Source organism: Rutilus rutilus, assembly GCF_951802725.1.
Source record: "Rutilus rutilus genome assembly, chromosome: 12".
Lineage (NCBI taxonomy): Eukaryota > Metazoa > Chordata > Actinopteri > Cypriniformes > Leuciscidae > Rutilus > Rutilus rutilus.
The window spans coordinates 18,200,210-18,344,388 of NC_140217.1; the positions used below are offsets into that span (position 1 = coordinate 18,200,210).

Consider the following 144,179-nt stretch of genomic DNA (forward strand, 5'->3'; position numbering starts at 1 on the left):
CTCTCTCTTCTCATCTTCTGCACTTAGTAAATCAGACACCAACTCTTGAACGGTTTCGTAATTTTCTCCACTTGCGAGGATTTTGCTTTGAACGGTTTGCTTCACCACAGGATTGTTCTCTTGTTCTCTCACAAATTCTCTCGAGTTGCTGTCTCCATTAGTCAATAGCTGTTCAAATAGTCTTGGAAATCTTGCTTGAATCTGATGAACAAACTCTTGGCCCTTTTCTTGCAGCAGGTATTCACATCTTGGAAACCACTTAGCATGTTCTACCCATGGATCATCACCAGACTCCCAACATCTGAGTCCACCATCACAACAAAAGCACTTCACGTCATCATTACGACCAACATAGTAAAAACCAGCCTTAGCCAATTGGTCTGGTCGAACAGCTATTCTTGAGGGCCAGTTGACAAATGTGAGCAACCTTTCTTCACACTGTTGCATTGCCGAGTTAGATACATTGGAAAGGCCGCCACCAGATAAAGGTACATTATCTGCATGGTCACCTCGTACGAAGCGGCAGTGGGGGTAATGCCTCTGGTGCTCTGATACTGCCCGATCTCCCGGTTCCCAGTTGCTAAGCTGGCCTCCACAACTGAAGCAAGCCACTCTGTCGCCCTGGCCAAGGTAGTAAGGTAAGGTAAGGTAAGGTAAACTTTATTATCCCCGAGGGGCAATTTTGATTACAGGCAGCAGTAACAAATAAATTAATCAATCAAACAACAACAATAAACACAACCACAAAAGAACATAATTTAAATACAAATTTACAAGGTACTGTTAACAATGGTGATAACAGTCGGGATATATGACCTTTTAAATCTATTTGTTCTGCATCGCGGCAGACTATATCTGCGCCCGGATGGCAGCAGCATAAATTCATCCCACAAGGGATGACTATGGTCAGCCAGGATGGCTCTCGCCTTCTTCAAAGATCTGACCTTGTACAGGTCATGTAGGTCATTTAAGGGTGTGCCAACAATTTTACTGCATACCCTTACAATACCTTGCATGCGATTTTTCTGTTTAATAGAAAGTGACCCGTACCAACAGATAAAGGAAAAAGTGAGAACTGATTCAATGAAACAAGAATAAAACATTTCCATAAAAACAGTGTCAACATTAAAACTACGAAGCTTACGAAGAAAGTGCATACGCTGATGTGCTTTTTTACACACAGCATCAACCTGGGGCTCAAAGCACATTTTACTGTCGATTACAGTCCCAAGATATTTATACTGCTGCACTAATTCAACTGGCTGGTTGTCCATCACAACAGGGGTAATGACAGTGGGATTTCTACTAAAGTCGATACACATCTCTTTAGTTTTTTCCACATTAATGTTTAAAAAGGAGGATTTACACCAATCCATAAAATCATTCACTACAGGACCGTGTTCGGGATCATCACTACTGAGGAGGGACACAATGACAGAATCATCCGCAAATTTAATAATATGGCGCCGTTCATGATGGCTTTGGCATTCATTTGTATATAAAACAAACAAGAGAGGAGAGAGGACACAGCCCTGGGGGGACCCAGTAGAAGAAAAAAGTGCATCTGATAAGACACTGTTCACTCTCACCCTTTGTGACCTAACTGTTAAAAAATCCATTAGCCAGCAGATCAGTCCATTATCAATGTTGTACGTGTTTTTCAACCTTTCTGCTAAAACATGTGGCTGAATACAGTTAAAAGCAGAGGAGAAGTCAATAAATAGTAGACGGGCAAGGGACTTGGCCCCCTCAAGATGTTTAAAAACCATGTTTAAAAGTGTCCCTATTGCGTCGTCCACACCTCTGCCCGACCTATAGGCGAACTGAAGAGAATCTAACTTATCCTGTACAGTGTCCAAAAGTGCATCCTTCACTAGCCTTTCAAAAGCTTTCATGACAAGAGATGTAAGTGCCACTGGTCTATAGTCATTGAGTGTCTTAGGTGTATGAATCTTAGGCACAGGAACAATTATTGCGTCCTTCCAAAGTGAAGGGACCCTATGCAGCTGTAGTGACAACTGAAAAATAAAGCAGAAGATGTCTGCCAGCTGGACAGCACAGTTCTTTAGAACACGACCCCCGATCCCATCAGGACCTGGACTCTTCCTTTCTTTTACACCACGAAAGAGTTTCAAGACCATGAATTTATCAATGGGCACAATAATATTCTCAGGATTTAAGTCCACATTTTTAAAAACAGACATCTCCTCACTAAAATCATGGTTATTAAACCGATTATAAAAAACATTCAATTCATTAGAAAAGTCCAGATCGGTTTTTCCATTCTGAATAATGGAAAGCTTTTTGGGCTGCAACCCCATTATGGTTTTCACGCCCTCCCATGCAGGACGTGAATTTCCAGTACGCAACAAATCTTCTACCTTTTCTTTATATACGCGCCTGGCAAGCTTAAGTTCCCTCTTCAACTGTTTAGATAATATCCTGTACTGTGTCATGTCCCCCTGATTAAAACTAATGTTCCTCTGATTAATTATGTTTTTCACTGATTTGGAGACCCAGGGTTTATTATTTGGATAAATGAGGATGGATTTTTGGGAGATGATCATTTCCTCACAAAAGGATATATAGGCAGACACAGTTTCTGTCAGTTCGTCTAAATCCGAACAAGCCTTTTTAAACACATCCCAATCAGTGTCATAGAAACAATCCTGAAGACAATGAACTGACTTTTCTGTCCATACCGGAACCAATCTTTGTTCCGCCTTGTGCCTCTTCAGGACCGATTTATACATCGGAACTAAATAAACAACATTATGGTCAGATGTTCCAAGAGGGGCTCTAGAAAGAGATTTATAAGCCCCCTTAACCGTCCCAAAGCAAAGGTCCAGACACTTTGAGTGACGAGTCGGACAAGTGACATACTGATAAAAATTACAAAGAGACTTCCCCGGTTTACAGAGATTAAAATCACCCATAATTAGGATCGGTGCGTCCGGCGCAATCCCCTGTAGCCGCTGCACAGATCTAGTCATGACTTGAGTGGCCCTATCAATGTTAGCCTTCGGGTGAATATAAACAAGAGTCACAAATAATTGAGAGAATTCCCTTGGTAGATAAAAGGGACGTAAAGATACAGAGAGGAGTTCAATGTCCGGCGTACACAGTGACTCTCTGATGACTACTGTACTGCACCAGTTATTGTTTACGTACAGACACAATCCCCCGCCAAGTGACTTACCGGTCACTGCAGGATCTCTGTCCAAACGGTATGGAACTCCGAAGCCATCGATCTCCAGATCGGATTGTAAGTCGTGCTCCTTAAGCCATGTTTCAGTGAAGGCGAGAAGACAGGCACCGCTATACTCCGCCAGGAACTTGACGTTTGCCTGAAGCTCGTCAACTTTATTCCTGAGTGACTGGACATTAGCAAGGATAACTGTGGGAAGGGGGATCCGCCTGTGTCCTTGTCTCCTGAGCCTCTGGCGTACACCGCCGCGTCTCCCTCTTTTCCTTGCTGTCGGCCTCGTCCGATGCGCCCTGTTCATGTTCACTTCGTAAGGGTCCGGCAACCGGAGGATCTCTGCGGGGATAACTGCAGAAGAATCCACGGTGCCCACACTGGTGCCGCGCAAAAACAAAAGGAATTCCCGACCATACTGGAGAGGCTTTCCATCCACGAGAAATCCACATAAAAAGTGACATAACAGCGTTGACAAAAAAAGGAGGCCAGTCAAATTCAAGTGAGTCATTTTGCCTCTGTTCATTTGCAGAACGATAACGTAGAGTAGACGGACAAGTTCGGACTACACACCACTCTCACACACTGCTGCTGCGTGTCGCCATTACCAGCGCCATCATCAACCTCTCTAGTAGAAACCACTTTTGGCAAGCTCAGCTGGAGTTACTGTAGCAAGAGTCCAATTCTGAAAGGTGTCAAGGCGTTCCTGTTCCCGACGCATGCCAGGATTGTGACAAGTTGGAGGTCGCTGGTGAGACATATCCTCAACTCCACGGGAGGAAATGGGACTGGAGAGGGCCAGGTTGCTGAATGCCGTGTTTAAGTAACCCACCTGCTCCTCCATTTGGCCTGAAATGGATGCCGTGGTGGTCGATGTTACGGCTGTCGCAGGGTTGGAAAGCTGTAGGATGGCTACGTTGCGAAGTGGATGAAAAGGCAGAGTAGGAGGACGACAGGAGGTTTGCGGTGGCGGGTAAAAATGTGACCACAGGGCGTGTCCACTCAAGCCCTTGTCTCTGCTGGACATCCCATGACTAGTGTCTAGTCGTCCATGACAGAACATATAAGCGGGCAAATTAGTTGTATCATTTGAAAAATCACCACACAATTTCAGGTATTCACATCTTGGAAATGGTTGCCACCTCGGGAATACAGTAAATCAAATGCAGAAAACAAATATTGAAATATTAAATGATTCTAAATATTATTCTAAATATTATTATTATTATTAATTATACTATTATAATACTATTTTTATGAGCTCAGACATTTTTTTAATTCAGAAATTTTTATTTCAACATTATACTTTCGAGTATACATTGAAGTAGTGAAGAAAATGATAGATCGGCATTACGTACATAAAGTAAAACAATAATGACATTTACAGATGGTCTAACCAGAATAGAAAATCTCTGCAGGCTATCATGTCTTGCTCTAGGGTATAGTTGACCAGACTTTCAACTAATTCACCAACGTCAGTTTTTGCAAATTTTGACACCAGTGACACACAGAGATCCGTTACAAATGTCCATATAGCGAGTATCTCTGTGATTTCGAATTCGTCACAACATGCACGCAACACATCCAGAACTTTTCTGAGGATTACGCCGTTCGACTCTTTGCCGTTAAAAAACATGGGTGTTACATCAGTCCATGACTTTGTCAGGCCTCTTACGACATCCATTTCATTTTTGAGATTTGTCACACGTTTGGTATCCTGCGCACAATCGTTTTTCATACCACACGCAGCATCGATGATCCTGTGCATCAAGCCAACCATTTGGCCTCTAAAATGATCTTTAAACATAGAGTCTAGCAAAGCTCTTAAAGGACACTCTTTGCCTGTGGCGCACTCACACGCCGGATGATACTTGTGCCCCACATCGCCAGAACTCAATGCGAACTCGTTCTCCATCCGTTTTTGCGTCGCCATTTTTTCAGCTTTTCGAATACTATTCGATGATGAAAGATGCTTTTCGAAGAGTCCCTTATTCGATGATGAAAGATGCTTTTCGTTCCTGGAATGTTCCTGGAATCTCCTGAGTGAGTCCTTGCGGCACAGTCGTCCAGGGTTTGTGTGTGGAAGTTTGTGGTTTTGGGTCAGAAGCTTGAGTCGAAGAAGCGTAGTTTGCATCAGGTTCAGGCAAACAGGAATGTTGAAGCGGGCTTTGATCAATGAGATGATGCAGTAGCGCAGCAGTCCGAGGCTAGTAGAGCTAGACTAGAGCTAGAGCGTGCGATGTCCTGAAATATTTATCAGGACAACTGACAGAGCTCACCCCGCCCCGCTGGAGGGGCTGAATAGGGATGTCGTCATCGCTTAAAACACACCTCTTCACTGAGGCCTATGGGCTTTAGCTCCCCTGACTTCACACCTCTCTCTTCTTTATCCCCCTTCTCTTGTTGTTTGTTAAGCGTCCTTGGGTTCTGTGAAAGACGCTATATAAATGAAAGTTATTATTATTATTATTAAACAGCTGTATAGGATTAAAGGCATATGCATATGACGGAAGTGCAGCGATGGAGCGCGTGAACACGAGCAGTGTGAGAGGATTCCTGAGATCTTGCGACGAACTGACTGAGATGATTCGCTGTTTAATACAGAAGAAACTCATCAAGAAGTACTTGAGCAGGTATAAAAACCTATTTTATGTGTGGATTAAAGAATAGAATAAAAATAGACATTTAATGAAGACACATATAGCATTGTACAATGTATTTCTGAGCACCAGACACTCTCTTTTTAATCATTATCAACATATTTTTTTATAAAAAATAACTATAAAAGAGTTCCAAATGACACTTATTTTTGAGCCCCACACTTTTAGGCCTTTTTTTAAGCCAACTTTGTCTAGCCTTAATTTACTGAAGGCTATGGATGTTAGGTAAATATGTTTATTAAATTAATTCACAATATGTACACATTCATTATTAATCTTATGCCTAATATGATGAAAAAGGCTGTTATTTGTTTCATCTCCTCTCACATTAAATCATATGTATTATATAGGCCTATTTTAAGTTCAAAATGGTGAAATTAGAAAAAAAGTTGATTAGTTTGCCTTGATTATTTCTGTCGTTGTTTAACATTTCTCAAAACATTTCTGTCAAATATGAAATGTTTAGTTTAGCTACTTGCACCTTATCTCGCACTTTATGACCATTATCAGCTAGAACTCGCTCTCAGCGGCTCCTGTGTATGAATGTGTCTGCAGGTGTATCTGACCCTAACAACTAATGACCAACTTTATTTTTGCTATTGTACATACATTTTATTCTTCTAACTGTTTGTCTTTGGTTAACACAGCTGGAGAAGAACAACAGGAAGGTTGGAAGACACAGTAGAGGAACTACAGAATAAATATGGAGAGAAAACAGCATTAAAAAGGATCAAGTCCATAGTGAAAAAAATCAGAAAAAAGAATATCAAACGTAGGAAAAGATTTATAATTTACTTTATTAGTAGTCAATATGTTTCTCAATCTTCAATAAGCTTTACTATAATGTTTACATGGTTTTGGTTGTGTATTTAATTGTTAATTTTTTTTAACAGATGGTGACTTTCAAACGCTGAGCGTTCAAACACATTCTGGAAACATGGCAAATCAACAGCCTAACAACCTTCCACAACGACAGCATAATATTTCTACATCATTCGGACAGCCATTCATTCAGAACCCTAATCAGGTTAACTTAACAATTGACCAGAAGATTGGGGGGACAATAGTTACTACAATCATGGTAGGACAAACAATATATGGTGATGTTAACATCTGATCATTTAAGAAACAGTTGCTTAGGTAAGAAATGATTTGTGTATGTTATATATATTTATGTATGAGTACATTTTTTGTTTTTCATGTTTTTCATACATTCCTATATGAACATGTTTGACCACGCTCTGAGACTATATACTTTTTGCAAACTGTACAAAAACAAAAAGAAACGAGTTCAATTACAGACATTCAAAAACTAAAACTGATCACTATAGTGGCTTTTCTGTATTTGTTTTAAATGGCTCATGATGATGAAGAATTAGAATTAGAATTTACTTTTGGTGCAATTTTATCTGCAGGTTTCACCAAAGTGTGGAACTTTGTTTAACAGCTTCAAGTTTTGATGAAAATGCATCTCTTGGTGCAATAGTTTAAGTGTAACTTTGTTACTCATACTTTGTGTGATTCGTAGATAGAGGGAAAGTTGCCCTAAACAAAGTATCAATGTAGTTCTCCAACAGAAAGACTATCACTTAAATTCTTCATCGTCATTTATTTCTATAAACACTGACGGCTCTCAAAGAAACGTCTTCACCTAAAACACATACAGTCCAACATACAAAATGTGAACCAGTGTCGTCTGAACAAGATGACTAAATCTAGTGGAGTAATAAAACCATCATTGTTTTTATGGTTTAGTGATTTGGTCTTTTGAATCTTAAAGATAAAGAATAAGATTATGTTTTAAAGTTAGTCCATAGATTGTGGAACTTTGCATCACTATGGTGTGTAAAAATAGATTTAAGCACAAATATTTACACACATACTAAGTAGGAGAATATCTTACTGTATTGTGAACATTCCATTATCTGTTTATTTTGGGTCAGAGAACATCCTTAGCTCATACATCTCTTTACTTTTGTGCTGGATGTTAAAGTGTTAGTTAAAAAGATAAAGGTATTAGTTAATAACAAACAAACAAAAAACTTTAAATCAACATGAAGCCATAACAGTTTAAAAATGACTTCCATAATATTTTCTTTTAGTAAAGCTATGTCTGGATCAGCCAACACAAAGTTGTGCATTGTGAGTGAGACCTCGCAAAGATTACACCGATATTAGATTTCTCGAACATTGCATGGTTGCACTATGCCTGAAACTATGCCGAAAACTGTCAAAAAATCATCTGGTATCATGGTTTAGTTGAATTTTAAAACACTGTTTTTTCTTTTTTTTTCTTAAAAATTATCTTGTTTAATCGTGTATTCAGTCCATATTTATCAGGTTGATATTTGTAGAAATAAGCAAAATACATTTATAAAGCAAAAAGAACCAGTTAATGGCCTTGTGTCAGAACACAACAGGTCTTTTTATTGTAACTTTGAAAAGTGTAATACAGTATTTGATTTTTACACATGCAGTGTTTTCGCCAACTGACCTACCCCTGAAGTTATGACTTCTGAAGGCCTCTCATGTACAGATTCGCTCGGTTGAAAAATGCGGTAACACTTTATATTACGACCCGCAAACAACTGCGTAAGTAAACCGAAACTACGGTGTACGTTTCTGTAATTATAGTGTACTTCCGTGTAGGTATAAGGGAACAATATGTTAAGTTTTGGGTAATAAAGGGGTAACAAGCAGATATACAACCTGCAAAGAACTTCGTAAGTAAACCGAAATTACGGTGTATGTTTCTGTAATTATAGTGTACCTCCGTGTAGGTATAAGGGAACAATATGTTAAGTTTTGGGTAATAAAGGTGTACAACCAGATATACAAGCAAATTATTTATAATGTAATTGTTTTAAAACTAACAGGTACCTATTCTGTTAATATATTCCAGGCAAAAATTGTACGTCTGTTGTATATAAACGTTTTTATCACATTTCTGGAAAAATATGTTCTTGTGCAATGTAGTTACAGGGTAATTTTGACATCTGTGGGTTGTAAATTAAATATATATATATATATATATATATATATATATATGGCTGTATGTAAACATAGTATGATAAAAATTTAATCTGAAACAATTTTATAAACAGCTGATTTCGAAAAACATTGGCAATGCTATTTATTGGCTTGTCTTACTAAACTACTTAATGTTTAGCCCAAATTTTTTTTTTTATGCTATGACTTTAATTTAGAACATACCATGTAGTACTTAGTACTTACCTTATCACATTGTATTGCAATGACACTTAAATGTCAGGGCAAATATACTGTGTAATTAAAAGGTTTTTTTTAATTTTTTTTATAAGAGTAGCCTACCTTTCTCTGTAATTACTGTGCAAATAGTGTTGTTTCGTATTGTTACATAGTAAGTAGTGTTTGTTACCCGTTTCAACTGTGAATTTACAGGGTAAGTGTAACTCCTGCGGGCTGTAAATTAAAGTGGCGCTTGTTACCCCCTTGTTCTGTGTATTTACAGGGTAAGTGTAACTCCTGCGGGCTGTAAATTAAAGTGGAGCTTGTTACCCCCTTGTTCTGTGTAGTTACAGGGTAAGTGTAACTCCTGCGGGCTGTAAATTAAAGTGGAGCTTGTTACCCCCTTGTTCTGTGTAGTTACAGGGTAAGTGCAGTAAATATACAATAAAGGATCCAATTTAATTTCTGACTTTTATTTTACAAAAACATTTCAAAACACTTTTTCATCTTAATAAAACATTGTCTTTTCTACAGTATACTCAAACAACAAAGTAACACATTATACCTCCCCCCCTCCCTTTATTTGCTTCTCTTGCTTTTCTTCTTCTTTCTTTTCTTGCTCTTCTTTTTCTTAACTTCCACTGGGGACTCTGAAGTTGAGGAGTTGATGGAGTCCCATTGGTCTTGCTGCACTGCAAAAATATGAATATATATACATGCTCTTAGCAAGCTACACCTTCAATTTTAAGTTGTCGAACAATCCTCCACTCTAAAACATTTTGTGCCACCTGATATTACTGTAGTAACTGTCATTTTGAAGAAAATACATTTTGGTGAAGTTTGAGGCAGATCATGGGGGGGTTGTGATATTTTATAGTGATAATGACTGTAGTGCAGCAGAAAATGTTTTTTTAAAAAGGCATAGTTGTTCTGACAGCAACAAAAAAACAAAAAAGCATGAAACACAAACATGAGCTGTGGCACTATAGTAACAGTATATCTCTGTGCCATTGCAGATGGGACAGCAGACTTCATCTTTTCAGTTTCCTTTTTCAAAAAATCACACTCATCTTTGAGCAAGGTGATCTCTGCTTTAAGAGTGATAATCTTATCTTTGAAAGAAAGAAAGAAAGAAAGAAAGAAAGAAAGAAAGAAAGAAAGAAAGAAAGAAAGAAAGAAAGAAAGAAAGAAAGAAAGAAAGAAAGAAAGAAAGGTTAGACGTTTAAATTTTACTCCTGCCCTACTCCAGGGCTTATACTTGTGACCACTTTCCTATTTTTTAAAACATCAAATTGAAGAACTAAACATCACTGGTACTGTACATTATAAATGCACTTGTTAAAGGATTAGTTCACCCCAAAATGAAAATTTACAACAGACTTCATTGGTCACCATCGTTAAGTCCAAATCAATGCAGTTTCAAGTCTTTTAAGTGTTTAAACGGGCTGTACGCGATCACAGAAGAATAGGTTGTTATCTAGCGAAACGATAGGTCATTTAAAAAAAAGAAATATATAATTTATAGACTTTTTACCTTCAATAGTTCGGATTGAGCTGATCAACAAACGGACAGGGAACTACGTCATCGCGTTGAAAGGTCACGCCTGCGCCGGCAATACTATTTGAACTACTATTCATATTCATCAGAATGTTATTCATATACTATTCATATTCATATTCACTGAATACTATTTCTATATATATAATCGCAAACAATACTATTTGAATTATCCTCCTACGGTCGCATTGTAAACAGTGGGGCGGTACTTCGGCCGGCGCAGGCGTGACCTTTCAACGTGATGACGTAGTTCCCTGTCCGTTTGTTGATCAGCTCAATCCGAACTATTGAACTATTGAACTATTGCCACAGCCCTCAGGTTTGTGTTTCATGCTTTTTTTTTTTTTTTTTTTGCTGTCAGAACAACTATGCCTTTTTAAAAAACATTTTCTGCTGCACTACAGTCATTATCACTATAAAATATCACAACCCCCCCATGATCTGACTCAAACTTCACCAAAATGTGTTTTCTTCAAAATTACAGTTACTACAGTAATATCAGGTGGCACAAAATGTTTAGAGTGGAGGATTGTTCGACAACTTAAAATTGAAGGTGTAGCTTGCTAAGAGCATGTATATACTGTATATTCATATTTTTGCAGTGCAGCAAGACCAATGGGACTCCATCAACTCCTCAACTTCAGAGTCCCCAGTGGAAGTTAAGAAAAAGAAGAGCAAGAAAAGAAAGAAGAAGAAAAGCAAGGGACGCAAATAGGGGGGGGGGGGGGGTATAATGTGTTACTTTGTTGTTTGAGTATACTGTAGAAAAGATAATGTTTTATTAAGATGAAAAAGTGTTTTGACATTTTTTTGTAAAATAAAAGTCAGAAATTAAATTGGATCCTTTATTGTATATTTACTGCACTTACCCTGTAACTACACAGAACAAGGGGGTAACAAGCTCCACTTTAATTTACAGCCCGCAGGAGTTACACTTACCCTGTAACTACACAGAACAAGGGGGTAACAAGCTCCACTTTAATTTACAGCCCGCAGGAGTTACACTTACCCTGTAACTACACAGAACAAGGGGGTAACAAGCTCCACTTTAATTTACAGCCCGCAGGAGTTACACTTACCCTGTAACTACACAGAACAAGGGGGTAACAAGCTCCACTTTAATTTACAGCCCGCAGGAGTTACACTTACCCTGTAACTACACAGTTGAAATGGGTAACAAACACTACTTACTATGTAACAATACGAAACAACACTATTTGCACAGTAATTACAGAGAAAGGTACTCTTATTAAAAATAATAATAATAATAATAATAATAATTACACAGTATATTTGCCCTGACATTTAAGTGTCATTGCAATACAATGTGATAAGGTAAGTAGTAGTACTAAGTACTACATGGTACGTTTTAAATTAAAAACATAGCAAAAACTATTTTTTTTTGGCTTAACGTTAAGTAGTTTAGTAAGAAAAACCAATAAATAGCATTGCCAAAAAGTTTAATTTACAACCCACAGATGTCAAAATTACCCTGTAACTACATTGCACAAGAACATATTTTGCCAGAAATGTGATAAAAACTTTTATATACAACAGACGTACAATTTTTGCCTGGAATATATTAACAGAATAGGTACCTGTTAGTTTTAAAATAATTACATTATAAATAATTTGCTTGTATATCTGGTTGTACACCTTTATTACCCAAAACTTAACATATTGTTCCCTTATACCTACACGGAGGTACACTATAATTACAGAAACATACACCGTAATTTCGGTTTACTTACGAAGTTCTTTGCAGGTTGTATATCTGCTTGTTACCCCTTTATTACCCAAAACTTAACATATTGTTCCCTTATACCTACACGGAAGTACACTATAATTACAGAAACGTACACCATAGTTTCGGTTTACTTACGCAGTTGTTTGCGGGTCGTAATCTAAAGTGTTACCAAAAATGCTATTTTATTAGCTAAAATCATTGTCTTTATTCATAAATATGTCCTCATGGGTGTAAAATGACCTCTGCCAATGATCTGACTTATCCTTGTAAGCGAAACATTTCTTATCTTTATTTACATGGGGCGGGTAAGTCCATGGAAGCTTCCATGTCGTTCCGCCATCTTGAAAAACTATAATGGCAGAGAGGGACAAAAAGCACTAGCCTACCTCAACACGTTTCATCAACGCGTGTTCGTTCAGAGCCGGCTGCCTGAAACCAGCTAAAGTGCAAGGATCAGTGAAAGGCGCTTGTCACTACCCCGGAAAATTTGAAAGGCTGCAGTGCACGGGACAATATAATGCAGGATCATACTTATGCAGAGCCACAGGTGAAGGAATCCTCGTGGCCAAAAAGCAAAAATGTAATTTATCGGGATGTAAATAAATATCGGGATAGCTTTTCCCAGGTGGAAAGAGCTAATGAAGGAGAAAGACTTTGAAAGGGAAGTTGCCTGCTTTCTTCTCGACAGGTAAGTCAAAATGACGGTCTAAATGACAAGCTTTTTTCATTGCTTGGTTGTGTAAAATATTTTTCAGGCAGCATAACAGTAGATCATGTATAGTTAAACTCGATGAAGTGCTATTGGGAGACATGTTGTCATAGCTTCTTGGCACATAATGGTTACCGCAGTTGCAACACGCATTTGAAAAGCGAAGCGCTAGAGAGCACTATTCGTTAAAATGCAAAATACAATTTCACCGCTAGATGGGAGAAATTCTTTTGGGAGAACTAACTTGTAGGGTCTTTAACCAAAAAGTCTCCAAAATCAAGGAGGTCAAACGACATGCTTCCTGCTATAGTATCATCAGCTCTCCCCAAAGTCTATTCATACGGCCACCAGACAGATTTTAAACGCCGGATTTAAACTTCTACATATATTTTGAGTTAATAACCGATAGTATATTCTCAGTAAAGGGTTTCACCCTGTGTGTTTCCACACTGATTAAGGATAGTTTGGGAGTTACGAGTAAAAATGATCTTATACATCTTATACGTGTAATAGATCATAGCTACCAGTAAGATCATGATTTGAATTAAGACGAGTAAAATTAAATATTCGCCAACTTGACTTATGCCGTGTCATGGACCACAGAGGCACATCGCGTCTCTGAAATTGTGTGGTGATTTTCCAAATGATACAAACTTAGTGTAAATAAGAGCAATGTAGAGTCCTCGGATTTCTTAAAAACAACACAACAACAAAACATTGTGACAAACTTTGACAACATGTATGGACAAAGATCTAAGACGCCTAAGCATACTTTTTTGCTTTATTTATTTATTTCATTTTTGAAAAATGTACAAATGTAGTTTTCTGTGATGGTCATGTTTAGGTGTACAGGATCGAATATGCAGTTACGGTACAAAAATCATTATGGCTATGGAAAGCCCCCACCATAAAAATTGAAACCCCAGCATGGACAAAAAATGCTGATTGAATCTTTTCATATAAATGAGATTTAAGACGACTAAGTACAGTTTTTCAACCATCTAAAGATTTTGAACAGACATTGTTTAATAACAATTATACTTTAGGGTCACCGTTAAACAAAATCATTACAGTAATCTTCTAAAAGGTAAATAGAAGATGCGTATGTATTCAAACTTTAAAGATTTCATTTAAACAGTCTTTTAATTTTAAAAGATCATATTTAAACTTTTACGATTATGCTTTGAAATAAATTTAGTACGAACAAAACTTTGGCTCTGGAAAGGCGTTAGCAGACTAACATTACATACGCTGTGACATGATGCACATATAGAGATTAGTTCATTTTTTAGAACCGTGTGTGTGCGCGCGTGCAATACAACTTAGAAATGATATTAAATTATTTATTTATTTTATAGTTTTCTGTGATGGTCGTGTTTAGGTGTACATGATCGAATATGCGGTTACGGTACAAAAATCATCATGGCTATGGAAAGCCATCAAAATTGAAACTCCACACTCCAAATTATGATTGAATCTTTTCATATAAATGAGATTTAAGACGACTAAGTACAGTTTTTGAACAGACATTGTTTAATTACCGTTACACAAAATCATTACAGTAATCTTCTAAAAGGTAAATAGAAGATGCGTATGTATTCAAACTTTAAAGATTTTATTTAAACAGTCTTTTGTTTTTAAAAGATTTCATTTAAACTTTTAAGGTTATACTTCTTATAAATAAACTCAGCACCTGATATCCTGATCGCTGAATTTGTGTGACTCTCTGACACACACACCCACACACACAAACACACCGTTTGGCTGGTGCTTTTTGAAAGCTCCGCAGGTCAAACGCTGGTGTAAAGAGAGGCCAGAGGGCCCTGATTTCTAAACATGTAAGATGATTTTTATTTTTGTTTATTTAAAACTAAAACAATTGGATCAATAAGATATTTATATTATAAACATTTAATTTATACACTTTTAAAGAATGTTTTTCAACTTTAGTTAGTCTGATATACACAACATGATTAGGAAAACCCCTTTCTCACTGTGCTCTGGAGGAGCAGCACGTTTCAGATGTCAGAGGTCAAATATTACACACACTATATCTTCTGGCTCAGATACAGCCGGTGCTGAGAGAAGGAGAGAGAGAGAGAGAACCACTATGTGATTTTATATTGAACGCATTTTTGTGAACCCATTCATAAACTTGTTTAACTCTCTAAACATTTTACTGATTGTAATTGTGTGACATTGTTTGACAGTGCCTTGATGTTATCTGGAATACGATGTGCTCTGGCTTTTACTTTGAGAAGCATTATGGTCGGTCAAGGTCAAACAGGTGGTGTAAAGAGAGGCCAGAGGGCCCTGATTTCTAAACATGTAAGATGATTTTTTATTTTCATACATTGCGTTGTTTCATGAGCTGTATGTTTTTTCTTCAACTCTATAAACATTTAACTCATTGCAATTTTTTTTTTTTGTGAATCCATTTGATTTAAACTGAAATGCTTGGTTCAGTGGATAGTTCTACATTTTATTTAAACTTTTGGTGTGAGGTTTTAGTAAGAACTTTATAAACATTTAATTTATATTGTTTTAAAAGAACTGAATGGCTTTTCAACATTTGTGTGTGTGAGATAAACTTCCACAGTTTTTCCCTTATCAGTTTTCACAGTACAACCCGGATAAGCTAAGGGATATGTAGGGAGGAGAATCCTGTGATACCAACTTCCAAAACACACATTAACTGTCATGTTCAAAAGGCATCAAAACCCAAAACTAGCTGTCGTGACATAATTATTATAACTGTGTCTTCAAACGATTACCACTAACTGTCATGTTCAAAAGGCATCAATAGGCTTCAAACAATCAGATACCATGACGTATTGTTTAATCACAGCGTCTTCAAAACCTTCTGTCCATATCAAAAGGCATCAAACTAGCTGTCATAGCCATGATGTAATTATTAAAACACTTTCTGTCAATATCAAAAGGCATCAAAAGACTTCAAAACCCGAAACTAACTGTCAAACTGTCAATCAAAAGTCATACTAACTGTCAACCTGTCAATCAAAAATCAAAACTAGCTGTCAACCTGTCAATCAAAAATCAAAACTAGCTGTCAAAAAGACTTCAAAAGCCCTTTGATCTCCTTTGATCTCATCTCATCTTCTTTGATCCCTTTGATCCTATGCCAAAAGGGGCGGGGCATGTCACCGGAAGGGGCGGGGCACCTGTCAATCAATCATTTTTTGACAGGTGCTGTATCATATCAACTACTCTCAGCAACCCCAAACGCAGACACCAACGACAACGCACAGCGTAAAGTGAGGGACAAAGGAAGTGCTAGTAACTTTTCCTCCCTTGCCAGCGCGGGAAAGCCCATTTGCAACGGTTCGCAAAGAATCACCCTGGTGAAGATGGAACGTCCATGGGGCAACGAGATGATCAACACATCTGGAGGAAGATGTGGACCAACTAATGGTTTAAGCTTAGCATAATAATTAATTGTGTGTTATGTTAATTGATGTTTTTATTCAGTTCAAACAAACTGTGCGACTGAGAATTGATATAGAACTCATGATTTGAACAATTACTAATTAATAGGTACATTCAGGTACTCGTAAATTAGGAAGAGGAAAATGTCTTAATTCTGTAGAGTATAGGGACTCTAAATAGGTACATTACTGTAAAGATAAAAATAATCTAAGGACTATTTTTGAAGAAACTTTGAAGGTTTTAGAACCCTAATTCAGATATCATAGATGCTAAAAAAAATGTAATAGCTGTAATAGTTGTTCTCTAATAAGAGAGGATAAGTTACTTTGCCGGACTAGGTCCGAATAGATAATTGGGTAAACTTCTATAGCGATTAATTAATGACTACATTAAATTTTTTTTTTAGGTGTTTCCATTTGTTAAAATAGCAAAAGAAAATTTTTCAAAAGGAGATTGATTTTTGGAAACATATTTAATTTCTGGATTATTATTAGTTAAAGAAGTTACCAGTGTGATTATTGAAATGTTCCTTTCATGTATTGTCTAATGTCTGTATTTGATATCTGAGAGGTGACTGCAGGTCTGGTCTATCTAGGAATACAGTAACAGTGCTTGCTAATTTAGCCAGGCTTCCATAAATGAAATATGGACTTGTTTTGTTGAGAAAGGTCTTCAACGAATTAAAAATAATTATGTAGGGGGCACAAAGTTAAAACCTAGACCAAGAACAATGTAACTCAAACATGTCAAATTTAAACTGAAATGAATCTAAACAGTTAAGACATTTCAGTGAAATAGAATATTTGCTCATAAAGCAAAATTCTAAAAAGCTTTCTTAATTCAAAATGAAATTACAGATTTAATGATCTGGATCAATGGATCCATTATGAACTATTCCGCATTGCCAACAAATAGAGGCAGGACATATTATGTCCATCGGTTAATTCTGGAAAATAGGATTTTAGGATAGATAATAAAAGATTAAATGACATATCAGCAGCTAAAGCTATTCTCATGGCAACAGCTGGGTGAGAGTTAATTTTAAAATTAATGACATTGTTTGAAACAAGATAATACAATTATTGATATTTGTGTTAAGGATAAAAATGAAAGTATTTTAGAACTTTTTGGTTAGATTTTATTACACAGATCCTTAAATAGATCTGACTAAGTAAAACAATCGCCTACTTGGAATAAAAGCTAGCAAAATAAGGTTAAGAAAAATGGTTAATCAGCAGTATCAGCCTGTTAAAGGCCTAATAGATCAATGTGATTCGAAATTTAGCAAAGGATAATGAAACTTGATTCAAAGTTAAAAGGCAATGTACTATGGTATGATTAGTTTTTTCTGAAAATAGAATTAGATTTCTTGAAGATAGAATGTTGGGAAGAAGATGAAGTTGAGGTTAAAGTGCCTGAAGATGAGGTATACGAGAACGAGAGTGAACATGAGTTTGACTAAGAAACTAAGAAAATTTACTTGTTGTAAATTACTATGATTATGGAGAAGTAAATGTCAAATTTTGTGTTCTTTGAATTAACAAGGAGTGGAATGTTATAGAAATTTAACATTTAGATGTGTTCTTTTACATTTAGATGTGTTCTTTTACTCTTAGATGTGTTTTTACTTTTAGAAGTGTACAACTTGTATTAACATCTTTTACTTTATTTTTACTCATAAGCATTTAAAGAAATATAATCATATAAGCTTGCAGGAACAAAATGTTTTGGGTAGCAAAGAGACTATGAGTACTCAAGTGATCTTTTGTACTTCAAATGTCCTATTGTTGTACTTCAAGTGTGAAAAGTATGTGCGCAGCTTTGATAGAAATAGAGATAAGCAAAATGTGTGAAAGAGCTGCAGCTAAAAACAGGAACTTGTAGTAGACGTGATATTGTTCTGTCTAGATATAATTTATGTTAGACCAGAGATCTCGAACGAAAGATGTTGCCTTTTAAGGTAACTAAGGCGATCTTTTGACAGAACCAGGATGTGTTTTGTGTATATAAGCTGGGCAAAAAGGAGAAGTCGGGGCCTTCTCATATCAGATGCGCTCTGTATGTGAATGTCAATTTCTTGCAAGAAATAAAGCTGATCTTTGTTAACCTTTGAGATATCCTACTGTCTTACAATTATTGATTTAAAGTTGAGAAAAGAATTTCCACAACACTATACATACTCATAGACTCCTTCTGATGCTTCATCAGCCATATAGATGTCCATATCTGACCTTTTGAACTTATTTCTGGTCAAAGTGTCCTCAAAATTTTTTAAACTATATAAAATTATAGAGTGCTTCTGATGATAAATCAGCTATACAGAGGTCCCCTTTTGACATATTGAATATATTTATGGCCAATGAGTCCTCGATCTTGGACTTTCTATACATACTCATAGACTCCTTCTAATGCTAAATAAGCCATGTAGATATCCATATCTGACCTTTGGAACTTATTTCTGATCAAAGGGTCCTCAAAAGCTTTTAAACTATATAAAGTTATTGAGTCTTTCTGATGATAAATCAGCTATTCAGAGGTCCCCTTTTGACATACTGAACATGTTTCTGGCCATAGAGTCCTCGATTTTGGGCTTTCTATACATACTCATAGACTCCTTCTGATGCTTCATAAGCTAAATAGATGTCCATATCTGACCTTTTGAACTTATTTCTGGTCAAAGTGTCCTCAAAATTTTTCAAAATATATAAAATTATAGAAGTGCTTCTGATGAGAAATCAGATATACAGAGGTCCCCTTTTGACATACTGAATATATTTATTGCCAAAGAGTCCTCAATCTTGGACTTTCTATACATACTCATAGACTCCTTCTAATGCTACATAAGCCATATAGATATCCATATCTGACCTTTTGAACTTATTTTTGATCAAAGGGTCCTCAAAAGTTTTTAAACTATATAAAGTTATTGACTCTTTCTGATGATAAATCAGCTATTCCGAGGTCCCCTTTTGACCTACTGAACATATTTCTGGCCAAAGAGTCCTAAAAGTTTAACACTATATATTCAGATTGATATCTTCGGATGTTTTATCATCCTTACAAAAGTCCATATTTGACATAATGAATTTTTTTCTGGCCAAGGAGTACTCGAAACTTGACCTTTCCATTTATACTCGTTGACTCTTTCTGATGTTACGTCAGCCATACAGAAGTCCATTTTTGACCCAAGGAACATGTTTCTGCCCAAAGAGTCCTCGATCTTGGGCTTTCTATACATACTCATAGACTCCTTCTGATGCTTCATAAGCCATATAGATGTCCATATCTGACCTTTTGAACTTATTTCTGGTTAAAGTGTCCTCAATATTTTTCAAACTATATAAAATTATAGACTGCTTCTGATGATAAATCAGCTATTCAGAGTATGAATAGAAAGTTGAAGGTTAGAAATATGTTCAATATGTCAAATCTGAACTACTGTATGGATGAAGAAACAGCATTAGGAGTCGATGAGTATGTATAGAATGTTCAAGATCGAGGACTCTTTTACTAGAGATATGTTCAAGTATGTCAAATATGGACTTTTGTCTGGCTGATGAATCATCATAAGGAGTCAATGAACATGTATAGAAAGTTCAAAATCAAGGTCTCTTTTACCAGAAATGTTTTCAGTAGGTAAATTATGGACTACTCTCTGGCTGATGAAACGCTAAAAGGAGTCAATGAGCATGTATAGAAAGTTCAAGTACATTGACTCGTTGGGCAGAAAAAAATTAATTGTCATTATGGACAATTGTCTGGCCGATGTACTATCTAAAAGAGTCTAGAGGTATGAATAGAAAGTTCAAGATCAAGGACTCTTCAGTCAGAAATATATTCAGGAGGTCAATTATTGACTATTGTCTGCTTGATGAAACATCGGAAGGAGTCAATGAGCATGTATAGAAAGTTCAATTTCACAGACTCTTTGGCCAGAAATGTGTTCAATAGTCAATATCTACAATTGTCTGGCCTATGTACTATTTTAAAGAATTTATAAGTATGAATAGAAAGTTCAAGATCGAGGACTCTTCGGTCAGAAATATGTTCATGTCGTCAAATCAGAACTACTGCATGGCTGATGAAACACCAGAAAGAGTCTATGAGTATGTTTAAAATGTTCAAGATCGAGGACTCTTTTGCCAGAAATATGTTCAGTATGTCAAATATGGACTGCTGTCTAGCTGATGAAACATCAGAAAGAGTCTATGAGTATGTTTAAAAAGTTCAAGATCGAGGACTCTTTTGCCAGAAATATGTTCAGTAGGTCAAATATGGACTGCTGTCTGGCTGATGAAACATCAGAAGTCAACATATATGAATAGAAAGTTCAAATTTAAAGACTCTTCAGGTAGAAATATGTTCAGTAGGTCAATCATGGACAATTGTCTGTCTGATGAATCATCATAAGGAGTCAATGAGCATGCATAGAAAGTTCAAGTACATAGACTCGTTGGCCAGAAAAAAAATTCAATAGTCACTATGGACAATTGTCTGGCCGATGTTCATTAGGTCAAATATGGACTATTGTCTGCTTGTGAAACATCAGAAGGAGTCAATGAGCATGTATAGAAAGTTCAAGATCAAGGACTCTTTTGCAAGAAATATATTCAGTAGGTCAAATATGGACTGCAGTCTGGCTGATGAAACATCAGAAGTCAATGATTATGAAGAGACAGTTCAAGTTCATAGACTCTTCAGGCAGCAATATGTTCAGTAGGTCAGTTATAGACAATTGTCTGGCTGATGAATAATACAATGCAAGAAGTGAATAGCCAATGTTATTCTTCAATGCACAACGTTAGATCGTTTGTGCAATGCAATGCAACAACACATATGTTATCTCTTTAATGAACATGGGAATGACTTAGTTCTGGTGTGCAATGCAATGCAAGAAGTGCATAGCCTATATATTATTCTTCAATGCACAACGTTATATCGTCTGTTCAATGTAATGCAGCAAGACATTTGTTATATCTTTAATAAACATGGGAATGAGTTAGTTCTGGTGTGCAATGCAATGCAAGAAGTGCATAGCCTATACGTTATTCTTCAATGCACAACGTTAGATCGTTTGTGCAATGAAATGCAATAACATTCGTTATCTCTTTTTAATGAACATGGGAAGGAGTTATTTCTGGTGTGCAATGCAATGCAATGCAAAAAGGGCATAGCCTATGTTTTTCTTCAATGCACAACGTTAGATCGTTTGTGCAATGCAATGCAATGCCGCAAATCTTAAGTTATCTCTTTAATTAACATGGGAAGGAGTTATTTCTGGTGTGCAATGTAATGCAAAACGAAAATTGCATAGCCTATATGTTATTCTTTTATGCACAACATCGTTTGTGCAATGCAATGCAAGAAGTGCATAGCCTATATGTTATTCTTCATTGCACAACGTTATATCGTCTGTTCAATGCAATGCAACAACACATTTGTTATCTCTTTAATAAACATGGGAATGAGTTAGTTCTGGTGTGCAATGCAATGCAATGCAAGAAGTGCATAGCCTATATGTTATTCTTCAATGCACAACCTTATATCGTCTGTTCAATGCAATGCAACAAGACATTTGTTATCTCTTTAATAAACATGGGAATGAGTTAGTTCTGGTGTGCAATGCAATGCAAGAAGTGCATAGCCTATATGTTATTCATTAATGATGCACAACGTTAGACCGTTTGTGCAATGCATTGCAACAAAACATATATTATCTTTTTAATGAACATGGGAATGAGTTAGTTCTGGTGTGCAATCCTTCAATGCACAAAGTTAGATCGTTTGTGCAATGCAATGCAATAACATTCGTTATCTCTTTAATGAACTTGGGAAGGAGTTAGTTCTGGTGTGCAATGCAATGCAATGCAAGAAGTGCATAGCCTATATGTTATTCTTTAATGATGCATAACGTTAGATCGTTTGTGCAATGCAATGCAATGCAATTAACATTCGTTATCTCTTTAATGAGCATGGGAATGACTTAGTTCTGGTGTGCAATGCAATGCAATGCAATGCATAGCCTATGTTTTTTCTTCAATGCACAAAGTTAGATCGTTTGTCCAATGCAATGCAACAACACTATCTCTTTAATGAACATGGGAAGGAGTTAGATCTGGTGTGCAATGCAATGCAAGAAGTGCATAGCCTATGTTATTCTTCAATGCACAACTTTAGATCGTTTGTGCAATGCAATTCAACAACACATATGTTATCCCATTAATGAACATGGGAATGACTTAGTTCTGGTGTGCAATGCAATGCTATGCAAGAAGTGCATAGCCTATATGTTATTCTTCAATGCACAACGTTATATCGTCTTTTCAATGCAATACAACACATTTGTTATCTCTTTTATGAACATGGGAACGAGTTAGTTCTGGTGTGCCATGCAATGCAAGAAGTACATAGCCTATATGTTATTCTTCAATGCACAACTTTAGATCGTTAGTGCAATGCAATGCTATAACACACTTTATTTCTTTAATGAACATGGAATTGAGTAAGTTCTGATGTGCAATGCAATGCAATGCAAGAAGTGCATAGCCTATATGTTATTCTTTAATGATGCACAACGTTAGATCGTTTGTGCAATGCAATGCAACAAGACATATGTTATATTTTTATGAACATGGGAATGAGTTAGTTCTGGTGCGCAATGCAATGCAATGCAAGAAGTGCATAGCCAATGTTATTCTTCAATGCACAGTCTAACACCTTCCCATGTTCATTAAAGAGATAATATACGTGTTGCATTGCATGTGCATTTCATTGCATGTGCATGTGCATGTGCATTGCAATGCATTTCTTGCATTGCACAAACGATCTCTTTAATGAACATGGGAAGGTGTTAGATCTGGTGTGCAATGCAAGAAATGCATAGCCTATATGTTATTCTTCAATGTACAACGTTAGATCGTTAGATCGTTTGTGCAATGCATTGCAACAAAACATATGTTATCTCTTTAATGAACATGGGAAAGGAGTTAGTTCTGGTGTGCAATGCAATGCAATGCAAGTGAATAGCCTATGGTTATTCTTCAATGCGCAACGTTAGATCGTTTGTGCAATGCAATGCAATGCAATAACATTCGTTATCTCTTTAATGAACATGTGATTGAATTAGTTCTGTTGTGCAATGCAATTCAATGCAAGAAGTGCATAGCCTATATTTTTCTTCAATGAACAACAATAGATCGTTTGTCCAATGTAATGCAACAACATGTATATTATCTCTTTAAAGAACATGGGAAGGAGTTAGATCTGGTGTGCAATGCAATGCAAGAAGTGCATAGCCTATAATAATAATAATACATTTTATTTGTATTGCACTTTACACGTGAAGAACACATCTCAAAGTGCTACAGGTGCATAGTTAAAACACTGAACATAAAAACAGTCAAAAACAGCAAGAAACAAAATTATATTAAGAAAATGCAATACAAAATAAGTGAGTCTTTAAATTATTTTTAAAAACCTCTATAGATTGTGGCGCCCTTAGGTGGTTGGGGAGGGCATTCCACAGTCGAGGCGCAGCCACCCTGAAGGCCCTATCTCCCATAGTGCGGAGTTTGGACTTGGGAACCTGGAGTTGGTGGGTGTCAGAGGAACGGAGATGTCGGGTTGTGTTTTGCCTATTAATGAGTTCTTGGAGGTACACTGGTGCGCTGCCATAGACACACTGATAGGTCAGGAGACAGATCTTATACTCAATCCTGAACCTAACAGGAAGCCAGTGAAGTTTATGGAGGATTGGTGTGATGTGCTCAGATTTACGCACCCTCATCAGGACCCTGGCAGCGCAGTTCTGAATGTACTGCAGTCTCTGCAGGCTCCTGCCAGGGATCCCGATGAGGAGTGCATTGCAGTAGTCGAGCCTGGAGGAGACAAAGGCATGAACCAGCTTCTCTGCATCGGGAAGGGAGAGGGAGGGAATGCAGTCTTACAGATAAATTGGATATGAGTGTTAAATGATAGGTGGGGGTCAAATCGAACCCCCAGGTTTGTTATAGAGGATGTGAGAGAAATGTCATGGCCAGCAAATGAGTAAACGGTCAGAGGGGGGGATCGGAGTTGATGTGGGGTCCCAATGAGGAGACCTTCAGTTTTGGAGCTGTTTAGCTGAAGGAAGTTGTCAGTCATCCATGCCTTTGTCTCCTCCAGGCAGGCAGTTAGAGTGGGGAGTGATGATGTGGGGGATGTGGGGTCCAACCTGACATAGAGCTGAGTATCATCAGCATAGCAGTGGAAAGCAACTCCATGCCTGCTGATGATGTGGCCCAGAGGGAGCATATAAATGGAGAAAAGGGTGGGGCCAAGGACCGAACCCTGAGGCACTCCACATGTGACTGTGTGGGGTCTCGACCTGGCTCCCCCCAGGGCCACATACTCAACTCTATCAGTCAGGTAGGACTGAAACCACTGAAATGCTGTGTGAGAGATGCCGATGAAGTGTTGCAGACGGTGGAGGAGGATGGCGTGGTCAACAGTGTCGAAGGCGGCTGAGAGGTCCAAGAGCAGGAGGAGTGATGGAGAGCCCTGGTCAGCAGCCACAAGCAGATCGTTTGTGACCCTGACCAGGGCTGTCTCAGTACTATGGGCAGAGCGGAAACCAGACTGGAATTTTTCATAGAGACTGTGTGAGTGAAGGTGGTTGTGGATTTGGGTGACAATGACTTTTTCAATGATTTTGGAAAGAAATGGAAGGTTAGAAATGGGCCGGTAATTTGATAAAACATCAGGATCGAGAGAGGGTTTCTTAAGCCGAGGGTTGATAAGTGCAATTTTCAGAGAAATTGGAAGATGGCCAGATTGCAGGGAAGAGTTTATAATGGTGGTGATGAGAGGGCTTAAGAAAGTCATATTTGATTTGATCAAAGCAGTGGGAAGGGGGTCCAGTGAACACGTTGAGGGTCTCATGCTGTGTATGAGAGTCTCAACCTGTCTGTGTGTGGGAAGAAAGAAATGTGACAAAGTTGGTGCTGAGGTTAGGGGAATGGATGGAATGACATTGCTGGGTGTTAGGTTAGAACGGATGGTAGTTATTTTTGTGGTGAAAGAATCAAGGAATTTATTGCACTGGTCGTCTGTACTGTTATTTTGCCTCAGGGTTGGTGGACTGAGAAGATGATTTATTGTTTTAAAGAGCTGTTTTGAATTTCCTGGATTGTTGTTAATGATATTGGAATAGTATTGTGACCGTGCCTGACCCTGACTGAGTATGTTATTCTTCAATGCACAACGTTAGATCGTTTGTGCAATGCAATGCAACAACACGTATATTATCTCTTTAATGAACATGGGAAGGAGTTAGATCTGGTGTGCAATGCAAGAAGCGCATAGCCTATGTATTCTTCAATGCACAACGTTAGATCGTTTGTGCAATGCAATCCAATGCAATAACATTCGTTATCTCTTTAATGAACATGGGAATGAGTTAGTTCTGGTGTGCAATGCAATGCAATGCAAGAAGTGCATAGCCTATGTTTTTCTTCAATGCACAATGTTAGATCGTTTGTGCAATGCAATGCAATAACATTCGTTATCTCTTTAATGAACAGGGGAATGAATTAATTCTGGTGTGCAATGCAATGCAATGCAAGAAGTATGCAATTTTATTCTTCAATGCACATAGTTAGATCGTTTGTGCAATGCAATTTAACAACACATATGTTATCTCTTTAATGAAAATGGGAATGACTTAGTTCTGGTGTGCAATGCAATGCAATGCAATGCAATGCAAGAAGTGCATAGCCTATATGTTATTCTTCAATGCACAACGTTATCGTCTGTTCAATGCAATGCAACAACACATTTGTTATCTCTTTAATAAACATGGGAATGAGTTAGATCGTTTGTGCAATGAAATGCAACAAGACATATGTTATATTTTTATGAACATGTGAATGAATTAGTTCTGGTGTGCAATGCAAGAAATGGATAGCCTATATGTTATTCTTCAATGCACAACGTCAGATCGTTTGTGCAATGCATTGCAACAAAACATATGTTATCTCTTTAATGAACATGGTATTGAGTTAGTTCTGGTGTGCAATGCAATGCAAGAAGTGTATAGCCTATAAGTTATTCTTCAATGCACAACGTTAGATCGTTTGTGCAATGCAATGAAGCAATACATATTATCTCTTTATTGAACATGGGAACGAGTTATGTTCTGGTGTTTAATGCAATGCAATGCACGAAATGCATAGCCAATATGTTATTCTTCAATGCACAACGTTAGATAGTTTGTGCAATGCATTGCAACAAAACATATGTTATATCTTTAATGAACATGGGATTGAGTTAGTTCTGGTGTGCAATGCAATGCAATGCAATGCAAGAAGTGCATAGCCTATAAGTTATTCTTCAATGCACAACGTTAGATCGTTTGTGCAATGCAATGAAGCAACACATAAGTTATCTCTTTAATGAACATGGGAAGGAGTTAGTTCTGGTGTGCAATGCAATGCAAGAAGTGCATAGCCTATGTTATTCTTCAATGCACACCGTTAGATCGTTTGTGCAATGCAATGCAACAACACATTTATGATCTCTTTAATTAACATGGTAAGGAGTTAGTTCTGGTGTGAAATGTAATGCAATGCGAAAAGTGCATAGCCTATATGTTGTTCTTTTATGCACAACATTAGATCGTTTGTGCAATGCATTGCAACAAAACATATGTTATCTCTTTAATGAATATTGGATTGAGTTAGATCGTTTGTGCAATGCAATGCAATAACATTCGTTATCTCTTTAATGAACATGGGAAGGAGTTAGTTCTGGTGTTTAATGCAATACAATGCAAGAAGGGCATAGCCTATGTTATTTTTCAATGCACAACTTTAGATCTTTTGTGCACAACACATATGTTATCTCTTTAATGAACATGGGAATGACAGTTCTGGTGTGCAATGCAATGCAAGAAGTGCAAGAAGCCTATATGTTATTCTTCAATGCACAACGTTAGATCGTTTGTGCAATGCCATTCAACAACACACGTTATCTCTTTAATGGACATGGGAATGGATTAGTTCTGGTATGCAATGCAATGCAAGAAGTGCATAGCCTATATGTTATTCTTCAATGCACAACGTTATATTGTCTGTTCAATGCAATGCAACAAGACATTTGTTATCTCTTTAATAAACATGGGAATGAGTTAGTTCTGGTGTGCAATTCTTCAATGCAAGAAGTGCACTGATCAATCCACATTTTTAAGCCAGCTTAAGTCATGTCCTTCTCATATAACGCCAAGGACCGCACAAATGGGCTTCCTTTGTGAAATATAGCAGACCACCGTTTTAAATAAACAGTTTAAAAAAGGTGGTCTGCTATTTTTCACAAAGTCAGATAGATAGATAGATGTTTAAATGTGTTAGGCCTATATACATTTTGAAATAAATATAAAATATTGTTTTAGGCAGTATGGCAAGCCATGGCAAAAAGCAGGATAACTTGTGTGCTGTAGCCTACTTGAAAGGAAAACAAATGAGTTTGTGTAGTTGAATCATATTTTTTTTTCTAGTTGGCTACATCTTAAAATATAGAGCTCATGACATAAAAGTTCCAGATGGACAAACATTAAATGCAAAAACCAGTGTGAATAACAGTATCTTAAAATAAACTAGAAGAGTGGATACACAGATATGGCCTATTTATGAATGAAATTCATGCATTTATTTGTCATTTAAACTCATGCAAACAGGGAAAGAGTAGAAAACACTTATTATCCTGTCGCCCCCTCTAGTGGACAGCATTAAGTATTACGGCCTTCATTGCTCAGATAACGCGTCAATGGATTTTTTGGGAAATTAAGTCTGACCAGATAGAAAAGATATAAGCGAGTCAGACCAGTCTGAAGGTCTGAGCTGAATTTGGTGAAGCATTAAAGTTCTAGGCGGAGTCAATTTCTCATAATAATAATAATAATAATAATAATGTTTAAATATATGCTGGCTTTCTTAAGCCAACATAATAAAGAAGACTCAGAGAAACATCGACCAATTCAGTATGTAATAAAATTGTATTCGTTTTATAATAAAACTAATAACATTTTAAAGGTATGCCGACATGATTTTAATTGATCCCAAACCTGGTAATTTTGACAGTATTAATGTACGTTCACTGACTCTAGCTTCTCTCTTTTCTGTCTCTTTCTTTTCATGTGAACTTTGAATTTCTGCTTCAAATATTGTGCGTAGTTAACAGTGAGTTTTCAGACATTATTTTATTAAAGTGCATTTGTCAGTGCCGCACTTGTAGCCTACTGACTCTTATTCTGCCTGACAGAAAGAAAAGCTCGTAGCTTACTGAAGGCGGAGCGGTTTGACCAATCAGATGAAAGGCGTTTCAGCGCCGCCCACGTGTGCAAATGAAAATTCGAACCCAACAACCGATTTGTAAACCACAAACGAAAAATGAAAAATCGAGCCAAAATCTAATTTTTCGTTCTTTAAACTAAACTAAAAAACGAATAAACGAGCTGGTTTTCATTTCTCGTTATTCCATTCCAAACAGGAAATCAAATGATCAGAAAGTACACAGGTCCAGGGTCCGTGTACTTTTTGATCATTTCATTAGGGCCCGAGCACCGATGGTGTGAGGACCCTCTTGGAATTGCTCTGTTTATTAGGGCCCAAGCCCTGAAAGGGCGAAGGCCCTATTGTTTTCGGTAGGATTATTTATTAGGGCCCAAGCCCTGAAAGGGCGAAGGCCCTATTGTTTTCGGTAGGATTATTATTATTAGGGCCCAAGCCCTGAAAGGGTGCAGAGCCCTATTGTTCTTCTAAGGATTATTAGGGCCCAAGCCCTGAAAGGGCGAAGGCCCTATTGTTTCCGGTAGGATTATTTATTATTATTAGGGCCCAAGCCCTGAAAGGGCGAAGGCCCTATTGTTTTCGGTAGGATTATTTATTATTATTAGGGCCCAAGCCCTGAAAGGGCGAAGGCCCTATTGTTTTCGGTAGGATTATTATTATTAGGGCCCAAGCCCTGAAAGGGCGAAAACTCTTGAAACTTTGCACACGGGTCAGAACCCGCGGCCATTAGGGCCGGGCTGAAGCTGGGACACAGGCGTGGCAGGGAGGCTCGACAGCGCCCCCTGGAACGGGGTCCGAAAACTTGGTCCATAAATCAAACACGCTTGCATGTAATAATATGAAACTCGGTACACATATAGATCTCATCGGGCCAAACAACTTTCGTACTTCTACTTTTTACGCCAGCCCAACAGGAAGTCGGCTATTATGGGTTGTTTGGAAACGCATGCTGTGGAATTTAATGTACTCCTCCTAGGGAATTCATCCATTCGCCTCCAAACTCAGTCAGCATGAAGTCAAGACATTGAGGATGCTAAATTGCGGACGGATTTTTGATATCTCGAACGGTTTGGCTGTGGCGAGGACACGAATTTATGGCGAATAATGGAAACAGGAAGTGTGTTATAACTTCTGCATACATTAACTGATCTTGATTAAACTTCAGCAGTGTGTTCGTTGTAAGAGGCCGATCACATGGATGTGACTATTGTGAGTCAAAGTTATAGCGCCACCAACTGGCAGCAGGAAGTGTGTCCCTTTCAAAATGCTTTTGACAAAAGTGGGGGGGTTAGTTTTACCCACATTTACAAAAATCAGTACGTACATTGGTCTCATCGAGCCGGACAACTTTCTAATATACAGTTATTAGCTTCGACCAATAGGAAGTCAGATATTTTGGTTTGAATGTGGATTTATTTGCAAATTCAGCCTCTGCTTTTTACCCACTCCTGCTAAGTGTTTTTTTTTTTTATTCACACCAAACTTTTTTTACACGATGAAAATACATTAAAGATGCTAAATTGTGAACGGATATTAAATATTTCAAACGGTTTTGACATGGCGAGGGATTAAAATAATGTCAAAAAAGGAATCAGAAAATATCTCATATCTTCTTAAAATTTAATTATACACCATTTATTTTTATATAAAATTATACAAATATCAGAACTAAACCGAAACAGAACTAGTTTTGGGTTTATTCAGTTTTTTTCAATTCAAGAATTATGTACAAGTTTAAAATCAGCCAGAATGCGCTATTTAGTAAAAAAAAAGTCATACATAGGGCTATACTGCCCTCTTGTGTTCAAAATCAGGTAGGCCCACTGTATATTGTATTTATATATAAATATATTAGCGATGTGACTGAGAATTTTTTCCCACTGGTTAATCGATATGTGACACCGCGGTGGGGGCTTTTAAATCGCTAACTTAAAGGGATACTCCACTTTAAATTGAAAATTCTGTCATCATATACTCACCCTCATGTTGTTTCAATCCTTTATGAATTTCTTTCTTCTCCTGAACAGAAAGGAAGATATTTAGAAGAATGTCAGTAACCGGACAGTTTCTGGTCTCATTGACTTCCATAGTATACATTTTTTCCTACTATGGAAGTCAATGGGATCAGAAACTGTCTGGTTACTGACATTCTTCTAAATATCTTCCTTTCTGCTCAGCAGAAGAAAGAAATTCATAAAGGATTAAAACAACATGAGGGTGAGTATATGATGACAGAATTTTCATTTTAAAGTGGCGCACACACACACACACACACTGTGCATTCCAGCATTGCAATCTTGACATCGCAGCCGGTTCATTACAGCCGTAATAAAATATAATAATAAATATAAATAGTCAACCTATTTGCAGCAAATGATAGTAGATTTTAGATCAATATATTTGTTTTAATTACAATTTTAATTAACACTAACTTTATTCTCATCTGAATTATAAATAATTTATTTCTGTATAAAATAATACTACCATTAAAAAATACATTTGATTGTCTTTTTTAATCAATGGAGAATGTGTGACTTAAAAATAAACAGATTAGTGCTCGGTTTGAGGACAAGAAATGAAAACCAATGCAATATGATGAATGTCCAAAAACGTTCGCTCTTCTCTGCCCATTCCTCGCCTCGCCATATATATATATATATATATATATTTATATTTATTTATTTTTTGTTACATATATATAATGTATATATATTTTTTTTTTTGTTACATTTTTATATATATATATAAATATAGCTGCGAGCAGCGATGGAGGGCCCAAGCCGGTGACACCGCCACCCCGGTGGCTTTAGTGTAACTAAAGGCACCAGGGTGGCGATGCCACCGGCTTGGGCCCGCCATCGCTGCTCGCAGCTATATTTATTATTATTATTATTATTATTATTATTTTGTCAACCTTTCGGGCACTTTTGGGGCTCTTAACATGCTCGAAAACTCTTGAAATTTTGCACACACGTCAGAACCCGCGGCCATCAGGTCCGGACTGAAGCTGGTACCCGGGCGTGATAGGGGGGCTCGACAGCGCCCCCTGGAACGGGATCCGAACACGTGTCCATAAATCAAACACGCTTGCATGTAATAATATGAAACTCGGTACACATATAGATCTCATCCGGCCGAACAACTTTCGTGCTCTAAGTTTTACGCCAGCCAAACAGGAAGTTGGCTATTTAGCGTTGTTTGGAAACGCATGCTGTGGAATTTAATGTACTCCTCCTAGGGAATTCATCGATTCGCCTCCAAACTCGGTGTGCATGAAGTCAAGACATTGAGGATGCTAAATTGCGGACGGATTTTTGATATCTCGAATGGTTTGGCCGTGGCGAGGAAACAAATTTATGGCGAAAAAATGAAACAGGAAGTGTGTTATAACTTCTGCATACATTAACTGATCTTGATGAAACTTCAGCAGTGTGTTCGTTGTAAGAGGCCGATCGCACAGATGTGACTATTGTGAGTCAAAGTTATAGCGCCACCAACAGGCAGCAGGAAGTACATCACTTTCAAAATGCTTTGAAATCAGTGTCTTATTTTTACCCGATTTGCTTCAAACTTTATGTGTACAATGTAGACACACGGCAGATGTAAACCTGTGAAAGGATTATTGATATCTTAGATACTGTTACCGTGGCAACGCATCAAACTTTAATATTCTTTTTTGATGCTTTTGAGACTCTTAACATACTTGAAATTGCATGAAACTCAACAGACACATCACATTTATTAGCCAGTAGACATGTGCAAAGTTTCAGAAACGGGCATGGTGGAATGGCTCAGTAGCGCCACCTTTAGTCAAAAATGGGGGCTTAGTTTTTCCTAGAATCACAAAACTTGGTATGTGTATTGTTCTCATCAAGACGGACAACTTTCTAATTTACATGAACCATCTCCGACCAACAGGAAGAGAGATATTTTGGTTTGAATGTGGATTTTCTGAAGAATTTTCTCTCCCTCTCTCTGTGTCTGTGTGTGTGTGAGGGGAGGGGGGGATTTGACTATTGCTTTTATATTGTTAATCAAGGTTTCAGGGGCTTTTGGGGTCCTTAACGTGCTCAAAAACTCTTGAAACTTTGCACACAGGTCAGAACCCAGGGCCATCAGGGCCGGGCTGAAGCTGGTACCTGGGCGTGGCTGGGGGGCTCAACAGCGCCCCCTTGAACGGGGTTCTAAAACTTGATCCATATATCAAACACGCTCGCATGAATTAATATGAAACTCGGTACACATATAGATCTCATCGGGCCGAACAACTTTACCCCGGTCAAGTTTTACGCCAGCCCAACAGGAAGTCGGCTATTATGGGTTGTTTGGAAAACGCTTGCTGTGGAATGTGAAATACTCCTCCTAGAAAATTCACCGTGTCCCCTTCAAACTCGGTGTGCATGTAGTCAAGACTTTGAGGATGCTAAATTGCGGACGGATTTTTGATATCTCGAACGGTTTGGCTGTGGCGAGGAATCGAATTTATGGCGAGAAAAGAGAAACACGGAAGTGGAATAACTTCTGCATACATTAACTGATCTTGATGAAACTTCAGCAGTGTGTTCGTGGTAAGAGGCCGATCAGATGGATGTAGCTATTATGAGTCAAAGTTATAGCGCCACCAACTGGCAGCAGGAAGTGTGTCACTTTCAACATGCTTTAGACAAAAGTGGGGGGGTTAGTTTTAACTACAGTAAAGAAAAAATAGTTTTTATATTGTTCTCATCAAGCCGGACAACTTTCTAATTTACATTCAATAGCTCTGGCCATCAGGAAGTCAGATATTTTGGTCTGAATGTGAATTTTTTTGCAAAATCAGCCTCTGAATTTTTAGCCACTCCTCTTAAACTATTTATTTTATTCGTACCAAACTTTTTCAACATGATGAAACTACATTAAATATGCTAAGTTGTGAATGGATAATAAATATCTCAAACGGTTTTGCTATGGCGAGGGATTAAAGTAAAAATCTTCTAAAAATGTAATTATATACCATTTATTTCTATATAAAAGTATAGAAATATCACAACTAAACCCATTTTATTCTGTTTTTGCAATTCAAGAAGAATGAAAAAGTTAAAAACAGGCTATTTAGTGCTATTTGGTTCAACAAAAAAGCAAACATAGGGCTATACTGCCCTCTTGTGTCCAAAAGGACATCAAAATAGTATATAAAACTTTTTACCAGGTAGGCCAATATTGTATTTAAATATACATTTATTAGGTATGTGTCTGAGAATATTTTCCCACCGGTTAATCGACGTGTGACACGAGTGGGTGCTTTTAAATCGCTAATATAATAGTGAAAGAAAAATAATGATAATGTTGCACACACAAATCACACACATGTGGGAAAGAATGATGCTTTTAAACAACACTAAACCGCCATTAGGTGTCGCCAGGCATCCATCTTAATAAGCGAGTCATTGATTCATTCGTTCAAACGATTCGTTCGAATGAGTCGATCATGATTAAGACAGATGTTTATGGATTGATCATTCAATCTTTGAGTCAACCGATTCGTTAAAAATGCTGAATCGTTCAGTTATGAGAAAACACGTGATGCGTGATGGTTCTGCCGTGATCTTTGTTTAACTATTTTCGCTGCTGAAACAGAACAAAAACAGTCAACATTGCATCTAAAATGTAAGTGACTTAATTGTAACTGTTTATTAACCTGTTGTATGAAATCTAGGGGTGGGAGAAAAAATTGATTCTTAGATGCATCGCGATGCGGACGTGGACGATTCTGAATCGATTCACAAATGTCAAAAAATCGATTCTCTAAAAAAATATTTTTCTAATAACGTAATATTGACGGAAGGCAAAAGGCGGAACTCTAAGCGGACGTGCGTGCAGTCTGTGGCGCGCACATAACAGAGAAGTTTCTTCTGCTCACCAAGGCTGCATTTATTTGATTAAAAATACAAACAAAAACAGTAATATTGTAAAATAGTATTCCAATTTAAAACAGCTGCTTTCTATTTTAATATATTTTAAACTGTTATTTATTCCTGTGATCAAAGCTGAGTTTTCAGCATCATTACTCCAGTCGTCACTGTCACATGATCCTTCAGAAATTATTCTAATATGATGATTGATACTCAAGAAACATTCATTATTATTTTAAATGTCGAAAACAGTTGTGTACAGTCTTTGATGAATAGAAAGTTCAAAAGAACAGCATTTATCTGAAATCTAAAGCTTTTGTAACGTTAAACACTACCGCTCAAAAGTTTGTGGTTAGTAATAATTAAAATTTTATTTTGGGGGGAAAGAAATAAAATAAATCAGTACTTTTATTTATGAAGGATGAGTTAAACCGATCAACAGTTACAGTAAAGACATTTATAATGTTAAAAATATATATATTTGAAATATATGCTGTTCTTTTGAACTTTACATTCATCAAAGCATTTTGAAAAAAAAAAAATCTGTACACAACTGTTTTCAACATTGAAAATAATAATGAATATTTATTGAGCATCAATCATCATATTAGTATGATTTCTGAAGGATCATGTGACACTGAAGACTGGAGTAATGATGCTGAAAACTCAACTTTGATCACAGAAATGAATTACTATGTAAAATATTTTAAAATTGAAAACAGCTGTTTTAAATTGGAATAATATTTCACAATATTACTGTTTTTGTTTGTATTTTTAATCAATAAATGCAGCCTTGGTGAGCAGAAGAGACTTCTCCTAAAAACATTAAAAATCTTACTGACCCCAAACTTTTGAACAATAATATATATATATATATATATATATACATATATATATATATATATATATATGTATGTATGTGTGTGTATGTATGTATGTATGTGTATATATATATATATATAAATATAAATATAGCTGCGAGCAGCGATGGAGGGCCAAAGCCGGCGGTACCGCCACCCCGATGCCTTTAGGTAACTAAAGGCACCGGGGTTGCGGTGCCACCGGCTTGGGCCCGTAATCGCTGCTCGCAGCTATATTTATTATTATTTTGTCAACCTTTCGGGCACTTTTGGGGCTCTTAACATGCTCGAAAACTCTTGAAATTTTGCACACACGTCAGAACCCACGGCCATCAGGGCCGGACTGAAGCTAGTACCCGGGCGTGGCAGGGGGGCTCGACAGCGCCCCCTGGAATGGTGTCCGAAAACTTGGTCCATAAATCAAACATGCTTGCATATAATAATATGAAACTCAGTACACATATAGATCTCATCGGGCCGAACAAGTTTCGTCCTCTAAGTTTTACGCTAGCTTTACGCTAGTCCAACAGGAAGTCGGCTATTATGGGTTGTTTGGAAACGCATGCTGTGGAATTTGAAATACTCCTCCTAGAAAATTCGTCCAATCACAACCAAACTCGGTCAGCATGAAGTCAAGACATTGAGGATGCTAAATTGCGGACGGATTTTTGATATCTCAAACGGTTTGGTCGTGGCGAGGAAACGAATTTATGGCGGATAAGGGACACAGGAAGTGTGTTATAACTTCTGCATACATTAACTGATCTTGATGAAACTTCCGCAGTGTGTTCGTTGTAAGAGGCCGATCACATGGATGTGACTATTGTGAGTCAAAGTTATAGCGCCACCAACTGGCAGCAGGAAGTGTGTCACTTTCAAAATGCTTTGAAATCACTCTCTTATTTTTACCCGATTTGCTTCAAACTTTATGTGTATAATGTAGACACACGGCAGATGTAGACCTGTGAAAGGTTTATTGATATCTTAAATACTGTTGCCGTGGCAACGCATCAAACTTTAATATTCTTTTCAGATGCTTTTGAGACTCTTAACATACTTGAAATTGGATGAAACTCGACAGACACATCACATTTATTAGCCAGTAGACATGTGCAAAGTTTCAGAAACGGGCGTGGTGAGGGGCTCAGTAGCGCCACCTTTAGTCAAAAATGGGGGCTTAGTTTTAAGTAGAGTCACAAAAATCGTTATGTATATTGTTCTCATTAAGCCGGACAACTTTCTAATTTATAGTCATAAGCTGTGAACAACAGGAAGTGAGATATTTTGGTTTGAATGTGATTTTTTGAAGAATTCTCTCCCTCTCTCTCTCTGCCTCTGCGTCTCTGTGTGTGTGAGGGGTGGGGGGATTTGTCTTTTGAGTGAGATTTGTTTAAAATTCCTGTTTTTCAAGGTTTCAGGGGCTTTTGGGGCCTTTAACGTGCTCGAAAACTCTTGAAACTTTGCACACAGGTCAGAAACCGCGGCCATCAGGGCCGGGCTGAAGCTGGTACCCGGGCGTGGCAGGGGGGCTCAACAGCGCCCCCTGGAACGGGATCCGAACACTTGTCCATAAATCAAACACACTTGCATGTAATGATATGAAACTCGGTACACATATAGATCTCATCGGGCCGAACAACTTTCGTGCTCTAAGTTTTACGCCAGCCCAACAGGAAGTCGGCAATTATGGGTTGTTTGGAGAACGCTTGCTGTGGAATTTGAAACACTTCTCCTAGAGAATTAATTAAATCGCCACCAAACTCGGTGTGCATGAAGTCAAGACATTGAGGATGCTAAATTGCGGACGGATTTTTGATATCTCAAACGGTTTGGCCATGGCGAGGATACGAATTTATGGCGAGAAAAGAGAAACACGAAGTGTTATAACTTCTGCACACATTAACTGATCTTGATGAAACTTCAGCAGTGTGTTCGTGGTAAGAGGCCGATCAGATGGATGTGACTATTGTGAGTCAAAGTTATAGCGCCACCAACTGGCAGCAGGAAGTGTGTCACTTTCAAAATGTTTTTGACAAAAGTGGGGGGGTTAGTTTTACCCACAATTACAAAAATCAGTACGTATATTGGTCTCATCGAGCCGGACAACTTTCTAATTGACAGTTATTAGCTCTGACCAACAGGAAGTCAGATATTTTGGTTTGAATGTGGATTTATTTGCAAATTCAGCCTCTGCATTTTTACCCACTCCTGCTAAGTGGTTTATTTTATTCGTACCAAACTTTTTCAACATGATGAAATTACATTAAATATGCTAAATTGTGAATGGATAATAAATATCTCAAACGGTTTTGCTATGGCGAGGGATTAAAGTAATGTCCAAAAAGGAAACACTAAAAATCTTCTAAAAATGTAATTATATACCATTTATTTCTATATAAAAGTATACAAATATCACAACTAAACCCATTTTATTCTGTTTTTGCAATTCAAGAAGAATGAAAAAGTTAAAAACAGGCTATTTAGTGCTATTTGGTTCAACAAAAAAGCAAACATAGGGCTATACTGCCCTCTTGTGTCCAAAAGGACATCAAAATAGTATATAAAACTTTTTACCAGGTAGGCCAATATTGTATTTAAATATACATTTATTAGGTATGTGTCTGAGGATATTTTCCCACCGGTTAATCGACGTGTGACATGAGCGGGGGCTTTTAAATCGCTAATATAATAGTGAAAGAAAAATAATGATAATGTTGCACACACAAATCACACACACGTGGGAAAGAATGATGCTTTTAAACAACACTAAACCGCCATTAGGTGTCGCCAGGCATCCATCTTAATAAGCGAGTCATTGATTCATTCGTTCAAACGATTCGTTCGAATGAGTCGATCATGATTAAGACAGATGTTTATGGATTGATCATTCAATCTTTGAGTCAACCGATTCGTTAAAAATGCTGAATCGTTCAGTTATGAGAAAACACGTGATGCGTGATGGTTCTGCTGTGATCTTTGTTTAACTATTTTCGCTGCTGAAACAAAACAAAAACAGTCAACATTGCATCTAAAATGTAAGTGACTTAATTGTAACTGTTTATTAACCTGTTGTATGAAATCTAGGGGTGGGAGAAAAAATTGATTTATAGATGCATCGCGATGCGGACGTGGACGATTCTGAATCGATTCACAAATGTCAAAAAATCGATTCTCTAAAAAAATATTTTTCTAATAACGTAATATTGACGGAACGCAAAAGGCGGAACTCTAAGCGGACGTGCGTGCAGTCTGTGGCGCGCACATAACAGAGAAGTTTCTTCTGCTCACCAAGGCTGCATTTATTTGATTAAAAATACAAACAAAAACAGTAATATTGTAAAATATTATTCCAATTTAAAACAGCGCACTTTCTATTTTAATATATTTTAAACTGTTATTTATTCCTGTGATCAAAGCTGAGTTTTCAGCATCATTACTCCAGTCGTCACTGTCACATGATCCTTCAGAAATTATTCTAATATGATGATTGATGCTCAAGAAACATTCATTATTATTTTAAATGTCGAAAACAGTTGTGTACAGTCTTTGATGAATAGAAAGTTCAAAAGAACAGCATTTATCTGAAATCTAAAGCTTTTGTAACGTTAAACACTACTGCTCAAAAGTTTGGGGTTAGTAATAATTAAAATTTTATTTTTGGGGGAAAGAAATAAAATAAATCAGTACTTTTATTTATGAAGGATGAGTTAAACTGATCAACAGTTACAGTAAAGACATTTATAATGTTAAAAAAAATTATATTTGAAATATATGCTGTTCTTTTGAACTTTACATTCATCAAAGCATTTTGAAAAAAAAAATCTGTACACAACTGTTTTCAACATTGAAAATAATAATGAATATTTATTGAGCATCAATCATCATATTAGTATGATTTCTGAAGGATCATGTGACTGAAGACTGGACTAATGATGCTGAAAACTCAACTTTGATCACAGAAATTAATTACTATGTAAAATATTTTAAAATTGAAAACAGCTGTTTTAAATTGGAATAATATTTCACAATATTACTGTTTTTGTTTGTATTTTTAATCAAATAAATGCAGCCTTGGTGAGCAGAAGAGACTTCTCCTAAAAACATTAAAAATCTTACTGACCCCAAACTTTTGAACGGTAATATATATATATATATATATATGTATGTGTGTGTGTGTGTGTGTGTGTATATATATATATATATATATATATATAAATATAGCTGCGAGCAGCGATTACGGGCCAAAGCCGGCGGTACCGCCACCCCGGTGCCTTTAGGTAACTAAAGGCACCGGGGTTGCGGTGCCACCGGCTTGGGCCCGTAATCGCTGCTCGCAGCTATATTTATTATTATTATTAGGGCCCAAGCCCAAAGGGCGAAGGCCCTATTGTTTTCGTTAGGATTATTAGGGCCCAAGCCCTGAAAGGGCGCAGAGCCCTATTGTTCTTCTAAGGATTATTTAGGGCCCAAGCCCTGAAAGGGCGAAGGCCCTATTGTTTTCGGTAGGATTATTATTATTATTTTTCTTACGACTATTTAGGCATTTTTGGGGCCCTTAACATGCTCAAAAACTCTTGAAACTTTGCACACGAGTCAGAACCCGCGGCCATCAGGGCCGGGCTGAAGCTGGTACCCGGGCGTGGCAGGGGGGCTCGACAGCGCCCCCTGGAACAGGGTCCGAAAACTTGGTCCATAAATCAAACACGCTTGCATGTAATAATATGAAACTCGGTACACATATAGATCTCATCGGGCCGCACAACTTTCATGCTCTAAGTTTTACGCCAGCCCAACAGGAAGTCGACTATTTAGGGTTGTTTGGAAACGCATGCTTAGGAATTTGAAACACTTCTCTTAGGGAATTCACCCGGTCAGCACCAAACTCTGTGTGCATGAAGTCAAGACATTGAGGATGAAAAATTGCCAGGGGATTTTTGATATCTCGAACGGTTTGGCTGTGGCGAGGAAACAAATTGATGGCGAATAATGGGACACAGGAAGTGTATTATAACTTCTGCATACATTGACGGATCTTGATAAAACTTCAGCAGTGTGTTCGTGGTCAGAGGCTGATCACATTGATGTGACTATTGTGAGTCAAAATTATAGCGCCACCTACTGGCAGCAAGAAGTGTGTCACTTTCAAAATGCTTTGAAATCACCCTCTTATTTTTACCCGATTTGCTTCAAACTTTATCTGTATAATGTAAACACACGGCAGATGTAGACCTGTGAAAGGATTATTGATATCTTAGATACTGTTGCCGTGGCAACGCATCAAACTTTAATTTTCTTTTTGGATGCTTTTGAGACTCTTAAGATGCTTGAAATTGGATGAAACTCGACAGACACATCACATTTATTAGCCCGTAGACATGTGCAAAGTTTCAGAAACGGGCGTGGTGAGGGGCTCAGTAGCGCCACCTTTAGTCATAAATGGGGCGGTTAGTTTTATCAACAGCAACAAAACTTGGTATGTGTATTGTTCTCATCAAGACGGACAACTTTCTAATTGACATTAACCATCTCCGACCAACAGGAAGAGAGATATTTTGGTTTGAATGTGGATTTTCTGAATAATTTTCTCTCCCTCTCTCTGTGTCTGTGTGTGTGTGAGGGGAGGGGGGGGATTTGACTATTGCTTTTATATTGTTAATCAAGGTTTCAGGGGCTTTTGGGGTCCTTAACATGCTCAAAAACTCTTGAAACTTTGCACACAGGTCAGAACCCACGGCCATCAGGGCCGGGCTGAAGCTGGTACCCGGGCGTGGCTGGGGGGTTCAACAGCGCCCCCTTGAACGGGGTTCTAAAACTTGATCCATATATCAAACACGCTCGCATGAATTAATATGAAACTCGGTACACATATAGATCTCATCGGGCCGAACAACTTTACCCTGGTCAAGTTTTACGCCAGCCCAACAGGAAGTCGGCTATTATGGGTTGTTTGGAAAACGCTTGCTGTGGAATGTGAAATACTCCTCCTAGAAAATTCACCGTGTCCCCTTCAAACTCGGTGTGCATGTAGTCAAGACTTTGAGGATGCTAAATTGCGGACAGATTTTTGATATCTCGAACGGTTTGGCTGTGGCGAGGAATCGAATTTATGGCGAGAAAAGAGAAACACGGAAGTGGAATAACTTCTGCATACATTAACTGATCTTGATGAAACTTCAGCAGTGTGTTCGTGGTAAGAGGCCGATCAGATGGATGTAGCTATTGTGAGTCAAAGTTATAGCGCCACCAACTGGCAGCAGGAAGTGTGTCACTTTCAACATGCTTTTGACAAAAGTGGGGGGGTTACTTTTAACTACAGTAAAGAAAAAATAGTTTGTATATTGTTCTCATCAAGCCGGACAACTTTCTAATTTACATTCAATAGCTCTGGCCATCAGGAAGTCAGATATTTTGGTCTGAATGTGAATTTTTTTGCAAAATCAGCCTCTGAATTTTTAGCCACTCCTCTTAAACTATTTATTTTATTCGTACCAAACTTTTTCAACATGATGAAACTACATTAAATATGCTAAATTGTGAATGGATAATAAATATCTCAAACGGTTTTGCTATGGCGAGGGATTAAAGTAAAAATCTTCTAAAAATGTAATTATATACCATTTATTTCTATATAAAAGTATACAAATATCACAACTAAACCCATTTTATTCTGTTTTTGCAATTCAAGAAGAATGAAAAAGTTAAAAACAGGCTATTTAGTGCTATTTGGTTCAACAAAAAAGCAAACATAGGGCTATACTGCCCTCTTGTGTCCAAAAGGACATCAAAATAGTATATAAAACTTTTTACCAGGTAGGCCAATATTGTATTTAAATATACATTTATTAGGTATGTGTCTGAGGATATTTTCCCACCGGTTAATCGACGTGTGACACGAGTGGGTGCTTTTAAATCGCTAATATAATAGTGAAAGAAAAATAATGATAATGTTGCACACACAAATCACACACATGTGGGAAAGAATGATGCTTTTAAACAACACTAAACCGCCATTAGGTGTCGCCAGGCATCCATCTTAATAAGCGAGTCATTGATTCATTCGTTCAAACGATTCGTTCGAATGAGTCGATCATGATTAAGACAGATGTTTATGGATTGATCATTCAATCTTTGAGTCAACCGATTCGTTAAAAATGCTGAATCGTTCAGTTATGAGAAAACACGTGATGCGTGATGGTTCTGCCGTGATCTTTGTTTAACTATTTTCGCTGCTGAAACAGAACAAAAACAGTCAACATTGCATCTAAAATGTAAGTGACTTAATTGTAACTGTTTATTAACCTGTTGTATGAAATCTAGGGGTGGGAGAAAAAATTGATTCTTAGATGCATCGCGATGCGGACGTGGACGATTCTGAATCGATTCACAAATGTCAAAAAATCGATTCTCTAAAAAAATATTTTTCTAATAACGTAATATTGACGGAAGGCAAAAGGCGGAACTCTAAGCGGACGTGCGTGCAGTCTGTGGCGCGCACATAACAGAGAAGTTTCTTCTGCTCACCAAGGCTGCATTTATTTGATTAAAAATACAAACAAAAACAGTAATATTGTAAAATAGTATTCCAATTTAAAACAGCTGCTTTCTATTTTAATATATTTTAAACTGTTATTTATTCCTGTGATCAAAGCTGAGTTTTCAGCATCATTACTCCAGTCGTCACTGTCACATGATCCTTCAGAAATTATTCTAATATGATGATTGATACTCAAGAAACATTCATTATTATTTTAAATGTCGAAAACAGTTGTGTACAGTCTTTGATGAATAGAAAGTTCAAAAGAACAGCATTTATCTGAAATCTAAAGCTTTTGTAACGTTAAACACTACCGCTCAAAAGTTTGTGGTTAGTAATAATTAAAATTTTATTTTTGGGGGAAAGAAATAAAATAAATCAGTACTTTTATTTATGAAGGATGAGTTAAACTGATCAACAGTTACAGTAAAGACATTTATAATGTTAAAAATATATATATTTGAAATATATGCTGTTCTTTTGAGCTTTACATTCATCAAAGCATTTTGAAAAAAAAAAATCTGTACACAACTGTTTTCAACATTGAAAATAATAATTAATATTTATTGAGCATCAATCATCATATTAGTATGATTTCTGAAGGATCATGTGACACTGAAGACTGGAGTAATGATGCTGAAAACTCAACTTTGATCACAGAAATGAATTACTATGTAAAATATTTTAAAATTGAAAACAGCTGTTTTAAATTGGAATAATATTTCACAATATTACTGTTTTTGTTTGTATTTTTAATCAATAAATGCAGCCTTGGTGAGCAGAAGAGACTTCTCCTAAAAACATAAAAAATCTTACTGACCCCAAACTTTTGAACAATAATATATATATATATATATATATATATACACATATATATGTATGTGTGTGTATGTATGTATGTATATATATATATATATATATATATATAAATATAGCTGCGAGCAGCGATGGAGGGCCAAAGCCGGCGGTACCGCCACCCTGGTGCCTTTAGGTAACTAAAGGCACCGGGGTTGCGGTGCCACCGGCTTGGGCCCGTAATCGCTGCTCGCAGCTATATTTATTATTATTTTTTTTTCAACCTTTCGGGCACTTTTGGGGCCCTTAACGTGCTCGAAAACTCTTGAAACTTTGCACACGGGTCAGAACCCGCGGCCATTAGGGCCGGGCTGAAGCTGGGACACGGGCGTGGCAGGGAGGCTCGACAGCGCCCCCTGGAACGGGGTCCGAAAACTTGGTCCATAAATCAAACACGCTTGCATGTAATAATATGAAACTCGGTACACATATAGATCTCATCGGGCCAAACAACTTTCGTACTTCTACTTTTTACGCCAGCCCAACAGGAAGTCGGCTATTATGGGTTGTTTGGAAACGCATGCTGTGGAATTTAATGTACTCCTCCTAGGGAATTCATCCATTCGCCTCCAAACTCAGTCAGCATGAAGTCAAGACATTGAGGATGCTAAATTGCAGACGGATTTTTGATATCTCGAACGGTTTGGCTGTGGCGAGGACACGAATTTATGGCGAATAATGGAAACAGGAAGTGTGTTATAACTTCTGCATACATTAACTGATCTTGATTAAACTTCAGCAGTGTGTTCGTTGTAAGAGGCCGATCACATGGATGTGACTATTGTGAGTCAAAGTTATAGCGCCACCAACTGGCAGCAGGAAGTGTGTCCCTTTCAAAATGCTTTGAAATCACCCTCTTATTTTTACCCGATTTGCTTCAAACTTTATGTGTATAATTTAAACACACGGCAGATGTAGACCTGTGAAAGGATTTTTGATATCTTTAATACTGTTGCCATGGCAACGCTTCAAACTTTAATATTCTTTTTTGATGCTTTTGAGACTCTTAACATACTTGAAATTGGATGAAACTCGACAGACACATCACATTTATTAGCCAGTAGACATGTGCAAAGTTTCAGAAACGGGCGTGGTGAGGGGCTCAGTAGCGCCACCTTTAGTCATAAGTGGGGGGGTTAGTTTTATCAACAGCAACAAAACTTGGTATGTGTATTGTTCTCATCATGACGGACAACTTTCTAATTTACATGAACTATCTCTGACCAACAGGAAGAGAGATATTTTGGTTTGAATGTGGATTTTCTGAAGAATTTTCTCTCCCTCTCTCTGTGTCTCTGTGTGTGTGAGGGGAGGGGGGGATTTGACTATTGCTTTTATATTGTTAATCAAGGTTTCAGGGGCTTTTGGGGTCCTTAACGTGCTCAAAAACTCTTGTAACTTTGCACACAAGTCAGAACCCACGGCCATCAGGGACGGGCTGAAGCTGGGACCCGGGCGTGGCAGGGGGGCTCAACAGCGCCCCCTTGAACGGGGTTCTAAAACTTGGTCCATAGATCAAACACGCTTGCATTAATTAATATGAAACTCGGTACACATATAGATCTCATCGGGCCGAACAACTTTCCCCTGGTAAAGTTTTACGCCAGCCCAACAGGAAGTCGGCTATTATGGGTTGTTTGGAAAACGCTTGCTGTGGAATGTGAAATACTCCTCCTAGAAAATTCACCGTGTCCCCTCCAAACTCGGTGTGCATGAAGTCAAGACTTTGAGGATGCTAAATTGCGGACGGATTTTTGATATCTCGAACGGTTTGGCCGTGGCGAGGAATCGAATTTATGGCGAGAAAAGAGAAACACGAAGTGGAATAACTTCTGCATGCATTAACTGATCTTGATGAAACTTCAGCAGTGTGTTCGTGGTAAGAGGCCGATCAGATGGATGTAACTATTGTGAGTCAAAGTTATAGCGCCACCAACTGGCAGCAGGAAGTGTGTCACTTTCAAAATGCTTTTGACAAAAGTGGGGGGGTTAGTTTTACCCACAGTTACAAAAATCAGTACGTACATTGGTCTCATCAAGCCGGACAACTTTCTAATATACAGTTATTAGCTTCGACCAATAGGAAGTCAGATATTTTGGTTTGAATGTGGATTTATTTGCAAATTCAGCCTCTGCTTTTTACCCACTCCTGCTAAGTGTTTGTTTTTTTATTCACACCAAACTTTTTTAACACGATGAAAATACATTAAAGATGCTAAATTGTGAACGGATATTAAATATTTCAAACGGTTTTGACATGGCGAGGGATTCAAATAATGTCAAAAAAGGAATCAGAAAACATCTCATATCTTCTTAAAATTTAATTATACACCATTTATTTTTATAGAAAATTATACAAATATCAGAACTAAACCGAAACAGAACTAGTTTTGGGTTTATTCAGTTTTTTTCAATTCAAGAATTATGTACAAGTTTAAAATCAGCCAGAATGCGCTATTTAGTAAAAAAAAAAAAGTCATACATAGGGCTATACTGCCCTCTTGTGTTCAAAATCAGGTAGGCCCATTGTATATTGTGTTTATATATAAATATAATAGCGATGTGACTGAGAATTTTTTTTTCGATGTGTGACACCGCGGCGGGGGCTTTTAAATCGCTAACTTAAAGGGATACTCCACTTTAAATTGAAAATTCTGTCATCATATACTCACCCTCATGTTGTTTCAATCCTTTATTAATTTCTTTCTTCTGCTGAACAGAAAGGAAGATATTTAGAAGAATGTCAGTAACCAGACAGTTTCTGGTCTCATTGACTTCCATAGTATACATTTTTTTCCTACTATGGAAGTCAATGGGATCAGAAACTGTCTGGTTACTGACATTCTCCTAAATATCTTCCTTTCTGTTCAGCAGAAGAAAGAAATTCATAAAGGATTAAAACAACATGAGGGTGAGTATATGATGACAGAATTTTCATTTTAAAGTGGAGTATCCCTTTAAAAGCGAAAGTGAAATACGGTCGTCCAGTAGCAATGAACTAAAAAACATTCACTCTGTTCTGCTCGTTCCTCGCTGTAGACGCGTTATTGCCCATGCAGCCGTGAGCATTTTAGTTTCATTTAAAAAATAGCGCCATTTCGGGGGTGGGATTGCTTGAATGTTTTTTTACAAAAGCACAATGTTGTGTTTTATTGCGAGTGTACATAAATATAAGTAAACACAGTGCAGTTTAAACAATGTCCTGTATGAACAAACCGACGGAGTAGCCTATGTTTTTTTGTTTCCACTGTTCGATCGTGCCCACGCCTCACACACACACACACACACACACACACACACACACACACACTGTGCATTCCAGCATTGCAATCTTGACATCGCAGCCGGTTCATTACAGCCGTAATAAAATATAATAATAAATATAAATAGTCAACCTATTTGCAGCAAATGATAGTAGATTTTAGATCAATATATTTGTTTTCCTTACAATTTTAATTAACACTAACTTTATTCTCATCTGAATTATAAATAATTTATTTCTGTATAAAATAATACTACCATTAAAAAATACATTTGATTGTCTTTTTTAATCAATGGAGAATGTGTGACTTAAAAATAAACAGATTAGTGCTCGGTTTGAGGACAAGAAATGAAAACCAATGCAATATGATGAATGTCCAAAAACGTTCGCTCTTCTCTGCCCGTTCCTCGCCTCGCCATATATATATATATATATATATATATATATATATATATATATTTTTTTGTTACATATATATAATGTATATATATATATTTTTTTTTTTGTTACATTTTTATATATATGTATATATATATATAAATATAGCTGCGAGCAGCGATGGAGGGCCCAAGCCGGTGACACCGCCACCCCGGTGGCTTTAGTGTAACTAAAGGCACCAGGGTGGCGGTGCCACCGGCTTGGGCCCGCAATCGCTGCTCGCAGCTATATTTAGGGCCCGAGCACCGATGGTGTGAGGACCCTCTTGGAATTGCTCTGTTTATTAGGGCCCAAGCCCTGAAAGGGCGAAGGCCCTATTGTTTTCGTTAGGATTATTATTATTATTATTAGGGCCCAAGCCCTGAAAGGGCGCAGAGCCCTATTGTTCTTCTAAGGATTATTTATTATTATTTTTTTTTCAACCTTTCGGGCACTTTTGGGGCCCTTAACGTGCTCGAAAACTCTTGAAACTTTGCACACAGGTCAGAACCCGCAGCCATTAGGGCCGGGCTGAAGCTGGGACACTGGCGTGGCAGGGAGGCTCGACAGCGCCCCCTGGAACGGGGTCCGAAAACTTGGTCCATAAATCAAACACGCTTGCATGTAATAATATGAAACTTGGTACACATATAGATCTCATCGGGCCAAACAACTTTCGTACTTTTACTTTTTACGCCAGCCCAACAGGAAGTCGGCTATTATGGGTTGTTTGGAAACGCATGCTGTGGAATTTAATGTACTCCTCCTAGGGAATTCATCCATTCGCCTCCAAACTCAGTCAGCATGAAGTCAAGACATTGAGGATGCTAAATTGCGGACGGATTTTTGATATCTCGAACGGTTTGGCTGTGGCGAGGACACGAATTTATGGCGAATAATGGAAACAGGAAGTGTGTTATAACTTCTGCATACATTAACTGATCTTGATTAAACTTCAGCAGTGTGTTCGTTGTAAGAGGTCGATCACATGGATGTGACTATTGTGAGTCAAAGTTATAGCGCCACCAACTGGCAACAGGAAGTGTGTCCCTTTCAAAATGCTTTGAAATCACCCTCTTATTTTTACCCGATTTGCTTCAAACTTTATGTGTATAATGTAAACACACGGCAGATGTAGACCTGTGAAAGGATTTTTGATATCTTTAATACTGTTGCCATGGCAATGCTTCAAACTTTAATATTCTTTTTTGATGCTTTTGAGACTCTTAACATACTTGAAATTGGATGAAACTCGACAGACACATCACATTTATTAGCCAGTAGACATGTGCAAAGTTTCAGAAACGGGCGTGGTGAGGGGCTCAGTAGCGCAACCTTTAGTCATAAGTGGGGGGGTAAGTTTTATCAACAGCAACAAAACTTGGTATGTGTATTGTTCTCATCAAGACGGACAACTTTCTAATTTACATGAACTATCTCTGACCAACAGGAAGAGAGATATTTTGGTTTGAATGTGGATATTCTGAAGAATTTTCTCTCCCTCTCTCTGTGTCTCTGTGTGTGTGAGGGGAGGGGGGGATTTGACTATTGCTTTTACATTGTTAATCAAGGTTTCAGGGGCTTTTGGGGTCCTTAAAGGTGCATTGCGCAACTTTTCATGTTAAAAATACCCGTTTTCTAACCCATACATGCTTAAACAATTGCCTGATGGGCTGACTGAGCCCTTCTCTGATCACTGCGATTGCCTCTATAATCCTGTACAGTAAAATAAATAAGAGGGATTCGGGTCGGAATCTGAGACTGGGCGTGACGTCATGCGCGTTCACGGCACGCTCATATGTCTGGCAGGTTTGTGTATGCGCCGACGCCGCCATTCTCCGTAGAAAATGGATTCTAGACCGGCTTGTAGTTCATTTCAAACACCAACGCAAACTCCACGTAAGATAAAAAAAAAAAGAGAACTTTTGTCTAGTGCAACCAAAAGGTCCAAATTGGAGTCAGACAGGCGTCGGGGTAAGACGAGAGTAAACATAGGGAAGGCTTTCAACAAATGGAGAGATCTCCGGTCTGCTCTAGGGCTCAAACGGGATCCTCAGTTGGCTTTTTTCTTGATAAAAAGGTAAGATATATCCCATTCTCTAATGTCTGATACGGCCAATAATGACAATAAATGACGATCCATAAAATGTGTAATGCTTTAGCGTAAGCTAGATAAATGTACAATCGGAATAGGTTTTACTAACTTACCATTGTCAGTGATCAGGTTCAGAATGATTGTGATATAAAATGCTGATATATAAGTTAGATACTTAGACACAAATTTTGAGCAAATTACTGCTTAATTACGATGTATTGCTATTGGAATATGCTACTTAGCTGATCAATAAAACAGGCTAAACCCCCGCAAATCTTCGGCGGATTAGCCTGTTTGGCTTTTATGGTAACGTCATAGTGCCACTTGATTGTTTATTACCTTGAGACATTTGGGTGTACTTTGTTGACCGACTGTGTATGGTATGGTATCATGATTACAATTTTGAGCTTTTACAAAGTTATAACTTATATTGTTCATGAACGTGTTTCCATAATAATATTCATAAGTGGATACAGTAAACACATAACACAGTTCAACATGGAGATAGATGGGAATAAAAAACGAAGTTTTCTACTACCCCCATTTTTTCCCTCACACATAAGTGTGTTATTTACTCAATTGCCTTTCCTTTCACATATTTTAAATTACTTGCAGATTTAAAACTTTATTACCTCTGAAGACATTATGATTGTAAACAAAAGATTTGTGCGGCTGATGCTCCTTGGGTTATGACCAGCTCGAGCTCGTGCAAGCGTGCGTGTGCGTGTGGTCCGTGAGCGTGCACACCTCTGGTTGCAGTTTCGCTTGCCGCCAGAGGGGGCGTAGTTCTGCGAAAACTCAGACTCCTGACGCAATGCACCTTTAACGTGCTCAAAAACTCTTGTAACTTTGCACACAAGTCAGAACCCCCTGCCATCAGGGACGGGCTGAAGCTGGTACCCGGGCGTGGCAGGGGGGCTCAACAGCGCCCCCTTGAACGGGGGTCCCAAAACTTGGTCCATAGATCAAACACGCTTGCATTAATTAATATGAAACTCGGTACACATATAGATCTCATCGGGCCGAACAACTTTCCCCTGGTCAAGTTTTACGCCAGCCCAACAGGAAGTCGGCTATTATGGGTTGTTTGGAAAACGCTTGCTGTGGAATGCGAAGTACTCCTCCTAGAGAATTCATCCAATCCCCACCAAACTCGGTGTGCATGAAGTCAAGACATTGAGGATTCTAAATTGCGGACGGATTTTTGATATCTCGAACGGTTTGGCCGTGGCGAGGAAACGAATTTATGGCGAGAAAAGAGAAACACGAAGTGGTATAACTTCTGCATACATTAACTGATCTTGATGAAACTTCACCAGTGTGTTCGTGGTAAGAGGCCGATCAGATGGATGTAACTATTGTGAGTCAAAGTTATAGCGCCACCAACTGGCAGCAGGAAGTGTGTCACTTTCAAAATGCTTTTGACAAAAGTGGGGGGGTTAGTTTTACCCACAGTTACAAAAATCAGTACGTACATTGGTCTCATCGAGCCGGACAACTTTCTAATATACAGTTATTAGCTTCGACCAATAGGAAGTCAGATATTTTGGTTTGAATGTGGATTTATTTGCAAATTCAGCCTCTGCTTTTTACCCACTCCTGCTAAGTGTTTTTTTTTTTATTCACACCAAACTTTTTTTACACGATGAAAATACATTAAAGATGCTAAATTGTGAACGGATATTAAATATTTCAAACGGTTTCGACATGGCGAGGGATTAAAATAATGTCAAAAAAGGAATCAGAAAACATCTCATATCGTCTTAAAATTTAATTATACACCATTTATTTTTATATAAAATTATACAAATATCAGAACTAAACCGAAACAGAACTAGTTTTGGGTTTATTCAGTTTTTTTTCAATTCAAGAATTATGTACAAGTTTAAAATCAGCCAGAATGCGCTATTTAGTAAAAAAAAAAGTCATACATAGGGCTATACTGCCCTCTTGTGTTCAAAATCAGGTAGGCCCATTGTATATTGTATTTATATATAAATATATTAGCGATGTGACTGAGAATTTGTTCCCACTGGTTAATCGATATGTGACACCGCGGTGGGGGCTTTTAAATCGCTAACTTAAAGGGATACTCCACTTTAAACTGAAAATTCTGTCATCATATACTCACCCTCATGTTGTTTCAATCCTTTATGAATTTCTTTCTTCTGCTGAACAGAAAGGAAGATATTTAGAAGAATGTCAGTAACCGGACAGTTTCTAGTCTCATTGACTTCCATAGTATACATTTTTTCCTACTATGGAAGTCAATGGGATCAGAAACTGTCTGGTTACTGACATTCTTCTAAATATCTTCCTTTCTGTTCAGCAGAAGAAAGAAATTCATAAAGGATTAAAACAACATGAGGGTGAGAATATGGTGAGCGAAAGTGAAATACGGACGTCCAGTAGGAATGAACTAAAAAACATTCACTCTGTTCTGCTCATTCCTCGCTGTAGACGTGTTATTGCCCATGCAGCCGTGAGCATTTTAGTTTCATTTAAAAAATAGCGCCATTTCGGGGGTGGGATTGCTTGAATGTTTTTTTACAAAAGCACAATGTTGTGTTTTATTGCGAGTGTACATAAATATAAGTAAACACATTGCAGTTTAAATGATGTCCTGTATGAACAAACCGACGGAGTAGCCTATGTTTTTATGTTTCCACTGTTTGATCGCGCCCACGCCTCACACACACACACACACTGTGCATTCCAGCATTGCAATCTTGACATCGCAGCCGGTTCATTACAGCCGTAATAAAATATAATAATAAATATAAATAGTCAACCTATTTGCAGCAAATGATAGTAGATTTTAGATCAATATATTTGTTTTAATTACAATTTTAATTAACACTAACTTTATTCTCATCTGAATTATAAATAATTTATTTCTGTATAAAATAATACTACCATTAAAAAATACATTTGATTGTCTTTTTTAATCAATGGAGAATGTGTGACTTAAAAATAAACAGATTAGTGCTCGGTTTGAGGACAAGAAATGAAAACCAATGCAATATGATGAATGTCCAAAAACGTTCGCTCTTCTCTGCCCATTCCTCGCCTCGCCATATATATATTTATATATATTTATATTTCTTTATTTTTTGTTACATATATATAATGTATATATATATATTTTTTTTTTGTTACATTTATATATATATATATATATATAAATATAGCTGCGAGCAGCGATAGAGGGCCCAAGCCGGTGACACCGCCACCCCGGTGGCTTTAGTGTAACTAAAGGCACCAGGGTGGCGGTGCCACCGGCTTGGGCCCGCCATCGCTGCTCGCAGCTATATTTATTATTATTATTATTGTTCTTCAAGGGTTCGGGGGCTTTTGGGGCCTTTAACGTGCTCAAAAACTCATGAAACTTTGCACGCAGGTCAGAACCCGCGGCCATTAGGGCCGGGCTGAAGCTGGTACCCGGGCGTGGCAGGGGGGCTCAACAGCGCCCCCTAGAACACAATCTTAAATCTTGGACACATACAAGAACGTATTAGTATGAAACTCGGTACACATATAGATCTCATCGGGCCGAACAACTTTCGCACTCTAAGTTATTAGCTTTGCCCAACAGGAAGTCAGCTATTATGGGTTGTTTGAAAAACGCATGCTGTGGAATTTAATGTACTCCTCCTAGGGAATTGATCCGATCCACACCAAATTCGGTCAGCATGAAGTCAAGACATTGAGGATGCTAAATTGCGGACGGATTTTTGATATCTCGAACGGTTTGGCCGTGGCGATGAAACGAATTTATAGCGAGAAAAGATAAACAGGAAGTGTGTTATAACTTCTGCATACATTAACTGATCTTGATGAAACTTCCGCAGTGTGTTCGTTGTAAGAGGCCGATCACATGGATGTGACTATTGTGAGTCAAAGTTATAGCGCCACCAACTGGCAGCAGGAAGTGTGTCACTTTCAAAATGCTTTGAAATCACCCTCTTATTTTTACCCGATTTGCTTCAGACTTTAGGTGTACAATGTAGACACACGGCAGATGTAGACCTGTGTAAGGATTATTTATATCTTAGATACTGTTGCCGTGGCAACGCATCAAACTTTAATATTCTTTTTTGATGCTTTTGAGACTCTTAACATACTTGAAATTGCATGAAACTCGACAGACACATCACATTTATTAGCCAGTAGACATGTGCAAAGTTTCAGAAACGGGCGTGGTGAGGGGCTCAGTAGCGCCACCTTTAGTCAAAAATGGGGGCTTAGTTTTACATAGAGTCACTAAACTCGCTATGTATATTGTTCTCATTAAACCGGACAACTTTCTAATTCACACTTATTAGCTGAGAGCAACAGGAAGTCAGATATTTTGGTTTGAATGTGATTTTTTGGAGAATTTTCTCTCTCTCTCTCTCTGTCTCTGTGTGTGTGAGGGGTGGGAGGGAATTTCCAATTGATTTCAGTGTGTTTCAAGGTTTCAGGGGCTTTTGGGGCCCTTAACGTGCTCGAAAACTCTTGAAACTTTGCACACAGGTCAGAACCTGCGGCCATCAGGGCCGGGCTGAAGCTGGTACCCGGGCGTGGCAGCGGGGCTCAACAGCGCCCCCTGGAACGGGATCCGAACACTTGTCCATAAATCAAACACACTTGCATGTAATGATATGAAACTCGGTACACATATAGATCTCATCGGGCCGAACAACTTTCGTGCTCTAAGTTTTACGCCAGCCAAACAGGAAGTTGGCTATTTAGCGTTGTTTGGAAACGCATGCTGTGGAATTTAATGTACTCCTCCTAGGGAATTCATCGATTCGCCTCCAAACTCGGTGTGCATGAAGTTAAGACATTGAGGATGCTAAATTGCGGACGGATTTTTGATATCTCGAACGGTTTGGCCGTGGCGAGGAAACAAATTTATGGCGAAAAAATGAAACAGGAAGTGTGTTATAACTTCTGCATACATTAACTCATCTTGATGAAACTTCAGCAGTGTGTTCGTTGTAAGAGGCCGATCGCACAGATGTGACTATTGTGAGTCAAAGTTATAGTGCCACCAACAGGCAGCAGGAAGTACATCACTTTCAAAATGCTTTGAAATCAGTGTCTTATTTTTACCCGATTTGCTTCAAACTTTAAGTGTACAATGTAGACACACGGCAGATGTAAACCTGTGAAAGGATTATTGATATCTTAGATACTGTTGCCGTGGCAACGCATCAAACTTTAATATTCTTTTTTGATGCTTTTGAGACTCTTAACATACTTGAAATTGCATGAAACTCAACAGACACATCACATTTATTAGCCAGTAGACATGTGCAAAGTTTCAGAAACGGGGGTGGTGGAATGGCTCAGTAGCGCCACCTTTAGTCAAAAATGGGGGTTTAGTTTTTCCTAGAATCACAAAACTTGGTATGTGTATTGTTCTCATCAAGACGGACAACTTTCTAATTTACATGAACCATCTCTGACCAACAGGAAGAGAGATATTTTGGTTTGAATGTGGATTTTCTGAAGAATTTTCTCTCCCTCTCTCTGTGTCTGTGTGTGTGTGAGGGGAGGGGGGGATTTGACTATTGCTTTTAAATTGTTAATCAAGGTTTCAGGGGCTTTTGGGGTCCTTAACGTGCTCAAAAACTCTTGAAACTTTGCACACAGGTCAGAACCCACGGCCATCAGGGCCGGGCTGAAGCTGGTACCCGGGCGTGGCTGGGGGGCTCAACAGCGCCCCCTTGAACGGGGTTCTAAAACTTGATCCATATATCAAACACGCTCGCATGAATTAATATGAAACTCGGTACACATATAGATCTCATCGGGCTGAACAACTTTACCCCGGTCAAGTTTTACGCCAGCCCAACAGGAAGTCGGCTATTATGGGTTGTTTGGAAAACGCTTGCTGTGGAATGTGAAATACTCCTCCTAGAAAATTCACCGTGTCCCCTTCAAACTCGGTGGGCATGTAGTCAAGACTTTGAGGATGCTAAATTGCGGACGGATTTTTGATATCTCGAACGGTTTGGCTGTGGCGAGGAATCGAATTTATGGCGAGAAAAGAGAAACACGGAAGTGGAATAACTTCTGCATACATTAACTGATCTTGATGAAACTTCAGCAGTGTGTTCGTGGTAAGAGGCCGATCAGATGGATGTAGCTATTGTGAGTCAAAGTTATAGCGCCACCAACTGGCAGCAGGAAGTGTGTCACTTTCAACATGCTTTTGACAAAAGTGGGGGGGTTACTTTTAACTACAGTAAAGAAAAAATAGTTTGTATATTGTTCTCATCAAGCCGGACAACTTTCTAATTTACATTCAATAGCTCTGGCCATCAGGAAGTCAGATATTTTGGTCTGAATGTGAATTTTTTTGCAAAATCAGCCTCTGAATTTTTAGCCACTCCTCTTAAACTATTTATTTTATTCGTACCAAACTTTTTCAACATGATGAAACTACATTAAATATGCTAAATTGTGAATGGATAATAAATATCTCAAACGGTTTTGCTATGGCGAGGGATTAAAGTAAAAATCTTCTAAAAATGTAATTATATACCATTTATTTCTATATAAAAGTATACAAATATCACAACTAAACCCATTTTATTCTGTTTTTGCAATTCAAGAAGAATGAAAAAGTTAAAAACAGGCTATTTAGTGCTATTTGGTTCAACAAAAAAGCAAACATAGGGCTATACTGCCCTCTTGTGTCCAAAAGGACATCAAAATAGTATATAAAACTTTTTACCAGATAGGCCAATATTGTATTTAAATATACATTTATTAGGTATGTGTCTGAGGATATTTTCCCACCGGTTAATCGACGTGTGACACGAGTGGGTGCTTTTAAATCGCTAATATAATAGTGAAAGAAAAATAATGATAATGTTGCACACACAAATCACACACATGTGGGAAAGAATGATGCTTTTAAACAACACTAAACCGCCATTAGGTGTCGCCAGGCATCCATCTTAATAAGCGAGTCATTGATTCATTCGTTCAAACGATTCGTTCGAATGAGTCGATCATGATTAAGACAGATGTTTATGGATTGATCATTCAATCTTTGAGTTAACCGATTCGTTAAAAATGCTGAATCGTTCAGTTATGAGAAAACACGTGATGCGTGATGGTTCTGCCGTGATCTTTGTTTAACTATTTTCGCTGCTGAAACAGAACAAAAACAGTCAACATTGCATCTAAAATGTAAGTGACTTAATTGTAACTGTTTATTAACCTGTTGTATGAAATCTAGGGGTGGGAGAAAAAATTGATTCTTAGATGCATCGCGATGCGGACGTGGACGATTCTGAATCGATTCACAAATGTCAAAAAATCGATTCTCTAAAAAAATATTTTTCTAATAACGTAATATTGACGGAAGGCAAAAGGCGGAACTCTAAGCGGACGTGCGTGCAGTCTGTGGCGCGCACATAACAGAGAAGTTTCTTCTGCTCACCAAGGCTGCATTTATTTGATTAATAATTATAATAATTATTCCTGTGATCAAAGCTGAGTTTTCAGCATCATTACTCCAGTCGTCACTGTCACTGTTACATGTATGGTGTTCCTGAGTTCTGTTTTTGTTCCGTTTCCCCCTGTCTTCTGTGTATTTTTGGTCTAGTCCTTGTTTCCATGGTTTTTGTAATTAGTTCATCCGTGTCACCTGTTCTGCCCTCGTTAGTCTAGTCAGCTGTGTCTTGTTTCCCTGATCCGTTCTCTTGTGTATTTAAGCCCTGTGTGTTTCAGTCTCCAGTGTCGGTTCTCGTTTATGTAACGTTAATGTATAGTGTGTGTTCTGCCCGTTGTTCCTGTGTTTTGAGATCTTTTGAATTAAACTCCTTGTATTGAAGAGCTCTGTCGTCTTCACCTTCCTCCTGCACTACACTACCGTAACAGAAGAACCGACCCAAAATATAACGACGATCATGGATCCAGCAGTGAAGATCCTCCTACTTGCCCAGGAGGATCAGTCCCTCGAGGCCCACACACAGAGGTATCTGGACTTACAACCTCATGTTCATTATGATGACATCAGCCTCTGTGTGTTCTTCCGGGCAGGTCTCAACGCTGAGACCGAAGCACGCCTGCCCGGAGATGGGCCTCGAGGGAACTTTATGGAGTTTGTGGACTGGGTACTATGGCACAATGGGTGTCCCTTCACCGTGTGCCCGCCAGAGCCAGAGCCCGTCGCCTGCCCGCCAGAGCCAGAGCCCGTCGCCTGCCCGCCAGAGCCAGAGCCCGTCGCCTGCCCGCCAGAGCCAGAGCCCGTCGCCTGCCCGCCAGAGCCAGAGCCCGTCGCCTGCCCGCCAGAGCCAGAGCCCGTCGCCTGCCCGCCAGAGCCAGAGCCCGTCGCCTGCCCGCCAGAGCCAGAGCCCGTCGCCTGCCAGCCAGAGCCTGTCGCCTGCCTGCAGGAGTCTATGAACGTCGAGACAGAGCCTTCATCTCCGCTGGTCCCGTCCAGCATAGTGCTTCCATCTCCGCTGGTCCCGTCCAGCATAGTGACTTCCTCTCCGCTGGTCCCGTCCAGCATAGTGCTTCCATCTCCGCTGGTCCCGTCCAGCATAGTGACTTCCTCTCCGCTGGTCCCGTCCAGCATAGTGCATTCTTCTCCGCTGGTCCCGTCCAGCACAGTGCCTTCATCTCCGCTGGTCCCGTCCAGCATAGGGCATTCTTCTCCGCTGGTCCCGTCCAGCACAGTGTCTTCATCTCCGCTGGTCCCGTCCAGCACAAAGCCTTCTCCGTTGGTCCCGTCCAGCACAGTGTCTTCATCTCCGCTGGTCCCGTCCAGCACAAAGCCTTCTCTGTTGGTCCCGTCCAGCACAGATCCTTCACCGCTGGTCCCGTCCAGCATAGAGACGTCTTCACCGCTGGTCCCGTCCAGCACAAAGCCTTCACCGCTGGTCCCGTCCAGCACAGATCCTTCACCGCTGGTCCCGTCCAGCATAGAGACTTCTTCGCCGCTGTTACTGCACAGCTCCGAGCCCTCTTCGCCGCTGTTCCTGCACAGCTCCGAGCCCTCTTCGCCGCTGTTACTGCGCAGCTCCGAGCCCTCTTCGCCGCTGTTACTGCACAGCTCCGAGCCCTCTTCGCCGCTGTTACTGCACAGCTCCGAGCCCTCTTCGCCGCTGTTACTGCACAGCTCCGAGCCCTCTTCGCCGCTGTTACTGCACAGTTCCGAGCCCTCTTCGCCGCTGTTCCTGCACAGCTCCGAGCCCTCTTCGCCGCTGTTACTGCGCAGCTCCGAGCCCTCTTCGCCGCTGTTCCTGCACAGCTCAGAGCCCTCATCGTTGCCCTGCACCGAGCCCTCTTTGACACCCGGGACTTTGCCCAAGTATTTTTTTGGGGGGGGCCATATACCTCTGTCCTGGCATTCTGAAAAAGATTCCCCGCCATGGCCGCCCGAGGGGGTTTCCCCGCCATGGCCGCCCGAAGGGGTTTCCCCGCCGTGGTCACACCCACAGCCTGCTCCGCCATGTCCACGCCCACAGCCTGCTCCACGCCCACAGCCTGCTCCACGCCCACAGCCTGCTCCACGCCCACAGCCTGCTCCACGCCCACAGCCTGCTCCACGCCCACAGCCTGCTCCACGCCCACAGTCTGCTCCACGCCCACAGCCTGCTCCGCCCTGGAGGCTTCCCACTGTGTCTCCCTTGCCTGGTCTCCCCTGTCAGCCTCCAGGGCGCCCACCCTCCCACCCCTTTGGATGTTATAGGCGCGAGGACGCGCCTTTGGGGAAGGGGGGAGTAATGTTACATGTATGGTGTTCCTGAGTTCTGTTTTTGTTCCGTTTCCCCCTGTCTTCTGTGTATTTTTGGTCTAGTCCTTGTTTCCATGGTTTTTGTAATTAGTTCATCCGTGTCACCTGTTCTGCCCTCGTTAGTCTAGTCAGCTGTGTCTTGTTTCCCTGATCCGTTCTCTTGTGTATTTAAGCCCTGTGTGTTTCAGTCTCCAGTGTCGGTTCTCGTTTATGTAACGTTAATGTATAGTGTGTGTTCTGCCCGTTGTTCCTGTGTTTTGAGATCTTTTGAATTAAACTCCTTGTATTGAAGAGCTCTGTCGTCTTCACCTTCCTCCTGCACTACACTACCGTAACAGTCACATGATCCTTCAGAAATTATTCTAATATGATGATTGATACTCAAGAAACATTCATTATTATTTTAAATGTCGAAAACAGTTGTGTACAGTCTTTGATGAATAGAAAGTTCAAAAGAACAGCATTTATCTGAAATCTAAAGCTTTTGTAACGTTAAACACTACCGCTCAAAAGTTTGTGGTTAGTAATAATTAAAATTTATTTTTGGGGGAAAGAAATAAAATAAATCAGTACTTTTATTTATGAAGGATGAGTTAAACTGATCAACAGTTACAGTAAAGACATTTATAATGTTAAAAATATATATATTTGAAATATATGCTGTTCTTTTGAACTTTACATTCATCAAAGCATTTTGAAAAAAAAAAGATCTGTACACAACTGTTTTCAACATTGAAAATAATAATGAATATTTATTGAGCATCAATCATCATATTAGTATGATTTCTGAAGGATCATGTGACACTGAAGACTGGAGTAATGATGCTGAAAACTCAACTTTGATCACAGAAATTAATTACTATGTAAAATACTTTAAAATTGAAAACAGCTGTTTTAAATTGGAATAATATTTCACAATATTACTGTTTTTGTTTGTATTTTTAATCAATAAATGCAGCCTTGGTGAGCAGAAGAGACTTCTCCTAAAAACATAAAAAATCTTACTGACCCCAAACTTTTGAACAATAATAATATATATATATATATATATATATATATATATATATATATATATATATATATATATATATATATATATATATATATATATATATATACATATATATGTATGTGTGTGTATGTATGTATGTATGTATGTATGTATATATGAAGAGTTCAGATGCAAAAACCTCTAAATGCCATCTGAAATTTCCTCCTAGAATGATCATTTTTATGAAGCTCGTATATTTAAGTTCAGTAATTTCACTTAAATGGCAATGAAAATGACCTATTAATTGCCATTTAAGTGAAATTATTGAAATTAAATATACGAGCTTGATAAAAATGATCATTCTAGAAGAAAATTTCAGATGGCATTTAGAGGTTTTTGCATCTGAACTCTTCATATATATATATATATATATATATATATATATATATAAATATAGCTGCAAGCAGCGATGGAGGGCCAAAGCCGGCGGTACCGCCACCCCGGTGCCTTTAGGTAACTAAAGGCACCGGGGTTGCGGTGCCACCGGCTTGGGCCCGTAATCGCTGCTCGCAGCTATATTTATTATTATTATTATTATTTTGTCAACCTTTCGGGCACTTTTGGGGCCCTTAACATGCTCGAAAACTCTTGAAACTTTGCACACAGGTCAGAACTCGCGGCCATCAGGGCCGGGCTGAAGCTGGTACCCGGGCGTGGCAGGGGGGCTCGACAGCGCCCCCTGGAACGGGATCCGAACACGTGTCCATAAATCAAACACGCTTGCATGTAATAATATGAAACTCGGTACACATGTAGATCTCATCGGGCCGAACAACTTTCGTGCTCTAAGTTTTACGCCAGCCCAACAGGAAGTCGGCTATTATGGGTTGTTTGGAAACGCATGGTCTGGTATTTGAAACACTTCTCCTAGGGAATTCACCCGATCGCCACTAAACTCGGTGGGAATGAAGTCAAGACATTGAGGATGCTAAATTGCGGACGGATTTTTGATATCTCAAACGGTTTGGCCGTGGCGAGGAAACGAATTTATGGCGAATAATGGAAACAGGAAGTGTGTTATAACTTCTGCATACATTAACTGATCTTGATGGATGTGACTATTGTGATTCAAAGTTATAGCGCCACCAACTGGCAGCAGGAAGTGTGTCACTTTCAACATGCTTTTGACAAAAGTGGGGGGGTTAGTTTTAACTCCAGTAAAAAAAACTCAGTTCATATATTGATCTCATCGACCCGGACAACTTTCTAATTTAAAGTCATTAGCTCTGACCATCAGGAAGTCAGATATTTTGGTCTGAATGTGGATTTTTTTGCAAAATCAGCCTCTGAATTTTTAGCCACCTTTATCTAAGTGGTTATTTTATTCCCACCAAACTTTTTCAACATGATAAAAATATATTAATGATGCTAAATTGTGAACGGATAATAAATATCTCAAACGGTTTTGCTATGGCGAGGGATTAAAGTAATGTCAAAAAAGTAAACACTAAAAGGCTCATATATTCTAAAAATGTAATTATACACCATTTATTACTATATAAAAGTATACAAATATCAGAACTTAACTCATTTTATTCTTTTTTTTCAATTTAAGAATGAAGTTTAAGTTTAAAAAATGCCAGAATGGTTGTTTAGTCTAAACAATAAATAAATAAAGTCAAACATAGTGCTATACTGCCCTCTTGTGTTCAAAATCAGGTAGGCCTATTATATCTATATAAAAATATACTAGGTATGTGACGGTGAGAATATTTTACCACCGGTTAACTGACGTGTGACAATGCTGGGGGCTTTTTAATCGCTAACTTAAAAACGAAAGTAAAATATGTTCGTCCGCACGGACATTGATAATGGTGCGGAGCAGAGCGAGCGTTTTCAATAAATTCCTATGGAAGGAGGAATGACCTAAGAAACGTTGACTGTAACGATCACCAGCTGGAGTGCCCTTGAGAGCCACCAGAGGGCACTCCACATAAGACTCTCCTATTCACTCACAAACTACAATTCCCATAACTCACTGCCTGGACTCATCATCACTCATCACTGATCACATTCACCTGTACCTCATTCACTGATTGTATTCACCTGTCTCATCCTGTTAGTCTGTCTATTTATACCATGTTCATTCATTCACTCACTGCGAAGTCTTGTTGTACTGTCAGTCTGCATTTCCGAGCGTTTATTCCGTGTTTGTTTTCTGTTTTGACCCTGGACTGTTTATTGGACTCTGTTTATTGCCGCCTGCCTTGACCACTGCCCGTTTACTGGTTTACGAATTTGGATTACCCTTATTTAATAAAGCTGCATTTGGATCGATCTTCTTGTCTCTGAGCATTCATGACAGAAGACTTCGCCACACCCAGATCCAGCAGCTATGAGCTCCAGAAATCCAGCAGTACGGATCTCGCCTGATCTCCCCAGCATGAGCCGGGAGTTCGCTGGACAGATCGCGGCCTTGGCCCTGGATAGCCTCGATCTGTTCCAGTACACCTGGGGGTTTGTTCCTCTCGCTGCCTCTTGCTCTCTGGGTGATGAAGCAATTAAGTTGTGTTACCGGCTGGGGGCTAAGGAGGTTGACCCGAGGGAGCTCCCCGATCTCTCCGGTCTGGATTGGAGAGAGGCACTCTCCAGATGTCTGGAGAGCTTCCTTCCGTGGCACGCCATGTCACCGTCTGCACTTCACGCCAGTCCAGCCGAGCCCGCAACTCACGCCAAATCTGCCGAAGCCAAGGCAGTATGCGTCATGCCCGCCGCCCCTGAGACTGAGAGCGTCATGTCCGCCGCGCCTGAGACAGCAAGCGACATGCCCGCCAAGCTAGAGCCTTCACCGCTGGTCCCGTCCAGCACAGAGCTCTCTTCACCGCTGGTCCCGTCCAGCACAGAGCCCTCTTCACCGCTGGTCCCGTCCAGCACAGAGCCCTCTTCACCGCTGGTCCCGTCCAGCACAGAGCCCTCTTCACCGCTGGTCCCGTCCAGCACAGAGCCCTCTTCACCGCTGGTCCCGTCCAGCACAGAGCCCTCTTCGCCGCTGGTCTCGTCCAGCCCAGAGCCCTTTTCGCCGTTGGTCCTGTCCAGCTCAGAGCCCTCTTCACCGCTGGTCCTGTCCAGTTCAAAGCCCTCGCTGACGCTGGTCGCGTCAAGCTCAGAGCGCGCTGATCCTGATCCAGAGACTGAGCTTCACGTCGCTTCTGCCGATCCAGAGACTGAGCTTCACGTCGCTTCTGCCGATCCAGAGACTGAGCTTCACGTCGCTTCTGCCGATCCAGAGACTGAGCTTCACGTCACGTCCGCCCGTCAAGAGTCTCGTCCCGCCGAGACTGAATCTGTTCCTGAGCCTGAATCTGTTCCTTTTTCTACACCTGTGTCTTCGGACAAGATGGCCGAATCCACGCCTGTGTCTTCGGACAAGATGGCCGAATCCACGCCTGTGTCTTCGGACAAGATGGCCGACTCCACGCCTGTGTCTTCGGACAAGATGGCCGACTCCACGCCTGTGTCTTCGGACAAGATGGCCGACTCCACACCTGTGTCTTCGGACAAGATGGCCACCGCCGAGCCAGTGTCTCAGGACAAGATGGTCTCCGCCGAACCAGTGTCTCGGGACAAGATGGTCTCCGTCGAGCCAGTGTCCTCAGCAGAGTTACCCTCAGCAGAGATGGCTGCCGACATGCCTTTCCCTGAGCCGGTGTCTGTTCCAGATCCAGAGCCGGAGCCAGTGTCTGTGTCTGTTCCAGTTCCTGAGTCGGAGCCAGTGTCTGTGTCTGTTCCTGAGCCAGAGCCAGTGGTGCCAGTTCCAGTGCCAGTTCCGGTGGTACCAGTTCCAGTGCCAGTTCCGGTGGTGCCAGTTCCAGTTCCCGAGCCGTTGGTGTCTGTTCCAGTTCCTCCGCCGTGGCCGCCCGAGGGGTCTTCACCGCCGTGGCCGCCCGAGGGGTCTTCACCGCCGTGGCCGCCCGAGGGGTCTTCACCGCCGTGGCCGCCCGAGGGAAAGTCTCCGCCCAGGCCGCCTGAAGGTTCGTCTCCGCCCTGGCCGCCTGAAGGTTCGTCTCCGCCCTGGCCGCCTGAAGGGTCGTCTCCTCCTTGGCCGCCTGAATGGTCGTCTCCGCCCTGGCCGCCTGAAGGTTCGTCTCCTCCCTGGCCGCCTGAAGGGTTGTCTCCCCCCTGGTCGCCTGCACACCCTGCTCCGCCCTGGTCGCCTGCACACCCTGCTCCACCCTGGTCACCTGCACACCCTGCTCCACCCTGGTCACCTGCACAGCCTGATCCGCCCTGGCCTCCCATCCTGCTGCAGTATCCAGGTCCTCTGCCGCTCCACGGGCCTGGCCCTCCATCCCGCCCCCGGGTCCGCCTCCGCTCCACCTCCCTCCTGGACAGTTTAGGAGCGTCTGGAATCCGCTCCTTAAAGGGGGGGCTATGTAACGATCACCAGCTGGAGTGCCCTTGAGAGCCACCAGAGGGCACTCCACATAAGACTCTCCTATTCACTCACAAACTACAATTCCCATAACTCACTGCCTGGACTCATCATCACTCATCACTGATCACATTCACCTGTACCTCATTCACTGATTGTATTCACCTGTCTCATCCTGTTAGTCTGTCTATTTATACCATGTTCATTCATTCACTCACTGCGAAGTCTTGTTGTACTGTCAGTCTGCATTTCCGAGCGTTTATTCCGTGTTTGTTTTCTGTTTTGACCCTGGACTGTTTATTGGACTCTGTTTATTGCCGCCTGCCTTGACCACTGCCCGTTTACTGGTTTACGAATTTGGATTACCCTTATTTAATAAAGCTGCATTTGGATCGATCTTCTTGTCTCTGAGCATTCATGACATTGACTCTGTTCTGCTCGTTCCTCGCTGAGGACGCGCACCATTATGAATGCCTGTGCAGCCGTGAGCATTTTAGTTTCATTTTCGGGGCGGATTGCTTGAATGTATTTAAAAAAAGCACAATGTTGTGTTTTATTGCTACTGTACAAAAATATAAGTTAACACTTTGCAGTTTGAATGATGTTCTGAACAAAATGACAGAGTATGTTTTTATGTGTCCACTGTTCAATCGCGCCCTCGTTTTAGTGATTCCCAAGTTATTTTTTCATTTAAGTTTTTTTCATTGTTCTAATCAGGTCAGGCAAGTAAAATGATCTGTCTTATCCCTTACATTTTTATATAATTATATAAATATATAATACACTACTGTTCAAAAATTTGGCGTCAGTAAGATTTTTAAGCTAAGTTTCTTCTGCTCACCAAGGCTGCATTTGTTTGATTAAAAATACAAACAAAAACAGTAATATTGTAAAATAGTATTCCAATTTAAAACAGCTGCTTTCTATTTTAATATATTTTAAACTGTTATTTATTCCTGTGATCAAAGCTGAGTTTTCAGCATCATTATTCCAGTCGTCACTGTCACATGATCCTTCAGAAATTATTCTAATATGATGATTGATGCTCAAGAAACATTCATTATTATTTTAAATGTCGAAAACAGTTATGTACAGTCTTTGATGAATAGAAAGTTCAAAAGAACAGCATTTATCTGAAATCTAAAGCTTTTGTAACATTAAACACTACCGTTCAGAAGTATTTTTGGGGGAAAGAAATAATACTTTTATTCATCGAGAATGAGTTAAACTGATAAAAAGTTACAGTACAGACATTTATAATGTTAAAAAAAATTATATTTGAAATAAATGCTGTTCTTTTGAACTTTACATTCATCAACGCATTTTGAAAAAAAATCTGTACACAACTGTTTTCAACATTGAAAATAATAATTAATATTTATTGACCATCAATCATCATATTAGAATGGTTTCTGAAGGATCATGGGACACTGAAGACGGGAGTAATGATGCTGAAAACTCAGCTTTGATCACATAAATTAATTACAGTGTAAAATATTTTAAAATAGAAAACAGCTGTTTTAAATTGGAATAATATTTCACAATATTACTGTTTTTGTTTGTATTTTTAATCAAATAAATGCAGCCTTGGTGAGCAGAAGAGACTTCTCCTAAAAACATTAAAAATCTTCCTTACCCCAAACTTTTGAACGGTATATATATATATATATATATATATATATATATGTTTGTATAATATATATATATTTATATATATATATTTATATATATATATATAAATATAGCTGCGAGCAGCGATGGAGGGCCAAAGCCGGCGGTACCGCCACCCCGGTGCCTTTAGGTAACTAAAGGCACCGGGGTTGCGGTGCCACCGGCTTGGGCCCGTAATCGCTGCTCGCAGCTATATTTATTATTATTATTGTTCAAGGGTTCGGGGGCTTTTGGGGCCTTTAACGTGCTCAAAAACTCATGAAATTTTGCACACAGGTCAGAAGCTGCGGCCATTAGGGCCGGGCTGAAGATGGTACCAGGGCGTGGCAGGGGGGCTCGACAGCGCCCCCTTGAATGGGGTCCGAGTGCGGTCCGAAAACTTGGTCCATATACCAAACACTCTTGCATGAATTAATATGAAACTCGGTACACATATAGATCTTATTGGGCTGAACAACTTTCGTGCTCTAAGTTTTACGCCAGCCCAACAGGAAGTCGGCTATTATGGGTTGTTTGGAAAACGCATGCTGTGGAATTTGATGTACTCCTCCTAGGAAATTCAACCATTCGCCTCAAAACTCGGTGTGCATGAAGTCAAGACATTGAGGATGATAAATTGCGGACGGATTTTTGATATCTCGAACAGTTTGGCCAAGGCGAGGAAACGAATTTATGGCGAATAATGGGACACAGGAAGTGTATTATAACTTCTGCATACATTGACTGATCTTGATAAAACTTCAGCAGTGTGTTCGTGGTCAGAGGCCGATCACATTGATGTGACTATTGTGAGTCAAAGTTATAGCGCCACCAACTGGCAGCAGGAAGTGTGTCCCTTTCAAAATGCTTTGAAATCACCCTCTTATTTTTACCCGATTTGCTTCAAACTTTATGTGTATAATGTAAACACACGGCAGATGTAGACCTGTGAAAGGATTTTAGATATCTTTAATACTGTTGCCATGGCAACGCATCAAACTTTAATATTCTTTTTTGATGCTTTTGAGACTCTTAACATACTTGAAATTGGATGAAACTCGACAGACACATCACATTTATTAGCCCGTAGACATGTGGAAAGTTTCAGAAACGGGCGTGGTGAGGGGCTCAGTAGCGCCACCTTTAGTCATAAATGGGGCGGTTAGTTTTATCAACAGCAACAAAACTTGGTATGTGTATTGTTCTCATCAAGACGGACAACTTTCTAATTGACATTAACCATCTCCGACCAACAGGAAGAGAGATATTTTGGTTTGAATGTGGATTTTCTGAAGAATTTTCTCTCCCTCTCTCTGTGTCTGTGTGTGTGTGAGGGGAGGGGGGGGATTTGACTATTGCTTTTATATTGTTAATCAAGGTTTCAGGGGCTTTTGGGGTCCTTAACGTGCTCAAAAACTCTTGAAACTTTGCACACAGGTCAGAACCCACGGCCATCAGGGCCGGGCTGAAGCTGGTACCCGGGCGTGGCTGGGGGGCTCAACAGCGCCCCCTTGAACGGGGTTCTAAAACTTGGTCCATATATCAAACACGCTTGCATGAATTAATATGAAACTTGGTACACATATAGATCTCATCGTGTCGAACAACTTTACCCTGGTCAAGTTTTACGCCAGCCCAACAGGAAGTCGGCTATTATGGGTTGTTTGGAAAACGCTTGCTGTGGAATGTGAAATACTCCTCCTAGAAAATTCACTGTGTCCCCTCCAAACTCGGTGTGCATGTAGTCAAGACTTTGAGGATGCTAAATTGCGGACGGATTTTTGATATCTCGAACGGTTTGGCTGTGGCGAGGAATCGAATTTATGGCGAGAAAAGAGAAACACGGAAGTGGAATAACTTCTGCATACATTAACTGATCTTGATGAAACTTCAGCAGTGTGTTCGTGGTAAGAGGCCGATCAGATGGATGTAGCTATTGTGAGTCAAAGTTATAGCGCCACCAACTGGCAGCAGGAAGTGTGTCACTTTCAACATGCTTTTGACAAAAGTGGGGGGGTTAGTTTTAACTACAGTAAAATAAAAATAGTTTGTATATTGTTCTCATCAAGCCGGACAACTTTCTAATTTACATTTATTAGCTCTGGCCATCAGGAAGTCAGATATTTTGGTCTGAATGTGGATTTTTTTGCAAAATCAGCCTCTGAATTTTTAGCCACTCCTCTTAAACTATTTATTTTATTCCCACCAAACTTTTTCGACATGATGAAACTACATTAAATATGCTAAATTGTGAATGGATAATAAATATCTCAAACGGTTTTGCTATGGCGAGGGATTAAAGTAATGTCCAAAAAGGAAACACTAAAAATCTTCAAAAAATGTAATTATATACCATTTATTTCTATATAAAAGTATACAAATATCACAACTAAACCCATTTTATTCTGTTTTTGCAATTCAAGAAGAATGAAAAAGTTAAAAACAGGCTATTTAGTGCTATTTGGTTCAACAAAAAAGCAAACATAGGGCTATACTGCCCTCTTGTGTCCAAACGGACATCAAAATAGTATATAAAACTTTTTACTAGGTAGGCCTATTGTATTTAAATATACATTTATTAGGTATATGACTGTGAGGATATTTTCCCATCGGTTAATCGACGTGTGACACGAGCGGGTGCTTTTAAATCGCTAATATAAAAGTGAAAGTAAAAAAACGGACGTCCGCACGGACATTGATAATGGTGCACGTTGGAAAGAATGATACTTTTAAACATAACACTAAACCGCCATTAGGTGTCGCCAGGCGACCATCTTAATGAGCGAGTCATTGATTCATTCGTTCAAATGATTCGTTCCAGTGACTGAGTCATTCATGATTGAGACAGATGTTTATGGATTGACCATTGAATCTTTGAGTCAAGCGATTCGTTTCAAAATGCTGAATCATTCAGTAATGAGAAAACAAGTTGCTGTGAGATGCGCGATGGTTCTGCTGTGATCTTTGTTTAACTATTTTTGCTGCTGAAACAGAACAAAAACAGTCAATATTGCATCTAAAATGTAAGTGACTTAATTGTAACTGTTTATTAACCTGTTGTATGAAATCAATGTCACAGTTTCAATCGTGATTGTATTCAGGAAATAGTTGCCTACTCGTCAAGTGAGGTTGCTTAACTCTATCATATGTTATAAAATATATAAAAACTCCATATTTGTAATTTTTATAGTCAGTATGTTGTTAACTGGGTTGCTTTTTTGTGTGCTGCGCTCATTTGTTTACAATTCTCCTGGAGAAGCAGCATGAGCCTCAGCAGTGCAACCTTGTTACCATTGATCAGTAATACATTTATTATTAACTGATGATTGCAACTTAAAATGAATGTAATGAAATTAGAATAATCTCTCGTTTTAGTGATTCCCAAGTTATTTTTTTGTTATTGACGTTCTAATCAGGCTATACTCTGGTCGGGCAAGTAAAATTCTCTTTCAGGTAGGCCTATTGTATTTATATATAAATATATTAGGGATGTGACTGTGATACAATTTTCCCACCGGTTAATCGACGTGTGACACCGCTGAGCGCTTTTAAATCGCTAACTATAGTATACTATATACTAGTAAAATACAGACGTCCGCACAGACATTGATAATGGTGCGGAGTAGAGCGAGCATTTTCAATTTATTCCTATGGATGTAGGAATTAACTAAAACATTTTATTTATGTTTTTGTGTCCACTGTTCAACCGCAACCGCGTCAGACACACACACACATTCCAGAATTGCAATCTTGACATCGCAGCCTGTTCATTATAGCCCTAATACAATATAATAATAAAAATAGTCAACCTAACATAAACGAATTACACTGCTCTGTTTAAATAGTCAGTACTACAATCTGTACCATTCACAGTAAGCAGAGCTCCACTGTGATGTTTCCAAGGACATTTTTGCGCGTGTGAAGAGGATGATTTTTTCCTTCGATATTGGAACACGAGTGAAGTACAAAGCCTATAATAAAGAATAGTTTAGCATCCAAATACATCGCAACTATTGAAACATTTTGATTCTAATGAGAGGGTTACGTGAGACCAACACTGCTTACTTTCGTTTTTATTTTTACATTAAATTTAATGGATTTGTTGTGGAATATTTTGGGTGTATCATAAAATCAGAATAAGGTAAGACAAGTAAAATTTTCTGTCTTATATTTATATATATACATATATATATATATATATATATATATATATATATATATGTGTGTGTGTGTGTGTGTGTGTGTGTGTGTGTGTGTATATATATATATATATATATATATATATATAGATAGATAGATAGATAGATAGATAGATAGATATAGATAGATATATATTTATATATATATATATATATATATATATATATATATATATATACACACATATATATATATATGTGTGTGTGTGTATATATATATATATATATGTATATATATATATATATATATAAATATAGCTGCGAGCAGCGATGGAGGGCCAAAGCCGTCCCCGGTGCCTTTAGGTAACTAAAGGCACCTGGGTGGCGGTGCCACCGGCTTGGGCCCGCAATCGCTGCTCGCAGCTATATTTATTATTAGGGCCCGAGCACTGATGGTGTGAGGACCCTCTTGGAATTGCTCTGTTTATTATTATTATTAGGGCCCAAGCCCTGAAAGGGCGAAGGCCCTATTGTTTTCGGTAGGATTATTATTAGGGCCCAAGCCCTGAAAGGGCGAAGGCCCTATTGTTTTCGTTAGGATTATTATTATTATTATTATTATTATTATTATTGTTCAAGGGTTCGGGGGCTTTTGGGGCCTTTAACGTGCTCAAAAACTCATGAAACTTTGCACACAGGTCAGAAGCTGCGGCCATTAGGGCCGGGCTGAAGATGGTACCTGGGCGTGGCAGGGGGGCTCGACAGCGCCCCCTTGAATGGGGTCCGAGTGCAGTCCGAAAACTTGGTCCATATACCAAACACACTTGCATGAATTAATATGAAACTCGGTACACATATAGATCTTATTGGGCTGAACAACTTTCGTGCTCTAAGTTTTACGCCAGCCCAACAGGAAGTCGGCTATTATGGGTTGTTTGGAAAACGCATGCTGTGGAATTTGATGTACTCCTCCTAGGAAATTCATCCATTCGCCTCAAAACTCGGTGTGCATGAAGTCAAGACAGTGAGGATGATAAATTGCGGACGGATTTTTGATATCTCAAACGGTTTGGCCAAGGCGAGGAAACGAATTTATGGCGAATAATGGGACACAGGAAGTGTATTATAACTTCTGCATACATTGACTGATCTTGATAAAACTTCAGCAGTGTGTTCGTGGTCAGAGGCCGATCACATTGATGTGACTATTGTGAGTCAAAGTTATAGCGCCACCAACTGGCAGCAGGAAGTGTGTCACTTTCAAAATGCTTTGAAATCACCCTCTTATTTTTACCCGATTTGCTTCAAACTTTATGTGTATAATGTAAACACACGGCAGATGTAGACCTGTGAAAGGATTTTTGATATCTTTAATACTGTTGCCATGGCAACGCTTCAAACTTTAATATTCTTTTTTGATGCTTTTGAGACTCTTAACATACTTGAAATTGGATGAAACTCGACAGACACATCACATTTATTAGCCCTTAGACATGTGCAAAGTTTCAGAAACGGGCGTGGTGAGGGGCTCAGTAGCGCCACCTTTAGTCATAAATGGGGCGGTTAGTTTTATCAACAGCAACAAAACTTGGTATGTGTATTGTTCTCATCAAGACGGACAACTTTCTAATTGACATTAACCATCTCCGACCAACAGGAAGAGAGATATTTTGTTTTGAATGTGGATTTTCTGAAGAATTTTCTCTCCCTCTCTCTGTGTCTGTGTGTGTGTGAGGGGAGGGGGGGGGATTTGACTATTGCTTTTATATTGTTAATCAACGTTTCAGGGGCTTTTGGGGTCCTTAACGTGCTCAAAAACTCTTGAAACTTTGCACACAAGTCAGAACCCCCTGCCATCAGGGACGGGCTGAAGCTGGTACCTGGGCGTGGCAGGGGGGCTCAACAGCGCCCCCTTGAATTGGGTCCCAAAACTTGGTCCATAGATCAAACACGCTTGCATTAATTAATATGAAACTCGGTACACATATAGATCTCATCGTGCCGAACAACTTTCCCCCGGTCAAGTTTTACGCCAGCCCAACAGGAAGTCGGCTATTATGGGTTGTTTGGAAAACGCTTGCTGTGGAATGCGAAGTACTCCTCCTAGAGAATTCATCCAATCCCCACCAAACTCGGTGTGCATGAAGTCAAGACATTGAGGATTCTAAAATGCGGACGGATTTTTGATATCTCGAACGGTTTGGCCGTGGCGAGGAAACGAACTTATGGCGAGAAAAGAGAAACACGAAGTGGTATAACTTCTGCATACATTAACTGATCTTGATGAAACTTCACCAGTGTGTTCGTGGTAAGAGGCCGATCAGATGGATGTAACTATTGTGAGTCAAAGTTATAGCGCCACCAACTGGCAGCAGGAAGTGTGTCACTTTCAAAATGCTTTTGACAAAAGTGGGGGGGTAGTTTTACCCACAGTTACAAAAATCAGTACGTACATTGGTCTCATCGAGCCGGACAACTTTCTAATATACAGTTATTAGCTTCGACCAATAGGAAGTCAGATATTTTGGTTTGAATGTGGATTTATTTGCAAATTCAGCCTCTGCTTTTTACCCACTCCTGCTAAGTGTTTTTTTTTTATTCACACAAAACTTTTTTAACACGATGAAAATACATTAAAGATGCTAAATTGTGAACGGATATTAAATATTTCAAACGGTTTTGACATGGCGAGGGATTAAAATAATGTCAAAAAAGGAACCAGAAAACATCTCATATCTTCTTAAAATTTAATTATACACCATTTATTTTTATATAAAATTATACAAATATCAGAACTAAACCGAAACAGAACTAGTTTTGGGTTTATTCAGTTTTTTTCAATTCAAGAATTATGTACAAGTTTAAAATCAGCCAGAATGCGCTATTTAGTAAAAAAAAAAAAGTCATACATAGGGCTATACTGCCCTCTTGTGTTCAAAATCAGGTAGGCCCATTGTATATTGTATTTGTATATAAATATAATAGCGATGTGACTGAGAATTTTTTCCCACTGGTTAATTGATGTGTGACACCGCGGCGGGGGCTTTTAAATCGCTAACTTAACTCTTCCGAGTCGCCGATCACGCCGGCGTGATCAAATAACATGACCAGTTTAAGACGTCGAAGCATAAAAACAAAGTCACGTTGAGCGCTGCTGTCCACTTCTGTCGAAAGTGCTGGCTTGAAACTCTGTTTTACTTTTTGTTTTGTGTTGATAGACCAAGTAAAAACGGAGATATGATAATTTAAACTTTATATAACATTTTTTTGAAAATATTGACGCGTTCGTAAAGGAACGCAAGATGGGATGCGACAGGCGTTGCATTTATTCTCATAACTTCGTCGGTTTTTGTCATAAAACAAAACAGAGAAAAATTTGTGAATCTGCTGACTCTGCTCTTCAGGCTGCACATTTTAGGGAGTGGAGGAGGAGCCAACTGAGCAAAGAAGTGAAATTGAAAGGCGCCCGCAGGAGTCGGGAGATTGATGGAGTAGACAGAGAGACATATAGAAAGAGAGAGAGAGAGAGATATTGCTAGTTTTTGGAAAAGTTTGAATAGATTTTGAGAGTAGTTTAGGAGTAGTGTAAATAGTTTAGGTAGTTTAGGTAGTTTTTTGTGGAAGGAAAATGAAGCGAATGTCTTTGGTCTCATTGTTGACAGAAACTGTTTTGAGGAGTGGCACAGATAAATAAATAAAAACTCACCTGATATTCGTTGTAAATAGTTGTATATATAGTTTGATTTTGTGTTTATTTTACCTTTTGTATAGTATATTTGCACTTTTTAGGAACCCCTCTTACTCAAGGAAGGAAAGCCCTGTAATGTAGCTGTCTGTGTAATTGTACATGAAGTGTTTTGTAGAGTTTCTAAGCAAAAAAGAAAAGAAAAAACGCCTATTGCCACACCTGCTTTTTGCTGTATATAGTTTGATTTTATCTCAATTTGACCTTTTTTATGTTGTATTTGCACTAATTGGGAACCCTCATACTCTGGGAATGCAAGGCCTTAAATATAGCTCTCTGAATAATTGTGTGCATAAACTTTTAAAAAGTGGCAAAGCTAAAAAGAGGAAAAAAAGCCTATGGCTACACTCGCTTTTTTTTTTGTAAATCATATTTTTTTTGTATATAGCTTGATTATATCTGAATTTTACCTGTATATGTTGACATTTACAACTTGTGTTTACATTTTAAACCTTTTAAAATGCTTCATTGAGCATATTTGTGTTTTTTGTAGTAAAAAAACTATTATTTTTCTATTCGGATTTTGTGTTTTTTTGTGTGATTTTGGGTCCAGTATGTTGATACAGAACATAAAAGTGAAAAAATAATTGTCTGTTCATATAGGTGATGTTGTGCTGAAAAAAACAATACCAAACATTGGTATGGTAAACATCTGTTTATGTCGCAAAATAAAAAAAATAAAAAGTACTCAAAAACGGCCAAAATAGCCCAAGACTCCGAAGAGTTAAAGGGATACTCCACTTTAAATTGAAAATTCTGTCATCATATACTCACCCTCATGTTGTTTCAATCCTTTATTAATTTCTTTCTTCTGCTGAACAGAAAGGAAGATATTTAGAAGAATGTCAGTAACCAGACAGTTTCTGGTCTCATTGACTTCCATAGTATACATTTTTTTCCTACTATGGAAGTCAATGGGATCAGAAACTGTCTGGTTACTGACATTCTCCTAAATATCTTCCTTTCTGTTCAGCAGAAGAAAGAAATTCATAAAGGATTAAAACAACATGAGGGTGAGTATATGGTGACAGAATTTTCATTTTAAAGTGGAGTATCCCTTTAAAAGTGAAAGTGAAATACGGTCGTCCAGTAGGAATGAACTAAAAAACATTCACTCTGTTCTGCTCGTTCCTCGCTGTAGACGCGTTATTGCCCATGCAGCCGTGAGCATTTTAGTTTCATTTAAAAAATAGCGCCATTTCGGGGGTGGGATTGCTTGAATGTTTTTTTACAAAAGCACAATGTTGTGTTTTATTGCGAGTGTACATAAATATAAGTAAACACAGTGCAGTTTAAATGATGTCCTGTATGAACAAACCGACGGAGTAGCCTATGTTTTTATGTTTCCACTGTTCGATCGTGCCCACGCCACACACACACACACACACACACACACACACACACACACACACACACACACACACACACACACACACACACACACACACACACACACACACACACTGTGCATTCCAGCATTGCAATCTTGACATCGCAGCCGGTTCATTACAGCCGTAATAAAATATAATAATAAATATAAATAGTCAACCTATTTGCAGCAAATGATAGTAGATTTTAGATCAATATATTTGTTTTCCTTACAATTTTAATTAACACTAACTTTATTCTCATCTGAATTATAAATAATTTATTTCTGTATAAAATAATACTACCATTAAAAAATACATTTGATTGTCTTTTTTAATCAATAGAGAATGTGTGACTTAAAAATAAACAGATTAGTGCTCGGTTTGAGGACAAGAAATGAAAACCAATGCAATATGATGAATGTCCAAAAACGTTCGCTCTTCTCTGCCCGTTCCTCGCCTCGCCAAATATATATATATATATATATATATATATATATATATATATATATATATATATATATATATATATATATATATATATATTTATATATATTTTTTTTTTGTTACATATCTATAATGTATATATTTTTTTTTGTTACATTTTTATATATATATATATATATATATATATATATATATATATATATATATATAAATATAGCTGCGAGCAGCGATGGAGGGCCCAAGCCGGTGACACCGCCACCCTGGTGGCTTTAGTGTAACTAAAGGCACCAGGGTGGCGGTGCCACCGGCTTGGGCCCGCAATCGCTGCTCGCAGCTATATTTATTATTATTATTATTATTATTATTATTTTGTCAACCTTTCGGGCACTTTTGGGGCCCTTAACATGCTCGAAAACTCTTGAAACTTTGCACACAGGTCAGAACCCACGGCCATCAGGGCCGGGCTGAAGCTGGTACCCGGGCGTGGCAGGGGGGCTCGACAGCGCCCCCTGGAACGGGATCCGAACACGTGTCCATAAATCAAACACGCTTGCATGTAATAATATGAAACTCGGTACACATGTAGATCTCATCGGGCCGAACAACTTTCGTGCTCTAAGTTTTACGCCAGCCCAACAGGAAGTCGGCTATTATGGGTTGTTTGGAAACGCATGGTCTGGTATTTGAAACACTTCTCCTAGGGAATTCACCCGATCGCCACTAAACTCGGTGGGAATGAAGTCAAGACATTGAGGATGCTAAATTGCGGACGGATTTTTGATATCTCAAACGGTTTGGCCGTGGCGAGGAAACGAATTTATGGCGAATAATGGAAACAGGAAGTGTGTTATAACTTCTGCATACATTAACTGATCTTGATGAAACTTCCGCAGTGTGTTCGTGGTAAGAGGCCGATCACATGGATGTGACTATTGTGAGTCAAAGTTATAGCGCCACCAACTGGCAGCAGGAATATGTCACTTTCAAAATGCTTTGAAATCACCCTCTTATTTTTACCCGATTTGCTTCAAACTTTATGTGTATAATGTAAACACACGGCAGATGTAGACCTGTGAAAGGATTTTTGATATCTTTAATACTGTTGCCGTGGCAACGCTTCAAACTTTAATATTCTTTTTTGATGCTTTTGAAACTCTTAACATACTTGAAATTGGATGAAACTCGACAGACACATCACAATTATTAGCCAGTAGACATGTGCAAAGTTTCAGAAACGGACGTGGTGAGGGGCTCAGTAGCGCCACCTTTAGTCATAAGTGGGGGGGTTAGTTTTATCAACAGCAACAAAACTTGGTATGTGTATTGTTCTCATCAAGACGGACAACTTTCTAATTGACATTAACTACCTCCGACCAACAGGAAGAGAGATATTTTGGTTTGAATGTGGATTTTCTGAAGAATTTTCTCTCCCTCTCTCTGTGTCTGTGTGTGTGTGAGGGGAGGGGGGAATTTGACTATTGCTTTTATATTGTTAATCAAGGTTTCAGGGGCTTTTGGGGTCCTTAACGTGCTCAAAAACTCTTGAAACTTTGCACACAAGTCAGAACCCCCTGCCATCAGGGACAGGCTGAAGCTGGTACCCGGGCGTGGCAGGGGGGCTCAACAGCGCCCCCTTGAACGGGGTCCCAAAACTTGGTCCATAGATCAAACACGCTTGCATGAATTAATATGAAACTCGGTACACATATAGATCTCATCGGGCCGAACAACTTTCCCCCGGTCAAGTTTTACGCCAGCCCAACAGGAAGTCGGCTATTATTGGTTGTTTGGAAAACGCTTCCTGTGGAATGCGAAGTACTCCTCCAAGAAAATTCACCGTGTCCCCTCCAAACTCGGTGTGCATGTAGTCAAGACTTTGAGGATGCTAAATTGCGGACGGATTTTTGATATCTCGAACGGTTTGGCCGTGGCGAGGAATCGAATTTATGGCGAGAAAAGAGAAACACGAAGTGGAATAACTTCTGCATACATTAACTGATCTTGATGAAACTTCAGCAGTGTGTTCGTGGTAAGAGGCCGATCAGATGGATGTAACTATTGTGATTCAAAGTTATAGCGCCACCAACTGGCAGCAGGAAGTGTGTCACTTTCAACATGCTTTTGACAAAAGTGGGGGGGTTAGTTTTAACTCCAGTAATAAAAACTCAGTTCATATATTGATCTCATCGACCCGGACAACTTTCTAATTTAAAGTCATTAGCTCTGACCATCAGGAAGTCAGATATTTTGGTCTGAATGTGGATTTTTTTGTAAAATCAGCCTCTGAATTTTTAGCCACCTTTATCTAAGTGGTTATTTTATTCCCACCAAACTTTTTCAACATGATAAAAATATATTAATGATGCTAAATTGTGAACGGATAATAAATATCTCAAACGGTTTTGCTATGGCGAGGGATTAAAGTAATGTCAAAAAAGTAAACACTAAAAGGCTCATATATTCTAAAAATGTAATTATACACCATTTATTACTACATAAAAGTATACAAATATCAGAACTTAACTCATTTTATTCTTTTTTTTTCAATTTAAGAATGAAGTTTAAGTTTAAAAACTGCCAGAATGGTTGTTTAGTCTAAACAATAAATAAATAAAGTCAAACATAGTGCTATACTGCCCTCTTGTGTTCAAAATCAGGTAGGCCTATTATATCTATATAAAAATATACTAGGTATGTGACGGTGAGAATATTTTACCACCGGTTAACTGACGTGTGACACTGCTGGGGGCTTTTTAATCGCTAACTTAAAAACGAAAGTAAAATATGTTCGTCCGCACGGACATTGATAATGGTGCGGAGCAGAGCGAGCGTTTTCAATAAATTCCTATGGAAGGAGGAATGACCTAAGAAACGTTGACTCTGTTCTGCTCGTTCCTCGCTGAGGACGCGCATTCCTTATGAATGCCTGTGCAGCCGTGAGCATTTTAGTTTCATTTTCGGGGCTGATTGCTTGAATGTATTTAAAAAAAGCACAATGTTGTGTTTTATTGCTACTGTACAAAAATATAAGTTAACACTTTGCAGTTTGAATGATGTTCTGAACAAAATGACAGAGTATGTTTTTATGTGTCCACTGTTCAATCGCGCCCTCGTTTTAGTGATTCCCAAGTTATTTTTTCATTTAAGTTTTTTTCATTGTTCTAATCAGGTCAGGCAAGTAAAATGATCTGTGTCTTATCCCTTACATTTTTATATAATATATATACACTACTGTTCAAAAATGTGGCGTCAGTAAGATTTTTAAGCTAAGTTTCTTCTGCTCACCAAGGCTGCATTTGTTTGATTAAAAATACAAACAAAAACAGTAATATTGTAAAATAGTATTCCAATTTAAAACAGCTGCTTTCTATTTTAATATATTTTAAACTGTTATTTATTCCTGTGATCAAAGCTGAGTTTTCAGCATCATTATTCCAGTCGTCACTGTCACATGATCCTTCAGAAATTATTCTAATAATAATTGATGATTGATGCTCAAGAAACATTCATTATTATTTTAAATGTCGAAAACAGTTATGTACAGTCTTTGATGAATAGAAAGTTCAAAAGAACAGCATTTATCTGAAATCTAAAGCTTTTGTAACATTAAACACTACCGTTCAGAAGTTTGGGGTCAGTAATAATTTTAATTTTATTTTTGGGGGAAAGAAATAAATAAATCAATACTTTTATTCATCGAGAATGAGTTAAACTGATCAAAAGTTACAGTACAGACATTTATAATGTTAAAAAAAATTATATTTGAAATAAATGCTGTTCTTTTGAACTTTACATTCATCAACGCATTTTGAAAAAAAATCTGTACACAACTGTTTTCAACATTGAAAATAATAATTAATATTTATTGACCATCAATCATCATATTAGAATGGTTTCTGAAGGATCATGTGACACTGAAGACGGGAGTAATGATGCTGAAAACTCAGCTTTGATCACATAAATTAATTACTATGTAAAATATTTTAAAATAGAAAACAGCTGTTTTAAATTGGAATAATATTTCACAATATTACTGTTTTTGTTTGTATTTTTAATCAAATAAATGCAGCCTTGGTGAGCAGAAGAGACTTCTCCTAAAAACATTAAAAATCTTCCTTACCCCAAACTTTTGAACGGTATATATATATATATATATATATATATATATATATATATATATATGTTTGTATAATATATATATATATATATATATATATATATATATATATATATAAATATAGCTGCGAGCAGCGATGGAGGGCCAAAGCCGGCGGTACCGCCACCCCGGTGCCTTTAGGTAACTAAAGGCACCGGGGTTGCGGTGCCACCGGCTTGGGCCCGTAATCGCTGCTCGCAGCTATATTTATTATTATTATTATTCTTCTCCGCATTTAATTGCATTTTTGAGGGCCTAAACATGCTCGAAAACTCACGAAACTTTGCACACGCGTCAGAACTGGCGAAAATTTACATCTGATATAGGTTTCAGAATTGGGCGGGTCAAAATGGCTCGATAGCGCCACCTATAAAAGTTCAACGGAGTGCGCCTCCCGCTGTGTTCCACGTACGTGTACGAAATTCGGTACATATGTGTAAGGACCTAATACCTACAAAAAAGTCTCTTGGAGCATAGCTCTAAACACAACAGGAAGTCAGCCATTTTCAACTTCCTCTCTGATTTTTGTGCACTTTTTGCCATTTTCAGGCCTCGTACTTTAACGAACTCCTCCTACAGTTTTAATCTGATCATCTTCAAATTTGGTGAGTGTAATCTTAAGGCCTTTGCGACGTTAAATTGCGAAGATCTTGAGTTTTCGTCGAAGGGCGGGTCCTCGGCGGCCTGACAAATTTTGATGTTTCGCCATGAAACAGGAAGTTGTTGTAACTCAGGCATGGAATGTCCAATCTGCCCCAAACTTCACACTTTTGATAAGCGTTCTGTCCTGAACACATGACCATGCTCATATTTAGTTACAGTCATAGCGCCACCTGCTGGCAACAGGAAGTGACATGTTTAACACTGTTGTGAACTCCTGATAACATATAAAAAAGTGCCAGCAAGTGCTAAACATGCTAACAACATACTAGACACATACTAAAACATGTTAGCAAACACTTAGCTAAGTGCTAAAGCATGCTATTACTGCAATTAAATAGGAATTTGCTGTAACTCAGGCACGGAATGTCCAATCTGCCCCAAACTTCACACGTTTGATAAGAGTCATGGCCTGAACACATCTACATGAGAATATTCAGTTATAGTAATAGCGCCACCTACTGGTAACAGGAAGTGTCATGTTTAACACGTTGATGCCGTTCTAGCAACATGTTAAAAATGCCATTGACTTCTAAACATGCTAGAAACATGTTAAAACATGCTAGCAAAACTTAGCTGAGTGCTAAAGCATGCTAATTCAATGAAACAGGATGTTGTTGTTACTCAAGAAGGCAATGTCCAATCTGCCCCAAACTTCACACTTTTGATAAGCGTTCTGTCCTGAACACATGACCATGCTCATATTCAGTTACAGTCATAGCGCCACCTGCTGGCAACAGGAAGTGGCATGTTTAACACTGTTGTGAACTCCTGATAACATATAAAAAAGTGCCAGCAAGTGCTAAACATGCTAACAACATACTAGACACATGCTAAAACATGCTAGCAAACACTTAGCTTAGTGCTAAAGCATGCTATTACTGCAATTAAATAGGAATTTGCTGTAACTCAGGCACGGAATGTCCAATCTGCCCCAAACTTCACACGTTTGATAAGAGTCATGGCCTGAACACATCTACATGAGAATATTCAGTTATAGTAATAGCGCCACCTACTGGTAACAGGAAGTGTCATGTTTAACACGTTGATGCCGTTCTAGCAACATGTTAAAAATGCCATTGACTTCTAAACATGCTAGAAACATGTTAAAACATGCTAGCAAAACTTAGCTGAGTGCTAAAGCATGCTAATTCAATGAAACAGGATGTTGTTGTTACTCAAGAAGGCAATGTCCAATCTGCCCCAAACTTCACACGTTTGATAAGCGTTCTGTCCTGAACACATGACCATGCTCATATTCAGTTACAGTCATAGCGCCACCTGCTGGCAACAGGAAGTGACATGTTTAACACTGTTGTGAACTCCTGATAACATATAAAAAAGTGCCAGCAAGTGCTAAACATGCTAACAACATACTAGAAACATACTAGAAACATGCTAGCAAACACTTAGCTAAGTGCTAAAGCATGCTATTACTGCAATTAAATAGGAATTTGCTGTAACTCAGGCATGGAATGTCCAATCTGCCCCAAACTTCACACGTTTGATAAGAATCATGGCCTGAACACATGTCTATGCTCAAATTCAGTTATAGTAATAGCGCCACCTACTGGCAACAGGAAGTGACATGTTTAACACGTTGATGCCGTTCTAGTAGCATGTTAAAAATACCATTGAGTTCTAAACATGCTAGAAACATGTTAAAACATGCTAGCAATACTTAGCTAAGTGCTAAAGCATGCTAATTCAATGAAACAGGATGTTGTTGTTACTCAAGAAGGCAATGTCCAATTTGCCCCAAACTTCACACTTTTGATAAGCGTTCTGTCCTGAACACATGACCATGCTCATATTCAGTTACAGTCATAGCGCCACCTGCTGGCAACAGGAAGTGACATGTTAAACACTGTTGTGGACTCCTAATAACATATAAAAAAGTGCCAGCATGTGCTAAACATGCTAACAACATACTAGAAACATGCTAAAACATGCTAGCAAACACTTAGCTTAGTGCTAAAGAATGATATTACTGCAATTAAATATGAATTTGCTGTAACTCAGGCATGGAATGTCCAATCTGCCCCAAACTTCACACTTTTGATAAGCGTTCTGTCCTGAACACATCTACATGAGAATGTTCAGTTATAGTAATAGTGCCACCTACTGGCAACAGGAAGTGACATGTTTAACACGTTGATGCCGTTCTAGCAACATGTTAAAAATGCCACTGAGTTCTAAACATGCTAGAAACATGTTAAAACATGCTAACAATGCTTAGTTAAGTGCTAAAGAATGCTAATTCAATGAAACATGACTTTGTTGTTACTCAAGAAGGCAATGTCCAATCTGCCCCAAACTTCACATGTTTGATAAAAGTCCTGCACTGAACACATCTACATAGCGATATTCAGATAGTCATGAAGCATGCTATTAACACCATTATACAAAACATTTTGTAACTGACTTTGACATACTCTTACTATATATACCTCCTTAAATGTACATTGCCCAACCATGCTCTGTCTTCCTAAAGCCAGCGAGTGTTGATGGCACGGGTGCGAGGGCCCTTTCATCGCTGCTTGCAGCTTTAATTATTATTATTATTATTCTCCGCATTTAATTGCATTTTTGAGGGCCTAAACATGCTCGAAAACTCACAAAACTTTGCACACGCGTCAGAACTGGCGAAAATTTACATCTTATATAGGTTTCAGAATTGGACGGGGCAAAATGGCTCGATAGCGCCACCTATAAAAGTTCAACGGAGTGCGCCTCCCGCAACGTTCCACGTATGTGCACGAAATTCGGTACATACATGTAATGACCTAATACCTACAAAAAAGTCTCTTGGAGCATAGCCATAAACACAACAGGAAGTCAGCTATTTTGAACTTCCTCACAGATTTTTGTGCTGTTTTTGCCATTTTCAGGCCTCGTACTTTAACAAACTCCTCCTACAGTTTTAATCTGATCATCTTCAAATTTGGTGAGTGTAATCTTAAGGCCTGTGCGACGTTAAATTGCGAAGATCTTGAGTTTTCGTCGAAGGGCGGGTCCTCGGCGGCCTGACAAATTTTGATGTTTGGCCATGAAACAGGAAGTTGTTGTAACTCAGGCATGGAATGTCCAATCCGCCCCAAACTTCACACGTTTGATAAGAGTTCTGTCCTGAACACATGACCATGCTCATATTCAGTTATAGTCATAGCGCCACCTGCTGGCAACAGGAAGTGACATGTTTAACACTGTTATGGACTCCTAATAACATATAAAAAAGTGCCAGCAAGTGCTAAACATGCTAACAACATACTAGAAGCATGCTAAAACATGCTAGCAAACTCTTAGCTAAGTGCTAAAGCATGCTATTATTGCAATTAAATAGGATTTTGCTGTAACTCAGGCATGGAATGTCCAATCTGCCCCAAACTTCACACTTTTGATAAGCGTTCTGTCCTGAACACATCTACATGAGAATATTCAGTTATAGTAATAGCGCCACCTACTGGTAACAGGAAGTGTCATGTTTAACACGTTGATGCCATTCTAGCAACATGTTAAAAATGCCATTGACTTCTAAACATGCTTGAAACATGTTAAAACATGATAGCAATACTTAGCTAAGTGCTAAAGCATGCTATTATTGCAATTAAATAGGATTTTGCTGTAACTCAGGCATGGAATGTCCAATCTGCCCCAAACTTCACACGTTTGATAAGAGTCATGGCCTGAACACATCTACATGAGAATATTCAGTTATAGTAATAGCGCCACCTGCTGTCAACAGGAAGTGACATGTTTAACACTGTTGTGGTCTCCTAATAACATATAAAAAAGAGCCAGCAAGTGCTAAACAGGTTAGCAACATACTAGAAACATGCTAGCAAACACTTAGCTAAGTGCTAAAGCATGCTATTATTGCAATTAAATAGGAATTTGTTGTAACTCAGGCATGGAATGTCCAATCTGCCCCAAACTTCACACTTTTGATAAGAGTCATGGCCTGAACACATCTACATGAGAATGTTTAGTTATAGTAATAGCGCCACCTACTGGCAACATGAAGTGACATGTTTAACACGTTGATGCCGTTCTAGCAACATGTTAAAAATGCCATTGAGTTCTAAACATGCTAGAAACATGTTAAAACATGCTAACAATGCTTAGCTAAGTGCTAAAGAATGATAATTCAATGAAACATGACTTTGTTGTTACTCAAGAAGGCAATTTCCAATTTGCACCAAACTTCACACGTTTGATAAGAGTTCTGTCCTGAACACACATCCATGCTCATATTCAGTTATAGTCATAACGCCACCTACTGGCAACAGAAACTGACATGGTTAACACAGTAATGCAGTACTAACCACATAATTATTGTGTACTAAGCATGCTAGAAACAGACTAAACATGCTAGCAACACTTAGCTGAGTCATGAAGCATGCTATTATCACCATTATACAAAACATTTTGTAACTGACTTTGACATACTCTTACTATATATACCTCCTTAAATGTACATTTCCCAACCATGCTCTGTCTTCCTAAAGCCACCGGGTGGCGGCGGCACGGGTGCGAGGGCCCTTTCATCGCTGCTTGCAGCTTTAATTATTATTATTATCCGCATTTAATCGCATTTTTGAGGGCCTAAACATGCTCGAAAACTCACGAAACTTTGCACACGCGTCAGAACTGGCGAAAATTTACATCTGATATAGGTTTCAGAATTGGGCGGGCCAAAATGGCTCGACAGCGCCACCTATAAAAGTTCAACGGAGTGCGCCTCCCGCTATGTTCCACGTACGTGTACGAAATTCGGTACATACATGTAAGGACCTAATACCTACAAAAAAGTCTCTTGGAGCGTAGCCCTAAACACAACAGGAAGTCAGCCATTTTCAACTTTCTCTCAGATTTTTGTGCAGTTTTTGCCATTTTCATGCCTCGTACTTTAACGAACTCCTCCTACAGTTTTAATCTGATCATCTTCAAATTTGGTGAGTGTAATCTTAAGGCCTTTGCGACGTTAAATTGCGAAGATCTTGAGTTTTCGTCGAAGGGCGGGTCCTCGGCGGCCTGACAAATTTTTATGTTTCGCCATGAAACAGGAAGTTGCTGTAACTCAGGCATGGAATGTCCAATCTGCCCCAAACTTCACACTTTTGATAAGCGTTCTGTCCTGAACACATGACCATGCTCATATTCAGTTACAGTCATAGCGCCACCTTCTGGCAACAGGAAGTGACATGTTTAACACTGTTGTGAACTCCTGATAACATATAAAAAAGTGCCAGCAAGTGCTAAACATGCTAACAACATACTAGACACATGCTAAAACATGCTAGCAAACTCTTAGCTAAGTGCTAAAGCATGCTATTACTGCAATTAAATAGGAATTTGCTGTAACTCAGGCACGGAATGTCCAATCTGCCCCAAACTTCACACGTTTGATAAGAGTCATGGCCTGAACACATCTACATGAGAATATTCAGTTATAGTAATAGCGCCACCTACTGGTAACAGGAAGTGTCATGTTTAACACGTTGATGCCGTTCTAGCAACATGTTAAAAATGCCATTGACTTCTAAACATGCTAGAAACATGTTAAAACATGCTAGCAAAACTTAGCTGAGTGCTAAAGCATGCTAATTCAATGAAACAGGATGTTGTTGTTACTCAAGAAGGCAATGTCCAATCTGCCCCAAACTTCACACTTTTGATAAGCGTTCCGTCATGAACACACATCCATGCTCATATTCAGTTATAGTCATAACGCCACCTGCTGGCAACAGGAAGTGACATGTTTAACACTGTTGTGGTCTCCTAATAACATATAAAAAAGTGCCAGCAGGTGCTAAACAGGCTAGCAACATACTAGAAACATGCTAAAACATGCTATCAATCACTTAGCTAAGTGCTAAATCATGATATTACTGCAATTAAATGGGAATTTGTTGTAACACAGGCATGGGATGTTCAATCTGCCCCAAACTTAATATGTAACATGCAAGAAACATGCTAGCAACACTTAGCTAAGTTCTAAAGCATGCTATAAAAGCTTAAGGAAGTTGTTGTAACTTAAGCATAAAATGTCCAATCTACCCCAAACTTCACACGTTTGATAAGAGTTATCTTTTGAACACATGTCCATGCTCATATTCAGTTATAGTCATAGCGCCGCCTGCTGGCAAAAGGAAGTGACGTTTAACACTGTTCTGGACTCCTAATAACATATAAAAAAATGCCAGTAGGTGCTAAATATCCTACCAACATACTAGAGAAATGCTAAAACATACTAGCAAACACTTAGCTAAGTGCTAAAGCATGATATTACTGCAATTAAATATGAATTTGCTGTAACTCAGGCATGCAATGTCCAATCTACCCCAAAATTAATATGTAAAATGCTAGAAACATCATAAAACATGCTAGAAATGCTAAAGGAAGTTGTTGTAACTCAAGCATACAATGTCCAATCTGCCCCAAACTTCACATGTTTGATAAAAGTCCTGCACTGAACACATCTACATAGCGATATTCAGATATAGACATAGCCCCAACTACTAGCAACATAAAATGACATGGTTAACACAGTAATGCAGTACTAACCACATAATTATTGTGTACTAAGCATGCTAGAAACATACTAAACATGCTAGCAACACTTAGCTGAGTCATGAAGCATGCTATTAACACCATTATACAAAACATTTTGTAACTGACTTTGACATACTCTTACTATATATACCTCCTTAAATGTGCATTGCCCAACCATGCTCTGTCTTCCTAAAGCCACCGAGTGTTGATGGCACGGGTGCGAGGGCCCTTTCATCGCTGCTTGCAGCTTTAATTTCCTGTTTGGAATGGAATAACGAGAAATGAAAACCAGCTCGTTTATTCGTTTTTTAGTTTAGTTTAAAAAACGAAAAATGAGATTTTGGCTCGATTTATCATTTTTCGTTTGTGGTTTACAAATCGGTTTATGGGTTCGATCTTTCATTTGCACACGTGGGCGGCGCTGAAACGCCCCTTTCATCTGATTGGTCAAAACGCTCCGCCTTCAGTAAGCTACGAGCTTTTTTTTCTGTCAGGCAGAATAAGAGTCAGTACGAGTGCGGCACTGACAAATGCACTTTAATAAAATAATGTCTGAAACCACCACTCACTGTTAACTACGCACAATATTTGAAGCAGAAATATGTTGCTGGTCACGTAATTTGTGCTGCTGCTTCTTGCAAGCTTTCGCTTGATGTGAGTCACAGTATATGACAGACAGATTAGTTTAGCATGATGTATTTCCCGTTGATAAATACAGTGCAAATAGTTCAAATATCTCTTTGGATAAAAGTCAATAATAGGCTGAACTGTACCATGATAATATGTCCGTAACATTAGATGTCCGTAGATGACCTACCCATAACTGTTACATTAGAGTTAGGGGATAACACAGTTTGTACAGTATAAAAATCATTATGTCTAAAGTTCCCATTAAACATGAAAACCCAACAACCCAAAGGGAATATATGCTTGTTGTGTAAAACATCCAGAGGTGGACAGTAACAAAGTACATTTACTTGAGTACTGTACACTTTTTGAGTATCTGTAATCTTTGCTTGATTTTACTGTACTTGAAACTGATTTTCATTTTCAACGTTGGGTTTGGTCTTCTAAATGCGAATTTTGTCATTGTTTTGGTGCACACTAGCTTATAGATAACAGTAAGGCTAACATATTCATACTAAAAGACAAAAAACTTTAAATATGGCACTATTTGAGGGAACAGACATTTGGGTGAAAGAAACCATTGTGGACTTGAGTGCACTTTAATAAACAAATAAATGATAAATAATGACAAATAAAAGTTCCAGTTGGACAAACATTAAATGCAAAAACCAGTGTGAATAACAATATCTTAAAATAAACTAGAGAGTGGATACACAGATATGGCCTATTTATGAATGAAATTCATGCATTTATTTGTCATTTAAGCTGATGCAAACAGGGAAAGAGAGTAGAAAAGACGTGTTATCCTGTCGCCCCCTCTAGTGGACAGTATTAAGTATTACGGCCTTCATTGCTCAGTTAAAGTCAATGGATTTTTTGGGAAAGTAAGTCTGACCAGTTAGAAAAAATATAAGCGTGTCAGACCAGTCTTAAGGTCTGAGCTGAGTTTGGTGAAGCATTAAAGTTCTAGGCGAGTCAATTTCTCATAATAATAATAAATAATAATAATAATAATAATGTTCAAATATGATGGCTTTCTTAAGCCAACATAATAAAGAAAACTCAGAGAAACATCGACCAATTCAGTATGTAATAAAATTGTATAATAAAACTAATAACATTTTAAAGGTATGCCGTGCTCTTCAACCGACATGATTTTAATTAATCCCAAACCTGGTCATTTTGTCAGTATTAATGTACGTTCACTGATTCTAGCTTCTCTCTTTTCTGTCTCTTTCTTTTCATGTGAGGCTACACATACTTACATTCTTAAATATAAACTTTATTTCTATTAAATTTTCTAAATTATTTATAGCCTACATATGTCACACACGCCTACCTGCCTTTTGATGTAAATAAAAAGACGAGAGTGGTACATGTTAAGGACATATTATCATGGTACAGTTCAGCCTATTATTTTTATTTCCACTTCCCTTTTATCCAAAGAGACGGAACTATTTGCACTGTATTTATCAATGGGAAATACATCATGCTTAGTTACGTGACCAGCAACATATTTCTGCTTCAAATATTGTGCGTAGTTAACAGTGAGTGGTGGTTTCAGACATTATTTTATAGTGCATTAAATAGTGCCGCTATTATAATAGTTAATAGCTATTATAATTATAATAGTGCATTATTTTATAGTGCCGCACTCGTACTGACTCTTATTCTGGCTGACAGAAAGAAAAGCTCGTAGCTTACTGAAGGCGGAGCGTTTTGACCAATCAGATGAAAGGGGCGTTTCAGCGCCGCCCACGTGTGCAAATGAAATATCGAACCCATAAACCGATTTGTAAACCACAAACGAAAAATGAAAAATCGAGCCAAAATCTAATTTTTCGTTTTTTAAACTAAACTAAAAAACGAATAAACGAGCTGGTTTTCATTTCTCGTTATTCCATTCCAAACAGGAAATGAAATGATCAAAAAGTATTTTGTTTTGTGTTTCAAACGAAAAAACAAACTATCAAAACGTACACAGACCCAGCTCGTTTATTCGTTTTTTTAGTTTAGTTTAAAAAACGAAAAATTAGATTTTGGCCCGATTTTTCATTTTTCGTTTGTGGTTTACAAATCGGTTTATGGGTTCGATATTTCATTTGCACACGTAGGCGGCGCTGAAACGCCCCTTTCATCTGATTGGTCAAAACGCTCCGCCTTCAGTAAGCTACGAGCTTTTCTTTCTGTCAGGCAGAATAAAGAGTCAGTACGAGTGCGGCACTGACAAATGCACTTTAATAAAATAATGTCTGAAACCACCACTCACAGTTAACTAGGCACAATATTTGAAGCAGAAATATGTTGCTGGTCACGTAATTTAGCATGATGTATTTCCCATTGATAAATACAGTGCAAGTAGTTCCGTCTCTTTGGATAAAAGGGAAGTGGAAATAAAAATAATAGGCTGAACTGTACCATGATAATATGTCCGTAACATGTACCACTCTCGTCTTTTTATTTACATCAAAAGGCAGGTAGGCGTGTGTGACATATGTAGGCTATAAATAATTGTGAAAATTTAATAGAAATAAAGTTTATATTTAAGAATGTAAGCATGTCACATGAAAAGAAAGAGACAGAAAAGAGAGAAGCTAGAATCAGTGAACGTACATTAATACTGACAAAATTACCAGGTTTGGGATTAATTAAAATCATGTCGGTTGAAGAGCACGGCATACCTTTAAAATGTTATTAGTTTTATTATAAAACTAATACAATTTTATTACATACTGAATTGGTCGATGTTTCTCTGAGTTTTCTTTATTATGTTGGCTTAAGAAAGCCATCATATTTGAACATTACATTATTATAGACGAGAAATTGACTCGCCTAGAACTTTAATGCTTCACCAAACTCAGCTCAGACCTTAAGACTGGTCTGACTCGCTTATATTTTTTCTAACTGGTCAGACTTACTTTCCCAAAAAATCCATTGACTTTATCTGAGCAACGAAGGCCGTAATACTTAATGCTGTCCACTAGAGGGGGCGACAGGATAATAAGTCTTTTCTACTCTCTTTCCCTGTTTGCATCAGTTTAAATGACAAATAAATGCATGAATTTCATTCATAAATAGGCTATATCTGTGTATCCACTCTCTAGTTTATTTTAAGATATTGTTATTCACACTGGTTTTTGCATTTAATGTTTGTCCATCTGGAACTTTTATTTGTCATGAGCTCTATATTTTAAGATGTAGCCTACTAGAAAAAAAAATGATTCAACAACACAAACTCTATTTTTACTCTATCTATCTATCTATCTATCTATCTATCTATCTATCTATCTATCTATCTATCTGACTGACTGAGCTTATTTTGAGAAAAAATAGCAATCACCTTTTTTAAACTGTTATTTAAAACGGTGGTCTGCTATATTTCACAAAGGAAGCCCATTTGTGCGGTCGTTGGCGTTATACGAGAAGGACATTTTGAATATGAGCCTATTGTAAAATTAACTGGCTTAAAAATGCGGATTGATCAGTGCAGAGTTATTCCAGACGCCTCACGGTGCTGTTCGTATTGGAATTGTGTAATCACAGATTATGAACAGATGTTTTCAGAGGTGGACAAAGTACACAACTTCCTTACTTGAGTGAAAGTACAGATAATACTGATCAAATATTACTCCGTTACAAGTAAAGTTGTAAAGACCGATTTTTACTTAAGTAAAAGTACAGAAGTACTCGTTTTTAAAAGTACTTAAGTATCAAAAGTAAATGTCGATGCATTGTTTTATTTTTGTTGCATTGTTGTGTGTAATACAGTACCTTATGCGTCTGAAACTATGCCTGCCTTCCTACCCTCATATCAGTATCAAATTTATTTCTAGAACACAGTTCCAGTAGTGGGATTGAATGTGAGATTGAATAAATGCACTCAATAACAGTGCACAGTGGTTTCTTTCACACAAATGTCTGTTCCCTCAAATAGTGCCATATTTTTCATTTTTTTGGCTTTTAGTATGAATATGTTAGCCTTACTGTTATCTATAAGCTAGTGTGCACCAAAACAATGACAAAATTCGCATTTAGAAGACCAAACCCAACGTTTAAAAATGAAAATCAGTTTCAAGTACAGTAAAATCAAGCCAAGATTACAGATACTCAAAAAGTGTACTTAAGTACAGTACTCAAGTAAATGTACTTTGTTACTGTCCACCTCTGGATGTTTTACACAACAAGCATATATTCCCATTGGGTTGTTGGGGTTTCATGTTTAATGGGAACTTTAGACATAATGATTTTTATACTGTACAAACTGTGTTATCCCCTAACTCTAATGTAACAGTTATGGGTAGGTCATCTACGGACATCTAATGTTACGGACATATTATCATGGTACAGTTCAGCCTATTATTGACTTTTATCCAAAGAGATATTTGAACTATTTGCACTGTATTTATCAATGGGAAATACATCATGCTAAACTAATCTGTCTGTCATATACTGTGGCTCACATTATTGGGGTCGCTTGCAAGAAGCAGCAGCACGAATTACGTGACCAGCAACATATTTCTGCTTCAAATATTGTGCCTAGTTAACAGTGCGAAAAAGTGCATTTGTCAGTGCCGCACTCGTACTGACTCTTATTCTGGCTGACAGAAAGAAAAGCTCGTAGCTTACTGAAGGCGGAGCGTTTTGACCAATCAGATGAAATGGGGCGTTTCAGCGCCGCCCACGTGTGCAAATGAAATATCGAACCCATAAACCGATTTGTAAACGACAAACGAAAAATGAAAAATCTCATTGTTCGTTTTTTAAACTAAACTAAAAAAGGAATGAACGAGCTGGTTTTCATTTCTCGTTATTCCATTCCAAACAGGAAATGAAATGATCAAAAAGTACACGGACCTATATGTTTTCTTTTAATGCACGTTTCATTGTGTGTGCAGTGCAATGCAACAGCACAAATGTCATCTTTTTAATGCAATGCGAAAAGTGCATAACTTATATGTTATTTTCCAGTGCACAACGTTAGATCGTTAGTGCAATGCAATGCAACAACACACGTTATCTCTTAATGAACATGGGGATTATTTAGTTCTGGTGCGCAATGCAATGCAAGAAGTGCATAGCCTATGTTATTCTTCAATGCACAACGTAAGATCGTGCGTACAATGCCATGCAATGCAATGTAATGCGAAATGTGCATAACCTATATGTTATTCTTCAGTGCACAACGTTAGATCGTTTGTGCAATGCAATGCAACAACACACGTTATCTCTTTAATGAACATGGGAATGAGTTAGTTCTGGTGTGCAATGCAATGCAATGCAAAAAGTGCATAACCTATATGTTATTCTTCAGTGCACAACGTTATTAGTGCAATGCAATACGTTATTCTTCAGTGCACAACGTTAGATAGAGTGCAATGCAATGCAAGGCAATGCAAGGCAATGCAACAACACACGTTATCTCTTTAATGAACATTGGAATGATTTAGTAATGAACATGGGAATGAGTTTGTTCTAGTGTGCAATGCAATGCAGTGCAAAAAGTGCATAACCTATATGTTATTCTTCAGTGCACAACGTTATTAGTGCAATGCAATGCAATGCAATGCAACAACACACGTTATTCTTTAATGAACATGGGAATGATTTAGTTCTGGTGTGCAATGCAATGCAAGAAGTGCATAGCTATGTTATTCTTCAGTGCACAACGTTAGATCGTTGATGCAATGCAATGCAATGCAATGCAACAACACACGTTATGTCTTTAATGAGCATTGGAATGATTTAGTTCTGGTGTGCAATGCAATGCCAGAAGTGCATAGCCTATGTTATTCTTCAATGCACAACGTTACATCGTGCGTGCAATGCAATGCAATGCATAAACACACATGTTATCTCTTTAATGAACATGGGAATGAGTTAGTTCTGGTTTGCAATGCAATGCAATGCAAAAAGTGCATAACCTATATGTTATTGTTCAGTGCACAACGTAAGATCGTTCGTGCAATGCAATGCAATACAATGCAATGCAACAACACACATAGCATATCTTTAATGAACATGGGAATGATTTAGTTCTGGTGTGCAATGCAATGCAATGCGAAAAGTGCATAACTTATATGTTATTCTTCAATGCACAACGTTAGATCGTTAGTGCAATGCAATGTAATGCAATGCAACAACACACGTTATCTCTTTAATGAACATTGGAATGATTTAGTTCTGGTGCGCAATGCAATCCAAGAAGTGCATAGCCTATGTTATTCTTCAATGCACAACGTAAGATCGTGCGTGCAATGCAATGCAATGTAATGCGAAATGTGCATAACCTATATGTTATTCTTCAGTGCACAACGTTAGATCGTTTGTGCAATGCAATGCAATACAACAACACATATGTTATCTCTTTAATGAACATGGGAATGATTTAGTGCTGGTGTACAATGCAATGCAAGAAGTGAATAGCCTATGTTATTCTTCAGTGCACAATGTTAGATCGTTAGTGCAATGCAATGCAACAACACACGTTATCTCTTTAATGAACATTGGAATGAGTTAGTTCTGGTGTGCAATGCAATGCGAAAAGTGCATGACCTATATTTTATATGAAGTTAATCATATACTGATTGGCTTCATCACTCTGTCTCCTCTCCACCAGTAAGCTGGTGTGTGGTGAGCGTTCTGGCGCAATATGGCTGCCGTCGCATCATCCAGGTGGATGCTGCACATTGGTGGTGGTTGAGGAGATTCCCCCTTCTATGTAAAGCGCTTTGAGGTCTCAGAAAAAGCGCTATATAAATGTAACGAATTAATTCAATTAAATTATACTTCAGTGCACAACTTTAGATCGATTGTGCAATGCAATGCAGCAACACATATGTTATCTCTTTAATGAACATGGGAATGAGTTAGTTCTGGTGTGGTGTGCAATGCAATGCAATGCAATGCAATAACACACGTTGAATCTTTAATGAACATGGGAATGATTTAGAGCTGGTGTGCAATGCAATGCAATGCAATAACACACGTTGTATCTTTAATGAACATGGGAATGATTTAGTGCTGGTGTGCAATGCAATGCAAGAAGTGCATAGCCTATGTTATTCTTCAGTGCACAAAGTTAGATCGTTCGTGCAATGCAATGCAATGCAATGCAACAACACACATTATCTCGTTAATGAACATTGGAATTATTTAGTTCTAGTGTGCAATGCAATGCAATGCAAAAAGTGCATAACCTATATGTTATTCTTCAATGCACAACGTTAGATCGTTTGTGCAATGCAATGCAATGCAATGCAACGCAATGCAATGCAATGCAACACACATATCATCTCTTTAATGAACATGGGAATGATTTAGTTCTGGTGTGCAATGCAATGCAAGAAGTGCATAGCATCTGTTATTCTTCAGTGCACAACGTTAGATCGTTTGTGCAATGCAATGCAATGCCATGCAATGCAAAGCAACAGCAAGTTATGTCTTTAATGAACATGGGAATGATGTAGTTCTGGTGTGCAATGCAATGCAAGAAGTGCATAGCCTATGTTCTTCTTCAGTGCACAACGTTAGATCGTTAGTGCAATGCAATGCAATGCGAGAAGGGCAAAATCTATATGTTACTCTTCAGTGCACAACGTTAGATCGTTAGTGCAATGCAATGCAATGCAACAACACACATGTTATCTCTTTAATGAACATGGGAATGAGTTAGTTCTGGTGTGCAATGCAATGCAATGCAATGCAAAAGTGCATAACCTATATGTTATTCTTCAGTGCACAACGTTAGATCGTTTGTGCAATGCAATGCAACAAAACATATGTTATCTCTTTAATGAACATGGAAATGAGTTAGTTCTGGTGTGCAATGCAATGCAATGCAACAACACATATGTTATCTCTTTAATGAACATGGGAATGAGTTAGTTCTGGTGTGCAATGCAATGCAAGAAGTGCATAGCTATGTTATTCTTCAGTGCACAACGTTAGATCGTTAGTGCAATGCAATGCAATTCAATGCAACAACACACGTTATGTCTTTAATGAGCATTGGAATGATTTTGTTCTGGTATGCAATGCAATGCCAGAAGTGCATAGCCTATGTTATTCTTCAAAGCACAACATTACATCGTGCGTGCAATGCAATGCAATGCAAAAACACACGTTATCTCTTTAATGAACATGGGAATGACTTAGTTCTGGTTTGCAATGCAATGCAATGCAAAAAGTGCATAACCTATATGTTATTCTTCAGTGCACAACGTAAGATCGTTAGTGCAATGCAATGCAATACAATGCAATGCAACAACACACAGGTTATCTCTTTAATGAACATGGGAATGAGTTAGTTCTGGTTTGCAATGCAATGCAATGCAAAAAGTGCATAACCTATATGTTATTCTTTAGTGCACAACGTTAGATCGTTAGTGCAATGCAATGCAACAACACACATATCTTCTCTTGAATGAACACTGGAATGATTTAGTTCTGGTGTGCAATGCAATGCAATGCGAGAAGTGCATAACCTATATGTTATTCTTCAGTGCACAACGTTAGATCGTTAGTGCAATGCAGTGCAATGCAATGCAATGCAACAACACACGTTATTTCTTTAATGAACATTGAATGTGCAATGCAATGCAAGAAGTGCATAGCCTATGTTATTCTTCAATGCACAACGTTAGATCGTGCGTGCAATGCAATGCAACATCACACATGTTATCTCTTTAATGAACATGGGAATGATTTAGTTCTGGTGTACAATGCAATGCAATGCTAAAAGTGCATAACCTATATGTTATTCTTCAGTGCACAACGTTAGATCGTTAGTGCAATGCAATGCAATGCAACATACATATGTTATCTCTATAATGAACATGGGAATGAGTTAGTTCTGGTGTGCAATGCAATGCACTGCGAAAAGAGCATAACTTATATGTTATTCTTCAATGCACAACCTTAGATCGTTAGTGCAATGCAATGCAATGCAATGCAACAACACACGTTATCTCGTTAATGAACATTGGAATAAGTTAGTTCTGGTGTGCAATGCAAGAAGTGCATAGCCTATGTTATTCTTCAATGCACAACGTTAGATCGTTAGTGCAATGCAATGCAATGCAATGCAACAACACACGTTATCTCGTTAATGAACATGGGACTGAGTTAGTTCTGGTGTGCAATGCAATGCAAAAAGGGCATAACCTATATGTTATTCTTCAGTGCACAACGTTAGATCGTTAGTGGAATGCAATGCAATGCAATGCAACAACACACATATCATCTCTTGAATGAACATGGGAATGATTTAGTTCTGGTGTGCAATGCAATGCAATGCAATGCGAGAAGTGCATAACCTATATGTTATTCTTCAGTGCACAACGTTAGATCGTTAGTGCAATGCAATGCAAAGCAATGCAATGCGAGAAGTGCATAACCTATATGTTACTCTTCAGTGCATAACGTTAGATTGTTAGTGCAATGCAATGCAATGCAATGCAATGAGAAATGTGCATAACCTATTTGTTACTCTTCAGTGCACAACGTTAGATCGTTTGTGCAATGCAATGCAATGCAACACACATATGTTATCTCTTTAATGAACATGGGAATGAGTTAGTTCTGGTGTGCAATGCAATGCAATGCGAAAAGTGCATAACTTATATGTTATTCTTCAATCCACAACGTTAGATCGTTAGTGCAATGCAATTCAATGCAATGCAACAACACACGTTATGTCTTTAATGAACATGGGAATGAGTTAGTTCTGGTGTGCAATGCAATGCAATGCAAAAAGGGCATAACCTATATGTTATTCTTCAGTGCACAACGTTAGATCGTTAGTGGAATGCAATGCAATGCAATGCAACAACACACATATCATCTCTTGAATGAACATGGGAATGATTTAGTTCTGGTGTGCAATGCAATGCAATGCAATGCGAGAAGTGCATAACCTGTATGTTACTCTTCAGTGCATAACGTTAGATTGTTAGTGCAATGCAATGCAATGCAATGCAATGCAAAGCAATGCAAAGCAACAACACACGTTATTTCTTTAATGAATATTGGAATGAGTTAGTTCTGGTGTGCAATGCAATGCAATGCAAAAAGTGCATTACCTATATGTTATTCTTCAGTGCACAACGTTAGATCGTTAGTGCAATGCAAAGCAATGCAATGCGAGAAGTGCATAACCTATATGTTACTCTTCAGTGCATAACGTTAGATTGTTAGTGCAATGCAATGCAATGCAACAACACACATCGACTCTTTAATGAACATGGGAATGATTTAGTTCTGGTGTGCAATGCAATGCAATGCGAAAAGTGCATAACCTATATGTTATTCTTCAGTGTACAACGTTAGATTGTTAGTGCAATGCACTGCAATGCAATGCAACACACATATGTTATCTCTTTAATGAACATGGGAATCAGTTAGTTCTGGTGTGCAATGCAATGCAAGAAGTCCATAGCACATGTTATTCTTCAGTGCACAACGTTAGATCGTTAGTGCAATGCAATGCAATGCAACAACACACGTTATCGCTTTAGTGAACATTGGAATTATTTAGTTCTGGTGTGCAATGCAATGAAATGCAAAAAGTACATAACCTATATGTTATTCTTCAGTGCACAACGTTAGATCGTTAGTGCAATGCAATGCAATGCAATTCAACACACATATGTTATCTCTTTAATGACCATGGGAATGAGTTAGTTCTGGAGTGCAATTCAAAGCAATGCGAAAAGTGCATTACTTATATGTTATTCTTCAATGCACAACGTTAGATCGTTGGTGCAATGCAATGCAATGCAATGCAATGCAACAACACACGTTATCTCTTTAATGAACATGGGAAGTTCTGGTATGCAATGCAATGCAAAAAGTGCATAGCCTATGTTATCAATGCACAACGTTAGATCGTTTGTGCAATGCAATGTAACAACACATATGTTATCTCTTTAATGAACATTGAATTGACTTAGTTCTGGTGTGCAATGCAATGCAATGCAAGAAGTGCATAGCCTATGTTATTCTTTAATGATGCACAACGTTAGATCGTTAGTGCAAAACACATAATGTTATGGCATACATAGGTATGCTTTTGACCTACTGAACATATTCCTGGCCAACGAGTCCTTAAAGATTAACACTATACATTCAGATTGATATCTTCGGATGTTATATCATCCTGACAAAAGTCCATTTTTGACATACTGAATTTTTTTCTGACCAAGGAATACTCGAAACTTGACCTTTCTATATATAGTAGTTGACTCTTTCTTATGTTACGTCAGCCATACAGAAGTCCATATTTGACCCAAGGAACATATTTCTGGCCAAAGGGTCCTCGATCTTGGGCTTTCTATAAATACTCATAGACTCCTTCTGATGCTTCATAAGCCATATAGATCTCCATATCTGACCTTTTGAACTTTTTTCTGGTCAAAGTGTCCTCAAAATTTTTCAAACTATATAAAGTTATAGACTCCCTCTGATGATAAATCAGCTATACAGAGGTCCCCTTTTGACCTACTATACATATTTCTGGCAAAAGAGTTCTTGAACATGATCTTGCTATACTACAGATTGACTTCTTGTGATATTAAATTAACCAGCCAGTAGTCTATTTTTGACCTACTGAACATATTTCTGGCAAGAGTCTGTGAACATCAACTCACTATAGATATAGACTCACTTCTCATAATGTTAAATCAGGCAGACAGTAGTCCATATTTGACCGATTGAAAAAAAATTTGACCAAAGAGTTCTCAAAAGGATTTTGTCCTTATCATAAACTATAGACTCCCTCTGATGTTAAATCAGCCACACAGAAGTCCATATTTGACCTTCTGAACATATTTCTGGACAGAGACCTTGAACATTTACCTTACTATACATATTTCTCCTACTATACAGACTTCTCATGATGTTATATCAGCCAGACTGTAGTTCATATTTGACCGATTTAACATATTTTTGGCCAAAGAATCCTCAAAATGTTTTTTACTCTTAGAAACTTATAGACTCCTTCTCATGTTAAATCAGCCATACAGAAGTCCATAATTGACCTTCTGAACATATTTCTGGACAGAGACCTTGAACTTTAACCTTACTATACATATTTGTCGTACTATACAGACTTCTCGTAATGTTAAATCAGGCAGACAGTAGTCCATATTTGACCGATTGTAAAAAGAATTGACCAAAGAGTTCTCTGAAGGATTTTGTCTATCATAAACGTATGGACTCCCTCTGATGTTATATCATCCAGACTGTAGTCCATATTTGACCAATTGAACATATTTTTGGCCAAACAATCCTCAAAATGTTTTTTACTTAAGAACCCCTCCTTGAACTGCCACCTTACCATGGTGGATGGGTTTGAGTACCCGAATGAACCTAGGAGCTATGTTGTCTGGGGCTATATGCCCCTGGTAGGGTCTCCCAAGGCAAACAGGTCCTAGGCGACGGGTCAGACTAAGAGCGGTTCAAAAACCCTTATGATGCCAAAAAAACCGAGGACCGTGACGTCGCCCGGTATGGCGCAGCCGGGGCCCCACCCTGGAGCCAAGCCCGGGGTTGGGGCTCGTATGCGAGCACCTGGTGGCCGGGCCTCCCCCCATGGGGTCCGGCCGGGCTCAGCCCGAAGGAGCGACGTGGGGCCACCCTCCCGTGGACCCACCACCTGCAGGAGGGACCGTAAGGGGCCGGTGCAAAGTGGATCGGGCGGCAGTCGAAGGCGGGGGCCTAGACAACCCGATCCCTGGACGCGGAATCTAGCTCTAGGGACATGGAATGTCACCTCTCTGACGGGGAAGGAGCCTGAGGTTGTGCGTGAGGTTCAGAGATTCCGACTAGAGATAGTTGGGATCACCTCTACGCACGGCTTGGGCTCTGGAACCACACTCCTCGAGAGAGGATGGACTCTCTCCATCTCTCCAACTCTGGAGTTGCCCATGGTGAGAGGCGGCGGGCTGGTGTGGGTTTGCTTATAGCCCCCCAGCTCAGCCGCCATGTGTTGGAGTTCACCCCGGTGAACGAGAGGGTCGCTTCCCTACGCCTTCGGGTCGGGGATAGGTCTCTCACTGTCGTTTGTGCTTACGGGCCGAACGGCAGTGCAGAGTACCCGGCCTTCTTGGAGTCTCTGGGAGGGGTGCTGGAAAGTGCTCCGACTGGGGACTCCGTCGTTCTACTGGGGGACTTCAACGCCCACGTGGGCAGCGACAGTGACACCTGGAGGGGCGTGATTGGGAGGAACGGCCCCCCTGATCTGAACCCGAGTGGTGTTCTGTTATTGGACTTCTGTGCTAGTTAGAGCTTGTCCATAACGAACACCATGTTCAAGCATAAGGGTGTCCATCAGTGCACATGGCACCAGGACAGCCTAGGCCGGAGGTCGATGATCGACTTTGTGGTCGTTTCATCCGACCTCCGGCCGTATGTCTTGGACACTCGGGTGAAGAGAGGGGCGGAGCTGTCAACTGATCACCACCTGGTGGTGAGTTGGATCCGATGGCGGGGGAGGAAGCTGGACAGACTCGGCAGACCCAAACGTACTGTGTGAGGGTCTGTTGGGAACGTTTGGCCGAATCTCCTGTCAGAGAGATCTTCAACTCCCACCTCCGGCAGAGCTTCGACCAGATCCCGAGGGAGTCTGGAGATATTGAGTCCGAGTGGACCATGTTCTCCACCTCCATTGTCAACACGGCCACTCGGAGCTGTGGCCGTAAGGTCTCCGGTGCCTGTCGAGGCGGCAATCCCCGAACCCGGTGGTGGACACCGGAAGTAAGGGATGCCGTCAAGCTGAAGAAGGAGTCCTGTCGGGCCTGGCTGGCTTGTGGGACTCCTGAGGCAGCTGATGGGTACCGACGGGCCAAGCGGACTGCAGCCCGGGTGGTTGTGGAGGCAAAAACTCGGGCCTGGGAGGAGTTCGGTGAGGCCATGGAGAAGTACTATCGGTCGGCCTCGAAGAGATTCTGGCAAACCGTCCGGCGCCTCAGGAGGGGGAAGCAGTGCCCTACCAACGCTGTTTACAGTGGAGGTGGGCAGCTGTTGACCTCGACTGGGGATATCACCGGACGGTGGAAGGAATACTTCGAGGATCTCCTCAATCCCGCCGTCACGTCTTCCATTGAGGAAGCAGAGGTTGAGGGCTCGGAGGCGGACTCGTCCATCACCCAAGCTGAAGTCACCGAGGTAGTCAAGAAACTCCTCGGTGGCAAGGCACCGGGGGTGGATGAGATCCGCCCTGAGTACCTCAAGTCTCTGGATGTTGTGGGGCTGTCTTGGCTGACACGCCTCTGCAACATCGCGTGGCGGTCGGGGACAGTACCTTTGGACTGGCAGACCGGGGTGGTGGTCCTTCTTTTCAAGAAGGGGGATCGGAGGGTGTGCTCCAAGTATAGGGGGATCACACTTCTCAGCCTCCCTGGGAAAGTCTATGCCTGGGTACTGGAGAGGAGAATCCGGCCGATAGTAGAACCTCGGATTCAGGAGGAACAGTGTGGTTTTCGTCCCGGTCGTGGAACACTGGACCAGCTCTAAACCACACCTCTACAGGGTGCTGGAGGGTTCATGGGAGTTTCTCAGTCGGAAAAGGGTGGTTTGCCCGCTTCAGGTTGGTGGAGAGCTCCTGCCTCAAGTGGAGGAGTTCAAGTATCTTGGGGTCTTGTTCACGAGTGAGGGAAGGATGGAACGGGAGATTGACAGGCGGATCGGTGCAGCTTCTGCAGTAATGCGGTCCCTGTACCGGTCTGTCGTGGTGAAGAAGGAGCTGAGCCGCAAGGCGAAGCTCTCGATTTACCAGTCAATCTACGTTCCTACTCTCACCTATGGTCATGAGCTGTGGGTCATGACCGAAAGGACAAGATCCCGGATACAAGCGGCCGAAATGAGCTTTCTCCGCAGGGTGGCTGGGCGATCCCTTAGAGATAGGGTGAGAAGCTCGGTCACTCGGGAGGAGCTCAGAGTACAGCCGCTGCTCCTCCACATCGAGAGGGGTCAGTTGAGGTGGCTCGGGCATCTTTTCCGGATGCCTCCTGGACGCCTTCCCGGGAAGGCGTTCCGGGCATGTCCCACCGGGAGGAGACCCCGGGGAAGACCTAGGACACGCTGGAGAGACTATGTCTCCCGGCTGGCCTGGGAACGCCTCGGTGTCCCCCCGGAAGAGCTGGAGGAAGTGTCTAGGGAGAGGGAAGTCTGGGCATCCCTGCTTAGACTGCTGCCCCCGCGACCCGGCCCCGGATAAGCGGTAGAAGATGGATGGATGGATGGACTCTTTCTGATGATAAATCAGCTATTCAGAGGTCCTCTTTTCACCTACTGAACATATTTCTGGCCAAAGAGTCCTAAATGATTAACACTATACATTCAGATTGACATCTTCGGATGTTATATCATCCTGACAAAAGTCCATATGTGACATACTGAATTTTTTTCTGACCAAGGAATACTCGAAACTAGACCTTTCCATATATACTCGTTGACTCTTTCTGATGTTACGTCAGCCATACAGAAGTCCATATTTGACCCAAGGAACATATTTATGGCCAAAGAGTCCTCGATATTGGCCTTTCTATACATACTCATAGACTCCTTCTGATGCTTCATAAGGCATATAGATGTCCATTTCTGACCTTTTCAGCTTATTTCCTCAAAATGTTTCAATCTATATAAAGTTATAGACGACTTCTGATGATAAATCAGCTATACAGAGGTCCCCTTTTGACCTTCTGAACATATTTCTGGCCAAAGAGTTCTTGAACATTATCTTGTTATACTATTGACTTCTTGTGATGTTATATTAACCAGCCAGTAGTCTATTTTTGACCTACTGAACATATTTCTGGCCAGAGTCCGTGAACATTAACTCACTATACATATAGACTGACTTCTCGCAATGTTAAATCAGGCAGGCAGTAGTCCATATTGGACCGATTGAAAAAAAAATTGACCAAAGAGTTCTTAAAAGGATTTTGTCTATCATAAACGTATGGACTCCCTCTGATGTTAAATCAGCCACACAGAAGTCCATATTTGACCTTCTGAACATATTTCTGGACAGAGACCTCAAAATGTTTTTTACTATTATAAACTTATCGACTCCTTCTGATGTCAAATCAGCCTTACAGAAGTCCATATTTGACCCAAGGAATATATTTATGGCCAAAGAGTTCTCGATCTTGGACTTTCTATACATACTCATAGACTCCTTCTAATGCTACTTAAGCCATATAGATATCCATATCTGACCTTTTGAACTTATTTCTGGTCAAAGGGTCATCAAAAGTTTTTAAACTATATAAAGTTATAGACTCTTTCTGATGATAAATCAGCTATTCAGAGGTCCTCTTTTCACCTACTGAACATATTTCTGGCCAAAGAGTCCTAAATGATTAACACTATACATTCAGATTGACATCTTCGGATGTTATATCATCCTGACAAAAGTCCATATTTGACATACTGAATTTTTTTCTGACCAAGGAATACTCGAAACTTGACCTTTCCATATATACTCGTTGACTCTTTCTGATGTTACGTCAGCCATACAGAAGTCCATATTTGACCCAAGGAACATATTTTTGGCCAAAGAGTCCTCGATATTGGGCTTTCTATACATACTCATAGACTCCTTCTAATGCTACTTAAGCCATATAGATATCCATATCTGACCTTTTGAACTTATTTCTGGTCAAAGGGTCATCAAAAGTTCTTAAACTATATAAAGTTATAGACTCTTTCTGATGATAAATCAGCTATTCAGAGGTCCTCTTTTCACCTACTGAACATATTTCTGGCCAAAGAGTCCTAAATGATTAACACTATACATTCAGATTGACATCTTCGGATGTTATATCATCCTGACAAAAGTCCATATGTGACATACTGAATTTTTTTCTAACCAAGGAATACTCGAAACTAGACCTTTCCATATATACTCGTTGACTCTTTCTGATGTTACGTCAGCCATACAGAAGTCCATATTTGACCCAAGGAACATATTTATGGCTAAAGAGTCCTCGATATTGGGCTTTCTATACATACTCATAGACTCCTTCTGATGCTTCATAAGCCATATAGATGTCCATTTCTGACCTTTTCAGCTTATTTCCTCAAAATGTTTCAATCTATATAAAGTTATAGACGACTTCTGATGATAAATCAGCTATACAGAGGTCCCCTTTTGACCTTCTGAACATATTTCTGGCCAAAGAGGTCTTGAACATTATCTTGTTATACTACAGATTGACTTCTTGTGATGTTATATTGACCGGCCAGTAGTCTATTTTTGACCTACTGAACATATTTCTGGCCAGAGTCAGTGAACATTAACTCACTATACATATAGACTGACTTCTCGTAATGTTAAATCAGGCAGGCAGTAGTCCATATTTGACCGATTGAAAAAAAAGTGACCAAAGAGTTCTCAAAAGGATTTTGTCTATCATAAACGTATGGACTCCCTCTGATGTTATATCATCATGACAAAAGTCCATATTTGACATACTGAAATTTTTTCTGGTCAAAGAGTCTAAACTTGACCTCATATACTCGTTGACTCTTTCTGATTCTTCATAAGCTATATAGATGTCCATATCTGGCGAACTGAAAATATTTTTGGCAAAAAGGTCGTCACAAGTTAACTTACTAAATACTCATAGACTCCTTCTGATGATGCATCACTTTAACAGTATAACACTTTCCATATGTGACCCTCTGAATATATTTTTGGCCAAAGAATCAATGAACATTAACTCTCTATACATATTGACTCAAGAGTCAAAATTTGACCTCTTTTGGTCTGATTTATCATCAGGTGGAGTCTATAATTTGACATAGTTTAAAAACTTTTGAGGAACCTTTGACCAGAAATAATAATAGGTCATATATGGACATAAATATGGCTTATGAAGAATCAGAAGGAGACTATGAGTATGTATAGAAAGTTCAAGATTGAGGACTCTTTGGCCACAAATATGTCCCTTGGGTCAATTATGGACTTCTTTATGGCTGATGTAACATCAGATGGAGTCAACGAGTATGTATAGAAAGAAACAGCATAAGGAGTCAATGAGCATGTATAGAATGTTCAAGATCGAGGACTCTTTTACTAGAAATATGTTCAGTAGGTCAGTTATGAACAATTGTCTGGCTGATGAAACATCAGAAGGAGTCAATGAGCTTGTAAAGAAAGTTCAAAATTGAGGACTCTTTTACCAGAAAAATGTTCAGTAGGTAAATTATGGAGTACTCTCTGGCTGATGAAGCACTAAAAGGAGTCAATGAGCATGTATAGAAAGTTCAAGTACATAGACACGTTGGCCAGAATATATATTTTTAATTGTCATTAAAGCTGCAAGCAGCATTTATCGGGGTTCAAGCAATTAAGGCCTTTAAGCACAAAAGCATCAAAAGTTATTAAGTTTTATTTAGCAAGCATGACACTGACATAATAGTTGGAAAAGACCATTTACAGCCAATACAGGCAATGTACCATAGGACATATGTGGTAAAATAAAATTTTGCATGCTTGTTAATTATGTTATGTCACATATGCTCACCCATTTTCGTGAAGTTCTGAGTTTTCATTTAGGATTTATAGGCTTTTTAGTGTATTTTGCCACGCACATTTTATAAATAACCCTATTACAGCCATCCAAATGCAAAAGTTAAACTTTTTTTTTGATAATTATTGATCTAGAGAGTCCATAGAATTGTCCTAGATTGGTTTGGTTCCGATCGGGCGAAAAACCTAGGACTAGTTTGCAAAAGTAGGTTTTTAACATGTTCACATTTAATGAACGATTTGATTGACAGCAATGGTTCTTGAGCCAAAGTTGTTCAGGATGAGGAGATCTATCAAATGATATGCATATTGTGTGGATGAGTGTAACACCACGTGATTACAGAGCCATAAAACTCGTTAGCGCCAACTAGTGGCCGATTTCTTTCAAAATTCTTACAGACCTCTAGGGCCATGAGTCGAACATGCCCATCGAGTTTCGTTCCGATCGGCCTCCGTTAACCTAGTCTAATAAGTGCTCAAATTAATTGGCCGATGGCGGCCATGTTTTTCGAGATACGCCAATGTCCTCATAGACATACATGGCACCTTGGACCAAGACACTGCATACCAATTTTCAAGTCAATCGGACTAACGGTCAGGTGGTTATAGCCCTTTTCATGTTTTTTTCATGTTATAGCGCCACCTAGTGTTCAATCGTTGCGATTTTTTTTACTGTGACCCCAGATTGAACTCATACACGTTTGGTGAAGATACCTCATTTACATCTCGAGTTATAGCCATTTTAGTAAAATAGGCTCCTCCCACAATGTTAATTTTGCGCCCCCTAGCGACCATGAATCGAAATTTCAACTTTTTTCCGATAGTTATTGATATTCATACTCCAGAGAACATTTCTGCACTGGTTTGGTTCCGATCGGACGAAAAACCTAGGACTAGTTCGCAAAAGTAGGTTTTTGACAAAATTCGAAATGGCGGAAATGAAACTGGAGATATACGTTTTGTTCTTCAGGAGTCCAGATTTATATCTTTTCCAATGATATAAGACACTTGAGTCTACGACATACGGTCTAGGAGTTATGAGCAGTTTTGCGCTTTTGGTCGCTATAGCGCCACCTATGGGCCAATCGGGGTCATACTCTCTGAACCTCTCCTCGTTTTTTGTACTACCATCTGGCTAAGTTTCAAGTCTCCAGCACTTACGGTTTGGGCTGCACGATGCGTTTTACGGCGGAAGAATACTGTCTGGCTGATGAAACACTAAAGGAGTCAATTAGCATGTACAAAATTTTCAAGTCAGAAATATGTTCAACATGTCAAATCTGGACTTCTGTATGGCTAAAGAAACAAAATAAGGCATCACTGAGAATGTATAGAAAGTTCAAGATCGAGGACTCTTTTACTAGAAATATGTTCAGGAGGTCAATTATTGACTGTTGTCTGCTTGATGAAACATCGGAAGGAGTCAATGAGCATGTATAGAAAGTTCAAGTTCACAGACTCGTTGGCCAGAAATGTGTTCAATAGTCAATATCTACAATTGTCTAGCCGACGTACTATCTGAAAGAGTCTATAAGTATGAATAGAAAGTTCAAGATCGAGGACTCTTCGGTCAGAAATATGTTCATTATGTCAAATCAGAACTACTGCATGGCTGATGAAACACCAGAAAGAGTCTATGAGTATGTTTAAAAGGTTCAAGATCGAGGACCCTTTGCCAGAAATATGTTTAGTGGGTCAAATATGGACTGCTGTCTGGCTGATGAAACATCAGAAGTCAACGATTATGAATAGAAAGTTCAAGTTCAAAGACTCTTCAGGTAGAAATATGTTCAGTGGGTCAATTATGGACAATTGTCACTGAGAATCTATAGAAAGTTCAAGACAGAGGACTCTTATACTAGAAATATGTTCAGAGGGTCAATTATGGACTATTGTCTGCTTGTGAAACATCAGAAGGAGTCAATGAGCATGTATAGAAAGTTCAAGTTCAAGACTCTTCAGGCAGCAATATGTTCAGTAGGTCAATTATGGACTACTGTCTGGCTGATGAAACACTAAAAGGAATGTTCAAGTTCATGGACTTGTTGGCCATGTTTAATAATTAATATGGACAATTGTCTGTCCGATGTACTTTCTGAAAGAGTCTATAATTATGAATAGAAAGTTCAAGATCAAGGACTCTTTGGTCAGAAATATGTTCAACGTGTCAAATCTGGACTTCTGTATGGCTGAAGAAACATCAGAAGAAGTAAATGATTATGTATAGAATTCATTGACTCATTGACTCTTCGGGCAGAAAAATGTTCAGTAGGTCAATTGTGGACAATTATCTGGCTGATGAAACATCAGAAGGAGTATGTATAGAAAGAATAAGATCAAGGTCTCTTTGGCCAGAAATATGTTCAATTGGTCAAATTTTGAAATACTATATTGCTCTTGTAAAATCAGGAGTCATTGAGTATGTATAGAAAAATGTTCATAGACTCTTTGGTCAGAAATAGGTTTAATAGGTCATATTGATACAATACAATACTGTTTTGCTATTGTAACATCAGAAGGAGTCAATTAATATGTATAGAGAAATCAAGATTTATAAACCCACCGCTCAGAAATGAGTTTAGTAGTCAATTATGGATCATTTTTTGGCTGAAGTACTATCTGAAAGCGTCTATGAGTATGTATAGAAAGATCAAGGACTCTTCCAGACAGAAATATGTTCATTTGTCAAATATGGATAATAACCTGGCTGATGAAAAATCAGAAGGAGATAGTAATTATGTATAGATAATTAATTGATCTAGGTCTCTTTGGCCAGATATATGTTCAATGGGTCAAATTTGGACTAACAATATGGTTGACTTAACATCAAAAGTAGTCGATGAGAATGCATATAAACATACCCTTTGATGACTCTTTGGCCAGAAACATGTTCTCTTGGTCAAATATGGACTACTGTATGTTGGATGAAAAATCAAAAATAGGAGAAGGAACAGTAAGTTAAACTTTGATGATTCTTTTGCCAGAAATATATTCAGTAGGTCAATAATGGACTTCTGTCTCAATGATGAAACATCAGAACAAGCCTATGATTATGTATAGAACGATCAAGATCGAGGACACTTTGGTTATAGAAATGTTCAATAGGTCAAATTTGAACTATGTATGGCTGATGAAACATCAGAAATTTAAAGTTCAAGGTCTCATGTCTAGAAATATGTTCAAAATATAAAATTTGAACTACTGTTCGAATACATCGGATAGCAGATCGGATAGAGGATACATTGGAAGCAGTCTACAAGTATGTTTAGAAAGTTCAAGATCGAGGACTCTATGGTCAGAAATATATTCAATGGGTCAAGTATGGACATCTTTCAGGCTGATGAAACATCGGAAGCTGTACAGAAAGCTCAAGGACTCTTTGACCAGAAATATGTTCAGTAGGTCAAATATGGACTTTTGTATGGCTAATGTATTATTAAGAGAAGTCAATAAGTAGAGAAGGTTAATGTTCAAAGACTATTTGGCCAAAAATGTGCTCAGTAGTTCGAATAGGACCTCTGTATGGCTGAATTAACATAATAAGAAACCCTTTGAGGACCCTTTGACCAGAAATAAGTTTAATAGGTCAAATGTGGAATTCTATAGTCCAACTGACTGTTGGGCCTGTAGCCAACGGGTTTGATGTTCCTCACGTAAATATTATTTTGCTATGTTTTTTTTTGTTTTTTTTTTACTTTTGTTTGTACTTTGTTTTTCCCTGTATTGAAATTTTGGTGGATGGAACCCTGTTGCACTGTTTGGAGCATGCCCTTAAGAGAAAATTAAATCACCTTTAAGAGACTTCAGAGTTTTTACCTTTTTTTTCCTGCGTGCCTATAGACACAGTTAAGACCATCTTTACCACAAATGAAAAGATAACATGAGTGTTGCATTGCACAAACGATCTAAGAATTAGCGTTGAATAATAATGTGTTATTATTATATCTAACTATATCAGTTAGATCTTTTATGCAGTGGAATGTAACTCCAAAAATGGTATCTATTCAATGCACATGAGATAGATAATGAGATAGTTGCTGTATGTTTGCAATGCACTCATAGCTTATATGTTATTCTTCAATGCACAAAGTTTGATCGTGTGTGAAATGCAATACAACTGCACAAATTGTATTTCCTCAAAGCAAAACGAAATGAGTTTGGGAATGAGTTAGTTCTGGTGTGCAATGCAATGCAAGAAGTGCATAGCCTATATGTTATTCTTCAATGCACAACGTTAGATCGTTTGTGCAATGCAATGCAGCAACATATCTCTTTAATGAACATGGGAATGAGTTAGTTCTGGTGTGCAATGCAATGCAAGAAGTGCATAGCCTATATGTTATTCTTCAATGCACAACGTTAGATCGTTTGTGCAATGCAATGCAGCAACATATCTCTTTAATGAACATGGGAATGAGTTAGTTCTGGTGTGCAATGCAATGCAATGCAATGCAATGCAAGAAGTGCATAGCCTATATGTTATTATTCAATGCACAAAGTTAGATCGTTTGTGAAATGCAATGCAACAAAACACACATGTTATCTCTTTAATGAACATTGGAATGAGTTAGATCTGGTGTGCAATGCAATGCAAAAAGTGCATAACCTATATGTTATTCTTTAGTGCACAACGTTAGATCGTTAGTGCAATGCAATGCAATGCAATGCAACAACACACATATCTTATCTTGAATGAACACGGGAATGATTTAGTTCTGGTGTGCAATGCAATGCAATGCGAGAAGTGCATAACCTATGTTATTCTTCAGTGCACAACGTTAGATCGTTAGTGCAATGCAATGCAATGCAACAACACATGTTATCTCTTTAATGAACATGGGAATGAGTTAGATCTGGTGTGCAATGCAATGCAAAAAGTGCATAACCTATATGTTATTATTCAATGCACAACGTTAGATCGTTTGTGAAATGCAATGCAACAAAACACACATGTTATCTCTTTAATGAACATTGGAATGAGTTAGATCTGGTGTGCAATGCAATGCAAAAAGTGCATAACCTATATGTTATTCTTTAGTGCACAACGTTAGATCGTTAGTGCAATGCAATGCAATGCAATGCAACAACACACATATCTTATCTTGAATGAACACGGGAATGATTTAGTTCTGGTGTGCAATGCAATGCAATGCGAGAAGTGCATAACCTATATGTTATTCTTCAGTGCACAACGTTAGATCGTTAGTGCAATGCAATGCAAAGCAATGCAATGCAATGCGAGAAGTGCATAACCTATATGTTACTCTTCAGTGCACAACGTTAGATCGTTAGTGCAATGCAATGCAATGCAATGCAACAACACACGTTATCTCTTTAATGAACATGGGAATGAGTTAGTTCTGGTGTGCAATGCAAAAAGGGCATAACCTATATGTTATTCTTCAGTGCACAACGTTAGATCGTTAGTGGAATGCAATGCAACAACACACATATCATCTCTTTAATGAACATGGGAATGAGTTAGTTCTGGTGTGCAATGCAATGCAATGCGAAAAGTGCATAACCTATATGTTATTCTTCAATGCACAACGTTAGATCGTTTGTGCAATGCAATGCAACAATATATATGTTATCTCTTTAATGAACATGGGAATGAGTTAGTTCTGGTGTGCAATGCAATGCAAAGAAAAAAGTGCATGTTATTCTTCAGTGCACAACGTTAGATTGTTAGTGCAATGCAATGCAATGCAATGCAACACACATATGTTATCTCTTTAATGAACATGGGAATGAGTTAGTTCTGGTGTGCAATGCAATGCAATGCGAAAAGTGCATAACTTATATGTTATTCTTCAATGCACAACGTTAGATCGTTAGTGCAATGCAATGCAATGCAACAACACACGTTATGTCTTTAATGAACATGGGAATGATTTAGTTATCGCTTTAGTGAACATTGGAATTATTTGGTTCTGGTATGCAATGCAATGCAATGCAAGTGCATAGCCTATGTTATTCTTCAATGCACAACGTTAGATCGTTAGTGCAATGCAATGCAATGCAACAACAAACGTTATCTCGTTAATGAACATTGGAATAAGTTAGTTCTGGTGTGCAATGCAAGAAGTGCATAGCCTATGTTATTCTTCAATGCACAATGTTAGATCGTTTGTGAAATGCAATGCAACAAAACACACATGTTATCTCTTTAATGAACATTGGAATGAGTTAGATCTGGTGTGCAATGCAATGCAAAAAGTGCATAACCTATATGTTATTCTTTAGTGCACAACGTTAGATCGTTAGTGCAATGCAATGCAATGCAATGCAACAACACACATATCTTATCTTGAATGAACACGGGAATGATTTAGTTCTGGTGTGCAATGCAATGCAATGCGAGAAGTGCATAACCTATGTTATTCTTCAGTGCACAACGTTAGATCGTTAGTGCAATGCAATGCAATGCAACAACACATGTTATCTCTTTAATGAACATGGGAATGAGTTAGATCTGGTGTGCAATGCAATGCAAAAAGTGCATAACCTATATGTTATTATTCAATGCACAACGTTAGATCGTTTGTGAAATGCAATGCAACAAAACACACATGTTATCTCTTTAATGAACATTGGAATGAGTTAGATCTGGTGTGCAATGCAATGCAAAAAGTGCATAACCTATATGTTATTCTTTAGTGCACAACGTTAGATCGTTAGTGCAATGCAATGCAATGCAATGCAACAACACACATATCTTATCTTGAATGAACACGGGAATGATTTAGTTCTGGTGTGCAATGCAATGCGAGAAGTGCATAACCTATATGTTATTCTTCAGTGCACAACGTTAGATCGTTAGTGCAATGCAATGCAAAGCAATGCAATGCAATGCGAGAAGTGCATAACCTATATGTTACTCTTCAGTGCACAACGTTAGATCGTTAGTGCAATGCAATGCAATGCAATGCAACAACACACGTTATCTCTTTAATGAACATGGGAATGAGTTAGTTCTGGTGTGCAATGCAAAAAGGGCATAACCTATATGTTATTCTTCAGTGCACAACGTTAGATCGTTAGTGGAATGCAATGCAACAACACACATATCATCTCTTTAATGAACATGGGAATGAGTTAGTTCTGGTGTGCAATGCAATGCAATGCGAAAAGTGCATAACCTATATGTTATTCTTCAATGCACAACGTTAGATCGTTAGTGCAATGCAATGCAATGCGAGAAGTGCATAACCTATATGTTACTCTTCAGTGCATAACGTTAGATTGTTAGTGCAATGCAATGCAATGCAATGCAACAACACACGTTATTTCTTTAATGAATATTGGAATGAGTTAGTTCTGGTGTGCAATGCAATGCAAGAAGTGCATAGCCTATGTTATTCTTCAATGCACAACGTTAGATCGTGCGTGCAATGCAATGCAATGCAAAACGTGCATTACCTATATATTATTCTTCAGTGCACAACGTTAGATCGTTAGTGCAATGCAAATGCAATGCAATGCAATACAATGCAATGCAACAACACACATCGTCTCTTTAATGAACATGGGAATGATTTAGTTCTGGTGTGCAATGCAATGCAATGAGAAAAGTGCATAACCTATATGTTATTCTTCAGTGCACAACGTTAGATCGTTAGTGCAATGCAATGCAATGCAACACACATATGTTATCTCTTTAATGAACATGGGAATGAGTTAGTTCTGGTGTGCAATGCAATGCAATGCGAAAACTGCATAACCTATATGTTATTCTTCAATGCACAACGTTAGATCGTTAGTGCAATGCAATGCGAGAAGTGCATAACCTATATGTTACTCTTCAGTGCATAACGTTAGATTGTTAGTGCAATGCAATGCAATGCAATGCAATGCAATGCAATGAGAAATGTGCATAACCTACTCTTCAGTGCACAACGTTAGATCGTTTGTGCAATGCAATGCAATGCAATGCAATGCAACAACACACGTTATGTCTTTAATGAACATGGGAATGAGTTAGTTCTGGTGTGCAATGCAATGCAATGCAAAAAGTGCATGAGCTATATGTTATTCTTCAGTGCACAACGTTAGATTGTAAGTGCAATGCAATGCACTGCAATGCAGTGCAACACACATATGTTATCTCTTTAATGAACATGGGAATGAGTTAGTTCTGGTGTGCAATGCAATGCAATGCGAAAAGTGCATAACTTATATGTTATTCTTCAATGCACAACGTTAGATCGTTAGTGCAATGCAATGCAATGCAATGCAACAACACACGTTATGTCTTTAATGAACATGGGAATGATTTAGTTATCGCTTTAGTGAACATTGGAATTATTTGGTTCTGGTATGCAATGCAATGCAAGTGCATAGCCTATGTTATTCTTCAGTGCACAACGTTAGATCGTTAGTGCAATGCAATGCAACAACACACGTTATGTCTTTAATGAACATGGGAATGATTTAGTTATCGCTTCAGTGAACATTGGAATTATTTGGTTCTGGTATGCAATGCAATGCAAGTGCATAGCCTATGTTATTCTTCAGTGCAGAACGTTAGCTCGTTAGTGCAATGCAATGCAACAACACACATGTTATCTCTTTAATGAACATGGGAATGAGTTCGTTCTGGTGTGCAATGCAATGCAATGCAAAAAGTGCATAACCTATATGTTATTCTTCAGTGCACAACGTTAGATCGTTAGTGCAATGCAATGCAATGCAATTCAACACACATATGTTATCTCTTTAATGACCATGGGAAGTTCTGGTATGCAATGCAATGCAAAAAGTGCATAGCCTATGTTATTCTTCAATGCACAACGTTAGATCGTTTGTGCAATTCAATGTAACAACACATATGTTATCTCTTTAATGAACATTGAATTGACTTAGTTCTGGTGTGCAATGCAATGCAATGCAAGAAGTGCATAGCCTATGTTATTATTTAATGCACAACGTTAGATCGTTAGTGCAATGCAATGCAATGCAATGCAACAACACACGTTATCTCGTTAATGAACATTGGAATAAGTTAGTTCTGGTGTGCAATGCAAGACGTGCATAGCCTATGTTATTCTTCAATGCACAACGTTAGATCGTTAGTGCAATGCAATGCAATGCAATGCAACAACACACGTTAACTCTTTAATGAACATGGGAATGATTTAGTTCTGGTGTGCAATGCAATGCAATGCAAAAAGGGCATAACCTACATGTTATTCTTCAGTGCACAACGTTAGATCGTTAGTGGAATGCAATGCAATGCAATGCAATGCAATGCAATGCAACAACACACGTTATCTCTTTAATGAACATGGGAATGATTTAGTTCTGGTGTGCAATGCAATGCAATGCAATGCAAAAAGGGCATAACCTACATGTTATTCTTCAGTGCACAACGTTAGATCGTTAGTGGAATGCAATGCAATGCAACAACACACATCTCTTGAATGAACATGGGAATGATTTAGTTCTGGTGTGCAATGAAATGCAATGCAATGCAATGCGAGAAGTGCATAACCTATATGTTACTCTTCAGTGCATAACGTTAGATTGTTAGTGCAATGCAATGCAATGCAGTGCAATGCGAAAAGTGCATAACTTATATGTTACTCTTCAATGCACAACGTTAGATCGTTTGTGCAATGCAATGCAACAATATATATGTTATCTCTTTAATGAACATGGGAATGAGTTAGTTCTGGTGTGCAATGCAATGCAAAGAAAAAAGTGCATGAGCTATATGTTATTCTTCAGTGCACAACGTTAGATTGTTAGTGCAATGCAATGCAATGCAATGCAACACACATATGTTATCTCTTTAATGAACATGGGAATGAGTTAGTTCTGGTGTGCAATGCAATGCAATGCGAAAAGTGCATAACTTATATGTTATTCTTCAATGCACAACGTTAGATCGTTAGTGCAATGCAATGCAATGCAACAACACACGTTATGTCTTTAATGAACATGGGAATGATTTAGTTATCGCTTTAGTGAACATTGGAATTAATTGGTTCTGGTATGCAATGCAATGCAAGAAGTGCATAACCTATGTTATTCTTCAATGCACAACGTTAGATCGTTAGTGCAATGCAATGCAATGCAACAACAAACGTTATCTCGTTAATGAACATTGGAATAAGTTAGTTCTGGTGTGCAATGCAAGAAGTGCATAGCCTATGTTATTCTTCAACGCACAACGTTAGATCGTTAGTGCAATGCAATGCAATGCAATGCAATGCAATGCAATGCAATGCAACAACACACGTTATCTCTTTAATGAACATGGGAATGATTTAGTTCTGGTGTGCAATGCAATGCAATGCAATGCAAAAAGGGCATAACCTACATGTTATTCTTCAGTGCACAACGTTAGATCGCTAGTGGAATGCAATGCAATGCAACAACACACATATCTCTTGAATGAACATGGGAATGATTTAGTTCTGGTGTGCAATGAAATGCAATGCAATGCAATGCGAGAAGTGCTTAACCTATATGTTATTCTTCAGTGCACAACGTTAGATCGTTAGTGCAATGCAATGCAAAGCAATGCAATGCGAGAAGTGCATAACCTATATGTTACTCTTCAGTGCATAACGTTAGATTGTTAGTGCAATGCAATGCAGTGCAATGCGAAAAGTGCATAACTTATATGTTACTCTTCAATGCACAACGTTAGATCGTTTGTGCAATGCAATGCAACAATATATATGTTATCTCTTTAATGAACATGGGAATGAGTTAGTTCTGGTGTGCAATGCAATGCAAAGAAAAAAGTGCATGTTATTCTTCAGTGCACAACGTTAGATTGTTAGTGCAATGCAATGCAATGCAATGCAATGCAACACACATATGTTATCTCTTTAATGAACATGGGAATGAGTTAGTTCTGGTGTGCAATGCAATGCAATGCGAAAAGTGCATAACTTATATGTTATTCTTCAATGCACAACGTTAGATCGTTAGTGCAATGCAATGCAATGCAACAACACACGTTATGTCTTTAATGAACATGGGAATGATTTAGTTATCGCTTTAGTGAACATTGGAATTATTTGGTTCTGGTATGCAATGCAAGTGCATAGCCTATGTTATTCTTCAGTGCACAACGTTAGATCGTTAGTGCAATGCAATGCAACAACACACGTTATGTCTTTAATGAACATGGGAATGATTTAGTTATCGCTTCAGTGAACATTGGAATTATTTGGTTCTGGTATGCAATGCAAGTGCATAGCCTATGTTATTCTTCAGTGCAGAACGTTAGCTCGTTAGTGCAATGCAATGCAACAACACACATGTTATCTCTTTAATGCACAACGTTAGATCGTTAGTGCAATGCAATGCAATGCACTGCAACAACACACGTTATCTCGTTAATGAACATTGGAATAAGTTAGTTCTGGTGTGCAATGCAAGACGTGCATAGCCTATGTTATTCTTCAATGCACAACGTTAGATCGTTAGTGCAATGCAATGCAATGCAATGCAACAACACACGTTAACTCTTTAATGAACATGGGAATGATTTAGTTCTGGTGTGCAATGCAATGCAATGCAAAAAGGGCATAACCTACATGTTATTCTTCAGTGCACAACGTTAGATCATTAGTGGAATGCAATGCAATGCAATGCAATGCAATGCAATGCAATGCAATGCAATGCAATGCAACAACACACGTTATCTCTTTAATGAACATGGGAATGATTTAGTTCTGGTGTGCAATGCAATGCAATGCAATGCAAAAAGGGCATAACCTACATGTTATTCTTCAGTGCACAACGTTAGATCGTTAGTGGAATGCAATGCAATGCAACAACACACATCTCTTGAATGAACATGGGAATGATTTAGTTCTGGTGTGCAATGAAATGCAATGCAATGCAATGCGAGAAGTGCATAACCTATATGTTTCTCTTCAGTGCATAACGTTAGATTGTTAGTGCAATGCAATGCAATGCAGTGCAATGCGAAAAGTGCATAACTTATATGTTACTCTTCAATGCACAACGTTAGATCGTTTGTGCAATGCAATGCAACAATATATATGTTATCTCTTTAATGAACATGGGAATGAGTTAGTTCTGGTGTGCAATGCAATGCAAAGAAAAAAGTGCATGAGCTATATGTTATTCTTCAGTGCACAACGTTAGATTGTTAGTGCAATGCAATGCAATGCAATGCAACACACATATGTTATCTCTTTAATGAACATGGGAATGAGTTAGTTCTGGTGTGCAATGCAATGCAATGCGAAAAGTGCATAACTTATATGTTATTCTTCAATGCACAACGTTAGATCGTTAGTGCAATGCAATGCAATGCAACAACACACGTTATGTCTTTAATGAACATGGGAATGATTTAGTTATCGCTTTAGTGAACATTGGAATTAATTGGTTCTGGTATGCAATGCAATGCAAGAAGTGCATAACCTATGTTATTCTTCAATGCACAACGTTAGATCGTTAGTGCAATGCAATGCAATGCAACAACAAACGTTATCTCGTTAATGAACATTGGAATAAGTTAGTTCTGGTGTGCAATGCAAGAAGTGCATAGCCTATGTTATTCTTCAACGCACAACGTTAGATCGTTAGTGCAATGCAATGCAATGCAATGCAATGCAATGCAACAACACACGTTATCTCTTTAATGAACATGGGAATGATTTAGTTCTGGTGTGCAATGCAATGCAATGCAATGCAAAAAGGGCATAACCTACATGTTATTCTTCAGTGCACAACGTTAGATCGCTAGTGGAATGCAATGCAATGCAACAACACACATATCTCTTGAATGAACATGGGAATGATTTAGTTCTGGTGTGCAATGAAATGCAATGCAATGCAATGCGAGAAGTGCTTAACCTATATGTTATTCTTCAGTGCACAACGTTAGATCGTTAGTGCAATGCAATGCAAAGCAATGCAATGCGAGAAGTGCATAACCTATATGTTACTCTTCAGTGCATAACGTTAGATTGTTAGTGCAATGCAATGCAGTGCAATGCGAAAAGTGCATAACTTATATGTTACTCTTCAATGCACAACGTTAGATCGTTTGTGCAATGCAATGCAACAATATATATGTTATCTCTTTAATGAACATGGGAATGAGTTAGTTCTGGTGTGCAATGCAATGCAAAGAAAAAAGTGCATGTTATTCTTCAGTGCACAACGTTAGATTGTTAGTGCAATGCAATGCAATGCAATGCAATGCAATGCAACACACATATGTTATCTCTTTAATGAACATGGGAATGAGTTAGTTCTGGTGTGCAATGCAATGCAATGCGAAAAGTGCATAACTTATATGTTATTCTTCAATGCACAACGTTAGATCGTTAGTGCAATGCAATGCAATGCAACAACACACGTTATGTCTTTAATGAACATGGGAATGATTTAGTTATCGCTTTAGTGAACATTGGAATTATTTGGTTCTGGTATGCAATGCAATGCAATGCAAGTGCATAGCCTATGTTATTCTTCAATGCACAACGTTAGATCGTTAGTGCAATGCAATGCAATGCAACAACAAACGTTATCTCGTTAATGAACATTGGAATAAGTTAGTTCTGGTGTGCAATGCAAGAAGTGCATAGCCTATTTTATTCTTCAATGCACAACGTTAGATCGTTAGTGCAATGCAATGCAATGCAATGCAATGCAATGCAATGCAATGCAATGCAATGCAACAACAAACGTTATCTCGTTAATGAACATTGGAATAAGTTAGTTCTGGTGTGCAATGCAAGAAGTGCATAGCCTATGTTATTCTTCAATGCACAACGTTAGATCGTTAGTGCAATGCAATGCAATGCAATGCAATGCAACAACACACGTTATCTCTTTAATGAACATGGGAATGAGTTAGTTCTGTTGTGCAATGCAATGCAAAAAGGGCATAACCTATATATTATTCTTCAGTGCACAACGTTAGATCGTTATGCTATGCAATGCAATGCAATGCAATGCAACAACAAACGTTATCTCGTTAATGAACATTGGAATAAGTTAGTTCTGGTGTGCAATGCAAGAAGTGCATAGCCTATGTTATTCTTCAATGCACAACGTTAGATCGTTAGTGCAATGCAATGCAATGCAACAACAAACGTTATCTCGTTAATGAACATTGGAATAAGTTAGTTCTGGTGTGCAATGCAAGAAGTGCATAGCCTATGTTATTCTTCAACGCACAACGTTAGATCGTTAGTGCAATGCAATGCAATGCAATGCAATGCAACAACAAACGTCATCTCGTTAATGAACATTGGAATAAGTTAGTTCTGGTGTGCAATGCAAGAAGTGCATAGCCTATGTTATTCTTCAATGCACAACATTAGATCGTTAGTGCAATGCAATGCAATGCAATGCAATGCAATGCAACAACACACGTTATCTCTTTAATGAATATGGGAATGAGTTAGTTCTGGTGTGCAATGCAATGCAAAAAGGGCATAACCTATATATTATTCTTCAGTGCACAACGTTAGATCGTTAGTGGAATGCAATGCAATGCAATGCAACAACACACGTTATGTCTTTAATGAACATGGGAATGATTTAGTTATCGCTTTAGTGAACATTGGAATTATTTGGTTCTGGTATGCAATGCAATGCAATGCAAGTGCATAGCCTATGTTATTCTTCAGTGCACAACGTTAGATCGTTAGTGCAATGCAATGCAATGCAATGCAACAACAAACGTTATCTCGTTAATGAACATTGGAATAAGTTAGTACTGGTGTGCAATGCAAGAAGTGCATATAGCCTATGTTATTCTTCAATGCACAACGTTAGATCGTTAGTGCAATGCAATGCAATGCAACAACAAACGTTATCTCGTTAATGAACATTGGAATAAGTTAGTTCTGGTGTGCAATGCAAGGAGTGCATAGCCTATGTTATTCTTCAATGCACAACGTTAGATCGTTAGTGCAATGCAATGCAATGCAGTGCAATGCAATGCAATGCAACAACAAACGTTATCTCGTTAATGAACATTGGAATAAGTTAGTTCTGGTGTGCAATGCAAGAAGTGCATAGCCTATGTTATTCTTCAATGCACAACGTTAGATCGATAGTGCAATGCAATGCAATGCAATGCAACAACACACCTTATCTCTTTAATGAACATGGGAATGAGTTAGTTCTGGTGTGCAATGCAATGCAAAAAGGGCATAACCTATATATTATTCTTCAGTGCACAACGTTAGATCGTTAGTGGAATGCAATGCAATGCAATGCAACAACACACATATCATCTCTTGAATGAACATGGGAATGATTTAGTTCTGGTGTGCAATGCAATGCAAATCAATGCAATGCGAGAAGTGCATAACCTATATGTTATTCTTCAGTACACAACGTTAGATCGTTAGTGCAATGCAATGCAAAGCAATGCAATGCGAGAAGTGCATAACCTATATGTTACTCTTCAGTGCATAACGTTAGATTGTTAGTGCAATGCAATGCAATGCAATGCAATGCAATGAGAAATGTGCATAACCTATATGTTACTCTTCAGTGCACAACGTTAGATCGTTTGTGCAATGCAATGCAACAACATATATTATCTCTTTATGAACATGGGAATGAGTTAGTTTTGGTGTGCAATGCAATGCAAAGCAAAAAGTGCATGAGCCATATGTTATTCTTCAGTGCACAACGTTAGATCGTTAGTGCAATGCAATGCAAGAAGTGCATAGCCTATGTTATTCTTCAATGCACAACGTTAGATCGTGCGTGCAATGCAATGCAATAAAACAACACACATGTTATCTCTTTAATGAACATGGGAATGATTTAGTTCTGGTGTGCAATGCAATGCAATGCGAAAAGTGCATTAACCTATATGTTATTCTTCAGTACACAACGTTAGATCGTTAGTGCAATGCAATGCAACACACATATGTTATCTCTTTAATGAACATGGGAATGAGTTAGTTCTGGTGTGCAATGCAATGCAATGAGAAAAATGTATAACTTATATGTTATTCTTCAATCCACAACGTTAGATCGTTAGTGCAATGCAATGCAATGCAACAACACACGTTATCTCGTTAATGAACATTGGAATAAGTTAGTTCTGGTGTGCAATGCAAGAAGTGCATAGCCTATGTTATTCTTCAATGCACAACGTTAGATCATTAGTGCAATGCAATGCAATGCAATGCAACAACACACGTTATCTCTTTAATGAACATGGGAATGATTTAGTTCTGGTGTGCAATGCAATGCAATGCAAAAGGGCATAACCTATATGTTATTCTTCAGTGCACAACGTTAGATCGTTAGTGGAATGCAATGCAATGCAATGCAACAACACACATATCTCTTTAATGAATATGGGAATGAGTTATTTCTGGTGTCCAATGCAATGCAATGCGAAAAGTGCATAACATATGTTATTCTTCAATGCACAACGTTAGATCGTTAGTGCAATGCAATGCAATGCAATGCAACAACACACGTTATGTCTTTAATGAACATGGGAATGAGTTAGTTCTGGTGTGCAATGCAATGCAAAAAGGGCATAACCTATATATTATTCTTCAGTGCACAACGTTAGATCGTTAGTGGAATGCAATGCAATGCAATGCAACAACACACGTTATGTCTTTAATGAACATGGGAATGATTTAGTTATCGCTTTAGTGAACATTGGAATTATTTGGTTCTGGTATGCAATGCAATGCAATGCAAGTGCATAGCCTATGTTATTCTTCAGTGCACAACGTTAGATCGTTATGCTATGCAATGCAATGCAATGCAATGCAATGCAACAACAAACGTTATCTCGTTAATGAACATTGGAATAAGTTAGTTCTGGTGTGCAATGCAAGAAGTGCATAGCCTATGTTATTCTTCAATGCACAACGTTAGATCGTTAGTGCAATGCAATGCAATGCAACAACAAATGTTATCTCGTTAATGAACATTGGAATAAGTTAGTTCTGGTGTGCAATGCAAGAAGTGCATAGCCTATGTTATTCTTCAACGCACAACGTTAGATCGTTAGTGCAATGCAAAGCAATGCAATGCAATGCAATGCAATGCAATGCAATGCAATGCAACAACACACGTTATCTCTTTAATGAACATGGGAATGATTTAGTTCTGGTGTGCAATGCAATGCAATGCAATGCAAAAAGGGCATAACCTACATGTTATTCTTCAGTGCACAACGTTAGATCGCTAGTGGAATGCAATGCAATGCAACAACACACATATCTCTTGAATGAACATGGGAATGATTTAGTTCTGGTGTGCAATGAAATGCAATGCAATGCAATGCGAGAAGTGCTTAACCTATATGTTATTCTTCAGTGCACGGGAATGAGTTAGATCGTAAGTGCAATGCAATGCAAAGCAATGCAATGCGAGAAGTGCATAACCTATATGTTACTCTTCAGTGCATAACGTTAGATTGTTAGTGCAATGCAATGCAATGCAGTGCAATGCGAAAAGTGCATAACTTATATGTTACTCTTCAATGCACAACGTTAGATCGTTTGTGCAATGCAATGCAACAATATATATGTTATCTCTTTAATGAACATGGGAATGAGTTAGTTCTGGTGTGCAATGCAATGCAAAGAAAAAAGTGCATGTTATTCTTCAGTGCACAACGTTAGATTGTTAGTGCAATGCAATGCAATGCAATGCAATGCAATGCAACACACATATGTTATCTCTTTAATGAACATGGGAATGAGTTAGTTCTGGTGTGCAATGCAATGCAATGCGAAAAGTGCATAACTTATATGTTATTCTTCAATGCACAACGTTAGATCGTTAGTGCAATGCAATGCAATGCAACAACACACGTTATGTCTTTAATGAACATGGGAATGATTTAGTTATCGCTTTAGTGAACATTGGAATTATTTGGTTCTGGTATGCAATGCAATGCAATGCAAGTGCATAGCCTATGTTATTCTTCAATGCACAACGTTAGATCGTTAGTGCAATGCAATGCAATGCAATGCAATGCAATGCAACAACAAACGTTATCTCGTTAATGAACATTGGAATAAGTTAGTTCTGGTGTGCAATGCAAGAAGTGCATAGCCTATGTTATTCTTCAACGCACAACGTTAGATCGTTAGTGCAATGCAATGCAATGCAATGCAACAACACAAGTTATCTCTTTAATGAATATGGGAATGAGTTAGTTCTGGTGTGCAATGCAATGCAAAAAGGGCATAACCTATATATTATTCTTCAGTGCACAACGTTAGATCGTTAGTGGAATGCAATGCAATGCAATGCAACAACACACGTTATGTCTTTAATGAACATGGGAATGATTTAGTTATCGCTTTAGTGAACATTGGAATTATTTGGATCTGGTATGCAATGCAATGCAATGCAAGTGCATAGCCTATGTTATTCTTCAGTGCACAACGTTAGATCGTTAGTGCAATGCAATGCAATGCAATGCAACAACAAACGTTATCTCGTTAATGAACATTGGAATAAGTTAGTACTGGTGTGCAATGCAAGAAGTGCATAGCCTATGTTATTCTTCAATGCACAACGTTAGATCGTTAGTGCAATGCAATGCAATGCAGTGCAATGCAATGCAATGCAACAACAAACGTTATCTCGTTAATGAACATTGGAATAAGTTAGTTTTGGTGTGCAATGCAAGAAGTGCATAGCCTATGTTATTCTTCAATGCACAACGTTAGATCGTTAGTGCAATGCAATGCAATGCAATGCAACAACACACCTTATCTCTTTAATGAACATGGGAATGAGTTAGTTCTGGTGTGCAATGCAATGCAAAAAGGGCATAACCTATATATTATTCTTCAGTGCACAACGTTAGATCGTTAGTGGAATGCAATGCAATGCAATGCAACAACACACATATCATCTCTTGAATGAACATGGGAATGATTTAGTTCTGGTGTGCAATGCAATGCAATGCAATGCAATGCGAGAAGTGCATAACCTATATGTTATTCTTCAGTGCACAACGTTAGATCGTTAGTGCAATGCAATGCAAAGCAATGCAATGCGAGAAGTGCATAACCTATATGTTACTCTTCAGTGCATAACGTTAGATTGTTAGTGCAATGCAATGCAATGCAATGCAATGCAATGAGAAATGTGCATAACCTATATGTTACTCTTCAGTGCACAACGTTAGATCGTTTGTGCAATGCAATGCAACAACATATATTATCTCTTTATGAACATGGGAATGAGTTAGTTTTGGTGTGCAATGCAATGCAAAGCAAAAAGTGCATGAGCTATATGTTATTCTTCAGTGCACAACGTTAGATCGTTAGTGCAATGCAATGCAAGAAGTGCATAGCCTATGTTATTCTTCAATGCACAACGTTAGATCGTGCGTGCAATGCAATGCAATGCAACAACACACATGTTATCTCTTTAATGAACATGGGAATGATTTAGTTCTGGTGTGCAATGCAATGCAATGCGAAAAGTGCATAACCTATATGTTATTCTTCAGTACACAACGTTAGATCGTTAGTGCAATGCAATGCAATGCAATGCAACACACATATGTTATCTCTTTAATGAACATGGGAATGAGTTAGTTCTGGTGTGCAATGCAATGCAATGAGAAAAATGCATAACTTATATGTTATTCTTCAATCCACAACGTTAGATCGTTAGTGCAATGCAATGCAATGCAACAACACACGTTATCTCGTTAATGAACATTGGAATAAGTTAGTTCTGGTGTGCAATGCAAGAAGTGCATAGCCTATGTTATTCTTCAATGCACAACGTTAGATCATTAGTGCAATGCAATGCAATGCAATGCAACAACACACGTTATCTCTTTAATGAACATGGGAATGATTTAGTTCTGGTTTGCAATGCAATGCAATGCAAAAGGGCATAACCTATATGTTATTCTTCAGTGCACAACGTTAGATCGTTAGTGGAATGCAATGCAATGCAATGCAACAACACACATATCTCTTTAATGAATATGGGAATGAGTTATTTCTGGTGTCCAATGCAATGCAATGCGAAAAGTGCATAACATATGTTATTCTTCAATGCACAACGTTAGATCGTTAGTGCAATGCAATGCAATGCAATGCAATGCAATGCAACAACACACGTTATGTCTTTAATGAACATGGGAATGAGTTATTTCTGGTGTGCAATGCAATGCAATGCAAAAAGGGCATAACCTATATGTTATTCTTCAGTGCACAACGTTAGATCGTTAGTGGAATGCAATGCAACAACACACATATCATCTCTTGAATGAACATGTGAATGATTTAGTTCTGGTGTGCAATGCAATGCAATGCGAGAAGTGCATAACCTATATGTTACTCTTCAGTGCATAACTTTAGATTGTTAGTGCAATGCAATGCAATGCAATTCAATGCAATGCAACAACACACATCGTCTCTTTAATGAACATGGGAATGATTTAGTTCTATTGTGCAATGCAATGCAATGCGAAAAGTGCATAACCTATATGTTATTCTTCAGTGCACAACGTTAGATTGTTAGTGCAATGCAATGCAAAGCAATGCAATGCGAGAAGTGCATAACTAATATGTTATTCTTCAGTGCACAACGTTAGATCGTTAGTGCAATGCAATGCAAAGCAATGCAATGCAATGCGAGAAGTGCATAACCTATATGTTACTCTTCAGTGCATAACGTTAGATTGTTAGTGCAATGCAATGCAATGCAATGCAATGAGAAATGTGCATAAACTATATGTTACTCTTCAGTGCACAACATTAGATCGTTTGTGCAATGCAATGCAACGACATATATGTTATCTCTTGAATGAACATGGGAATGAGTTAGTTCTGGTGTGCAATGCAATGCAAAGAAAAAAGTGCATGAGCTATATGTTATTCTTCAGTGCACAACGTTAGATTGTTAGTGCAATGCAATGCAATGCAATGCAATGCAATGCAATGCAACACACATATGTTATCTCTTTAATGAACATGGGAATGAGTTAGTTCTGGTGTGCAATGCAATGCAATGCGAAAAGTGCATAACCTATATGTTATTCTTCAATGCACAACGTTAGATCGTTAGTGCAATGCAATGCAATGCAACAACACACGTTATGTCTTTAATGAACATGGGAATGATTTAGTTATCGCTTTAGTGAACATTGGAATTATTTGGTTCTGGTATGCAATGCAATGCAAGTGCATAGCCTATGTTATTCTTCAGTGCACAACGTTAGATCGTTAGTGCAATGCAATGCAACAACACACGTTATCTCTTTAATGAACATGGGAATGAGTTAGTTCTGGTGTGCAATGCAATGCAATGCAAAAAGTGCATAACCTATATGTTATTCTTCAGTGCACAACGTTAGATCGTTAGTGCAATGCAATGCAATGCAATTCAACACACATATGTTATCTCTTTAATGAACATGGGAATGAGTTAGTTCTGGTGTGCAATTCAAAGCAATGCGAAAAGTGCATAACTTATATGTTATTCTTCAATGCACAACGTTAGATCGTTGGTGCAATGCAATGCAATGCAATGCAATGCAACAACACACGTTATCTCTTTAATGAACATGGGAAGTTCTGGTATGCAATGCAATGCAAAAAGTGCATAGCCTATGTTATTCTTCAATGCACAACGTTAGATCGTTTGTGCAATGCAATGTAACAACACATATGTTATCTCTTTAATGAACATTGAATTGACTTAGTTCTGGTGTGCAATGCAATGCAATGCAAGAAGTGCATAGCCTATGTTATTCTTTAATGATGCACAACGTTAGATCGTTAGTGCAAAACACATAATTTTATAGCAATGAGCTATACATAGGTATGCTTTTGACCTACTGAACATATTCCTGGCCAACGAGTCCTTAAAGATTAACACTATACATTCAGATTGATATCTTCGGATGTTATATCATCCTGACAAAAGTCCATTTTTGACATACTGAATTTTTTTCTGACCAAGGAATCCTCGAAACTTGACCTTTCTATATATAGTAGTTGACTCTTTCTTATGTTACGTCAGCCATACAGAAGTCCATATTTGACCCAAGGAACATATTTCTGGCCAAAGGGTCCTCGATCTTGGGCTTTCTATAAATACTCATAGACTCCTTCTGATGCTTCATAAGCCTTATAGATCTCCATATCTGACCTTTTGAACTTTTTTCTGGTCAAAGTGTCCTCAAAATTTTCCAAACTTTATAAAGTTATAGACTCCCTCTGATGATAAATCAGCTATACAGAGGTCCCCTTTTGACCTACTATACATATTTCTGGCAAAAGAGTTCTTGAACATTATCTTGCTATACTACAGATTGACTTCTTGTGATATTAAATTAACCAGCCAGTAGTCTATTTTTGACTTACTGAACATATTTCTTGCAAGAGTCTGTGAACATCAACTCACTATAGATATAGACTCACTTCTCGTAATGTTAAATCAGGCAGACAGTAGTCCATATCTGACCGATTGAAAAAAAATTTGACCAAAGAGTTCTCAAAAGGATTTTGTCCTTATTATAAACTATAGACTCCCTCTGATGTTAAATCAGCCACACAGAAGTCCATATTTGACCTTCTGAACATATTTCTGGACAGAGACCTTGAACATTTACCTTACTATACATATTTCTCCTACTATACAGACTTCTCATGATGTTATATCAGCCAGACTGTAGTTCATATTTGACCGATTTAACATATTTTTGGCCAAAGAATCCTCAAAATGTTTTTTACTCTTAGAAACTTATAGACTCCTTATCATGTTAAATCAGCCATACAGAAGTCCATAATTGACCTTCTGAACATATTTCTGGACAGAGACCTTGAACTTTAACCTTACTATACATATTTGTCGTACTATACAGACTTCTCGTAATGTTAAATCAGGCAGACAGTAGTCCATATTTGACCGATTGTAAAAAGAATTGATCAAAGAGTTCTCTGAAGGATTTTGTCTATCATAAACGTATGGACTCCCTCTGATGTTATATCATCCAGACTGTAGTCCATATTTGACCAATTGAACATATTTTTGGCCAAACAATCCTCAAAATGTTTTTTACTTAAGAACCCCTCCTTGAACTGCCACCTTACCATGGTGGATGGGTTTGAGTACCCGAATGAACCTAGGAGCTATGTTGTCTGGGGCTATATGCCCCTGGTAGGGTCTCCCAAGGCAAACAGGTCCTAGGCGACGGGTCAGACTAAGAGCGGTTCAAAAACCCTTATGATGCCAAAAAAACCGAGGACCGTGACGTCGCCCGGTATGGCGCAGCTGGGGCCCCACCCTGGAGCCAGGCCCGGGGTTGGGGCTCGTATGCGAGCGCCTGGTGGTCGGGCCTCCCCCCATGGGGTCCGGCCGGGCTCAGCCCGAAGGAGCGACGTGGGGCCACCCTCCCGTGGACCCACCACCTGCAGGAGGGACCGTAAGGGGCCGGTGCAAAGTGGATCGGGCGGCAGTCGAAGGCGGGGGCCTAGACAACCCGATCCCTGGACGCGGAATCTAGCTCTAGGGACATGGAATGTCACCTCTCTGACGGGGAAGGAGCCTGAGGTTGTGCGTGAGGTTCAGAGATTCCGACTAGAGATAGTTGGGATCACCTCTACGCACGGCTTGGGCTCTGGAACCACACTCCTCGAGATAGGATGGACTCTTCACCACTCTGGAGTTGCCCATGGTGAGAAGCGGCGGGCTGGTGTGGGTTTGCTTATAGCCCCCCAGCTCAGCCGCCATGTGTTGGAGTTCACCCCGGTGAACGAGAGGGTCGCTTCCCTACGCCTTCGGGTCGGGGATAGGTCTCTCACTGTCGTTTGTGCTTACGGGCCGAACGGCAGTGCAGAGTACCCGGCCTTCTTGGAGTCTCTGGGAGGGGTGCTGGAAAGTGCTCCGACTGGGGACTCCGTCGTTCTACTGGGGGACTTCAACGCCCACGTGGGCAGCGACAGTGACACCTGGAGGGGCGTGATTGGGAGGAACGGCCCCCCTGATCTGAACCCGAGTGGTGTTCTGTTATTGGACTTCTGTGCTAGTTAGAGCTTGTCCATAACGAACACCATGTTCAAGCATAAGGGTGTCCATCAGTGCACATGGCACCAGGACAGCCTAGGCCGGAGGTCGATGATCGACTTTGTGGTCGTTTCATCCGACCTCCGGCCGTATGTCTTGGACACTCGGGTGAAGAGAGGGGCGGAGCTGTCAACTGATCACCACCTGGTGGTGAGTTGGATCCGATGGCGGGGGAGGAAGCTGGACAGACTCGGCAGACCCAAACGTACTGTGAGGGTCTGTTGGGAACGTTTGGCCGAATCTCCTGTCAGAGAGATCTTCAACTCCCACCTCCGGCAGAGCTTCGACCAGATCCCGAGGGAGTCTGGAGATATTGAGTCCGAGTGGACCATGTTCTCCACCTCCATTGTCAACACGGCCACTCGGAGCTGTGGCCGTAAGGTCTCCGGTGCCTGTCGAGGCGGCAATCCCCGAACCCGGTGGTGGACACCGGAAGTAAGGGATGCCGTCAAGCTGAAGAAGGAGTCCTATCGGGCCTGGCTGGCTTGTGGGACTCCTTAGGCAGCTGATGGGTACCGACGGGCCAAGCGGACTGCAGCCCGGGTGGTTGTGGAGGCAAAAACCACACCTCTACAGGGTGCTGGAGGGTTCATGGGAGTTTCTCAGTCGGAAAAGGGTGGTTTGCCCGCTTCAGGTTGGTGGAGAGCTCCTGCCTCAAGTGGAGGAGTTCAAGTATCTTGGGGTCTTGTTCACGAGTGAGGGAAGGATGGAACGGGAGATTGACAGGCGGATCGGTGCAGCTTCTGCAGTAATGCGGTCCCTGTACCGGTCTGTCGTGGTGAAGAAGGAGCTGAGCCGCAAGGCGAAGCTCTCGATTTACCAGTCAATCTACGTTCCTACTCTCACCTATGGTCATGAGCTGTGGGTCATGACCGAAAGGACAAGATCCCGGATACAAGCGGCCGAAATGAGCTTTCTCCGCAGGGTGGCTGGGCGATCCCTTAGAGATAGGGTGAGAAGCTCGGTCACTCGGGAGGAGCTCAGAGTAGAGCCGCTGCTTCTCCACATCGAGAGGGGTCAGTTGAGGTGGCTCGGGCATCTTTTCCGGATGCCTCCTGGACGCCTTCCCGGGAAGGCGTTCCGGGCATGTCCCACCGGGAGGAGACCCCGGGGAAGACCTAGGACACGCTGGAGAGACTATGTCTCCCGGCTGGCCTGGGAACGCCTCGGTGTCCCCCCGGAAGAGCTGGAGGAAGTGTCTAGGGAGAGGGAAGTCTGGGCATCCCTGCTTAGACTGCTGCCCCCGCGACCCGGCCCCGGATAAGCGGTAGAAGATGGATGGATGGATGGACTCTTTCTGATGATAAATCAGCTATTCAGAGGTCCTCTTTTCACCTACTGAACATATTTCTGGCCAAAGAGTCCTAAATGATTAACACTATACATTCAGATTGACATCTTCGGATGTTATATCATCCTGACAAAAGTCCATATGTGACATACTGAATTTTTTTCTGACCAAGGAATACTCGAAACTAGACCTTTCCATATATACTCGTTGACTCTTTCTGATGTTACGTCAGCCATACAGAAGTCCGTATTTGACCCAAGGAACATATTTATGGCCAAAGAGTCCTCGATATTGGGCTTTCTATACATACTCATAGACTCCTTCTGATGCTTCATAAGGCATATAGATGTCCATTTCTGACCTTTTCAGCTTATTTCCTCAAAATGTTTCAATCTATATAAAGTTATAGACGACTTCTGATGATAAATCAGCTATACAGAGGTCCCCTTTTGACCTTCTGAACATATTTCTGGCCAAAGAGTTCTTGAACATTATCTTGTTATACTATTGACTTCTTGTGATGTTATATTAACCAGCCAGTAGTCTATTTTTGACCTACTGAACATATTTCTGGCCAGAGTCCGTGAACATTAACTCACTATACATATAGACTGACTTCTCGTAATGTTAAATCAGGCAGGCAGTAGTCCATATTGGACCGATTGAAAAAAAAATTGACCAAAGAGTTCTTAAAAGGATTTTGTCTATCATAAACGTATGGACTCCCTCTGATGTTAAATCAGCCACACAGAAGTCCATATTTGACCTTCTGAACATATTTCTGGACAGAGACCTCAAAATGTTTTTTACTATTATAAACTTATCGACTCCTTCTGATGTCAAATCAGCCTTACAGAAGTCCATATTTGACCCAAGGAATATATTTATGGCCAAAGAGTTCTCGATCTTGGACTTTCTATACATACTCATAGACTCCTTCTAATGCTACTTAAGCCATATAGATATCCATATCTGACCTTTTGAACTTATTTCTGGTCAAAGGGTCATCAAAAGTTCTTAAACTATATAAAGTTATAGACTCTTTCTGATGATAAATCAGCTATTCAGAGGTCCTCTTTTCACATACTGAACATATTTCTGGCCAAAGAGTCCTAAATGATTAACACTATACATTCAGATTGACATCTTCGGATGTTATATCATCCTGACAAAAGTCCATATGTGACATACTGAATTTTTTTCTAACCAAGGAATACTCGAAACTAGACCTTTCCATATATACTCGTTGACTCTTTCTGATGTTACGTCAGCCATACAGAAGTCCATATTTGACCCAAGGAACATATTTATGGCTAAAGAGTCCTCGATATTGGGCTTTCTATACATACTCATAGACTCCTTCTGATGCTTCATAAGCCATATAGATGTCCATTTCTGACCTTTTCAGCTTATTTCCTCAAAATGTTTCAATCTATATAAAGTTATAGACGACTTCTGATGATAAATCAGCTATACAGAGGTCCCCTTTTGACCTTCTGAACATATTTCTGGCCAAAGAGGTCTTGAACATTATCTTGTTATACTACAGATTGACTTCTTTGATGTTATATTGACCGGCCAGTAGTCTATTTTTGACCTACTGAACATATTTCTGGCCAGAGTCAGTGAACATTAACTCACTATACATATAGACTGACTTCTCGTAATGTTAAATCAGGCAGGCAGTAGTCCATATTTGACCGATTGAAAAAAAAATTGACCAAAGAGTTCTCAAAAGGATTTTGTCTATCATAAACGTATGGACTCCCTCTGATGTTATATCATCATGACAAAAGTCCATATTTGACATACTGAAATTTTTTCTGGTCAAAGAGTCTAAACTTGACCTCATATACTCGTTGACTCTTTCTGATTCTTCATAAGCTATATAGATGTCCATATCTGGCGAACTGAAAATATTTTTGGCAAAAAGGTCCTCACAAGTTAACTTACTAAATACTCATAGACTTCTTCTGATGATACATCACTTTAACAGTATAACACTTTCCATATGTGACCCTCTGAATATATTTTTGGCCAAAGAATCAATGAACATTAACTCTCTATACATATTGACTCAAGAGTCAAAATTTGACCTCTTTTGGTCTGATTTATCATCAGATGGAGTCTATAATTTGACATAGTTTAAAAACTTTTGAGGAACCTTTGACCAGAAATAATAATAGGTCATATATGGACATAAATATGGCTTATGAAGAATCAGAAGGAGACTATGAGTATGTATAGAAAGTTCAAGATTGAGGACTCTTTGGCCACAAATATGTCCCTTGGGTCAATTATGGACTTCTTTATGGCTGATGTAACATCAGATGGAGTCAACGAGTATGTATAGAAAGAAACAGCATAAGGAGTCAATGAGCATGTATAGAATGTTCAAGATCGAGGACTCTTTTACTAGAAATATGTTCAGTAGGTCAGTTATGAACAATTGTCTGGCTGATGAAACATCAGAAGGAGTCAATGAGCTTGTAAAGAAAGTTCAAAATTGAGGACTCTTTTACCAGAAAAATGTTCAGTAGGTAAATTATGGAGTACTCTCTGGCTGATAAAGCACTAAAAGGAGTCAATGAGCATGTATAGAAAGTTCAAGTACATAGACACGTTGGCCAGAATATATATTTTTAATTGTCATTAAAGCTGCAAGCAGCATTTATCGGGGTTCAAGCAATTAAGGCCTTTAAGGCCTTTAAGCACAAAAGCATCAAAAGTTATTAAGTTTTATTTAGCAAGCATGACACTGACATAATAGTTGGAAAAGACCATTTACAGCCAATACAGGCAATGTACCATAGGACATATATGGTAAAATAAAATGTTGCATGCTTGTTAATTATGTTATGTCACATATGCTCACCCATTTTCGTGAAGTTCTGAGTTTTCATTTAGGATTTATAGGCTTTTTAGTGTATTTTGCCACGCACATTTTATAAATAACCCTATTACAGCCATCCAAATGCAAAAGTTAAACTTTTTTTTTGATAATTATTGATCTAGAGAGTCCATAGAATTGTCCTAGATTGGTTTGGTTCCGATCGGGCGAAAAACCTAGGACTAGTTTGCAAAAGTAGGTTTTTAACATGTTCACATTTAATGAACAATTTGATTGGCAGCAATGGTTCTTGAGCCAAAGTTGGTCAGGATGAGGAGATCTATCAAATGATATGCATATTGTGTGGATGAGTGTAACACCACGTGATTACAGAGCCATAAAACTCGTTAGCGCCAACTAGTGGCCGATTTCTTTCAAAATTCTTACAGACCTCTAGGGCCATGAGTCGAACATGCCCATCGAGTTTCGTTCCGATCGGCCTCCGTTAACCTTGTCTAATAAGTGCTCAAATTCATTGGCCGATGGCGGCCATGTTTTTCGAGATACGCCAATGTCCTCATAGACATACATGGCACCTTGGACCAAGACACTGCATACCAATTTTCAAGTCAATCGGACTAACGGTCAGGTGGTTATAGCCCTTTTCATGTTTTTTTCATGTTATAGCGCCACCTAGTGTTCAATCGTTGCGATTTTTTTTACTGTGACCCCAGATTGAACTCATACACGTTTGGTGAAGATACCTCATTTACGTCTCGAGTTATAGCCATTTTAGTAAAATAGGCTCCTCCCACAATGTTAATTTTGCGCCCCCTAGCGACCATGAATCGAAATTTCAACTTTTTTCCGATAGTTATTGATATTCATACTCCAGAGAACATTTCTGCACTGGTTTGGTTCCGATCGGACGAAAAACCTAGGACTAGTTCGCAAAAGTAGGTTTTTGACAAAATTCGAAATGGCGGAAATGAAACTGGAGATATACGTTTTGTTCTTCAGGAGTCCAGATTTATATCTTTTCCAATGATATAAGACACTTGAGTCTACGACATACGGTCTAGGAGTTATGAGCAGTTTCGCGCTTTTGGTCGCTATAGCGCCACCTATGGGCCAATCGGGGTCATACTCTCTGAACCTCTCCTCGTTTTTTGTACTACCATCTGGCTAAGTTTCAAGTCTCCAGCACTTACGGTTTGGGCTGCACGATGCGTTTTACGGCGGAAGAATACTGTCTGGCTGATGAAACACTAAAAGGAGTCAATTAGCATGTACAAAATTTTCAAGTCAGAAATATGTTCAACATGTCAAATCTGGACTTCTGTATGGCTAAAGAAACAAAATAAGGCATCACTGAGAATGTATAGAAAGTTCAAGATCGAGGACTCTTTTACTAGAAATATGTTCAGGAGGTCAATTATTGACTGTTGTCTGCTTGATGAAACATCGGAAGGAGTCAATGAGCATGTATAGAAAGTTCAAGTTCACAGACTCGTTGGCCAGAAATGTGTTCAATAGTCAATATCTACAATTGTCTAGCCGACGTACTATCTGAAAGAGTCTATAAGTATGAATAAAAAGTTCAAGATCGAGGACTCTTCGTTCAGAAATATGTTCATTATGTCAAATCAGAACTACTGCATGGCTGATGAAACACCGGAAAGAGTCTATGAGTATGTTTAAAAGGTTCAAGATCGAGGACCCTTTGCCAGAAATATGTTTAGTGGGTCAAATATGGACTGCTGTCTGGCTGATGAAACATCAGAAGTCAACGATTATGAATAGAAAGTTCAAGTTCAAAGACTCTTCAGGTAGAAATATGTTCAGTGGGTCAATTATGGACAATTGTCACTGAGAATCTATAGAAAGTTCAAGACAGAGGACTCTTATACTAGAAATATGTTCAGAGGGTCAATTATGGACTATTGTCTGCTTGTGAAACATCAGAAGGAGTCAATGAGCATGTATAGAAAGTTCAAGTTCAAGACTCTTCAGGCAGCAATACTGTATGTTCAGTAGGTCAATTATGGACTACTGTCTGGCTGATGAAACACTAAAAGGAATGTTCAAGTTCATGGACTTGTTGGCCATGTTTAATAATTAATATGGACAATTGTCTGTCCGATGTACTTTCTGAAAGAGTCTATAATTATGAATAGAAAGTTCAAGATCAAGGACTCTTTGGTCAGAAATATGTTCAACGTGTCAAATCTGGACTTCTGTATGGCTGAAGAAACATCAGAAGAAGTAAATGATTATGTATAGAATTCATTGACTCATTGACTCTTCGGGCAGAAAAATGTTCAGTAGGTCAATTGTGGACAATTATCTGGCTGATGAAACATCAGAAGGAGTATGTATAGAAAGAATAAGATCAAGGTCTCTTTGGCCAGAAATATGTTCAATTGGTCAAATTTTGAAATACTATATTGCTCTTGTAAAATCAGGAGTCATTGAGTATGTATAGAAAAATGTTCATAGACTCTTTGGTCAGAAATAGGTTTAATAGGTCATATTGATACAATACAATACTGTTTTGCTATTGTAACATCAGAAGGAGTCAATTAATATGTATAGAGAAATCAAGATTTATAAACCCACCGCTCAGAAATGAGTTTAGTAGTCAATTATGGATCATTTTTTGGCTGAAGTACTATCTGAAAGCGTCTATGAGTATGTATAGAAAGATCAAGGACTCTTCCAGACAGAAATATGTTCATTTGTCAAATATGGATAATAACCTGGCTGATGAAAAATCAGAAGGAGATAGTAATTATGTATAGATAATTAATTGATCTAGGTCTCTTTGGCCAGATATATGTTCAATGGGTCAAATTTGGACTAACAATATGGTTGACTTAACATCAAAAGTAGTCGATGAGAATGCATATAAACATACCCTTTGATGACTTTTGGCCAGAAACATGTTCTCTTGGTCAAATATGGACTACTGTATGTTGGATAAAAAAATCAAAAATAGGAGAGTAAGTTAAACTTTGATGATTATTTTGCCAGAAATATATTCAGTAGGTCAATAATGGACTTCTGTCTCAATGATGAAACATCAGAACAAGCCTATGATTATGTATAGAACGATCAAGATCGAGGACACTTTGGTTATAGAAATGTTCAATAGGTCAAATTTGAACTATACTGTATGGCTGATGAAACATCAGAAGAGCAATTAGTCTAGAAATTTAAAGTCCAAGGTCTCATGTCTAGAAATATGTTCAAAATATAAAATTTGAACTACTGTTCGAATACATCGGATAGCAGATCGGATAGAGGATACATTGGAAGCAGTCTACAAGTATGTTTAGAAAGTTCAAGATCGAGGACTCTATGGTCAGAAATATATTCAATGGGTCAAGTATGGACATCTTTCAGGCTGATGAAACATCGGAAGCTGTACAGAAAGGTCAGGGACTCTTTGACCAGAAATATGTTCAGTAGGTCAAATATGGACTTTTGTATGGCTAATGTATTATTAAGAGAAGTCAATAAGTAGAGAAGGTTAATGTTCAAAGACTCTTTGGCCAAAAATGTTTTCAGTAGTTCAAATAGGACCTCTGTATGGCTGAATTAACATAATAAGAAACCCTTTGAGGACCCTTTGACCAGAAATAAGTTTAATAGGTCAAATGTGGAATTCTATAGGTGGCTTATGAACCATCAGAAGGAGTCTAGAAGTGAGAATGCAAAGTTCAAGATTGAGGACTCTTTATCAGAAATATGTTCCTTGGGTCACATATGGACTACTTCATGGCTGACGTAACATCAGAAGGAGTCAACATGTATAGAAAGTTCAAGTTTGAGTACTCTTTGGCCCGAAATATGTTTAGTAGGTAAAAAAAGGGACCTCTGTATGGCTGATTTAACATCAGAATTAGTCTATAAGATTAAATAGCTTAGGTATTATATATTATATAAGATTATATATATTTAAAACCACCTTTTAAGGACCCATTGACCAGAAATAAGTTTAACAGGTCAGATATGGACTTCTAAATGGCTTATGACGCATCAGAAGATGTCTAGAGTATGTATAGAAAGTTCAAGATCGAGTACTCTTTTTCCCAGTAGTTGAAATATGGACTTCTATATGGCAGATTTAACATCAGAAGGAGTCTATAAGTTTATAATAGTAAAACAAACATTTTGACGACTCTTTGGCCAAAAATGTGTTCATTCGGTCAAATATCGACTACTCCTTGCCTGATTTAACATCACGAGAAGTCAGTATGTACGTATAGTAAGTTAAGTTTCATGGTCTCTTGGCAGAAATATGTTTAGTAAGTCAAAAATGTACTTTTTTTTTATGGGTGATGTAACATCAGAAGGAGTCTATAAGTTTATATAGTTTAAAAACCTTTGAGGACCCTTTGACCAGAAATAAGTTCAATAGGTCAGAAATGGACTTCAAAATGGCTTATGAAGCATCAGAAGGAGTATGTTTATAATATACACAAAATACCTTTTGCCAAAAATATGTTCAATCAGTCAAATATGGACTACTGTCTGGCTTATATAACATCGCAAGAAGTCAGTCTTGTATGTTTAGTAAGTTAAAGCTGAAGGACTCTTTATCCAGAAATGTGTTCAGTAGGTCAAAAATGGACTTCTGTATGGCTGATGTAACATCAGAAAGATTCTACGAGAATGTATAGAAAGCTTAAGATCGATTACTCTTGGGCCAGAAATATGTGCAGCAGGTCAAACATGGACTACTGTATTGCTAATACAACATCACAAGTCAGTCAGTCAGTATGAAGTCAGTAAGAACTCTTTGGACAGAAAATATGTTCTGTAGGTCAAAGAGGGACCTCTGTATGCCTGATTTGACACATAACATATGTGCTTTCGCATTGTACTGTATTCAACTAACTGATTCATTTTTTCTTTTAAGGGAAATTATTGCATGTAAATATATATTTTGAGGACTCTTTTTCAGAGAGTTTTTTTTTTTTTACCTCTTGCGTACAATGCATAGAATAATGAAAAGATAACGTGAGTGTTGCATTGCACAAACGATCTAAGAATTAGCGTTGAATAATAATGTGTTATTATTATATCTAACTATATCAGTTAGATCTTTTATGCAGTGGAATGTAACTCCAAAAATGGTATCTATTCAATGCACATCGGAATGAGATAGTTGCTGTATGTTTGCAATGCACTCATAGCTTATATGTTATTCTTCAATGCACAAAGTTTGATCGTGTGTGAAATGCAATACAACAGCACAAATTGTATTTCCTCAAAGCAACACGAAATGAGTTTGGGAATGAGTTAGTTCTGGTGTGCAATGCAATGCAAGAAGTGCATAGCCTATATGTTATTCTTCAAAGCACAACGTTAGATCGTTTGTGCAATGCAATGCAGCAACATATCTCTTTAATGAACATGGGAATGAGTTAGTTCTGGTGTGCAATGCAATGCAATGCAATGCAAGAAGTGCATAGCCTCTATGTTATTATTCAATGCGCAACGTTAGATCGTTTGTGAAATGCAATGCAAACAAAACACACGTTATCTCTTTAATGAACATTGGAATGAGTTAGATCTGGTGTGCAATGCAATGCAAAAAGTGCATAACCTATATGTTATTCTTTAGTGCACAACGTTAGATCGTTAGTGCAATGCAATGCAATGCAATGCAACAACACACATATCTTATCTTGAATGAACACGGGAATGATTTAGTTCTGGTGTGCAATGCAATGCAATGCGAGAAGTGCATAACCTATATGTTATTCTTCAGTGCACAACGTTAGATAGTTAGTGCAATGCAATGCAATGCAATGCAACAACACACGTTATTTCTTTAATGAACATTGGAATAAGTTAGTTCTGGTGTGCAATGCAAGAAGTGCATAGCCTATGTTATTCTTCAATGCACAACGTTAGATCGTTAGTGCAATGCAATGCAATGCATTGCAATGCAACAACAAACGTTATCTCGTTAATGAACATTGGAATAAGTTAGTTCTGGTGTGCAATGTAAGAAGTGCATAGCCTATGTTATTCTTCAATGCACAACGATCTAGTGCAATGCAATGCAATTGCAATGCAATGCAATGCAACAACACACGTTATCTCTTTAATGAACATGGGAATGAGTTAGTTCTGGTGTGCAATGCAATGCAAAAAGGGCATAACCTATATATTATTCTTCAGTGCACAACGTTAGATCGTTAGTGGAATGCAATGCAATGCAATGCAATGCAATGCAATGCAACAACACACATATCATCTCTTGAATGAACATGGGAATGATTTAGTTCTGGTGTGCAATGCAATGCAATGTAATGCGAGAAGTGCATAACCTATATGTTATTCTTCAGTGCACAACGTTAGATCGTTAGTGCAATGCAATGCAAAGCAATGCAATGCGAGAAGTGCATAACCTATATGTTATTCTTCAGTGCACAACGTTAGATTGTTAGTGCAATGCAATGCAATGAGAAAGGTGCATAACCTATATGTTACTCTTCAGTGCACAACGTTAGATCGTTTGTGCAATGCAATGCAACAACATATATGTTATCTCTTTAATGAACATGGGAATGAGTTAGTTCTGGTGTGCAATGCAATGCAAAGCAAAAAGTGCATGAGCTATATGTTATTCTTCAGTGCACAACGTTAGATCGTAGTGCAATGCAATGCAATGCAACAACAAACGTTATCTCGTTAATGAACATTGGAATAAGTTAGTTCTGGTGTGCAATGCAAGAAGTGCATAGCCTATGTTATTCTTCAATGCACAACGTTAGATCGTTAGTGCAATGCAATGCAATGCATTGCAACAACACACATATCATCTCTTGAATGAACATGGGAATGATTTAGTTCTGGTGTGCAATGCAATGCAATGCAATGCGAGAAGTGCATAACCTATATGTTATTCTTCAGTGCACAACGTTAGATCGTTAGTGCAATGCAATGCAAAGCAATGCAATGCGAGAAGTGCATAACCTATATGTTATTCTTCAGTGCACAACGTTAGATTGTTAGTGCAATGCAATGCAATGCAATGCAATGCAATGCAATGAGAAATGTGCATAACCTATATGTTACTCTTCAGTGCACAACGTTAGATCGTTAGTGCAATGCAATGCAACAACATATATGTTATCTCTTTAATGAACATGGGAATGAGTTAGTTCTGGTGTGCAATGCAATGCAAAGCAAAAAGTGCATGAGCTATATGTTATTCTTCAGTGCACAACGTTAGATCGTAGTGCAATGCAATGCAAGAAGTGCATAGCCTATGTTATTCTTCAATGCACAACGTTAGATCGTGCGTGCAATGCAATGCAATGCAACAACACACATGTTATCTCTTTAATGAACATGGGAATGAGTTAGTTCTGGTGTGCAATGCAATGCAATGCAAAAAGTGCATTACCTATATGTTATTCTTCAGTGCACAACGTTAGATCGTTAGTGCAATGCAAATGCAATGCAATGCAATACAATGCAATGCAACAACACACATCGTCTCTTTAATGAACATGGGAATGATTTAGTTCTGGTGTGCAATGCAATGCAATGCGAAAAGTGCATTACCTATATGTTATTCTTCAGTGCACAACGTTAGATCGTTAGTGCAATGCAAATGCAATACAATGCAATGCAACAACACACATCGTCTCTTTAATGAACATGGGAATGATTTAATTCTGGTGTGCAATGCAATGCAATGCGAAAAGGGCATCACCTATATGTTATTCTTCAGTGCACGACGTTAGATCGTTAGTGCAATGCAATGCAAAGCAATGCAATGCAATGCGAGAAGTGCATAACCTATATGTTACTCTTCAGTGCATAACGTTAGATTGTTAGTGCAATGCAATGCAATGCAATGCAATGCAATGAGAAATGTGCATAACCTATATGTTACTCTTCAGTGCACAACGTTAGATCGTTTGTGCAATGCAATGCAACAACATATATGTTATCTCTTTAATGAACATGGGAATGAGTTAGTTCTGGTGTGCAATGCAATGCAAAGCAAAAAGTGCATGAGCTATATGTTATTCTTCAGTGCACAACGTTAGATCGTAGTGAAATGCAATGCAAGAAGTGCATAGCCTATGTTATTCTTCAATGCACAACGTTAGATCGTGCGTGCAATGCAATGCAATGCAACAACACACATGTTATCTCTTTAATGAACATGGGAATGAGTTAGTTCTGGTGTGCAATGCAATGCAATGCAAAAAGTGCATTACCTATATGTTATTCTTCAGTGCACAACGTTAGATCGTTAGTGCAATGCAAATGCAATGCAATGCAATACAATGCAATGCAACAACACACATCGTCTCTTTAATGAACATGGGAATGATTTAGTTCTGGTGTGCAATGCAATGCAATGCGAAAAGTGCATTACCTATATGTTATTCTTCAGTGCACAACGTTAGATCGTTAGTGCAATGCAAATGCAATACAATGCAATGCAACAACACACATCGTCTCTTTAATGAACATGGGAATGATTTAATTCTGGTGTGCAATGCAATGCAATGCGAAAAGGGCATCACCTATATGTTATTCTTCAGTGCACGACGTTAGATCGTTAGTGCAATGCAATGCAAAGCAATGCAATGCAATGCGAGAAGTGCATAACCTATATGTTACTCTTCAGTGCATAACGTTAGATTGTTAGTGCAATGCAATGCAATGCAATGCAATGAGAAATGTGCATAACCTATATGTTACTCTTCAGTGCACAACGTTAGATCGTTTGTGCAATGCAATGCAACAACATATATGTTATCTCTTTAATGAACATGGGAATGAGTTAGTTCTGGTGTGCAATGCAATGCAAAGCAAAAAGTGCATGAGCTATATGTTATTCTTCAGTGCACAACGTTAGATTGTTAGTGCAATGCAATGCAACAACACACGTTATGTCTTTAATGAACATGGGAATGATTTAATTATCGCTTTAGTGAACATTGGAATTATTTGGTTCTGGTATGCAATGCAATGCAAGTGCATAGCCTATGTTTTTCTTCAGTGCACAACGTTAGATCGTTAGTGCAATGCAATGCAACAACACACATGTTATCTCTTTAATGAACATGGGAATGAGTTCGTTCTGGTGTGCAATGCAATGCAATGCAAAAAGTGCATAACCTATATGTTATTCTTCAGTGCACAACGTTAGATCGTTA

At 38.8% G+C, this 144,179-nt stretch overlaps 1 pseudogene across 1 annotated transcript in view; it reads right to left on the reverse strand.

The window, feature by feature from the left end:
* LOC311301647 (putative inhibitor of apoptosis) overlaps window positions 1–5,132 on the reverse strand; it is a 5,636-nt pseudogene extending 504 nt beyond the window's left edge. The window contains exons 1-3 of the transcript in view: window positions 4,875–5,132; window positions 3,824–4,215; window positions 1–621 (exon numbers count right to left, since the gene is read on the reverse strand). The exon at window positions 1–621 is cut by the window's left edge and continues 504 nt beyond it. The product of the transcript in view is annotated as a putative inhibitor of apoptosis (transcript). The remainder of the gene's footprint in view (window positions 622–3,823; window positions 4,216–4,874) is intronic.
* Window positions 5,133–144,179: the final 139,047 nt, after the last annotated feature.